General features: G+C 43.4%; 8 protein-coding genes across 27 annotated transcripts; 3 read left to right on the top strand and 5 right to left on the bottom strand.

Moving 5' to 3' along the window:
* Window positions 1-21452: 21452 nt before the first annotated feature.
* On the top strand, window positions 21453-24302 carry LOC109893853 (E3 ISG15--protein ligase HERC5-like). Of its 3 annotated transcripts, XR_002255789.2 has the most exons (5): window positions 21599-21944; window positions 22209-22262; window positions 22951-23036; window positions 23253-23433; window positions 24026-24302. XR_002255789.2 is itself a non-coding variant. In XM_020487055.2 (3 exons), exons 1-3 carry the CDS (start codon window positions 21733-21735, stop codon window positions 24095-24097), a joined length of 465 nt encoding a protein of 154 aa, XP_020342644.2. In that variant the 5' UTR covers window positions 21453-21732; the 3' UTR covers window positions 24098-24302. The 3 variants fall into 3 exon arrangements, 1 of the variants encoding a protein (XP_020342644.2); XR_002255790.2 differs by lacking the exon at window positions 22209-22262 and having other exon boundaries at window positions 21587-21944; XM_020487055.2 differs by lacking the exons at window positions 22209-22262; window positions 22951-23036 and having other exon boundaries at window positions 21453-21944.
* Window positions 24260-28813, bottom strand: LOC109894168 (beta-galactosidase-like). 2 transcript variants are annotated; one of them, XR_004210548.1, is made up of 6 exons: window positions 28696-28813; window positions 26837-26987; window positions 26567-26627; window positions 26379-26472; window positions 25584-26186; window positions 24260-25244 (listed from the first exon to the last, which is right to left on the bottom strand). XR_004210548.1 is itself a non-coding variant. In XM_020487432.2 (5 exons), the coding sequence occupies exons 1-5, from the start codon at window positions 28785-28787 to the stop codon at window positions 26138-26140; spliced, it is 447 nt and encodes a 148-aa protein (XP_020343021.1). In that variant the 5' UTR covers window positions 28788-28813; the 3' UTR covers window positions 24260-26137. The 2 variants fall into 2 exon arrangements, 1 of the variants encoding a protein (XP_020343021.1); XM_020487432.2 differs by having other exon boundaries at window positions 24260-26186.
* Window positions 25572-31264, top strand: LOC109894167 (coiled-coil domain-containing protein 86-like). Its single transcript, XM_020487431.2, has 4 exons — window positions 25572-29436; window positions 29574-29703; window positions 29989-30063; window positions 30332-31264. The coding sequence occupies exons 1-4, from the start codon at window positions 28904-28906 to the stop codon at window positions 30470-30472; spliced, it is 879 nt and encodes a 292-aa protein (XP_020343020.1). The 5' UTR covers window positions 25572-28903; the 3' UTR covers window positions 30473-31264.
* Window positions 30905-47423, bottom strand: LOC109894169 (oxysterol-binding protein 1). Of its 10 annotated transcripts, none has more exons than XM_031828475.1 (16): window positions 46979-47108; window positions 45952-46130; window positions 43182-43390; window positions 41365-41533; window positions 40921-41032; window positions 40381-40579; window positions 40108-40222; window positions 39844-39901; window positions 39544-39714; window positions 38801-39046; window positions 35953-36073; window positions 35736-35839; window positions 35263-35543; window positions 34810-35069; window positions 33443-33475; window positions 30905-32703 (listed from the first exon to the last, which is right to left on the bottom strand). In XM_031828475.1, the coding sequence occupies exons 2-16, from the start codon at window positions 46086-46088 to the stop codon at window positions 32561-32563; spliced, it is 2358 nt and encodes a 785-aa protein (XP_031684335.1). In that variant the 5' UTR covers window positions 46089-46130; window positions 46979-47108; the 3' UTR covers window positions 30905-32560. The 10 variants fall into 10 exon arrangements, with proteins under 10 accessions (XP_031684335.1, XP_031684336.1, XP_031684337.1 ...); XM_031828476.1 differs by having other exon boundaries at window positions 39844-39898; XM_031828477.1 differs by lacking the exon at window positions 33443-33475.
* Window positions 47424-54305: 6882 nt separating this feature from the next.
* LOC109893852 (zinc finger protein OZF-like) lies at window positions 54306-56373 on the bottom strand. The gene has a single exon (XM_020487054.2). The coding sequence runs from the start codon at window positions 55944-55946 to the stop codon at window positions 54675-54677; it is 1272 nt and encodes a 423-aa protein (XP_020342643.1). The 5' UTR covers window positions 55947-56373; the 3' UTR covers window positions 54306-54674.
* Window positions 56374-64101: 7728 nt separating this feature from the next.
* LOC109894165 (pericentriolar material 1 protein-like) lies at window positions 64102-100921 on the top strand. 7 transcript variants are annotated; one of them, XM_020487427.2, is made up of 40 exons: window positions 64102-64276; window positions 66459-66577; window positions 67406-67657; window positions 67993-68316; window positions 68983-69153; window positions 69860-69979; window positions 70321-70501; window positions 70636-70745; window positions 71119-71398; window positions 71656-71845; window positions 75261-75470; window positions 75788-75951; window positions 76040-76260; window positions 77241-77371; window positions 77500-77629; window positions 77813-77998; window positions 78275-78450; window positions 78702-78884; window positions 82245-82512; window positions 84544-84689; window positions 85252-85481; window positions 86582-86759; window positions 87213-87532; window positions 87923-88087; window positions 88246-88302; window positions 89685-89857; window positions 90147-90278; window positions 91096-91231; window positions 91353-91505; window positions 91851-91954; window positions 95344-95478; window positions 95892-96116; window positions 96237-96296; window positions 98104-98236; window positions 98529-98644; window positions 98743-98818; window positions 99066-99262; window positions 99398-99490; window positions 99632-99752; window positions 100003-100921. In XM_020487427.2, exons 2-40 carry the CDS (start codon window positions 66473-66475, stop codon window positions 100026-100028), a joined length of 6378 nt encoding a protein of 2125 aa, XP_020343016.1. In that variant the 5' UTR covers window positions 64102-64276; window positions 66459-66472; the 3' UTR covers window positions 100029-100921. The 7 variants fall into 7 exon arrangements, with proteins under 7 accessions (XP_020343016.1, XP_020343013.1, XP_020343017.1 ...); XM_020487424.2 differs by having other exon boundaries at window positions 78272-78450; XM_020487425.2 differs by lacking the exon at window positions 64102-64276 and adding an exon at window positions 64863-65224 and having other exon boundaries at window positions 78272-78450.
* A 3-nt stretch (window positions 100922-100924) lies between these two features.
* LOC109894166 (acid ceramidase-like) lies at window positions 100925-106193 on the bottom strand. Its single transcript, XM_020487430.2, has 14 exons — window positions 105924-106193; window positions 105749-105795; window positions 105272-105362; window positions 105080-105166; window positions 104888-104966; window positions 104701-104775; window positions 104528-104573; window positions 104128-104272; window positions 103909-103963; window positions 103739-103820; window positions 103399-103530; window positions 102518-102641; window positions 102273-102329; window positions 100925-102150 (listed from the first exon to the last, which is right to left on the bottom strand). The coding sequence occupies exons 1-14, from the start codon at window positions 106089-106091 to the stop codon at window positions 102061-102063; spliced, it is 1278 nt and encodes a 425-aa protein (XP_020343019.2). The 5' UTR covers window positions 106092-106193; the 3' UTR covers window positions 100925-102060.
* A 1685-nt stretch (window positions 106194-107878) lies between these two features.
* LOC109894164 (protein FRG1) lies at window positions 107879-124913 on the bottom strand. Of its 2 annotated transcripts, XM_020487422.2 has the most exons (9): window positions 124745-124913; window positions 124456-124523; window positions 124217-124339; window positions 114209-114266; window positions 113799-113913; window positions 113405-113509; window positions 113101-113192; window positions 108471-108581; window positions 107879-108162 (listed from the first exon to the last, which is right to left on the bottom strand). In XM_020487422.2, the coding sequence occupies exons 1-9, from the start codon at window positions 124801-124803 to the stop codon at window positions 108126-108128; spliced, it is 768 nt and encodes a 255-aa protein (XP_020343011.1). In that variant the 5' UTR covers window positions 124804-124913; the 3' UTR covers window positions 107879-108125. The 2 variants fall into 2 exon arrangements, with proteins under 2 accessions (XP_020343011.1, XP_020343012.1); XM_020487423.2 differs by lacking the exon at window positions 124456-124523 and having other exon boundaries at window positions 124745-124881.
* Between the last annotated feature and the right edge of the window lie 3864 nt (window positions 124914-128777).

Raw genomic sequence — 128777 nt, 5'->3', positions numbered from 1 at the left:
AAAGGCTAATTGATCATTCGAAAACCCTTTTGCAATTATGTTAAAACAGCTGAAAACTGTTCTGATTAAAGACCCAATAAAACTGGCCTTCTTTAGACTAGTTGAGTATCTGGAGCATCAGCATTTGTGGGTTCGATTACAGGCTCAAAATGGCCAGAAACAAAGAACTTTCTTCTGAAACTCATCAGTCTATTCTTGTTCTGGGAAATGAAAGCTATTCCATGTGAGAAATTGCTAAGAAACTGAAGATCTCGTACAACGCTGTGTACTAATCCCTTCACAGAACAGTGCAAACTGGCCCTAACCAGAATAGAAAGGAGTGGGAGACCCCGGTGCACAACTGAGCAAGAGGACATTAGAGTGTCTAGTTTGAGAAACAGATGCCTCACAAGGCAGCTTCATTAAATAGTACCCACAAAACACCAGTCTCAGCGTCAACAGTGAAGAGGCGACTCCGGGAAGCTGGCCTTCTAGGCAGAGTTGCAAATAAAAAGCCATATCTCAGACTGGCCAATAAAAAGAAAAGATTAAGGTGGGATAAAGAACACAGACGCTGGAATGAGGAAGATTGGAAAAAGTGTTATGGACAGACAAATCTAAGTTTGAGGTGTTGGGATCACAAAGAAGAACATCCGTGAGATGCAAAACAAATGCTGGAGGAGTGCTTGACTCCATCTGTCAAGGATGGTGGAGGCAATGTGATAGTCTGGGGGTGCTTTGGTGGTGGTAAAGTTGGAAATTTGTACAGGGTACAAAACTGCTGCTCCAGTTTCAACTGTTCTGCCTGCGGCTATGGAATCCTGACCTGTTCACCGGACATGCTACCTGTCCCAGACCTATTATTTGACAATGCTGGTCATTTATGAACATTTGAACATCTTGGCCATGTTCTGTTATAATCTCCACCCGGCACAGCCAGAAGAGGACTGGCCACCCCTCATAGCCTGGTTCCTCTCTAGGTTTCTGCCTAGGTTTTGGCATTTCTAGGGAGTTTTTCCTAGCCAACGTGCTTCAACACCTGCATTGCTTGCTGTTTGGGGTTTTAGGCTGGGTTTCTGTACAGCACTTTGAGATATCAGCTGATGTACAAAGGGCTATATAAATACATTTGATTTGATTTAAAAGGGATCTTGAAGAATGAAGGCTATCACTCCATTTTGCAACGCCGTGCCCTGTGGACGGCGCAGCCAATTTCCTCCTACAACAAGACAACGACTCAAAGCACAGCTCCAAACTATACAATAACTATTTAGGGAAGAAGCAGTCAGCTGGTATTCTGTCTATAATGGAGTGACCAGCAAAGTCACCGGATCTCAACCCTATTGAGCTGTTGTGGGAGCAGCTTGACCGTATGATATGTAAGATGTGCCCATCAAGCCAATCCAACTTGTGGGAGGTACTTCAGGAAGCATGGGGTGGAATCTCTTCAGAATACCTCGACAAACTGACAACTAGAATGCCAAAAGTCTGCAAGGCTGTAATTGTTGCAAATTGATGATTCTATGACGAAAAAGCTAAGTTTGAAGGACACAATTATTATTTCAATTAAAAATCACTATTTATAACCTTGTCAACGTCTTGACTATGTTTCCTATTCATTTTGCAACTCATTTCATGTATCTTTTCATGGGAAACAAGGACATTTCTAAGTGACCCCAAACTTTTGAGCCGTAGTGTATATAACACAAAATAATGAAAAAGGAAGATTGTTTATTAATGTGTTTTTCTGTACCATAATCATACATCCTTTATCAGCTTGTCGTCAGTTCAGCAGACTGATACCACACAGCTGAAAATAGCTGTGAACTGTATGTCCTGATATTATATTGTTTTTAGAGAGAGAGAGAGAGAGAGAGAGAGAGAGGCACCTGGGGAAATATAGAGTATTCAGTGTTTCTCTGTCAGCCCGCAATTTCCTGAGTATAAATGAGAATGATAGGATGTTCCATTTTGTTATTAAAATGTATCTCATAAGCTGCTTTTATCGTTATACGAAGTATACAGTGACATTTCTTTTTTAAATATATGAGATATATGTCATATGTAAGCGAGGATTGTTTTTTGCTATTTGATATACAGTGGGGAGAACAAGTATTTGATAACCTGCAAAATCGGCAGTGTTTCCTACTTACAAAGCATGTAGTGGTCTGCAATTTTTATCATAGGTGCACTTCAACTGCGAGAGACGGAATCTAAAACAAATATCCACAAAATCACATTGTATGATTTTTAAGTAATTAATTAGCATTTTATTGCATGACATAAGTATTTGATCACCTACCAACCAGTAAGAATTCCGTCTCTCACAGACCTGTTAGTTTTTCTTTAAGAAGCTCTCCTGTTCTCCACTCATTACCTGTATTAACTGCAACTGTTTGAACTCGTTACCTGTATAAAAGACACCTGTCCACACACTCAATCAAACAGACTCCAACCTCTCCCCAATGGTCAAGACTAGAGAGCTGTGTGAGGACATCAGGGATAAAATTGTAGACCTGCACAAGGCTGCGATGGGCTACAGAACAATAGGCAAGCAGCTTGGTGAGAAGGCAACAACTGTTGGCGCAATTATTAGAAAAAAGGAAGAAGTTCAAGATGACGGTCAATCACCCTCAGTCTGGGGCTCCATGCAAGGTCTCACCTCGTGGGGCATCAATGATCATAAGGACCATAAAATCCTGCAGCGCACGCAAGGTCCTCCTACTCAAGCCAGTGCATGTCCTGGCCCGTCTGAAGTTTGCCAATGGCCATCTGGATGATCCAGAGGAGGAATGGGAGAAGGTCATGAGAAGGTCATGGTCTGATGAACCAAAAATAGAGCTTTTTGGTCTAAACTCCACCCGCCGTGTTTGGAGGAAGAAGAAGGAAGAGTACAACCCCAAGAACACCATCCCAACCGTGAAGCATGGAGGTGGAAACATCATTCTTTGGGGATGCTTTTCTGCAAAGGGGACAGGACGACTGCACCGTATTGAGGGGAGGATGGATGGGGCCATGTATCGCGAGATCTTGGCCAACAACCTCCTTCCCTCAGTAAGAGCATTGAAGAAGCATGACAACGACCCGAAACACACAGCCAGGGCAACTAAGGAGTGGCTCCGTAAGAAGCATCTCAAGGTCCTGGAGTGGCCTAGCCAGTCTCCAGGCCTGAACCCAATAGAACATCTTTGGAGGGAGCTGAAAGTCCGTATTGCCCAGTGACAGACCCGAAACCTGAAGGATCTGGAAAAGGTCTGTATGGAGGAGTGGGCCAAAATCCCTGCTGCAGTGTGTGCAAACCTGGTCAAGAACTACAGGAAACGTATGATCTCTGTAATTGTAAACAAAGGTTTCTGTACCAAATATTAAGTTCTGCTTTTCTGATGTATCAAATACTTATGTCATGCAATAAAATGCTAATTAATTACTTAAAAGTCATACTATGTGATTTTCTGGATTTTTGTTTTAGATTCCGTCTCTCGCAGTTGAAGTGTACCTATGATAAAAATGACAGACCTCTACATGATTTGTAAGTAGGAAAACCTGCAAAATCGGCAGTGTATCAAATACTTGTTCTCCCCACTGTACAGTGATGTATACTTACTGTGGTTAAGGCAATTTTTAGCACTTTAATCACTGAGGGATAAACGCAGACACACACATGCACACACTCAGACATGCACAGACACATGCACGCACGCACGCACACACACACACACACACACACACACACACACACACACACACACACACACACACACACACACACACACATTTAGCCATCAACATGAAAGTATTTCATGAAGACGTACTGTGAAGTACTGTGCACTGTGTACTAAAACGAATCATCATGGGATATAGTGCAGTATTAAAACACAATCTGAGAGTTTGATAAAAATCCACCCATCCATCTCTTTGATTCCATGAAGACATTTAATCCAGAGCTCTGGGCTCTTACATAAACATGCCAGCACTCGCTCTCCCTCTCTCTGATAAGCATCTCATCACCTTGTAAACACACACACGCACAGTCGCACACACATGGACACTCACATGCACACACTCGCATGGGCAAGCGCACACACACCCACGCGTGGGTTACACACACACCCACACACACACTAATGCCAGTGAAAGTATACTGCAGTTATTTATTGTGCAGTGGGATTATCACTGTAATGTCAATTGGCAATATAGGTCCTTCTGGCGTAGTACTACAAAATACTGCTAGTTATTGGTCATGCATAACCTGCAGTGTTACGTATTAAAGGTTTGACCGGTTATGATTGCAGAGTCTAACAGAAAAAGTACTAGTCAAGTCATATATACTGTACACTGCACAGGAGGTTGGTGGCACCTTAATTGGGGAGGATGGGCTTGTGGTAATGGCTGGAGAGGAATAAGTGAAATGGCATCAAATACATACATCCATTTTATTCACTCTGTTCCAGTTATTAGTATGAGCCGTATACCCCTCAGCAGCCTCCACTGATACACTGATTAGACCAAATATTAGGTTCACCTACCAAATGAGTTGAACCCAATAAAAGGCCACAATAAAATGTGCAGCTTTGTCACATCACACAATGCCACAGATGACTCAAGTTTTGAGGGAGCATGCAATTGGCTTGCTGACTGCAGGAATGTCCACTAGAGGTGTTGCCAGATAATTCAATGTTCCAATCTCTACCAAAAGCCACCTTCAAGGTCATTTTATAGAATTTGGCAGTACGTCCAACCGGCCTCACAAACGCAGACCACGTATATGGCATTGTGTGGGCGTGCGGGTTTTCTGACATCCGCCACCATCACCTCATGTTTCAACATGATAATGCATAGCCCCATGTCGCAAGGCTCTATACACAATTCCTGGAAGCTGAAAATGTTCTAGTTGTTCCATGGCCTGCATACTCACCAGACATGTCACCCATTGAGCATGTCTGGCATGCTCTGGATTGACGTGTACGACAGTGTTCCATTTCCCGCCAATATTCAAAATTTCGCACAGCCATCGAAGAGGAGCAGGAAAACATTCCACAGGCCACAATCAACTGCCCGATCAACTCAATGTGAAGGAGAGGTGCGAATGAGATGCGCTGCATGAGATAGATGGTGGTTTTCTGATCCACGCCCCTACTATTTTTGTACACTATATATTACACAAAACCCCTTCAAATTAGTGGATTCGGCTATGTCAGCCACACTCGTTGCTGACAGGTGTATAAAATCGAGCACACAGCCATGCAATCTCCATAGAGAAACATTTGCATAGAATGGCCTTTCAACGTGGCACAGTCATAGGATTCCAACAAGTCAGTTCGTCAAATTCTTGCCCTGCTAGAGCTGCCCCGGTCAACTGTAAGGGCTGTTATTGTGAAGTGGAAAGTTATAGGAGCAACAACAGCTCAGCTGCGAAGTGGTAAGCCACACAAGCTCACAGAACAGGAATGCAGAGTGCTGAAGAGCGTAGCGCGTAAAAGTCCTCTGTCCTCGGTTGCAACACTCACTACCAAGTTCCAAACCCATGAAATGGGTTTCCATGGCCGAGCAGCCACACACAAGCCTAAGATCACCATGTGCAATGCCAAGCGTAAAGCTTGCCGCCATTGGACTCTGGAACAGTAGAAATGTTCTATGAAGTGATGAATCACGCTTCACCATCTGGCTGTCTGGCGGATTAATCTGGGTTTGGCGGATGCCAGCAGAACGCTGCCTGCCCCAATGCATAGTTGCAACTGTAAAGTTTGGTGTAGGAGGAATAATGGTCTGGGGCTGTTTTTCATGCTTCGGGCTAGGCCCTTTAGTTCCAGTGAAGGGAAATCTTAACGCTACAGCACACAATGACATTCTAGATGATTCCGTGCTTCCAACTTAGTTGGAAAATAGTTTGTGGAAGGCCCTTTCCTGTTTCAGCATGACAATGCCCCTGTGCATAAAGTGAGGTCCATTCAGAAATGTTTTTTGTTGTTGTTATTTTTAGCCCTTTTTCTTCCCAATTTCTTGGTATCCAATTGGTAGTTACAGGCTTGACTCATTGCTGCAACACCCGTACGAACTCGGGAGAGGCGAAAGTCGAGAGCCGTGCGTCCTCCGAAACACAACCCAACCAAGCCACACTGCTTCTTGACACAATGCCCACTTAACCCGGAAGCCAGCCGCACCAATGTGTCGGAGGAAACGCCGTGCACCTGGCGACCGTGTCAGCATGCACTGCGCCCAGCCCGCCAAATGAGTCGCTAGTGCGCGATGGGACAAGAACATTCCTGCCGGCCAAACCCTCCCCTAACCCGGACGACGCTGGGCCAACTGTACACTGCCCCAAGGGTCTCCCGGGTCGCGAACCCAGAATCTCTAGTGGCACAGCTAGCACTGTGATGCGGTGCCTTAGACTACCGCGCCACTAGGGAGGCCTATGCCCATGATTTTGGAATGAGATGCTCAACAAGCAGTATAGATATGAAGGTTCTTTCTTCCTCACATTCCTGTCTCTGATTCTCTCTCGTTCTCTACACGTATGATTGTAAAGTAATGCTACAAAAAAAAAGTGCATGTATTTTCCAAAACGTAACATCTGTAAATACTTTATTTTCAAGGTTATTTGAAAAGAAAATGTGTTTACCTTCATTATAGTGAATATTTTAGGTTCAGCTACTGTAATGCTTTGTCAGAAATGTTCAAGTTTGTGTTGTACAGCTTTGATGGGTGCAGAGTTCAATCATATAGTGTTTACTGGCTTTTTAAGGCAGTGTGCATATTGCAATGTTTACATTTATTTAAAGAGGCACAACAGCATTTGGATAATATTGTATTTTTTCAAAATTGTCATTTAGCACCAATCAATGTATTTTTCATACACAGACACTTGATGTAAAACTCATGCTAGCTTGCATATTCATGAATGTACCCAAGTATATAAATTGTGCAAATAATTGTTAAAACTGCCATTTTTTAATTACAGAATGCCTCTAGTCTATTTGCCTATGCTGGCTACTGTGTGAGTATGCATTGATTGAATAAAGGTGTTTGTTGTCCAATGCTTGTGATTTAACACTATCTTCAATCCCTACTTTAAAAAATTGCACTTCCTCATTTTTCAGGTGTTCATCATTCACTTGATTTATTCACTGTTCAAGAAAAGACAGGAACGAGGATGATGTTTCTCCAAACTGCTCCAAATGGCATATCTGAGAGGTCCATTTGGACTATGAAGAACTACTAGTTATTGAGATCTGCTTCGAGAAGCTCTTAATTAAGTGCAAAGGCAAGGCTACTGCATTTCAACACAATGTCACACACCAGTCTATACAGTTGATCATCATTGCTCATGCTCTAGTGGCCCTCAACAATCTCTCCCCTATAATCATTGCTCACGCTATAGAGGCCCCCAACAAGCTCTCCCCTACACGAATAAACCACTATAGAGTGTCAGTGTGTCATCCATGATTACAGCCTGATGTTGGGTATTGTAAGGACAGAAGCTGGAGACGAGAAGCAAGTACAGGGAGTGAACATTTAATGAAACATGGACAGGAACAGAATATGGACAGCGTCTTTACAGGGGAAAACAAAATGACAATAATGCTGACACGGGGATGAAACAGAGGAAACAGACAGATATAGGGAAGGCAATCAAAACTTGAAGGAGTCCAGGTGAGTCCAATGAGCGCAGATGCGCATAATGATGGTGACAGGTGTGCATAATGAAGGGCAGCCTGGCGCTCGAGGGGAAGCGAGAGCAGATGTGACAGGAATACTTATATGTCAATGGGGTGGAACAATTCCTTCTTTTGTACAATTTTATTTGTGAAACTTAAAAAGTTTGAAAAATGTAACAATTTTTTTTTTTTTTTAAATGTCTCATTGCCTTGTCACATATAAATGATGTCCTGAATTATTATTTTTTTGGAGGGGGAAGGGGTGTTCTACTATTTAATTTATTCATTGTATTCACAGGTATGTCCCTGTATTAATGTGTAACATTGTTATTGTTGCAATCCATTTTTGTTTAAATGTTGGTGAGATTTTTGGTTGTTGCTAAAATAGCTATTTTTGATTATTTTGACCATTTTACTAGAAAACTATTACAGGAAGGTAGGCTACTTAATTGTTACTTCAATTATCTAATTATTGATGTGAAAAACAGCTGCATTGTGATCCTGACTCACTCGTTTTGTTGATGTTGCAAGTTTAAAAAAAAAGAATGTTGAGGAAACACCAGAACTGCTCTCGGACTCACTGCATCGATTCTCTTGTCTTCTTCTTCGGAAAATACCACACACACACATACACAACACCAACACACACACACACATACACACACGCAACCAATAATAACAAGAGGCAGGGTGAAGCCGTTGCTTTTATCGAGATGTCAAATAGAATCAAACGTTATTAGGAGGTCCCAGCAACTTAAAGCTGGTGCATGTCATTTTACTTTTTTAAATTTGATTTGTTACCCCTGCAAGGAATTGATTAATCAGTTACACTGTTTACCTGATATTTACTAAGAAATTACATTCTGAAGTGGTTATTACATAATATTTAGTCATCAATTCATCTTTAAATTCATTTAAACAAGCACCACTGGGCATCGTTTGGAACCAGGTAGTTACCAGTTGTTCTATGAGGTACCAGAAAGCAACTATTGTTCCCACGTCATTTACCAGGCAATCGCCTACAGACAAACTCCACATACGAACGAGACACTTCCTGGAAACCTGGATATAACTAATGTTCTGCTTAGAATGACATTTCATCTCATTGTTTCAGCAGTCTGCATTGCCAAAAATGACAAGACACGTTCACGTAATTTCCTTCACCAGGTGGTAAATAAGTGAATGGACCAATAACAAAGAGAGTTGCAAACCTCTCTGCCAACAACAGCACCCTTTACTGGCTCCAAACATGAAACACGAAACATGGGACCAACACTTTGGATGTTGCGTTTATATTTTTGTTCAGGATAACAACAGACTTTCAGTACGCTTATAGCGAAGGGCATTCAACATGTACGGACGGCACTCGGACAAAGAAATTGATAATAAGATGATTGTGGCAGCTGTTTTGTTAGACATTATCGATCATAACCTGCTGCTGGAAAAACGTGTGTTATGCACTGGCGCATTTTAGAATGTGATTCTTGGTGGGGCAAAAAAATAAAATAAAAATGGAGGATGCATGCCAGCAAAGCCACTACACTACACAACACTAAACATCACATTAGTTGCACTATAACGGTGACAAACGGTGCCCACAAACTGCTAGGGCCTACCTAAAGCTGGCCCAACAGCAGAGCTTTCATTTCAGCACCATGGAGTGAATCGTTACCACTGCTTACACCTGGCTATCAGCGGAGCCTTGTCTGGCAGCGAAACAGTTCCGTCGGCCTCCTTTACTGCCTTTTCAAAAAAACATATGGTCACAAAGAGGAACATGCAAATTACAATTAGCCCAGAAGAGTGCAGCATGTCTGGCCCTTCGATGTACACGGAGAGCCAACATTGATAATATGCATGTCAATCTCTCCTGGCTCAGGGTGGAAGAACGATTGACTGCGTCACTGCTTGTCTTTGTGAGAGGTATTGACATGTTGAAATCCCCGAGCTGTCTGTTTAAGTGACTAACACACAGCTCAGACACCCATACATGCCCCACAAGATGTGCCACCAGAACAGACTACGGGAAATGCGCAGTACTACATAGAGCCATGACTACATCACGTAACTCAGTCAAGCAGTAAAATCAGATGGATTCTGATGGAACAGCGCGGACTATGAAGAGACACACAATGGCACACACACAGCATTCTCAAACACACGCTTGCCACTGGCACTGAGTGAAGCCTGTGTGTCTATGTATATGTATGCTGATGACTGAACACTGTGCACACATACATTTTAATATTGTCATTTTGCTGTATTATTGATTTTGTATTGTAGATGTGTTATGGTAGAGTAGCGTGTAATAATGTGTTGAGTTATGTATTGTTGTATTGTATGTAATTGCGATTGGACCCCAGGAAGAGTAGCTGCTGCCTTGGCAACAGCTAATGGGGATCCGGAATAAATACAAATGCAATTGTCTGTGAATTAGTACCTAATCTACATACACGCAATTGTTTGTTTGTGTGTGCATGCATGCATGTCTTGCAAACCTTCCGTTTGTTATAGGTCAGTCCCAACGGTCAGGAAAACAGAGAAATGCAGCCATTGCTCAGCAACCTATTAGAGGAGCCTTCAGAGGTTAAAGAAGACCTGGTGTAAGAGATAAAAGCGAGAATGAGAGGGAGAGAGAGACCTGGGGGTTGTGGAAGGGGGTTCATTTCCAATGAGCAAGATTGCTGTAGATGCTGAACAGAGTTGAATCTGAACCTTTCACACACTAGAAACTAAGCCGGGTCTTACCTGGAAAAGAGGTAGCAGTTGTGATTGCTGTGAATCTTTGAATTTGTCAAAAACAATCTCGCTGTACTTCTCCTCATCATTGTTGTTCACTACTTCATATACTTCAGCCATACTAAAGACCCTTGCTGGAGAAAACAGCTGCTCAGTACATTCTGAATCACAAGTGTGGGCATCCACATCGACTACAGTGCAGGAAGTGATGTTGAAAAGGGTCCCGTTGTCTGTAGCAGTTTCCTCCGAGTTGGAACGTTTGGCCTCGCTTGAGGTAAACCTCCCAATTCGCACTTCTGACCTTAAATGTGCCTCATACTTTTGGCTTGAGCAACGAAATACAGTTTGAGGTTCTCTGTCCTCAAAAGCCTCATGGCATCCATCAGCAGGAAATGGAGGGATTATAACCGGAAGTCACTGTTGTAGAGATTGACACTCCCACCCTGAGTCTCCACTGCATCGTTGAAAGTCTTTGGTAAATCCTTTCCCCATGTCCGTAAGCCACCAAGCAGCCGTGTGTTCCTTGACACTTCCTGGGATTAACATTGTACATTGCTTTGCCTCCCATGCAGCATGATATTCCATACTGGCATTCAGCTCTGCTTTCAATAAACGCCCTTCTTTAGCATCTGCTCTCGACATTGAATATACTGGTCATCCCATTACATTAGGAGCAATGTCCAGTTGCTTTACCACAGCAGTAATCTAAAGAATATAGAGTAGTTGAACATATTATATAAACCCAGGGAAACTGACAAACTACACATGTGGGACCCAACTTTTCATGACAACAATCTAATTTTGCAATTTTGTGCGATCTGACCTTTTATCAATATTTTCCATTACCGGTTTTTGTTTTTGGGGGGGGGCGAAAAAAATCACTTCTTAGCCTTGTATCACATTTTTTATTTTAATGATTTTAACCCTTTACACTCATGGGAATTGGCCTATATTGAGAGGACCGAATTGAAATGTTTTTAACTGAAGAAATATGAGATGCCTACGCATAACCATAATAAAAACTGAAACGGAACACTTTGGAGACTATGAGGAAATGATCAGAACAAAGGTGAGGACACAGAAATCCACCTGAATCCAAACATTTTACTGTGGGCACTGTTTTACGGTGCCCACAAACTGTTAGGGCCTACATAAAGCTGTCCCAACAGCAGAGTTCCAACAGCAGTCCCAACACCTTACCACTGCTACACCTGGCTATCAGCGGAGCCTTGTCTGACAGCGAAACAGTTCATTCAGCCTCATTTACTGCCTTTTCAAAAAACATAGCTGATATGGTTGACTTGCTTAAACAAATGTGGTTTCTACAGACAATTGAGATGTACAAACTATGAAATAAGGGGATTACAAGCGGAGAAGAGGCAATCCGTAACTTCGATTAAGACAATGAGTGAGCTAGGAAGGACGTAGTCAATATAACTATTTGTTCAGCACTTTTGAGATGTACAGACAGACAGAATTTAGAACATGGGCTGTTCTTACATTATTCTCCCTGTACACAAAGTCAGAAGCGCAGAAGAAATAAAGGGGGCATTTAAGCAGACAATTAAAGTTCTTACAATATTCGATGATTACATTTCTCAAAAACAGGTTATAGGCTACATGTGCACCACCAAGTCAGAACCGTAGGCGAAATTAAGTGGTGAAAAAATACAAAATTATTTGGGTGAGGCACATGGGCTACTAACAGCTTACTACACAACATACACTAAGTATTACTTTATTAGCTACAGTATACATATCTCCCTGGCATATTACATAATTTATGCAGCAGCATACAATACATGTTTAGACTCACCTTGTGGTGCTCACTTGAACAGGAAGGTGGCACGGCAGTCCTTTGTGGGCAAATGTTGTCATCAAACTTTGTCATCAAAGTCTGCCATTCTCTGGATTTATGGTGCTTTCAAAAGAACTGGGAACTAGAAGAAAAAAAGGTGAAATCAATATGAAGTCAGTGATCTTCAGGTTGTAGCTCTAGAAAGAGGCCCAAGTCTCGGATTTACAATTCCGAGTTGGATGAAAGTTCGAAAGTCGTAGCTTGTTTTTCCCGAATTCCCAGTTGTCTTGAACTCACTAAAGTCAGATTTTGCAGCTCCGAGTTAACAGTTGTTTTGAGCGTGGCACAAATGTTGAATGTTTATCATTTGAAACTAGGAAAAGAGACCCTTAATCTTAGACTTGGTACAACACAGCCACTCCACTGAATAGCAGGCTAATGATTGCTTTGCAATGCTTGCAGTTAGCCACTGATTCCTTCCAAGCCGCTCATTGTTGAATATTAGAAATTGGAAGAAGTTCAAGATGACGGTCAGTCACGCTCGGTCTGGGGCTCCATGCAAGGTCTCACCTCGTGGGGCATCAATGATCATGAGGAAGGTGAGGGATCAGCCCAGAACTACACGGCAGGACCTGGTCAATGACCTGAAGAGAGCTGGGACCACAGTCTCAAAGAAAATCATTAGTAACACACTACGCCGTCATGGATTAAAATCCTGCAGTGCACGCAAGGTCCCCCTGCTCAAGCCAGCGCATGTCCAGGCCCATCTGAAGTTTGCCAATGACCATCTGGATGATCCAGAGGAGAAATGGGAGAAGGTCATGTGGTCTGAGGAGACAAAAAATAGCTTTTTGTTCTAAACTCCACTCGCCGTGTTTGGACGAAGAAGAAGCATGATTACAACCCCAAGAACACCATCCCAACCGTGAAGCATGGTGGTGGAAACATCAGGACAACTGCACCGTATTGAGGGGAGGATGGATGGGGACATGTATCGTGGGATCTTGGCCAACAACCTCCTTCCCTCAGTAAGAGCATTGAAGAAGCATGACAACGACCCGAAACACACAGCCAGGGCAACTAAGGAGTGGCTCCGTAAGAAGCATCTTAAGGTCCTGGGAGTGGCCTAGCCAGCCAAATATTAAGTTCTGCTTTTCTGATGTATCAAATACTTATGTCATGCAATAAACTGCTAATTAATTACTTAAAAATCATACAATGTTATTTTATGGATTTTTGTTTTAGATTCCGTCTCTCTCAGTTGAAGTGTACCTATGATTAAAAAATACAGACCTCTACATGATTTGTAAGTAGGAAAACCTGCAAAATCGGCAGTGCATCAAATACTTGTTCTCCCCACTGTATATTACAATGTTACCGTACATTATGACTGTATAAGGTCACAATTAGTCACTAGAATCAACTCAAATCAGGTTAAGAAAACCACCCAAGTTCCTGAAACATTATAGTTCCTCTTTACTGTAGTCTCCCTACATCTAGAACTTTACTTCCTGCTTCTTATTTCTGGTCAAAGGTTGCTAAAATATAATGTTGCTGTACAGTTAATTATGCTACAGAATAATCATGTACACTGCAAACATATTGTTAATTTGTCAGCACATACTTTAGCAGTATATTTCCTTAAGTGCATACCTTGATTGCATGACACATTAATATTGTTTCTTAAGTTGCCACTAGCCTATTTAATTTCCTTGTTTGAGAAAGCTTTTGCTATGCTCGATACAGAGAACTTTGCGCTATTCCATTGATTCGGAAATACCCATAAGAAATTGAATATCCAAATAATTATTTGTTAGATTTTCAATCTCACCTTCTGAACTTGTTTAACAGTCCTTTGAATGGTCTCACTTCCTCAGAGGACTGTATAACACTTCCTCTTACTCTCTTCCTCTTCCTCTTCCACTCTATTAGATACTGTACATAATCTCTCTCTCTCACATACACACATACCCTTTCTTGCTGTCTTGAGCCATAATCTTTATGCTTAATTCTATGTAAAAAAATAAATATATATATATATATAAGAAAAAAAGTTGATGAAATGAGGAGTAGGCTACAATGAGCAACCAACTGGTAGGCTGTTGTTTTATCTGAATTGGTCTGGGGAGAAACCGCATTATGTGGCCTCAATTACGGTGCCTTCAGAATTGTTCACACCCTTTGACTATTTCCAAATGTTGTTGTGTTACAGCCTACATTTAAAATGTATTCAATTTAGATTTTTGGTCACTAGCCTACACACAATACCCCATGATGTAAAAGTGGAATTGCGTTCTATGATTTTTTAAATAAATGAATACAAAATTAAATAAATATAAATATTCAACCCCTTTGTTATGGCATGCCTAAATAAGTTCAGAGGTAAAAAATGTCCTTAATAAATCACATAATAAGTCGTATCGACTCACTATGTGTGCAATAATAGTGTTTAACATGACTTTTGAATTTTGAATTTTTATTTATTTTATTTCACCTTTATTTAACCAGGTAGGCTAGTTGAGAACAAGTTCTCATTTGCTACTGCAACCTGGCCAAGATAAAGCATAGCAGTGTGAACAGACAACACAGAGTTACACATGAAGTAAACAATTAACAAGTCAATAACACAGTAGAGAAAAAAAAGGGGAGTCTATATACAATGTTTGCAAAAGGCATGAGGAGGTAGGCGAATAATTACAATTTTGCAGATTAACACTGGAGTGATAAAGGATCAGATGGTCATGTACAGGTAGAGATATTGGTGTGCAAAAGAGCAGAAAAGTAAATAAATAAAAACAGTATGGGGATTAGGTAGGTAAAAATGGGTGGGCTATTTACCGATAGACTGTGTACAGCTGCAGCGATCGGTTAGCTGCTCAGATAGCAGATGTTTGAAGTTGGTGAGGGAGATAAAAGTCTCCAACTTCAGCGATTTTTGCAATTCGTTCCAGTCACAGGCAGCAGAGAACTGGAACGAAAGGCGGCCAAATGAGGTGTTGGCTTTAGGGATGATCAGTGAGATACACCTGCTGGAGAGCGTGCTATGGATGGGTGTTGCCATCGTGACCAGTGAACTGAGATAAGGCGGAGCTTTACCTAGCATGGACTTGTAGATGACCTGGAGCCAGTGGGTCTGGCGCCGAATATGTAGCGAGGGCCAGCCGACTAGAGCATACAAGTCGCAGTGGTGGGTGGTATAAGGTGCTTTAGTGACAAAACGGATGGCACTGTGATAAACTGCATCCAGTTTGCTGAGTAGAGTGTTGGAAGCAATTTTGTAGATGACATCGCCGAAGTCGAGGATCGGTAGTATAGTCAGTTTTACTAGGGTAAGTTTGTCAGCGTGAGTGAAGGAGGCTTTGTTGCGGAATAGAAAGCCGACTCTTGATTTGATTTTTGATTGGAGATGTTTGATATGAGTCTGGAAGGAGAGTTTACAGTCTAGCCAGACACCTAGGTACTTATAGATGTCCACATATTCAAGGTCGGAACCATCCAGGGTGGTGATGCTGGTCAGGCGTGCGGGTGCAGGCAGCGAACGGTTGAAAAGCATGCATTTGGTTTTACTAGCGTTTAAGAGCAGTTGGAGGCCACGGAAGGAGTGTTGTATGGCATTGAAGCTCGTTTCGAGGTTAGATAGAACAGTGTCCAAGGACGGGCCGGAAGTATATAGAATGGTGTCGTCTGCGTAGAGGTGGATCAGGGAATCGCCCGCAGCAAGAGCAACATCATTGATATATACAGAGAAAAGAGTCGGCCCGAGGATTGAACCCTGTGGCACCCCCATAGAGACTGCCAGAGGACCGGACAGCATGCCCTCCGATTTGACACACTGAACTCTGTCTGCAAAGTAATTGGTGAACCAGGCAAGGCAGTCATCCGAAAAACCGAGGCTACTGAGTCTGCCGATAAGAATATGGTGATTGATAGAGTCGAAAGCCTTGGCAAGGTCGATGAAGACGGCTGCACAGTACTGTCTTTTATTACTCCCTCATCCCTGTATCCCAAACATGCAATTATCTTTAAGGTCCCTCAGTTGAAGCAGGGAATTTCAAACACAGATTCAACCACAAAGACCAGGGAGGTTATCCAATGCCTTGCAAAGAAGGGCACCAATTGGTAGATGGATAAAAATGAAAAGAAGCAGACATTGAATATCCATTTGAGCATGGTGAAGTTATTAATTACACTTTGGATGGTGTATCTATACACCCAGTCACTACAAAGATACAGGTGTCCTTCCTAACTCAGATGCCATAGAGGAAGGAACCACTCAGGGATTTCACCATGAGGCCAATGGTGACTTTAAAACAGTTACATAGTTTAATGGATGTGATAGGAGGAAACTGAGGATGAATCAACAACATTGTAGGTACTCCACAATACTACCTAATTGTCAGTGAAAAGCCTGTACAGAATTTAAAAAATTCCAAAACATGTATCATGTTGGCAACAAGGTACTAAAGCAATACTTCAAAAAATGTGGCAAAGCAATTACAATTGTTTTCCTGAACGCAAATCCATTACAACACATTAGTAAGTACCACTCTCCATATTTTTAAGTGGCGGCTGCATCATGTTATGGGTATGCTTGTAATCATCAAGGACTTGGGGGTTTTTCAGGATGAAAAATAAATAGGATGGAACTTAGCAAAGGCAAAATCCTAGAGGAAAACCTGGTTCAGTCTGCTTTCCACCAGACACTGGGAGATGAATTCACCTTTCAGCAGGACAATAAGCTAAAACACAATGCCAAATCTACACTGGAGTTTCTTACCAAGAAGACAGTGAATATTCCTGAGGGGCCAAGTTACAGTTTAGACTTAAATCTACTTGAAAATCTATGGCAATGCCTTAAAATTGTGGTCTTGCAATGATCAACAACCAATTTGACAGAGCTTGAAGAATTCTTTAGAGAATAATGGGCAAATGATGCATAATCCAGGTGTGGAAAACTCTTTAGAGATTTACCCAGAAAGACTCACACCTCGGTGATTTACATTTGTGAATACATTTGGCATGATATTGATCACATACCCATCATTGAGACGGAGCATCGCCAAGTGCTGTCCTTCAAGTGTTAGAAACTATATGGACTAGTTTAAGAATCTAACACAACAATGATTTCATGGGGAGAGGATAGTCATACTGGCTTTGGTTTAGTGAAGCCGAATGGTTTAGATACGACCAAAACTGATATTAGTTGCATTAATTTTATACACCTCAATCTAAAATCTAAAATTCAGGATCTGTCCTCAGGTAACAGTGTGGTCTCGTTTATCAGAAATAATGGGAGACGTGTCAGTCGCGCGGATTCAAGAGGACCAAGATGGGATAATAATCACAGGGAAACTGAGTAGGTCTAATCTCCTTTCCAATCAATTTTTATAATATATTTTTCTGAGTTGCGGAATCAGATGATTCGGGCTCTGAGTTGCGGCGATTCTCATACCGGTTTACTGTCTGAAGAGGGCCGGGTTCTCTGTTTGGACAAAGCCAATATTCCCAGGTGGGTTCCATTCCATATAATGATGCATTTATACATAGCTTACCCTAAAAAATGTGACCAATACCTTATAGTAATTCTGTGTCAATGGTTTGATTAAACTTTTAGCCACCCCCACATTCAAATAGCTAAAGTATAACAACTATTTATTCGTCATTTAATTCAAATGGGCCAACTCTAATCTGATTCACCAGTTTCTTTCTTTAATTATTTATTTATTGGATAACCTATGTAACCGACAGGTAACTCAGGTTGCATGTGGAGACCAGCATTCAATTTCACTAACACAGGTTAAATGACCATGAACACACCACTAATCACTCGAGTTTCACAATACGACTTAACCAAAATGGTCTAACCTTTCAACAAGTGTAATCCTGTGCAATGTTCTCACTTTGCTCTGTCCCTTTCTGGAGCTGTGTTCAGCTGGAGCAAGAACACCGCCGGGCAACTGGGACTAGGGGACACAACAGGTACAGTATACATTATACAATGTATATGTTGTCTGTAGTTAAATATATTTAAGTAAATCAAGGTCCGGACCGAAGACCATGAACAGTACATTGTTTGAAACACGTGTGCAATGGGACTACGGCAGTCTGCTTGAAACATGTAGGTATTAAAGACTCGGTCAGGGAGAGGTTGAAAATGGCAGTGAAGACCCTTGCCAGTTGGTCCATGCATGCTTTGAGTACACGTCCTGGTAATCCGTCTGGCCCCGTGGCTTTGAATGTTGACCTGTTTAATTAAAGGTCTTGCTCAAATCGGCTACCGAGAGAGTTATCACACAGTCGTCCGGAACAGCTGGTGCTCTCATGCATGCTTCAGTGAAAGGCATTTTGCTCGTCTGGTAAGCTCGCTTCACTGGGCAGCTCGTGTCTGGGTTTGTAGTCCGTAATAGTTTTCAAGCCCTGCCACATCCGACGAGCATCAGAGTCATGTAGTAGGATTCATTCTTAATCCTGTATTGACGCTTTGCCTGTTTGATGGTTTGTCTGAGGGTGTAGTGGGATTTCTTAAAGCATCTGGGTTAGTGTCCCGCTCCTTGAAAGCCACAGCTCCAGCTCAATGCGGATGTTGCCTGTAATCAATGGCTTCTGGTTGGGATATGTAGGTACTGTCACTGTGGGGACGATGTTGTCGATTTACTTATTGATGAAGCCGATGACTGAGGTGGTATACTCTTCAATGCCATTGGATGAATCCCGGAACATATTCCAGACTGTGGTAGCAAAACAGTCCTATGGCGTAGCATCCACGTCATCTGATCACTTCCATATTGAACGAGTCACTGGTACTTCCTGCTTTAGTTTTTACTTGTAAGCAGGAATCAGGAGGATATAACTATGGTCAGATTTTCCAAATGGAGGGCAAGGGAGAGCTTTGTATGCGTCTCTGTGTGTGGAGTAAAGGTGGCCTTATACAGCTCGTTGAGTGCGGTCTTAGTGCCAGCATCGGTTTGTGATGGTAAATAGACGGCTACGATTAATATAGATGAGAACTCTCTTGGTAGATAGCGTGGTCTACAGCTTATCATAAGGTACTCTACCTCAGGTGAGCAATACCTCAAGACTTCACATTGCGCACCAGCTGTTATTGACAAATAGACACACACCCCACCTCTCGTCTTACCAGACATAGCTTCTCTGTACTGCTGATGCATGGAAAATCCCACAAGCTCTATATTATCAGTGTCGTCGTTCAGCCACGACTCTGTGAAACATAAGATATTGCAGTTTTTAATATTCCTTTGGTAGGATAATCTTGAACGTAGATCATCCATTTTGTTTTCCAATGATTGCACGCTGGCCAATAGAACGGATGGCAGTGGAGGTTTACTTACTCGCCTACAAACTCTCAGAAGGCAGCCTAACCTTTTTCTCCATCTTTTCTTCACGCAAATGATGGGGATTTGTGCCCGTTCCCGAGAAAGCACTATATCCTTTGCATCGGACTCGTTAAAGGAAAATTCTTTGTCCGGTTCGAGGTGAGTAATCGCTGTTCTGATGTCCAGAAGTTATTTTTGGTCATAAGAGAATGTAGCAGCACATTATGTACAAAATAAGTAAGAAAATAAGGTACAAACAACACAAAAAAATATATATAATAGCACAGTTGGTTAGGAGCACGTTAAACTGCAGCCATCCCCTCCGGTGCCATTATCCCTCGGCCAATCTGTGTGCTATCATGTCCTGGATGTGACCGACTCATTGAAGCCCTTTGTCATGACCAAGCACATTGGGGTGTGGAAGAAGGCCCTGTTGGTGATTCTGAAAAGTAAACATATTCAACGCACCCGTGTCCCTGGGGTCAAACACCTTCTCCAGGTCCTCGGCCATCTCCACAGAGTCCGTGTCCATGCTTCTTTGCTCGTACTGTCAATCCATTTATAAAGCTGATTTCGCATTTTAACCAGTCAACTTCCGGGACCAATCTGGTGCCAGGGTGGCAGCTGTTTCAATGCAACCCATTTAGAACTGATGAGACCTATCTGAGACTTGATTAAATTATATTTAGCTGATTCACATGGAACATATTTTGCTAATATTTGCTAATAATTTTGTATTTATTGTCCAAATGTATTTTACTTGTCTATATTTCAAAGGCAAACCAAAAAGCTGGAGAGACCCAGAACGTTCCAGACAGTACCTTTTGTATCCATCAATCATATATTTCTAGGGGAGGATGTAAAGCTTTGGTGTTTATGTTCAAAGAAGGTAAAAACATATATTTTGTATCAGTCACTGATTGCTAACCATGCTATTTGCTGTCAGTCTTGAGGTGTTTTGATGTTTGTTGTTTGGGTCTTAGAAAGTGTCCTAGGCTGCATCTCAATAGAGGCTTTAGATTTCCTCTACCTGAACTTATCTGGAAAGAGAGAGTGAAGGAAACATTTTGCTTTCCTACTAGAGAATCTTTCTCACCTGCTAAAGTTAATTTCAGTGCAGATCAACGTAATTAGACGAAGAAGCTCCTTAATTGAGATGCATTGTACACTTTCTTTTCCATTACTTTCAAGATGTGGATCAGACACCTGCCATCTTTCGTCATTACCCATTCTCGATGAATCTGCACAGCAAGATAAACATTTTTTAACGCATTTCAATGCCGCACTCACAAACGTAATGAAACTTGCTTCTCAATATATATTATTATAATATATAGCAGATAGTATAAATCAGGGTGGCTAAACCCCCTACTGGAGACCAACTGACTGTGTATGCAGGCTTTATCTCTTGCCCTGCTCTAACACACCTGGTTCCACTAATCAGCTGCTCACCAGGACCTTGATTAGCTGAATCAGGTGCGTTAGAACAGGGCCGGAGCAAAAGCCTGCATTCCAAGCAGCTCCAGAATGTTGACCGCCACTACTGAAGAAACCAACCATATTTCTTAACCTTTGTGATGGGAGAAACTGGTTGAAATGAATACCTGTCTTGTACTAGAAGAGCACTGAATGAAGACTTAATATTGTACTGTATGCATTGCAGAATCCCCCTGCTCCGTTCTTTGAGCTGAGGCTGAGGAGAGCATCACTCATCGAACACACTTTCCATTTAGGAATGATAGCTTTCCAATGATGAGACAATGTTTTGAACAGAGAAGGGCTACGCCGAAACGTAGTGCTTACCCCTCTCAGGTGTATTTCGACGAGGATGCGAGGTTGACAGATGTCTACAAAAGGGACTTCTTCCTCCATTTCTCTGATAGGCTGTTGGTACCCGAGTCTGGGATGTTCATGTACAGTGACACCTAGACGCTGGCCTGGTTCCCTGCAAAGGTGACGGCACGTTTAGGGGAATCACACATGGATTATGAGGTTGTTCATGCCTCACCACATTATTTTATGATTATCAATAATCATTGGACTTTCAAATAGCTTCAAAGGTGCTGGTAGTGAAACACTGTAATGTTATGTTCCTAGAGAGGAACTACTACAGAATTACTACTGTATTACTAGCCTACTACTGTATTCTAGAACCCACATTACCTTCCCTTTACTGCATATCAAGCAGGTTATCAGGTTATCAACAGCATGTCCTATACTTTCACTCATGGTGTATTTCTTGTCTCTTGTCCATCCCATCCTCACTAACAGCCTAGAGTGGAGGAGAAGCGTGATTTCCTGTTTGGGGTTCTCTGTGGGATGGCCCTGTACAACAACAACATGGTGCACTTCCCCCTTCACCATGGCATTCTTCAAGAAGCTGGTGAACATCAAGCCCTCTTTAGAGAACTTGAGAGAGTTTAGCCCCATTGAAGCAGGGTAAGTTTATACCATAACGTATTTTTATCCTTTAGTCAGTAATGTATTATATTACAGGCAGTTGTATTTGTTATAAGGACACCAAGGACAGATTAAGAAACTGCATCTCGAGGCATTTTATTGCATCTCAGGGGCATGGCTCTTGCTCTGTGTGGATAAACAATGACTTATTTAGATAAATAGTTTTTTATTGATTAATGATTTATTGATAGCCCATTTATAATTGTCACATCTATTGTCACATTATTTTCAATGCTTTTTAAGGACGTTGTGGATTATCCTGATGATGATGTCGAAAATATGGACATGACTTTCTCAGTATGTAATGCATTTAAACAGTTTGATCAATGAACAAATAATATGTAACATAACACAGATGTAGGATATTAATTTGATCACTATTTTGTTGTTGACAATTTTCCCGTACAGCAGGAAATGCAAACTTGTAGTGTATTCTAGGTTTTAAAGGTCTGGGGCGGCAGGTAGCCTAGTGGTTAGAGCGTTGGGCCAGTAACCGAAAGGTTGCTGGATTGAATCCCCGAGCTGACAAGGTAAAAATCTGTCATTCTGCCCCTGAACAAGGCAGTTAACCCACTGTTGTAAATAAGAAGTTGTTCTTAACTGACTTGCCTAGTTAAATAAAGGTTAAATAATAAAATAATAAAAAAGTAATTACAAGGCTTCTAAAGTTAGTCATTTCCACTTTAAAATTACAGACTTGATTTGCCCTTACGAAAAAATGAATCAACCCATACAAAAAATGTCCATTAATATAATACACATAATAATTCACATTTCCTGTTGCTGCAGGATTATTTTCATGCTGTATCAAATTGGCTCAAATTAAGATCCTACATCTGTAGTTAATTGAAGTGAAGCGGTATGAATAACTGAACATAAGATCAATTATATTATTTCAGTGTGTCTCTTCCAGATCACTCCCATCTATTTGTCCATACCCTCAGTCTGCAGTGTTGTCATTGTTCATTTACCTCACTATTTATAGGTGATGTGGGGTGACATAGCGGTGGACCTCATCACAAGTGCTAACAAGCAAGATTATAGCGATATTTACAACTGACAAAATACAAGGTTTGCAGTATGACACATTTTTCCATTGCTACAGCTACCAGGGTTGGGGTCAATTCCATTTTGGCAAAAATCATCTCAACCTGAAATGTAATTGTAATGAATGGAAAAACCATAATTGAAAGTAAATAGGTCTTCTCATTCCAACTGGAATTGACACCAACCTACACTAGCTACAACTCAATGGATCGCTGACTCGGTCTGTCATTCTTTTGACAGGAAGAAGTTTGTTGACACCTATGTGAACTACATCTTCAACCAGTCAATAGAGAAGGTGTTTGAAGAGTTCAGGAAAGGCTTCTTCAAGGTGTGTGACATGGACGTGGTGGAGTTCTACCAGCCAGAGGAACTGAGGGGAGTGTTGGGGAAGGAGAACGTCGACTGGGAAACGCTGAAACAGGTCAGAACCATGTGTTGTTACTACATGACTGAAGCTCAGTCCCAACTCTGCCCCTAGCCAATTGTCTTCATCTGAGAGCATTAGACAAGTAAAAACATATAAGATATGGTGAAAATGTCACCTAGCCTCTCAGAGAGCAAGATGGAGACTAAAAAAAACAAGTGTCCTTGGGGTTGATTTGAGATTCATGGTGAACATGTTCTGTGTAACACGTTCTGCAACCTGGCTAAAATTTTGTTTTTAATACATTGATTTGACAAATGGTTTGAATCGTGTCAAGTGTCTATTGCTTCACCATATTATGGGCATCCCAACATCATCACACTCTGGGAGGTGTTTGAGGAACTGACAGGGGATTAAAAGAAAGCTTTCATGTGTAAGTGTGCAACATTTTCATTATAACAGATGAACACATAAGTAGGCTACTGAGAATTTAAGTTATATTATGTCATTTACTGCCCTTCCCTCTTTTACCACCTGTGATCGTGTGCCCATCCTGGGTATGAACCAGACCAGGAAGAGGGTCCAAACCCTTCTCAACTCCTCCCAAAAGCATTTCCCAGAGGCACTGACCTGTCACTCTCTGTTGCAGCTTCCCATATACCCCTTCAAAGAGACACTACAGAACCAGCTTATAGAGCCACAACAGAAGCTTCTGGAATGAATAAGGGTGTATAATGTTGCTGCTCTATTTTACACACCTCTCCTGTGTTCATCTTTTCATTGTTCCATAGTTGGGTTTAAGATTTTGATTGTTTTAATGTAGGGTTGTATTTCAAATCTTAACTTCATCTGTGCGGCACTGTGTCATTTGTGTGTAATCATATAGCATTCACATTTTATTAAAAACATTTTTAAATCAAAAAGTACAGAATGGTTCGTGCCTGCACATTAAACAACACATTAACAAAAATCACAACAACCAAGAAATCCCAAAGTATTTGAAATAATTAAATTGAGCAAAAGAAGCAGATGAGGTTCAGTTGGACGCAATCACTATTCATTTACAAGACACCCAAAATGGTTCATTACAGAAATCTATGAAAGCATAATATCCCAGTTAGGTGGCACACAATAAGGCACAGACCATTTGGCTCACATATTCACAATAGGAGGCAAGATTTAATGGAAGGCGCACTATAAGAAACTTTTAAAGGTCATTTACACTTGAGCAGACATGCCAGCGTTTACCATGAATGTGATCTCTGTGAACATCGGGGAAAATGCCTTTATAAAGGTGCATGCATAGAGCACTGGCATAAAAAGAAAACCAGCAGTACTATGGACCTCCAGGTTCATGATTTGAGCACCACTGACCTCAAGTTCCTATCCCTTCTAAATGACTCATTTTCCTTAGTGAACTTGATTCAATTTCCAAACATACATACTGTTCAAATGACACATACTTAATTCACCTTTGAATACAGATGCTTGTGTAAACAAAATCATGTAGGGTTTTAAGACCCTGAATGGTCAAATAGAGGTAAGAGGTACAGCCTCCCGTCATTCATTTATAAACATTACTTTTTGATTTAAAAAAAGGTCAGTGCAAATAGATCGCATACAGTAAGTGCATTTTTCATAAGTGCTCATGAGAGATCCTCTTTATGGAACAGCGCCCTCTGGTGTTTGTGGTCAGACAACCGTGGCGTTCAGGACTAGTGTTTTGGCGACCTCCACAGTACAGGGCCCGGGGGTGCATGGGTCCCCTCCAGCTCCAGGACGGTCATGTGCTCAGGATGCTAGCGGGCACGTACAAGGTGATTTGTGGGCCGCGGATTCAGTAATGTCAGGGACCATGAACAAGTATGCTGCACCAGGGTATATGAAAGTAACGTGGTTCAGTAAACCACGCTTGTGTGATGAGTAACCTTGCCTGAGATCTGAAGAGGTGTGTCTAAGGCTAATGCCTAGGCTTTAGCTCAGAAGCCTAACACACCAGTCTTGTCAACGCACAGATGACACAGGTCAGTGATATTAGCTATAAGGTAATTTGCAGTTGACTAGTCAGTCACATTATCTATAAGGTCATTTGCAGTTGACTAGTCAGTCACATTATCTATAAGGTCATTTGTAGTTGTGGTGCCTGCTCAGGAACAACACAGTACAGCCATTCAACAATCAAAATCTTCTTAAAGGTAAAACCCCACCTTTCTCCAGTCAAGGAACTGGATGTAGGTATCCTGGGGCAGGTCTGGGATGACGAAGGTGCCCCCATAGAAGGAGGGGACGGAGAGGGTGGTGGGAGGCCAGCCTCCCTGGAGCCCATCTCCCAGAGAAGACCCTGGCTAACAGCCCTGTCGATGCTGAAGACGAACCAGACGGTGTGGATATCGGCCCCCAATGTCAGGTTAGACACCAGGCCCTCTGTGTGTCTCATATATATATATAAATAAATGAGAGAGAGAATAAGGTTATGTCAAATTAAGTAGCTAATGGAAGGGTGCTTTATTAATGGTGGTTAAATGTCTACCATGGAGAGCCAACTTGAAATAACATATTGCCTTAAAGTCATGATGTCCCATAGTTGACTCAGCCCATATTCTCCACCAGTATGTCCACATGACTCCCAGCCTTCCCAGTCACGTTGATGGTCAGGGCCTAATCCCGCTCTAGGATTCCAGCAGCAACCTGGTGACAAGACCATATTGAATTGCAACATACATATTCCTTTTTTGAAGAACCTGAAGACTGGTCATGTGACTCAGGTAGTTGTAGTCACAGGCAAAGTAGCTGCCGTACTCATTCTCCACCTGAGAGAGAGAAGGGGGAGAGGAGAGAGGAGAGAGATGGCCTCTTGTTAAGGTGATGAGAGGCAATGTTCGACAAACAGTATTCTATTGAATTGTAGATTTAATTAAGGCACAATATGAAGTTATCCAAACTTTTGCTATTGATTCCCCAATTGTTTTTATTATTAATCATTGAATATCAACATGGCTCACCTGAACAGTAATGATGGGTCCACTGTTCCGATAAAGGAACGCTTTAACATTGGCAGTAGTTTGCCCATCCACTTGTCAGCAGCTGCAATGTAATCTGAAACAAATGGATTTAGGGGTCAAAAAACACAATTCTTATATTGTAATACTAATAGAATCCATTACATTCTCATCTAACGGTCAATACACACCTGGGTCTGAGGAATGCAGGACAATGTCTTTCTTGTGGAGCAGCCAGGCAGGCAAGCACCCCTAAAGATCAAGTCATGAAATTGGCAAATTATCACACAGTCTGTCAAGAAAGACACAGCTGATGTAGAAGTGTCGTTACAACATTGTGACTTATTTATTGTCTTCTGAAAACAACTAGGAATACAGGCACAATTTGCCAACATTATTACACATCATATCATCAACAGGTATATTTATCATAAAACATTTGTTTACAGTCATTCTCTCACCATATCCCACTCTCCACAGATATAGGGCCCAGGCCTCAGTACAACCAGCAGACCAATGTCTTGGGCCAATTGCAGGAAGTGTTCTAGATCCCTGTCCCCACTGAAGTTGTACCGATCCGGGGAGAGCTCATGGAAATTGCAGGGGATGTACCTGGAATGTCAAATGTAATTTTTCAACCAAAATGGACAATGAAGTAGTATTTAAGTCCATACCACCAGATGGTAAATCATAGCTCTGTCTGAGGTTTAAGGCCCGATGAAGGAATTCTGTCTGGTTATCAGTATTTGGAGGTGATTTGATTAAATGGCTCTTTCTTTGAATTAAATCAAATCAAATCAAATGTATTTATATAGCCCTTCGTACATCAGCTGATATCTCAAAGTGCTGTACAGAAACACAGCCTAAAACCCCAAACAGCAAGCAATGCAGGTGTAGAAGCACAATGCAGGTGTAGAATTACTTTGATCAATGTTAATTCTATGTCCAAATTGGCCACTAACGGAAAACTAGAAGGACCATTGAAGACACTAATCTAACTGGTTGGCATTCAGTGTATTTATGACATAGTGGCCAGTCTACATTTGCCTGGCTACCCAGGCTCCTTGCTAAACGCTACGCCAAGCCTACGGACTTAAGTTTCTTCTACACAATGAGTCTGGATCGGAGTATACCTCCCGACCCGAACACATTCTGGGCCGTCTCATTGGTCCAGAAACCGATGGGTTGTGCCAGAGCCAGAACAAACATGGGTAAAGAGGCGGTTTAAAAAAAATCGTCATTGGCTTTGATACTCTGATTGGTTAGAGACGATCCAATTGCTGATGCCATTGTTTTTATTTTACAACGCCCCTCATCACCACAAACGACTTCAATGATGGCAGTCTCAGAGTAAAGTATATAGCGAACGACGGAACAGCGGAATAACTTAGTGTGAGTCGTCAGGCTAAGTCTACATACACCTGAATGGCGTTCAGTCCGGCCATATACATCTCGACTAGCCTGTCTTTCCAGTAGGCCCTGGGGATCCTGTTGTAGTGGATGCTACCGGAGATGTAAAGGCCTACATCTCGATGAAAATTAACACAGAGAGTAAAAGAGGATATTCTAATGCCCATTTACGTTATGAATTTATTTGGCTTGCAGTAGATCAACCACAGACAGATGGGGTAACCCACAGTTCACAGGGACTTTACACGTTCTCACCACCATATATATTGTAGTGTTGCCAAAACTAGATTATGTTTACGAACACAATCCGCTACATTTTTATTTACTTGACGCTATGCCAGCGTTGAAAAGGCCTACTTCTCGATTAAAATGAATACAGATACAGAGTGGGAAATAGGTCATTTTAATGTACATTTAGGTTATTAATTTCTATAGCTTGCAGTAGATCAACTGTGATAGGTAATGCCAGCTAAGCAGAGTTTGAAATGTTGCTAGCTTGCTACTATACTTTGAAAGCAATCAATCCAAATATGCTAAATCATTGCACTAGCGGGTAAAACTTGTTCAAGGAACATGCGATTAGTTGAAGTTATAGGCTAATCTAAACATCATTCAAGTTAAGTGCATTCCAAAAGCAGGCTTGAATTCGGATTAGGTAACGTTAGCTTGCTGTATGTGTCTGTTTTTTCTCTCCAACTAATTTAGACTAAGCTACTACGAAATTAACTATGTAAGTGTACTTGTAAAGAGGGAACAAAATATGGCATCTCCTGCCCGGCATGAGCAAGCCATATTTGAATGTCGTGGTGCACTGAATGAATGACTGACTGCCTTACTGGACGTCAACAAATGAGATGCGGAAGTTGACGAAGTCATGTGACGATGTGTTATGGCAGTACCCATGCCTTACCGGTAGGCGGCAGTCTCATGGAATGCCCAAGGCACAAACTGTATGCTCGTACTTCCTGCCATCTCTTCTCCCTCCGTGGTAGTAATTGTCATAAACACACACACGTGGGCTTCCGAACTCTGCACATGTTGTCGTCTCTAAAAGGTCTGTAAATAACAACACATGTATTTGATCAGTTGTGGTCACGCCATCATATAATTTTGGCAACATGTCGACAAGTGAGAAAACAACACCAAACGAAGGACTGGATGCCGAAGAGGACGAGTTGCCTCCTCCCGTTGGGACTCGGACTCGTAGCGGGCGTAGAGTACGAACCCCAGCTGTGTATCTTGACTCTGAAGTACCGAAGACTCCAACACGCCGAACAAGGAAATCTGTCATTCAAGAGTTACCGAATGAGAACCAGACGGAACCCAAACCAGCGGTTGTAGTCGTGGAACTCGTTGCCGAAGAGGCTCTTTCGAAAAAACTTCAAAGCAGGGAGTCCAAATCAAATGCATTGGCAACAGCTGAGGCATACCCAAAACCAGTCAAATCAGACAAACCTGTAGGGAAATCATTAGGTACATTTATTCAAGTTGTGTCACATCATTGTACCGAGAAGGAAAACAAGGTTGGTCCCGTACCAATGGAGACGGTTCCGGACCGCCCAAATAAAACAGCCAAAAAGAGGACTCTTGACCTGATACCTTTGGGGAAACCGAAATCCGGACGGGTATGGAAGGACCGCAACAAGCAAAGGTCAGTAGGGGCAATAGCCTACAATATATTAACTGCTTGCATATGCTATTACTAGTCAGCCCAGCCAATGCAAACACTGTGCCTATGGTGTCCATAAATTATTAAATGTACCTTTTTATATGTACCTTGTTTTTCAGGTTCTCTGCTCTTGTAAGAGACAAGCCACTGTGCTCCTCCTGGGAGAAGAAGATGGCAGCCAAGCGAGAGAAGGAGCTGGTGAAGAAATATTCCCTGCAACTGAAGGAGGACAAAGCCAGGGAGAAAGAGGTCTGTCACCTGTTCACATGAGTACGCTAACATCTTAAGAAGTAGTGATTAAACTGCGTTCAAAACTGGAAACTCTGCAATCTGACTTAAGAACGTTCAAAACAACTGGTAGGGGGGGGGGGGGGGGGGGGGTGTTTGAACTCTGGCCTCTTTCTAGAGCACTGACACAGTGACTCGATCTCGTATTTTTGAGTTCCCAGTTCTTTAACACAGGTTGGCAGTGCAACTGATTATTTAGGCATCCCCTAATGATGTAACTGTTTGGGTATCTTTCATCCCATACAGGAAAAGAGGAAGCGGCATGAGGAAAACTTGAAAAGGCGAGCTGAGAATGAGAGGAAGGCCGAAGTTGTGCAAGTGGTAAGTCAACACACGCAGCCCCACATGATCCCAAATGATGGCGTCTTTGTTTCTCACTGTAACCTACGTGAGCCAGGCATATCTCTATTGCTGACATCAGGGGCTATATGTGTCAATTGTCACGTTCTATGATCAGGTTCCCCCATGTACATGTTATCATCATTCTTGATCTAAAAGGCAATAATGATCCTAAATCAGTCCTGACGCTTGATACATGTGGCCCCAGGCTAAAAGCTACATCTTATTTTTTGTGACGTCTCCATCCCAGATCCGGAACACAACGAAGATCAAGAGGATGAAGAAGAAACAGCTGAGGAAGATTGAGAAGAGGGACACACTCGCCATGCTGCAGAAATCACGGCCCAGGAACCCAAAAGCTGCACAGAAAGGTGGCAAAGGGGACAAGTAGAGGGAGTGCTCAAGTTGACTGATGGGACATTCAGAAGCACCCCATGTAGATATGGTCATCTGCTACATGCAATGACCCGGTGTTGCAGTTCCGCCGGGATAAAAAGGTGGTGGAATTTACCATATTACTTAATCTTTCGGATGTGCCTAGAGCTGACATGGCTATGCTAACTGTGTGAGGCTGTTGGGACTGGAGAGCATGAGCAGCAAACCCTTTAAAAACAATTAACCAGCTGTGGAGCATTGCCGATGCAAAAAGGGCCTGTCTCTTGTGGAAATCCAAACGTGAGCTGGAAGAATTCTTATCAACTTGTAATGCAATGTTCCATTAAACAAACCACATTTATACCACATCCCAACCTTTGTGGGGTCATTAGATTATGCTTTTTGCCCACTTTAGTGTTGCATTAGAGGAATAGTTATAAAGCAAGTGTGCACTTCTCCAGTCAGGCTTTATTACAATCACAGTGCACTGACCAATGGGCATAAAAAGATAGGAAAGTATGATGAATGGAGAAACAGGACAGAATTATTGAAAATAAAAGAACCAATATGGCAGTATAAACTCTGGTACAACGCATGAATGGTTTTGATACTGATATTTTTGTGAAGCAATTTTTGTATTTGCACTTTATTTTTTCACAGCAGTGTAACTTGTGCAAACAAACTTGGGTCACAACTGTTCAGTCATGTTGTACAGGGCCAGGGATTAGGACAACACAGAAGTGATCGGACAATCTCGTTTTAGGAGAAAAACTCATGTTCTCTCTGACCTTAACGCACTAATTATTACTTCATTTGATATATATACACATATTAGCAATCTGTTTAGTTTTTCCTCACACTCACATTAAGTACACTTGAAAATAAGATTTATTTTTGGAACTTGAACCTTGCACTCAAGCTCACATTGTGTACTAGCACTGCACACACACACACTTTAGTTCATGTAGACGAAGAGTGGCCTCACACACCCTGAATTCCTATTAATTTATAGTGCACTACTTTTGAACACTGCCTATAAGGGGTTGAAAGAAGTGCACTATATAGGGAATAGGGTGCTATTTTGGACACATCCACCCAGTAAATTACTAGGCCACTATTCCAATATGTTACGATCAAGTCTGCTCCACACACTAATCCTTTAAAAAAAAAACTGCGGCTACGCTAGATTGCTTTGCTGTTGGAAGAGGTGGAAGTTATCTTTGGGATGTAGGGCGTAGTAGGATCTGTTTAAATAGTATTATGGCAATACATCCTTCATTTAGACCATTACGCTGCTTTGAGATGGAAAACAGGCTCCAAGCCTAAATTATCCTTGTGCCAAGCAGCAGAGGAGCTAATGTGATGTCACCAAGTTCTGGAGGACACACCTCTTTACAGCATTTGTGAAACTTTGAAAATCTGGCAGCCTCAAAACAGACATAAGCACCAACCCATTGCTATTATAACCCCCCTCCCCTCTTCACATACTCATACAAAACTGTCCATATCCTTTGGAAGAGGAACAAGGTAGAGTTAGTGTTAAATCGCTAGAATCTATCAACCAGACCACCTATCTGCCCCCAGTCTTTTCCACAGACTAACATAGCAAGAGATGAAGTGTGAGAGAAAGAGAGCGGCAAAGGAAGAGACTGAGAAAGACAAAGGCCTAGCCAGTGGCTCTAAAGGGAGATATCTAATCATTGTAGTGAAGCTGAAGCGTCGGGGGTGACGTTTTCCCAAGCTACAGATCTAGGATCAGCTTCGGCTCCCCCAATGGTGGGAAATGCAAAACAGACCCCAGATCAGCATCTAGGAGAAACGGACCCTACACAGAAGATGAAGGCAGAAGAAAACAGGTCTGTCCCCCTGTCCGGTTGCACTGTCCTGCAGGGTCTCACTGCCCCTGTGCACACCATCCCCACAGAGAGTGATAGGGGAGAGGTTGGGGGCATTACAAACCCAAAATCTATCCTGAAAGAGGGTTGGGGTTAAACAGGGTCGATACCCAGGTTGCCCCTTCTTCAATTGGGGAAAAAAGGGCAGCTTGTGGCCTTCCATATTCCAAATGCCTGGGTTAGTACAATTCGCTGATGGGGGGGGGGGGTCAATATATATCGGGGCACACGTCCCAGCTGCCGTGGTCCTTCGCTTCCCAGTAGCCCCCCTTGTAGACGTGCATGGACTCTCCCGTGACGGCATCCTCGGTCCGCTCGAACCACATCGCCTCATAGTTGTCCTGGTGGACGCCTGCCGGGAATAAGAGAAAAAGAAAGCCATTTAATCCATTGAAAGAACCATAGATGTTGAGGACCTGCCATGGAAGCTTTGGGACAGGGACTTCTGCATCAAGACCATATAAAAGAAGGATGAGGTCAGGAGTTTTTCAGTCACTGCTTGAGCAATGATTATGACAGTATTGGCTCATCCCTCTTTGGTATGATCCTGGAGAAGCAGAACATTAGAACAATAGGATGACAAGGACAACATTGCAGCAGTATGGTGGTGTCTAGCTACAATAGTTACCAGAGTTATCATTTCTAGTGCTATAAGATTTGACATACGACCACCGCAAGACTTTGGGAACTAGTATTTCTCTGCAACTACTAGAGCTTCTAAGAGGAAGGAGACAAACTACAGACAAATAACAGAGAAAGAGACAGAAGGAGAGAGAGAAAGAACAGCACTGGTGTTACTTGCTTTTGACAGCAGCTCCATAATGACCTTCCATGTCATCGACTGGGGGGGGGGGGGGGGGGCAAATGGAAATATGAGGGATGGTGGAATGATGGCTGATGTGGAAATTGTATCTAAAAAGGTGCGAGAATTAAATCATGGTGTGTGTGTCCCGAACAATGAATACTTGCTTTGATACTCTGAGAGGGGCGGACCACGTGGGGCTGCAAAAGGGAAGACTGACAGATGAGTATGTGAGTGTGCGGATAGAAAAACAGGGATATAGAGAGGAAAAGAGTAGAGGGCTACTTGCTTGGAGTGTGAGGTGGAGAATCGTCAGGGTCCGCTGAAGGGGGAGAGAGGAACATGAAAAATTGACAAAGGAATGAAATTATGAAAAGAAGAGGGGGGGGGGGGGGGGGGGGACCTGCAACCTAACCAAATAAATGTATTTAATATACTATGATACTTACTGGTGTGATGTGAAAAATTTAAGCTAGCCTATTTTAACTACGCTACTGAGCTGTTTGCTACCACAGGACATTGCTGCATATCAATTTAAACATTCCTCGAGTATTAGAATTCAAAGGTGAATTTCACAGCACAATAAGTCATTTCTAGGCATAGCCTGGAAATCTGGGTCGTATTCACTAGACATCTTAGGTAGACAAACATTCCAAAACAAGAAGGGACTACCTGAACTTGTCAAATAAGAGTTTTGTTGCAAAACATTTTGTTACTTTGTGCACTAATGAACACGGTATTGATTGACAAGCATATTTGCGACACAAAAAAAGCTAACTACCTTTGTATACACACACTAAACGGAAAGTGATAGCAGGATCAAGTGTCAGAAGGAGAGGGAATAAGAGAGAGAAAGGGTGGAGAAAACGAGGGAGTGTGCTATAAGGACACAGATGGACGGAGGAAAGGGGGGAGTTTGTGGTACTTGCTTTCGTCCGAAGCCTGGCTCGCTTCCGTACCAATCTCCACTGCATCGGCTGAACACAGCACAAACCAAGGATGGATAGATGAATAAAGAAAGTGGGATATGATGGCTCGTCAGAATTATTACATACACCTACCGTGTGAAAAGTGGAACGGATTGTGTGTGTGTGTGTGTGTGATAGTAAAGGTAGTGAGACAATAGGGGGAAGAGAGGAGTACTTGCTTTTCAAAGGCGAGTCAGTGATGAAAGAGTCCTCAATGACAGCTTGGGGGACAGAGAGACAGACAAACGTGTGAAAGACAGAGATATATACAAGAGGAGAAAGGGACAGACAGGTAGACTATGAACACAGACAGCTTTGGGACGACACACTCACTTTGTCTTTCCTCCAACCTGCCTCCATCTCCTTTTCCTCTCTCTAACTACAATAGAAGCCAAAGAGACCAGACTCCTCATTCAAGTTAATGGTGAGTACTTGCTTACAAGCACAATAAATGGATCTTGCTCCCATCTTGGGCATGTCCCAATAATATCCTCAATTGTGCACTTGTTTACTACTTCAAATATTGGATTGGTGAGACATAGGTTAGTGGGTGTCTCCACCATGTTTCTTATACCAGTCATTTCCTTTCAAATAAGTACAGGAAAGTGAACACCGTGGAAGGAAGGAGATAAACTGGGATATAGCCCTTCTTGCACCTCCTTCCCTCACCCCCCTCCCTCTTTCTCACCGTCCTCCGCTACTTCCACCCCCTCTGCCCCCTCCTCAGGCAGGGTGGCTGCCTGCTGGGCCTCTCGCTCCCTCTCGCGGCGGACGCTCCTCTGCTTCTCCTCCAGCCGTTGCTTCTCGGCATTGGCCTCGTCCCACCGGCCCGCCTCCATCAGCTGCTGGTCGGGCCGTCGCCGGCTGTCGGTGGGCGCCACGCCCTCCTCGGGCTCGTTGAGCGTCAGCGCCAGCGACGAGAAGTAGTACATGGTCTCCGCACCCTCACTGCAGATGAGAGGATGGGCAATAAAGAAGGGAAATGAGAGAGAGCGAGAGAGAGAGACCAAACAACAGAGGTGAGATGATTGAAAAAGCTGTGTTCTTTGACATACCAAATGTATTTTTCGTTTGCTGCACTTCAGCAAAAAACAAAAAATATAAATAAACACACCCTCACCCACCCCCACCCTCTACTCACGGTAGTGGGTTCTTCTTCCAGAGCTCCTTGGCTTTGAGCGTCTGGTAGACGGTCTTCTGTTTGCCCTCGGTGCCGTTCTCGCCCTTATTACTCTGCATCACCCTGGAGAACTCCATCTTCTCATCCCACGTCCCTGACAGCACATAGTGGGCCTTACCCTCCTTGTCTGCCACCACACCAGTCACCTTCCTGGCCACATCTCTGGAGAAGTAGCTGTACGGGGCGAACTTGAGATGGCAGCGGTCGCCGGTCTGGTGGTTCACCACGTCTATCTCGCCCGACTGAGAAAAACAGAGAGAGAAAATGGAATTCTTTGTGTGTGTAGATCAACAAAATACATCTTGAATGTTTTTTGGGATTGGTCTAAAATATCCTAACACCCACAGTAGGTACTGCATATGTCTATTCCAAAGATTGTGGCACGATAATGTCACTTTAACAGATATAGCCATCGTGTGTGATATTTTTCTTACCTGGTCGATCCACAATTTGCCCACAATGATGTTGTGTACTGTTGTAGTAACTTTCTTCCACGAGTAGTGATTGTTGCTCTTCTCAAACATACATTGGATAGAGCCTGTGGAAGACGGTTACACCACAGTAAACATGTCAAATGCCAACTAAACAAACAAAGATTGAGCGTGATGAAAACATTGGCTGGCAACTATCAGTCCTCACACACTGCCTTACCCAGAGGCATGATGGAGAGGTATTTTCCCCTGAACTTGCTGGCGAGGGAGATCTCCTGTCGGAGGGTCCAGCCTCTCTCTGAGATGGCATGATGAGCCGCTGCAGGCGGGTGGTGACTCACCTGGATGGAGGAGGATTGGGTAGGGCGATATTACAATTGAGTCACTAAGCACAGTGTTTTGCAACTCCGGTCCTGGGGACCCACAGAGTACCATTTTTATTTTTAACTTTGCACTAAAAACACCCGATTTGACTAATTAATGGCTTGATGATTAGCTGATTATTTGAGTCAGATGTGGTTGTGCTGGGCTAAAACAACATATGTAAAAATGTATGTAAAGTGTAAGTGTGTGAATAAAGAGAGACGTTGTTTCTCACAGCTGACACTAGGGTGTATTCCTCTCCGTTTTCCTCTCTTTCCCTCCCAGGGAATTGAGTACCACAGTATGAGTCATAAAACCCGGAAATGGTTCCAATCGTTTTTTTTAAACATTCATCTTTCCATTGGGATTTTAAAACTAATTCCTAAGGTTTGTGTTTTGTGTAGGCTTACCCTGGCGTGACGTGTTGATAACCGCGCAAATGTCTTGGACAAGGTAACTTTATCAATAATTAGCGTAGCAATACTTTTTTTGTCAATTGAGGCAAATATATTGATAAAACTCACGGCTATCAAAAACATCACGCAAAAGGTAAGCCTACACCAAACACAGTTAATTCCATTTTTTTTGTAAAACACACAATGGAAAAAATGAATGGCGGAAAAACCATTGGAACCATTTCCGTGGTTTTATGGGTATTATGTGGCGTACTGTTGGAATGTGCTACAGCAGAAGGGAACGTTTCAGCACCACAGGTGATGGACAGTGCTGGAACTCTTGACAGTTCTCTGACTAACTGGCTGTTTCTAGAGGTACCACTACCCATCGATGCCTTCCCTGTAAATGTACTGTGAGAATTGTAATGGGAAATGATATGAGTCATTCTTTTCCTGTATTTGATTTACTGTTGATATGGATTGATTTGTAATAAACATAATTGTATGTGCGGGGAGACACAGACAGATGCATTACCTTGGGGAAGGGAAACAGGAATTAACCATGTACAGTACTAGTGAAATGTTTGGACACCTACTCATTGCAGGGTTTTTCTTCATTTTTACATTGTAGAATAATAATGAAGACATCAAAAACTATGAAATAACACATATGGAGTCATGTAGTAAGCAAAAAAGTTAAACAAATCAAAATATATTTTATATATTTGAGATTCTTTAAAGTAGCCACCCTTCGCCTTGACAGCTTTGCACACACTTGGCATTTTCTCAACCAGCTTCATGAGGTAGTCACCTTAAATGCATTACAATTAACAGGTGTGCCTTGCTAAAAAAGTTCATTTGTGGAATTTCTTTCCTTAATGCATTTGAGCCAATCAGTTGTGTTGTGACATGGTAGGGGGAGTATACAGAATATAGCCCTATTTGGTAAAAGACCAAGTCCATATTATGGCAAGAACAGCTCATATAAGCAAATACGTCCATCATTACTTTAAGACATGAAGGTCAGTCAATCTGGAAAATTTCAAGAACTTTGAAAATCTATTCAAGTGCAGTCGTAAAAAAAAACATGAAGCGCTATGATGAAACTGCCTCTCATGAGGACCACCACAGGAAAGGAAGACTCAGAGTTACCTCTGCTGCAGAGGATAAGTTCATTAAAATGACCAGCCACAGAAATTGCAGCCCAGATAAATGCTTCAGAGTTCAAGGAACAGACACATCAACAGTTCAGAGAAGACTGTGTGGATCAGGCCTTCATGGTTGAATTGCTGCAAACAGGACAATTACCCAACACACCTCCAGGCTGTGTCAGGGCTATTTGACCAAGGAGGAGAGTGATGGAGTGCTGCATCAGATGACCTGGCCTCCACAATCTCCCAACCTCAACCCAATTGAGATGGTTTGGGATGAGTTGGACCGCAGAGTGAAGGAAAAGCAGCCAACAAGTGCTCAGCATATGTGGGAACTCCTTCAAGACTGTTGGAAAAGCATTCCCTGTGAAGCTGGTTGAGAAGATACCAAGAGTGTGCAAAGCTGTCATCAAGACAAAGGGTGGATACGTTGAAGAATCTCAAATATATTTCGTTTTGTTTAATACTTTGTTGGTAACGACATGATTCCATGTGTTATTTCATAGTGTTGATTTCTTTACTATTATTCTACAATGTAGAAAATAGTAAAAATAATAGTAAAAATAAAGAAAAAGCCTTGAATGAGTAGGTGTCCAAACCTTTGTCTGGTACTGTAATATATCTAATTAAGTAGTTTTCACTTGTTAATTTATATTTATCTGTTGTAACCAAGTACTTATCTTCTTACCTTTGACCTGTTTAACTGCCAGTATCGAATGTCTGCCAGTGTTGAATGTTATGGTTAATGTTTGACGCCAGACTGGATTCTAGGACAGCAATAATGTATCTGTGACACTGTAGCAGCTGATGCTGCGACTTCCTGTAAGCCTTTCGGGCTGGTGTTTACAGAACATTTGATGCTGTGAGATTAATGCTTAAGGGTCTTCTCTGCTTTTGTTCTGGAGGGGTCTCCTCGTTGCAATAAACCGGATTGATACGATCAAAATTGTTGCGATGTCAATTTGTGGTTTATTGAATGTGTATTGGTTTTAAAAACATATAGCCACTGTAGATGCAAAGCTTATTTTCTAATACTCCCTCTCTCTGCCCCCTCCCTCTTAGCCATTTGAACCTGTAGCCCTCACTCCCCCTTCTGTTTTTCCAATTTCCTCTCTTTCCTACCAGTCTTTCCCCTGCCCCCCCCCCCCCCTTTTTTTACCTGTTCACACAGTGAGCGGTAGCCGCTCTCCCTCAGCCGGTCCAGTTCGTAGGTCTCGCCCAGTAGGGGGTTGAAGGGTTTCCCTGTGCGGTGGACCGTAGTGGAGTAGGATGATACGGTGAAGGCAGCCACGTAGCACAGCTGCTCCAGAGAGCTCTGGCATTTAGCTGCCTTGTCTAGGAGCTCGTAGTACTCCAAGTCCTCGGATAGACGCTGGAGCATGGAAATTGGTTCGTTGAAGTTCACCTGAGAAGGGGAGAAAAGGGGGAGAGAAAGGAAACTTAGAATGGACGAGTTAGGGAAAAATATAGGTAACTGACAAAATAAAGGAAACACTGACATGAAGTGTCAATGCGCCTTAGCATTGATTCTGCAAGTGTCTGGAACTCTATTGGAGGGATGCAACACCATCGTTCCATGAAACATTCCAACATTCGGTGTTTTGTTGATGGAAAACGCGGTCTCACACACACACTTTAAACCCCCTATGCTCCTTAACCGCTTAATAAACTCAGGAACCATGCTGTGTGGAAGCACCTGCTTTCAATATACTTTGTATCCCTAATTTACTCAAGTAGAGTGTTTCCTTTATTTTTGGCAGTTACCTGTCAATGCATTTCATTCCAGAAAGATGTTCGCTCCCGATTGCCCTCGTTCAATACAATGCACAGAGCTGAAAGCAATGCTTAGAGTGTGCTGCAGTAGTCTATAGTCACACACACACAACCACACGTGTTTCTTACAGGCATGGGGATCTTGGAGAGCTCCTTGCCGATGCAGTTCTTCATGATGCTCCAGAGGTTCAGAGAATAGTTGGGCTTGTCTGGGATTTTGGTCCGCCTCTTCCTCACTGGCTCAACCTCCAGGGACTGCGGCGACTCCGGATTGGACCCCAACGACTGCTCGTCACAAAGCTGTGGGCGGCCAAAGAAGAGGGCAGAACAAACTTTTTTTTTTTTTTTTTTTCAAGGGACATCCTATGTACCGTAAAGCAAGTAATAAAAAATAAATAAATACATTTCTAAACACATTTACACACTCACTGATTGGTCATCAATCCCAGTCTCAGTGCTGAGACCACTGACGTTACTTCCTGACCTTCTGGGTGGAGGAGAAAGAAACAGAGATATATATAGGAGAAAAATAAATGCATCTTACCAATTAGTTTGCCTTCTAAAAGCTCAGTTTAAAAATCGCTCATAAAATGCCATGCCATTTGTATTGTTAAAAAGGAGGTTGAGCGAGAGAAAAAGAAAGAGCGAGAAACGGAGAGCAAAAAGAAAAAAAAGAGGTAGAGGCGTGCTGACCTATGATACTTGGGGTCAGCCGGTACAGTAATGAACCCCGCCGGGTCCTCCATAGCGTCAAAGAACTCGTTCTCATCATCCTCGTCGCTCGCGTCACCCTTTACTGAGCCCGAACCTGAGAGAGGGGGAGAAAACAAAATACTATGAATGAGAGCAGGTCGTCGATTCAGCGGTTGACTTAACTAGCAGGCTAACAGCCAGATTGGCGTTAAGGTTCAGGGGTTCAAAGAGTTTAATGTAAAAGATTGTTCGGGGTCAGAGGTGATGCCTTACTCTTGCTGTCCAAGGCGGGGTTGCTCTGGGAGAGGGGCAGTACGGTGGCCCCTCTAAAGGCCCTCTCCAGGTGGTTGTGCTGCTTGGCTAGCTGCTCCAATGTTTCCTCCAGCCTTATCCTCTGGTCCCGCTCCGAATGCAAGGCTTTCTGCCACCGTTTACTGTGGGCCTGGGCCAGGGACAGGAAGTCTCTGCACGCCTGGGGGGGAGAAACGTTAGGGAAAGGTTAGAGAAACATTTGATAAAAACACCAAAAACAGTACGGTGGGTCTGGGCCAGGGAGTCTCTGCATGCCCGGGGGAGGGGGGGGGTACGTTAAGGAAACGTCACAGAAACGCTTTTAGAACATTCAGACTATACTACAAAGCCTTGTAAATGTTTGTGTAACAGTCAAGATACAGATGTCTCGTACGGTGGGCTTCAGCTAGAACGAGGTCTTTACTAAATTATTACACTGATTTATTAGACCTCGACTGTATTCTATGTACGACGCTTTGTAAACCAGTGTCGTCCTTCGCACACTACAAAAACAATACGTACGTTGATCATGGCGTTGGAGGTGATGCGGAACAACGTTGCTCTCTCCGTCACCTGCCGGATCTTGCCATCCGTGTCGCCTCCCAGCCGCACCCCCTCCAGTTCTGACAGGGACCTAGGACAGAGGAACAGCTAAGGAGAGTCAACCAGTGCCTTCAACCCATACCATCCCTTTTATATGTAGTGTTTGTAATTTGTTTATTCACTCAGACGACTCTGCAACCAAGACACATATCTGGTCCATAACAAAATCTTAGCCCTTAGTTGGCCAACCAGTTACTATGTGCTTGTAAGGATAGAACAAAACAATAGCTTTTTGCATCCATTGATGTGTTCTATGGATGTGGGCAAAGTTATCTTGTTGTACTACCATCGGTGTCTATACATGGGGATTCAACCAGTTGTTTATTGTAAGGTTTGTGTGAGCGTGATGGGTTGACCTCTGACCTTTGGAGGGCAGAGCCGTGCTTGGCGATGAGGTCGTTGCAGGTGCTCAGGTCTTCCACCTTGCTGCCCAGAGTGCGTAGTGTGGACTGTACCTCTGAGTTAGAGTTACGGGCCCCTCCGCCCTGTCCCGAGGTAGGGGGTGACGTGGGACACTCATCACCAGAGTCGTCTGGAGAAGAAGAAAAGAAAGGAAAGGGATTAACACACACACACACACACACACACACACACACACACACTATAATATACAGTACCAGTCAAAAGTTTGGACACCTGCTCATTCCATGGGTTCTTTCTTTTTCTACATTGTAGAATAATAGTTACGACATCAAAACAATGAAAAACACATATGGGAATCATGTAGTAACCAAAAATGTGTTAAACAAATACAAATATTTAGACTCTTCAAAGTAGCCACCCTTTGCCTTGATGACAGCTTTGCACACTCTTGGTATTCTCTCAACCAGCTTCAACTGGAATGCTTTTCCAACAGTCTTGAAGGACTCATTGTTGGATCATTGTCCTGTTGAAAAACAAATGACAGTAACACGAAGTGCAAATCAGATAGAATGGCGTATCGCTGCAGAATGCTGTGGTAGCCATGCTGGTTAAGTGTTCCTTGAATTCTAAATAAATTAGCCAGTGTCATACGCAAAGTCCCCCCACACCACCTCCTCCATGCTTCACGGTGGGAACCACATACGCAGAGATCTGTTCACCTACTCCGCTGCTCACAAAGACACAGCGGTTGGAACCAAAAATCTGGACTCATCAGACCAAAGGACAGATTTCCACCGCTCTAATGTTCATTGCTCGTGTTTCTTGGCCCAAGCAAGTTATTATTGGTGTCCTTTAGTAGTGGATTCTTTGCAGCAATTTGACCACGAAGGCATGATTCACGCAGTTTCCTCTGAACAGTTGATGTTGAGATCTGTCTGTTACTTTAACTCTGTGAAGCATTTATTTGGGCTACAATTTCTGAGGCTGGTATCTCTAATGAACTTACCTTCTGCAGCAGAGGTAACTCTAGGTCTGCCTTTCCTGTGACGGTCCTCATGAGAGCCAGTTTCATCATAGTGCTTGATGGTTATTGCGTCTGCACTGATATTTTCCGGATTGACTGACCTTCATGTCTTAAAGTAATGATGGACTGTCATTTCTCTTTGCTTTTCTGAGCTGTTCTTGCCATAATATGGACTTGGTCTTTTACCAAATAGTGGTGGTGTTCAGAAGATAGCCCATACCTTGTCACAACACAATTGATTGGCTCAAACGCATTAAGGAAAGAAATTCCACAAATTAAATTTTAAACAAGGCAAACCTGTTAATTTAAATCCATTCCAGGTGACTACTACCTCACGAAGCTGGTTTAGAGAATACCAAGAGTGTGCAAAGCTGTCATCAAGGCAAAGGATGGCTACTTTGAAGAATCTCAAATATTTTTGGTTACTACATGATTCCATGTTATGTAAAAATAGTAAAAATAAAGAAAAACCCTGGAATGAGTAGGTGTCCAAACTTTTGACTGGTATAGTATATGAAGAAGAAAAAAATAGATTATGTCAGAATGATAGCCCTACCCCCTCACTCTAACTGGGGCTTATACAGTAAACCGTAATTCTTGAGAAGAAAAAAAAACTGTTCTCTCTCCATAACCACCTCTTTCTCAAAGGAACATGAACAAACACATACAGTATACACTCCACTCAGACACACCCCTCAACCCTTCTTCCCTTTCCCTCTCTGTACTCATCACAGACCATTCTACCCAGACAAATCCCTTCTTCTCCTCCTTTTTCCTATCCTCCCTCCCTCACCAGACTCGGCCTGATTGCGGACAGCCTTGGCCTTGGCCAGCTCCAGGGCGGTGATCCAGCGCTGCCGCTCCACCTCAGAGCTGGCCTTCAGGTGGTAGGTTTGTGCCCCGCCGTTAGAGATGACAAAGTTGCACGAGTCCTCCACCGCGATGTTGGCCGTGGCCAGGTTGATGGTGCCCCGGCACGTGTGCCCCATCTCTGCCTGTGTCCTGGGGAGAAACAGCGTGAGAGAGAAGGGTGGGTTTAACAAGCTCCAACTCCTGAACCAGCTCCAACTCCTGAACCAGCTCCACCTCCTGAACAAGCTCCACCTCCTGAACAAGCTCCACCTCCTGAACAAGCTCCACCTCCTGAACAAGCTCCACCTCCTGAACAAGCTCCACCTCCTGAACAAGCTCCACCTCCTGAACAAGCTCCACCTCCTGAACAAGCTCCACCTCCTGAACAAGCTCCACCTCCTGAACAAGCTCCACCTCCTGAACAAGCTCCACCTCCTGAACAAGCTCCAACTCCTGAACAAGCTCCAACTCCTGAACAAGCTCCAACTCCTGAACAAGCTCCAACTCCTGAACAAGCTCCAACTCCTGAACAAGCTCCAACTCCTGAACAAGCTCCAACTCCTGAACAAGCTCCAACTCCTGAACAAGCTCCAACTCCTGAACAAGCTCCAACTCCTGAACAAGCTCCAACTCCTGAACAAGCTCCAACTCCTGCTTGTATGGCTGTTCTGAAAACAACTCCTAGCCCCCTAACCTGATCCTCTTCAGTGTTTGCTCATCTGATGGAACCATATAGGAAGCAATACGGCAGAAGCTTCTTTAAGCCAAGATGAAGACATCACTTGAATTATGCCTAACTTGTTTCTGTTGGTCTGCTAACACCAGAAACAGGGAAAGAGGTTATGGAATATGTTCAGACTGAGGAAGCTTTAGGCTAGTTGGAGTAAAATTGAGTCAACAAATTTTGGACAACAATGCTCTCTGTTCCACATTGCTTTATTTTACATTCCATTAGGTAAAGGTCTCTGATTACAACCAGTTTAACCAGGAACCATTATGATTACACCAGAAAAGAGGAGTGGGGACCCAATACTCAGATTACAGGGAAGTGTGGCAATAGAAACCAGCTGACTCTGATGGTCCAGTCTGGAATATTGGCTATTGCTGCCTAACTAATTTGTTCATATGGAACAAAGGAATCTGCCCAATACAGCTATGCTATGTCAGGGACAATCTAGCCTAGCGTTGGAAAAACATTTCATATTTCTGGTTTGGCAATTTTGCATGATTACAAAAACCTTTGAGCAAATGTCTCGCTAAATGCACTCTTGGCAAGTTATTTGAGAGAAAACAAGACTCAGAGAGAGGAACATAAAGTGTGTGAAAGTGCTTATCACCAGATTCTAAATTGTTAGGCAAACAGTACTGTTCACAACACACAGCGTGCTTGGAGTGAGAGGTGAATGGTACACAGCAACATGTGTCTCCAAAACTCATTAAACAAACACGACTCATATTACACAGCCCAGTGAAGACATGACTCCTCCACAGGGCCGAAAACAGGCCAAGCATTCAAACACACATCTTTGTTGCAAGCAAAACGAAGATGAGTCATGCAATATTGTGACACCATTAAATGGCAAAGAGTTAAACAGGGACTCCACGATGACCTCTAGCTTCAATTTCTTTATGATACTGTGCGCCATAGTCAAAACTCATGATAGGCATATAAAAGGAGCAAGTTGTATTCACCTTATAGTGCAGGAGAAATGTCAACACAACACAGAGCAAATCACAGCTATAATGTAACTGTCTATACATTGACAGTGGAAAAATGACCCTAGCCATATCCCTGGATAACAATGACATTCTTCTAGATTTTTCCAATAGCGTGTGATTGCGGCCCGAAATTCAGGACGTTTCTGCATGGGGGCATTACGGCATCTGCAGAAATGCCCCCACCTCGAGCACGACATCGTCATGCTTGCGTGACACTTTTGTTATTTGGGATTTCCATTGATTGTCTAGGCGATTAAAATGTGGGTCAAATAAAAAATAAAAGTATTATCAGAGTTTGTCAGGGGCTAAGGACACTGTCTACCGGTATCCTATGACCTAGCTACCGGTGTCGCCCCCGCCTGCTGTGTACCAGAGTCCTCCTAGCTAACAAGCTAGCTTGGACAGTGTCCTTCGCTCCCACTGGCACAAACACCTGCCCTTGTTAACAGAACTGCTGGAAAGCAGTGCCTAACAGGCGGGGTGCAGTACACTGTCTACTGGTGTGCTAGCTAGCTGCTTATCCCGCCTGCTGTACCGGATTCCTAGCTAGCTAACTAACTAGCTAGAACAGTGTCCTTCACTCCCACTTGTCGAACACCTGCCCTCGCCGTTGTTTACAGAACTGCGGGAAAACAGTGCCAGACAAGCAGAGGCGAAGGACACAGACTACCTTTGTCCTAGCTAGCTACCGACGTTGTCGCCCCCGCCTCCTCTTCTGTGGGGTTAATTGGCGGTTGGCATCCAATGTTATGGTGCATTACCGCCATCTACTGTACTGGAGCACCCTACCTCCTGCCTGTGTACTGGAGTCCTAGCTTAAAAATTGACCAATAGAAGTATAAAGAGGGGTTCCTGCAGATGCAGGAATGCCCACAAGCAGGAACGGCCCTGAATTACAGGCAACAAAGATTGCTGGTAACTGTTAGTCTTATCTGTTACAGAGGATGCGAAGAGGTACTATATCATGCCACCCCATCTCGCCCCGTTCTTACCTGTAGTAGGATAGTAAACCGTTGCTCAAGACAAACCATCGTCGCTGGTAGCCCTTGATGTAATTTGTCCATTTGAATAGCCATCCTTTGTATGTGTCTCCAGCCGGAGTCGGGGTGAGTGCCTTGGGCTCCGACATTACGACAGTCTGAGCCTCCACAGTAGGCTAGTAGATTGGAGCCTAGGGAGGTGAAAAACAGTAAGACAACCTGGAAATGGCATGGGAAAAGCTACAGACTATTTACTAGCCAACTAATCCATACATACTTGGGATACACACTAGAAGACCACGTATGCTGTCAGTGTCAAGTCAGAACAGTTTCGACAGTCACTACAAATCAGCATAACCCAAAGGCCGGCAGATGACGATATTGAGTAATTTCGATATCGCCATCTACCGGCCTTTGGGCGACAATCAGTGACACTAGCCTACCTGTCAGTGTCAACTGCCTGGCTTTGGTTAACAGTATCATATTGCGTAAATTGATATAGCAAGTCATATCAGCAACTTAGCTAGCTAGCTAAGCTGGATAAGTTGTTGGAGACCAACTGCTGCTAGTGATTTTAACAAGACTTATCTTCCTAGCTAGCCTGCAAACGTCGCGCTAGATAGGCTAAACAGGTAGCATTAGCTAAACTAGTTACAGTAGCTAACGTTAACGGCATAGCCAGTCTTGTCGAGAGCAAGAAGATAAGAGCAGTAACGTTTCCATCCAAACTTTGGCACGAAACTAGAGGGATATTAGTTACTACTACACAATTTGCAATGACTATACACTTTACACATTTAGCACTGTCAGTGCAAAATCAACAATAAGCTACTAGCGGCCTAACACAGCACAGCCTGGCGCTAAAGTGCAGCATCAAACACCGCACTCACGACAATGACAGGCGGATCCACCTCGGCGCTAACGACCGTCGACCGAGAGTCGATGCCTTGAGCAGCTTATCAACTCAAGTTTTGCAATAAAAATACACTTTATTATGCTCGTATAGCTAGTAAATTAATGAGCCATACAATCAACCAACCTGTATCAATATGTCGAGGAAAAACTGACGCAATTTCCTTGGGCTACTATACCTTGACAACTTCAACATCCGACTGGACATTTTTGCTTAAAAAAATGAAAGTAGCATGACAAACGTAGCTATCAAGCCACCACCTTCCCAATCAAAGTTATTCGCCTTAGCATTAAATGTCAGGAACACAATTGATTTCACAGTTTTTTGTTAACATTTTATTTTTTATTTTTTACTAATCTTCCCACCTAACGTTTACCTTGTATCAATGGGCGGGGTGTGAACATTGTAGACTTCATTGGGCCCTAAATTAAATATCCACCCACCTGGGGAACCGGTCCATGCAAAAAGAACTAGTCCACTCACTGGTTCCACCTGTGTGCGGCCAGAGACGTTCAACAAAGTACACTCGCTTCAAAACGTGAACACAAAAATAAGAATAATCGTCAGAAACCTTATGATTTTTTTTTTTTTAAGGAACTCATGTAATATTTCTCAACTCTGGTGGAACCTTCAAACACAGTCATTGGGTGGAACGTGGGGCGTACAGGGGTGAATTCATTACGGAAACCGTTAACCGTTTTTAGAACCAAACAGAGCAAAACTAGATTTTCCATTGGACAAATTCGGGAAGGTCCCGCCCCGCTTTGTTCCTTTTGCTCCACTTAAGAAGCCTTTTGCAACATAATCGGCATAATGAATACACCCCTGGTGTTTTCTGGCTCTTTCGGGGTAGCAGTTTCCCTTAACCACAGATCTTGGAACAGATTACCATAACCCCAATTCCAGATATTTTATTGGTGATGAAAAACATCTCACCCTGTATCTTGACCAGCCTCCTGTTCCACTAGTCTGTGCCATGGGTCCACAGTCTGTTAGCAGTGTCAGCTTCAGTTGACCCGTAGTGTCCTGTTCTAGTCCGAGGCACTACCGTATGTCTCATGCCCAGTTAGGATCCAAGTCGCAGTTTGTGGCCTTAGTAGCAGCTGCTTTGAGTCCCCTGCCATGTAAGGCCCTAGGACTCCCACCCAGCTAGGGTCTCAGCCACCTGACTTGGGGTACCCACCACTTCCTGACCTGGTGGGCCTGTTGTCTTCAGCCATGGATGCGCCTCACACCGGGGAAGCCACCCAGCCTCACCTCAGGGGCACAGCTTTCCTCATGCTCTGGATACCTAATAGGCCTTCTTCAGAGCAACGGTCCCCTGAATCTTATCTAACCTGGGAGCCATCTCCAGCTGGTAAGGTACTGTGTCAGTTGGATTCTGCTGGAGCCATGCCAACTCACTAGGAGCCAATCCTCCCAGTTCAAGCAGAGGTCGAGAGAGAGGAGGGAGAGGTCGAAACAGCAGGTCTGGGACAAGGTGGCACGTCCAGTGAAAATAGGACACTGCTTTTTAATTTAATTTTACTAGGCAAGTCAGTTAAGAACAAATTCTTATTTTCAATGACGGCCTAGGAACAGTGGGTTAACTGCCTGTTCAGGGGCAGAACAACAGATTTGTACCTTGCTAGTCCAACGCTCTAACCACTAGGCTACCCTGCCGCCCGCTTACGAGCTGCCACTCTAGTTTTATGTCCAGACGCACCTTGACTGGTCCCTTTGTTGCTCTGCCTACATGTCCTGACATTGCCTGGATGGTTAATAGATTTAATGTTGAATAAATTAATTTGAAAATGTATATTTCTGAATCTAGACATCTGCCATATGTTTGAGCACATTATAAGGTGTATAATGACACCAAGATATTGTTTGTATTATGTACGATTCACAGATCATAAACTCTTACAGGAGGCATGTGCAGTATGCTCTAAAAAGAGCCTAAAATGCCCACTTTCATCATGATTTTCAGAAACGTTTTTGAAGTTTCTTTGTGAGAATTGACAGCAACATCTGATACCCTAAATATTTTACGCTCCCTCTGGTCTGGAATCGCCCCAAAGGGATGAGGGTGATGTCCACCTTTAGGTAGTGTACGTTTGTCGTTTTGAGAAGAGAACGCAAACCATTTCTCAAGGACCAGAATTGTGTGTGTCCTCTTCCCCTTGGACAAGAAAAAAATACAAGTTTTGCTGTATCCACATTTAAAAAAAAAAATGACAAGCAAATTCACACTCTCCATCTTTTCCTCTTTGTCCTTCCTCCTTTCTAGGGTTAATCATAACTATGGAGACACTGAACTAAATGGGATATCGCCAGGCGTCTGGCTTTGGTAGACCCTGGCCCACACAAGCCTTCATCTCCTTCACTTGTTCTCCCACAACACTGAACAAAACTATAAATGCAACATGTAAAGTGTTGGTCTTGAGCTGAAATAAAAGATCACAGAAATGTTCCAGAAATGTTCCCTATATCCCTGTTACATCCCTGTTTGTGAGCATTTCTCCTTTGCCAAGATAATCCATCCACCTGACAGGTGTGAGATATCTAGAAGCTGACTAAACAGCATGACCTTGTGCTGGGGACAATAAAAGGCCACTCTAAAATGTACAGTTTTTTCACACAACACAATGCCACAGATGTCTCAAGTTTTGTGGGAGTGTGCAATTGGCATGCTGACTGCAGGAATGTCCACAAGAGCTGTTGCCAGAGAATTGTATTCTCATTTCTCGACCATAAGCTACCTCCAATGTGGTTTTAAAGAACTTGGCAGTATGTCCAACCGGCCTCACAATCGAAGCCCACATGTATGGCGTCGTGTGAGCGAGCGGTTTGCTGATGAACAGAGTGCCCCATGGTGGCGGTGGGGTTATGGTATGGGCAGGCATAAGCTACGGACAACGAACACAATAGCATTTTATCGATGGAAATTTGAATGCACAGAGATACCGTGATGAGATCCTGAGGCCCATTGTTGTGCCATTCATCCTCTGCCATCACCTCATGTTTCATCATGATAATGCACGGCCCGATATCACAAAGATCTGTACACAATTCCTGGAAGCTGAAAATATCCAAGTTCTTCCAGGGCCTGCATACTCACCCGACATTTCACCCATTGAGCGTGTTTCAATTCCCGCCAATATACAGCAACTTCACATAGCCATTGAAGAAGAGTGGGACAACATTCCACAAGCCAAAATCAACAGCCTGATAAAACTCTATGCGAAGGAGATGTGTCGCTCTCTGCATGAGGTAAATGGTGGTCCCACCAGATGCTGACTGGTTTTCTGATCAACGCCCTTACCTTATTTTTAAGGTATCTGTGACTAACAGATGCATATCTGTATTACCAGTCATGTGAAATCCGTAGATTAGGGTCTCATTTAGTTATTTAAATTGACTGATATCCTTATATGAACTGTAACTCAGTGAAATCTTTAAATAGTTGCATGTTGCGTTTATAGACAGCGCGAAACCTCACGATGAAGGTGTTTTGCTCCCACCGCTTCTTCAACAACATAGAGGACGGTGATGGCCAATGTTACCAACTGCTCCTAGACCAGGGTTTACCGTACTAAGAGGTGGGCAATCTGAATGAACCAGAAGTCTGAGAACCTGCCAGATTGTCAACAAAAACCACACAAGACACAATGACTAATATATTGGTAGCACTCTGAAGCGGAGGGATACACCCCAGGTGAGGATTTAGAGATTTACTCCCCTGTACACCTGTATCACGGCTGGGGTCCGCCCCATGTATAGACCCCATGGTCTCGACACACGTTCTCTACATAATTTTTGGAGGTGCCTCTAGCATCAGAGGAGGAGGAGCAGAGGATTGGAGTGATCCATATAGCTCACGTAACCGTGGTTCCATACGTAACCTTCGTTATGTTTCACTATATTGGGTTACTCCAATACATTGGTATATCCGTACCAGATTTAGTCGGTGCTAGAGGGACATGGCCAGCCAGCGGCGATGTCCCAGCGCAGGACCGAGACGCAGGGGCCGTCAATGTGGAAGGGGGTTCCCGGCACAGTCCCTGGAAGGGGAGGCGACGCCCAGGACCGATGAACCAACCGCAGAGCCAGGGGCCACATTTACCCGATAGTACCTAGCAAAAGGTGCAAGAGGAAGCCCAGCTGGCCGCAGCACAGATATCAGTGTGGGGCACTCCTTTCAGTAGAACCCAGGAGAAGAATCCAGCCCTGGCCAATCTTGAGCCAGAGTATCCAAGCCCAGAGGCCCTGGTGGCTCCGACATGGAGTACCACAGAGGGCAGTTTGCATTGTCCAGGGAGACCAAAAGGTCCACCAGCCCTCCAGAACATGTCCCACAGGTGCTGCATCACCTGGGGATGTAGGCTCCAGTCCCAAGGTGGCAGGCCCTCCCTCAAGAGAATATCTGCTGCCACATTCAGGATGCCAGGTCCGTGCGCCGCGCGTAGAGACACTAGACGTCCCTGAGCACAAAGAAGGAGCTCCCGTGCCATAAGATGGAGGAGGTGGGGCCTCAGTCCACCCTGATGGTTGATGTAAGCCACCACTGTGGTGTTGTCCGTTCTTACCAGGACACGCCTTCCCTTCAGATGTGGAAAGAAAGACTGCAGGACCAGCAGCACAAGTCCTTAAGGAAACATTTACAATAAAAGGATCATATAAAGATTGAGTCTATGGCGAGGTTATTTTTAACTGCGCTTTAGTAGAAGGATAACCATAGGTTCATTGTCATCGAATACACAGAATTAAGCATTTATTTACAGAAAACCATGTTCTCAATGTTATTAAATCATGTTAGTACTCTAGAGGCAAAAAAAAAAGCTTTCCGCAGGTTTTCAGCAGAAATCGCAGCATAAAATAGAAAACAAATCCCTGCACATTCCATTTGGATTTGATCATCAGCCTGCAGTCAGACCTGGTGTTGGACAGGATCTACGTGACCCAACATGATCATCACAGAGGTGCTTTTGACCCCAAGCGCACCTATCGCATCAGTAAGAGGTATGTCAGTATCCCTTACTAGAAAATAAAATAAAAGCGAGCTGCACACTCTAGGAGCTCAGATGCAAAACTTGAATTACCAAGTTTCGACAGCCAAGCTGTCTTCATCAGTGTATAATCACAAACACTGCGGGATGACTCGTTTATATAGTGTCAAAAGACACAGGTGTCTGTAATCATGGCCAAGAGTGGCCTAATATCATTGGTTAATAATGTAATTTTAAAATGTCATACAAAGAACAGCATACAAACAACAAATGGATAGCATACAATCATAGTCTTTTTGCGAGACTGACCTTGAAAAAGGTAATGTCTCGTTTTGTTTAGAATTTTCTCAATGGCAATATTAATCTGATCATTGTTGTAGCCCCTCTCCTTGAACTTTCTTTGCGTCTCAGCCATATTTCTGTCAAAATCAGATTATTTTTTGCAAATTCTTTTGATTCGACAGAATTGGATGTATGGCAAACTATTTTTCAAGTGAAGTGGGTGACAACTATCAGCCCTCAACAAACTTACGATCAGTAGGTTTCCTGTAAAGATCCGTGTATAGAACATTATCTTCACACAAGATCAGAAGATCAAGAAAACTGATTTGACGTGTATCAGATTGCATAGTAAATCTCAGATGCTCAGAACAGGAGTTAAGAAAAGCATGGAATGCCTGGAGCTGTTTTGCATCACCCCTCCATAGAACAAAAATATCATCAATATACCGTTTCCAAATAATGATGTGAGGCAAGAAAACATTTTTGAGAGGCTTGAAAATAGACTGTTTCTCCATGTAACCCACATACAAATTAGCATAGTTAGGAGCCATGGGGGATCCCATAGCAGTACCTTTCGTCTGAATAAAGAAATAATTTAGAAACATGAAATAGTTATGCGTGAGTACTATTTCAGCCAATGTTACAATGCATGCACTGGAAGGTAGTTCATTAGGGTCACGTTGCAGAAGAAAATGTTCCATAGCTTCAATACCACCCTCGTGTGGAATATTAGTGTATAATGACTCAACATCAAAAGTAACTAACAAGGTATTCTCAGGGAGAGGATCAAGCGATTCAATGATAGAGATCATACTGCTGGTGTCCTTTACAAAGGAGGGGAACTGTTCTGCTAGTGGTCTAATAAAAAAATCAACAAAAGTGTAATTCTTGTGTAATTTCGGGCAAAGTATAGAAAGTGGCAATTTTAGGGTGTTGAATAACCAAAAAAGCATGTGATTTTTTGGTTATCTGACCAGAACTTAAATACCCATCTAGGACAGTAAAGATAGTCTTCTGAAATTGGGAAGTGGGGTCACTTCTGAGTTTCTTGTAAAAGGTGTTGTCAAGCAGCTGTCTATGACACTCATGTACATAAACTGTCCTATCCATGAGTACAACCGACCCACCCTTACTAACCTGGAGCTGGATTAACTCCTGGAGAAGACTGGATCCTCTTAAGACTTTCTCCTCAGGCCAAGGTCATAAAGACAGAGGCATCAGTACACTTAATTTATTTTGAGACTAATATCCGATTGTCAAATTAAAGATCTTTAAAATGAATGGGGTTTTTTCTTGTTAAAAATTGATAATAGGCATGGTTATGAAAAAAATGTGGGACATTTTGATAATAATGGTCTTGTTTTCAGATCTTTGACATCCTGCCACAGTTAATATTTTTTTGTGTGTGTTCTGATAGGCGTAAGAGAGAATCAGATATAATTTGTAACGGTTTATGCTCTTTAAAAAAAAACTGATCTTAAATCAGCATTTGGGGATCATTTCATCCTACTCCATACAACACTCAGCTGGAGGGACAATGCTATTCCACAGACCCATGAGACAAATTAACGGTGATATGTTTCATGGTTTTTTCAAGTCAATAGAGATACTGTGGATTGCTGGCAGATTCATATGGTAAAACTACCATCCTAGACTCTGATGTATATTGTTAAAGGCCTAGTGCAGACAAAACTGTGATTTTCTGTGTTTTATATATTTCCACATTGAGGTTGGAATAAAAATTGCCCTTTTAACGTAAAAGCGGTTTTAAAAGGCCACCTGAAGTTTGTTTTGGTGGGATGGAGTTTTGGCCTGCCTGGTGACATCGCTAGTTAAGAGCCCAATAAGAAAATCAGTTCCAAACCTCTCTGCCAACAGCTCGTTTTCAATTTTCCCCTACCCACTCAGATCACTCCCAACCAGTCCCAGCTAAATTCTTGCATGAGAAATTGCTCTTTGCTTGGAAGTTATTTTTGTTTCTTTGACCATTTTAATTGAAAACAATCACAGTAAGGTACTTAATTGTTACCCTAAAATGATTTGATATTGAGATGAAAACAGCTACATTGGGCCTTTAAATCTAGACTTGAGAACATAATAGAACAGTGGTCCTAAAGTCATTCCCAGGGGACCCACAGGGAGTGCACATGTTTGTTTTAGTGCAGCACTATAATACATGTTTCTAATACAATACTTTATTAGTTCATTAGTAGTTTAAAAACAATAAATGTTGAATGTATCAATAACATCAGTCTCACCATTCTCTCATCACCCCGAGAGACCGGGAAACTCCTGTTTCTAACAACATGAAAACATCCATACCATTCTTTAAACAATAGCATGTACTGTACTGTTTGATCATTATTCAAATAAAATCTAACTTTATTTACATAGAACATTTTACAAAAGTGAATGAATCACATATCCATGTATTTGAAACCTACAAGATGAATGATTTAGAGTTGTTTCGCTAAACAGTTTTGTCCACATCCTGCTTCTCATCTCCTGACAGAAGATCTGTCTTACTTTTCTTTCTTCTTTTCACCATCTTCCTATTTTCTTTCTTTGTGGATGAACAGTATATGCCTGTTGAGGTTAACCTTGTAATTGAAGCTTTTTCCACATTCTCCACATTTAAATGGTTTCTCTTCCATGTGAATCATTATATGTTTGGTTAAGTCACTCTTTTGCTTGAAGCTTTTCCCACAGTCAACACAGCTAAATGGTTTCTCTTCTGTGTGAGTCAGTAAATGAGAAGTTAGGTTCCTCTTCCTATTGAAGCTTTTCCCGCAGTCGCCACAGCTAAACGGTTTTTCTCCTGTATGATTCTGGATATGATCAATGAGGGTCTCCTTGCGATTGAAGCCTTTCCCACAGTACCCACAATTAAATGGTTTTTCTCCTGTGTGAATCATTTTATGTCTGTTCAGGGTCTGCCTACGAGTGAAACTTTTCCCGCAGTCACTACAGCAAAATGGTTTCTCTCCTTTCGTCGTTCCATTTTCGTACTGTGTCCCTTCTTTGTGGACAAGCAGTATATGCCTGTTAAGAGTAAGCTTGCGATTGAAGCTTTTCCCACAGTCACCACAGTTAAATGGTTTCTCTCCAGTGTGAATCACTATATGTTTGGTTAGTTCTCCTTTCAGCTGAAATCGGTTCCCACAGTCTCCACAGCAAAATGGTTTGGCCTCTGAATGAATCCTCGAGTGCATCTTCAGTCGGCCAATCTGAGTGAAGCATTTGCCACAGTCAAGGCAGCAATGAGTTTTTTTAGACACGGTGCTGCTTTTTGTCGGTTCTCTCAATGGTGGGCTGCTGTCAAGTCCTAATGGGACGCTGCTTACGGCTGAGCTGTGGATGGAGGTGTTGCCTTCATTGTCCGGAGGGTCACACGAAATGTCGAGACCCTTTATTTGATCCAACAGTTTAAAGTCACTCCCTCTGCCATCCACAGTCTGGGTTTGGGGAAGATCACATTCACTTTTCACACAAGGGGTGAATACGAACTCAATGGTGTCAGATTCCAGGCCTTGGAGCTGCTCTACCTCCTGACTGGTCCAGATTTCCTCCTGTTCCTCTTTAATCTGTGTGGGCTCTGGTTTCTCCTGCCTCAGACTGGGGCTCCACTCCTGCTCAGGGGTTTCCTCCTCTTTTATCTCTGTTGTGATCCGCAGAAGTCTCCGTAGCCGGTCGTTCTCCTCTTTAGAACGGGAAATTTCCTCCAGGTACTCGGCTACCACTTTCTCTACAACGTCAAAAATCTCCACAGCAGCCACTGTTAAACGCTCATTAACAAATATACTCAAAGACTGTAGTTTAGCCATTCTCAAAAAACTGAAAATTCCGTTTTAAGTTTCGTGTCTTCCTTGGTCCACACAATGACTGTAGGAAATCAAAACAAACTCGCTTCCAAACCGATTTCCGTGTTTTCTTTTACTTGTTTCAGCGGGTGCCGAGCGCAGAAACGGAATATAGCGCCGCCAGCTGGATGGAGTTCTGGGCTGCAATAGGTGATATGGTGAGTGTGATTCAATGACTGCATAGAGCCCCACAATGGAGGTGTCCTAATACCCATAATCCTAGCGATCAAACAGTGAAATGGTTCCAATCGTTTTCGACCATTCATTTTTTCCAGATAGGGAATTTTAGAAACAGTTAAAAGAAGGGCTGTGTTTTGTGTAGGCTCTCTAGGACAAGGGGACAACACAGCACCATCGCCAGGAGGAAAAGTAATTGATATTAGCCATTTCATGGTTATTTCTTTGTAAATCAAAGATACATGAGTGCACATTTTTGTTTTAGCCAAGCACTAGACCTGTTTAACATCAAGGACTTGATGATTGGTTATTTTTTATATATATATATATTTTTAAATGTCTTTATTTTTGCCTAAAGTATACAATATTTTACACCAATAACATCAGTATCACCATTATCTCATCACCCTGAAAGACATTCCAAAACCAAGCATAATTCTGGTTTCTTAAAAAAATCAAACTTTATTATGGGAATTATTATTTTTTGTTTGTTTTGATTACAAATCAATTCCCAGATATTATTAGATTAAAGCATGAAAGGGATAAAGGGATATAAAAAAAAGAGCCACCCCACCCCCTGGGAAAGCAGAGACTATGACCCCCGGCCCTCCGACCCAACCCATCACCACCCCAACGCCCCCACTACCTTCATTCCCATCTTCTGACAGAATATCTGTCTTAAGTCTTAATTTTCTTTCCACTTTCATCCTGATTTCTTTCTTTGTGGACTACCAGTATATGACTATCCAGGTTTACTTTATGTCTGAAGCTTTTCCCACAGCCAGAACAATTAAATAAAGTCTCTCCTGTGTGAGTCAGTATATGCTTTTTAAGCCTATATTTGTGTCGGAAGCTTTCTCCACAGTCACCACAGCTAAATGGTTTCTCTCCTGTGTGAGTCAATGTATGCACGTTCAAGTGCTCTATGCGATTGAAGTTTTTCCCGCAGTCACCACAGTTAAATAATGTTTCTCGTGTGTGAGTCTGTATGTGCCTGTTCAGATGTCCCCTGTGTCGGAAGCATTTTCCACAATCGCCACAGCTTAAAGGTTTCTCTTCTGTGTGAATCATTAGATGTTTGGTTAGGTCTCCCTTCTCCTTGAAACTTTTCCCACAGTCACCACAGTTAAATAATGTCTCTCGTGTATGAGTCAGAATATGCCTGTGAAAAGTCCCCTTGTGATTGAAGATTATACCGCAATGTCCACAGCTAAATGGTTTCTCTCCAGTATGAGTCTTCATATGCTCATTTAGGGTCCCCTTGTGTTTTTTAGATGTGGTGCTGGGTTTCTTCAATGGTGTGTTGGTATCCAATGGTGGGCTGACGTAAAGTCCTACTGGATTGCTTCTTGCGGCTGAGCTGTGGCTGGATGCATTGTCTTGACTATCTGGAGGGTCACAGGGATTGTCAAAGTGGGTTACACTGACAAAAGGTTTTAGATTAATTGGTTTCAAGTCACTCTCTCTGTACTCCAACGTCTGGGAAAGAGTCAAGGACTGAAGTTGATCCACCTGATCGCATTCACTTTTCACACCGGGAGGAGTGAATATAAACTCTATGATGTCAGCCTTCAGCCCTTGAAGCTGCCCTACATGCTGACTGGTCCTGATTTCCCCCTGTTCCTCTTTAATCTGTGTGGGCTCTGGGTCCTCCTGTCCCAGACTGGGGCTCTCCTGCTCACAGTGCTGCTGCTCAGGGGTAACCTCCTCCCCAGAGACAGCGAGCAAGAACTTGTGGGAGTCTGTTCCACATAGTTTTATCTCGGGTGCGATCCGCAGAAGTCTCTGAAGCCGGTCATTCTCCTGTTGAGATCGGGAAATCTCTTCCCGATACTCGTTTATCACTTTCTCTACTACGTCAAAAATCTCCATTGCAGCCACCATTAAGCGCTCACTAATAAACACACTCAAAGACTGTAGTTTAGACATTTTCAGAGGACTGAGAGTTCGGTATTCAATTCAATGCGTCCACGCCAGGTGCCTTCTACAAAACAAAACAATGATGAATTATACTTCCGTGTTGTCTTCTTCGTTAAGTTTGTCAGCGGTTGAGTCCCAAAACAGATAACAGCGCCCCCAGCAGTTGTGAGCTGGGATAGATAAGAACAAACATTTGGTTGGAAGGTAACCTTGCTGAATGCATTCAACTGAAATGTGAGTATGCTCATGTAAAATATGATATGTCCGTTATACAGTAATATACATTTAAACATAAGGCTAAGATAGAGATACCGTTCAAATACAAAATATTGGGCATAAAATAACCAGTGGTGGAAAAAGTACCCAATTGTCATATTTGAGTAAAAGGTAAAGATACGGTAATAGAAAATTATTCAAGTAAAAGGGAATGTCACCCAGTAAAATACTACTTGAGTAAAAGTCTAAAAGTATTTGGTATTAAATATACTTAAGTATCAAAAGTAAATGTAATATATCCTCCAAACACCGGCTTCGAGGTTATCAACATATTTAAATAATGATTGACATATTTGCATTAAATGATGTGCAGCTGATTGCTTTATATATATTATGCTTTATCTGCCTTTTTCTCAATTAGATTTGCTCAACTCCTGCATCGTCTCTCCTCCGTCCTCTCTGGCATCCTTTTGAAAAAGGTAATCAAGGAGAAGCGGTGAGGAGGGAGAAAGTGGACGAAAATATGCTTGTATGAAATGAGACTCCCATCAGAACAGAATCAGGCTAATTGTTTACAGGATGGAATCCCAAAATAAATGTATAAAGTGATAAAAACAAATTTAGCGAAATATTTTAGAGATAAAAGGTTTATTGTTTAAATGTTTGCAAGCTTTTCTCATTCAACACAAAAATACCTCATTCAAAGGGGGTGTTTCAGATTTCAGGATACACGTGCTTCCTCTCCAAAAGGAGGCTGTAGAGGAGGTGAGGACCTTCTTCTGTTTGCCTACTAGCAAATTGACACTCCTTGACCACTCATCGGTTTCCAGGTCACTGGGGAGAGAGGGCGAAGGACAGACTTTTGTCCAAACAGGAAAAGGCCAGTGTCAATTCATTAGTAGGCAAACGGAAGAGGGTCATCCACTCGAAAGCCTCCTCCCGCCAAATTTACTGAGTATCCTCCCAGCGGCTAGTGGAAGTGTTTTAAAATCTGCCACAGCCCCTTAGAATCAGCTGTTGTTTTTCTAAGTAGAAAAGCATGCACACATTTAAAAAACGCTATTTGTCATTTTCTCTATGAAATGTATTGCACAACGAGCTACATTTGTTTGGATCACTTTACACGTTTTTGGGATTCCTCCTATGTAAAAGTAATTTGCCTCTCCTCGATAACCTTTTTTAAATGGTGGCGAAGAGAGGATGGAGGTGAGGACGTGAGGAGTCAAGCACAACCAATTGAGATTCTCCCGTTGTTTGCGTCCCAATTCTCCACACTTCTCCCAAAGTGTGCACTTGAACAATGCCCGTAATAGATTTCAAAGCATTGGGTTGGTGTTAGCATTGGCTGGAGGGAGTTTCCATCATTATCATATCCATCAGGACCGAGAGAACATAATAGAACAGTGTTCTTCACTCCATTCCCGGTTGACCCCCAGGGAGTGCACATTTTTGTTTGAGCCATGCACTACCACAGCTGTTTGTATAATCAGGTAATTTAATCAATTGGTTAATTAGTTCATTTCCCCTTTTTTTCACCCTGAAAATTCTAACATGTTAAATGTAATTGATAACATCAGTTTTGCCATTCTCTCATAGCCATGAGAGACAAAAAAACAACCAGGAATTCCTGTTTCTAATAAGGTGACTGGACTGGTTGTTCCTACAATACGCTGTACTCTTTGATCATGAAATTAAATCAAACTAATTTTACAAACGTAAATGAATCACACATACAGTATATTTATCTTAAACCTAGAACATGAATGATCCAGAGTTGCTTTTCTAAGAGTTGTCCATCTCCTGATCTCTGTCTTAATTTCTTTATTTTTTCCAAATTTGTTCTGTTTTCTTTCTTTGTGGATGTTCGATATGAACTCAGCAAAAAAAGAAACGTCCCTTTTGCAGGGCCCTGTCTTTCAAAGATAATTCGTAAAAATCCAAATAACTTCACAGATCTTCATTGTAAAGGGTTAAAAACACTGTTTCCCATGCTTGTTCAATGAATCATAAACAATGAATGAACATGCACCTGTGGAACGGTCATATAGACACTAACAGCTTACAGACGGTAGGCAATTCATGTCACAGTTATGAAAACTTAGGACACCAAAGAGTCCTTTCTACTGACTCTGAAAACACAACAAGAAAGATGCCCAGGGTCCCTGCTCATCTGCATGAACGTGCCTTATGCATGCTGCAAGGAGGCATGAGTACTGCAGATGTGGCCAGGGCAATAAATTGCAATGTTCGTACTGTGAGACACCTAAGACAGTGCTACAGGGAGACAGGACGGACAGCTGATCGTCCTCGCAGACCACGTGTAACAACACTTGCACAGGATCGGTACAGCCAAACATCACACCTGCGGGACAGGTACAGGATGGCAACAACAACTGCCCGAGTTACACCAGGAACACACAATCCTTCCATCAGTGCTCAGATTGTCCGCAATATGCTGAGAGAGGCAGGACTGAGAGCTTGGCAAGTCGAGGTTTTGTCTCACCAGGGGTGATGGTCGGATTCGATATTTATCGTCAAAGGAATGAGCGTTACACCGAGACCTGTACTCTGGAGCGGGATCAATTTGGAGGTGGAGGGTCCGTCATGGTCTGGGGCAGTGTGTCACAGCATCATCGGACTGAACCTGTTGTCATTGCAGGCAATCTCAATGTTGTGCGTTAAAGGGAAGACATCCTCCTCCCTCATGTGGTATCCTTCCTGCAGGCTCATCCTGACATGACCCTCCAGCATGACAATGCCACCAGCCATACTGCTCGCTCTGTGCATGATTTCCTGCAAGACAGGAATGTCCATGTCTGCCATGGCCACTGAAGAGCCCAGATCTCAATCCCATTGAGCACATCTGGGACCTGTTGGATCGGAGGGTGAGGGCCATTCCACCCCAGAAATGTCCGGGAAATTGCAGATGCCTTGGTGGAAGAGTGGGGTAACATCTCACAGCAAGAACTGGCAAATCTGGTGCAGTCATTGAGGAGGCGATGCACTGCAGTACTTAATGCAGCTGGTGGCCACACCAGATACTGACTGTTACTTTTGATTTGACCCCCCCCACCCTTTGTTCAGGAACACTATTCAATTTCTGCTAGTCACATGTCTGTGGAACTTGTTCAGTTTATGTCTCAGTTGTTGAATCTTATGTTCATGCACATATTTACACATGTTAAGTTTGCTGAAAATAAACACAGTTGACTGTGAGAAGACGTTTCTTTTTTTGCTTAGTTTATTACTGTCCATGTTCAGTTAGTGTCTGAAGCTTATCCCACAGTCATCACAGCGAAATGGTTTCTCTCCAGTACCTTTGAGTATGCATAAGCGCAGGTTTCCTTGAGTATGAAGCTTTTCCCGCAGTCACCACATTTTAATGTTTTTTCTCCTGTGTGTGTCAGTAAATATACAGCTAGGTTCCCCTTCTTGTTCAAACTATTCCCACAGTCATCACAGCTAAATGGCTTCTTTCCTGTGTGAATCAGAGTATGTTTGGTTAGGTCTCTACCTTACGCTTGAAGCTTTTCCCACAATTACCACAGCTACATGGTTTCTCTCCTGTTTGAGTCCATATATGCCTGGTAAGGCTAACCTTCTGTCTGAAGCTTTTCCCGCAGTCACCACAAACAAATGATTTCTCCCCTGTGTGAGTCAGTACATGCCTGTTAAGAGAAACCTTTTGATTGAAGCTTGTCCCACAGTCCCCACAGCTAAATTGTTTCACTCCGGTGTGACTCCGGATATGCTCAGTTAGGTTCTTCTTGTGTCTGATAGCTCTTCCTGCAGACATCACAGGTAAATGGTTTCTCTCCTGTATGAGTCTGTATGTGCCTGTTCAAGGTCCCCTTGCAACTCAATCTTTTCCCAGTGTGAGTTTTTTTTGGAAGTGGTGCTGGGTTTCTTCAATGGTGTGTTGGGATCCAATTGTCGGCGGATGTCAAGTCCTACTGGATCGCTGCTCGCGGCTGATCTGTGGCTGGAGGCATTGTCTTGATTATCTGGAGGGTCACAGGGATTGTCAAGGTGGGTCACAGTGACAAAAGGTTTGAGATTCACTGGTTTAGAGTCACTCTCTCTGTACTCCACCATTTGGGGAAAGAGTCAAGGACTGAAGTTTATCCTCCTGATCACATTCATTTTTTCACACAGGGAGGAGTTTATATTAACTCTATATTAACTCTATGACGTCAGCCTTGAGTCCCAGAAGCTGCCCTACATTCTGACTGGTCCAAACACACTCAAAGACTGTACTTTGGCCATTTTCAGAGGACTGATAGGTCGACATTCAATTCAAAACAAACTCACATCGACTTGCAGAATTGTTTGCATTGCCTTCTTCTTTTGTGTTTTCAGCTGGTGGCGAGCCCAGAAATAGACAACAGCGCCGCCCGCTGGATAGTGTTTTGAGCTGGGATAGATACAAAAGCTAACTTGAAGGGTTTTATTGTGAGTGTGATGTAAACGGAATCAATAAAATAATATATTTCCAGTACATAGTAATAGTTCAGATGATTGACGAGGCTGTACAGCTACCGTTGAAATACAAGCAATTTATTTATTTATTTATTGGGCATAAAAAAACATAGAGAAGATGCTACTGTGTCATTCTGTATTCACTATTTTACAACTTGATGTTAGATGGTTCCTCACCCTGAAAGTAGTCTATGGGCCAAGAGAAACTGTAATCAATGGTTCAGTTTTCTTTAAAAAGTCACTACAACTTGTGTAAAGCATTTAAGTAAAAATACTTGAAAATACTACTTAATTTTAAGTAGTTTTTTTGGGGTCTCTGTACCTTACTTTACAATTTATATTTTTGACAACTTTACTTTAGCTTCACTACATTCCCAAATAAAATTATTTCTCCATAGATTTTCCCTAAGACCAAAAGGTACGCATTTTGAATGCTCAGCAGCACAGGAAAATGGTCTAATTCACACATTTATCAAGATAACATCCCTTGTCATCCTTACTGCTCGTATGTAAATTATGTCTAAGTGTTGGAGCATATCCCCGGCTATCCGCAAATAAAATAAAAACAAGTAAATAATGCCGTCTGGTTTGCTTTCTTCCCAACAACGAATATTCAACATCAAAATAAACTCGGCAACCACTGATGTATGCTCGCCTCCAATTATATTTCTGCGTTGTCTTCTTTTGTGTTTTTCATCGGATGTGGCGAGCCTCTAGCTGGATGGAGTTGTAGCAAAGAGTGCAGTTGTGAATTGGTGGTCGGGCACATCATTCTGTAAAGTTAAGCAGATCTTGCGGTGTTTTTTAAAAGACTTTTCTCCAGTCTCAATGTATTATTAATATAGATTATAGGGATTTATTGTGTTTTTATGTGTCTGTGCGTTGCAAACTTTCAGCTCAGATGATAAGGGTAGGTTCTATTGATTCACAAAGGGGCCTGTTTGTTTATCATATAATTAGAGCTAGTAACAGTTGGAATATTTACACATTTCCATGACACTAGTGTGAGTGAAAACTGTAAATCGTTGGCCAATTTGATTAAATTGAAATAAACTTGATCTGTTCAAAAGGCAACTTTTAGGCAAAACACTGACATTATTGTAACGTTAGTTAACCATCCGAGAGCCCAAATAGTACCTTATTCAATAGGGATGCCATTGCCTGTACATTTTGTAAAAAAAATATTGTACACAATTAGTCACTTTGATATACTATTTACATGTGTGTGTGTGTGTGTGTGTGTGTTATTTTGAGGAAAAACATGACAGTATTGATGATGAGGGCTCTTGTGCGAGTCGCACTATTTTATATCATTCCGCCTCCGTGAAACAGGGAATATAATGGCTGACACTGGACCGATAAGTGTGCATTGACTGAGGGGATTCATCAACAACACCGAAACGATTTATTTGTACTTATTGAGACACAGTCTTCTCCTGGCTCTTAGAATGAGCCGTTGACCATAAAGTGTTACGATAATTTCTCAAAAAACACTCACTGAGGTAATTCATTTCTTTCCACTACTTTTGTTAGCCAAGGCAAGTGGCTAGTTCACCACCAGCTAGCTAACGTAGGATCATCACGCAGTTCGCTAGCTACCTTCCTACCCAAAACAAAACTAGATTGGTGCTGTATTTTCGAGTAGACATTAGCTAATGTATTTAACCAGCTACGTGTACTTATTTTGAAACTGTTATAGCCAACAATAACTATCTAGGCATGCAATCTTGTCAGGCCGTGAAATCCTGTTTGTTTTTAGTTAGCCAGCTAGCTAGATAGGTCACGTTAGCTAACATTACTAGCAAGTTGACGTTACCTACGCAAGTGTCTGACAGTACTTTCCTCTCCGAATTTAACATGAGCTTTTGTTTTGTACATCTATTTTTCAAACTTTCAAAGGGCTGTGAAAGAAACAATTGTAACGTTAGTTGGTCTTCAATGCATTTTCCATTGTCGGAATTTCACCCCCAGTTTTCGCGGGGAAGGTAGGGGGGGGGGGGGGGGGCTCATGCGTTACCATGGCGTGCAACTTCATGTTGCCAAACAGTGACAAAGCCAAATGTAAACTAGTTTAGATTTGCATTGCCACATTGGTATCCCAAATGATGAATACACCTCATCGATAGGCTATTGGAGTGTATATTGATGACGGTTTTTGTCCCCATTCTTATTTTACGTTAGCTAGAAGTTCTCAGAGGGGGGCTAACATTAGTTGTTGCTAGTGACAGTTGGCTCCATCGAACTCACTGAAGTGGAGGGAATTTCGGAAACTTTACCGGGAATTCTAGCGGTCTACAACGCTGGTTTAACGTGAATCCCTCTTGACTAAACAGTGCCTTTTGTTGGGAAGTTAGCTAATTACTGTTAGTCAGCAAGAAATCCTTACTCAGTCCACGATCTCCAAAAGCAAACCAGCAAATTATTAGTGGGTAACTGAATACACCGCACAGGTACGTAATCGATAGGTAACGTTATTGATATCGGTACAGTTGTATTATCTATGTCATAAATAAGTAATACAATGGTTTGTAGCTAGCTATGGTGTGTTGGATGATTAACGTTATGCCTCATGTTATGGTATAGTTTACTGTAATACTTGTCATACTTAGGGAAAGGTCTGTGAATGTTGACTGTTGCTTAGTTGCAGGAACATTCCTCCAAACAAGGCACCGTTTCTGACTGGAGGCTGTTTCTGAAAGCAACAAACACCTCTAGAACCATGCACTCTGTTAATGTCATAACGATGTAGATACTTTGGAAACACACCTCTGTATATTGGTTTCCTTGTTTGTTTTGAAGTGTGTGTGTCAGGGTTTCCATTAGGAAAGTGTGGTGCCAGACAACGTGACCCTAAATATTTTAATTCGCTGTCAATTTGTAAAATGTACCTGACCCATAATGTTATGCATTGTGTGCATGACCCATTACAACATCCACCTACGGTGCTAACAATGACAGACATTTAGATTATGGTATTCATTTTAACAGAACAGAAAATGCAGAAAATGCACCGCATAACATTGTAACAGAACCGCTTTTTCCATCTTTCAGCCTACAGTAGCAACCAATGTGTGGTGTTCAATGTAGGTTTACATTCCATTATGTGAATGAACTCATTCACATAAACAGCAGCTCTTTGCTGTATTCGTTGACACTTTCTCTAGTCGGGGTTTTAAGTTTTAATCTCACAGTATCTTCTTTGCTGTAGCTTTTTCTTTTATGCACAGAATGGCAACAGAATGGCAACAGTTTGCCTACCCGGCGTGTAGGTGAATTGGGTGCACCTACCACCGGCAGCCCGAGACCTATAAATAAATAAATAGGAACACAGTGCTTTATCATAGTTTTTTTTACAGAAATGTTTTCGCGATTGACTAGGAATGCATAGGAGGTCGATCGACCAGTTGGTGACAACTGTATTCCCATCAATTAATAAAAAGCATTATTTTGCACCGGGAGTTTTTTTGGGGTCAATTTGGCTGACCACAATTTTATCGGCTTTTCATTTTATGTCATGTCCAAAAGCCGGCAATTACCCGCAAATGGAAACCTTGGTGTGTGCGTGAATGAGTTGTGCACAGTATGCCAGTATGAAAGAGACCTACTGTGTGTGTGTACATGCTTTTGTCTCCAGTCCAAAGCCATTCTTGAGTGTTGACTGACTGCATGTCAACAACCCAACAGGCGCGGAGGAGGACATGGCGACAGGGGGCACTCCCTTTGATGACTGCGCAGACGAGCAGGAGCTGCACAACTGGACCGTTACCAACGGCAGCAGCCTAGAGGACAGGCTCAACAACATGGTACAGAGGAGACGAGAGAGACAATGGTTGTGTCCCAAACGGAACCTTATTCCCTATGTAGTGCAATGCACAACTTTTGACCAGAGCCCTATGGGTCCTGGTCGAAAGTAGGGCACTACTGGAATGGGGTGACATTTGGGACCATTGAGAATGGACACTAAAACGTTGAATCCTAACTGGAGATTTGCGAAAGTAATTAAAATCTTTGATTGCATGAGTTGTTTGTGCATATAGCCCCACGGTGGAGATGTTATAAAACCTAGAGATCAGGGAAATGGTTCCAATTTTTCCACCATTTCATCGACACAATACACAGCCAGCCCTTATATGAAGTGTTTCTAAAATCCCTTATGGGGAAAAATGAATGGTGGAAAAACTATTGGAACCATTTCCCTGTTTGACCACTAGGTTTTATGGGTATTATGACTCTTGCTGTGGTACTCTATAGCTTTAGTAAGGATTCAGCCCCCTCACTGTCTAGCTCCAGAATCTGTTCGTCTACCTACAATGCTGACCAAAACATGGATTTGAAATGGTGTATTACAAGTTTATTGTAATGTGTCCCTTTTGAGGAACCACGATGTGCTTATTATCAAGCAAGTACAGCATTATACAGTACATGGTATTACATTAAACACGTGGATATGACCTTCTGTCCTTTTTTTAAAGAGTGAAGTTTCCCCAAGGTAAATGTCAAGGATCAGCTTCCCCACCCCAAATCCCAACCTGAACCATTTGTGGTGGGGAAATGCAAAACTGACCCAAGATCAGTGTTTAGGGTTAACTTCATCCTACACTCCTTTTTCAAAACTTCCTGTCCCCTCTCAGGACTGGGGCATCCAGCAGAAGAAGGCCAACCGCTCGACGGAGAAGAACAGGAAGAAATTCTCAGCCGGCGGCGTGGCGGAGAGCCGGCTGACCAATGACATCTCCCCGGAGTCCACACCTGGCACGGGGCGGAGAAGGACAAACACCCCTCACTCCTTCCCCCACGTCAAGTACACCACCCAGATGTCGGTGCCCGACCAGGCTGAGCTGGACCGTCTCCGGCAGAGGATCAACTTCACTGATCTAGACGAGGTGAGAGGATTCTCCCTAGAGCTTTCTTAACTAAGCATTTCTTCTTTGAGTATTCGTCTGTGATTTTTGGTGTCTGGAGGGGGGTCATAGTTAATCTAGAAATGTGTAAAGTTCACCGAAGATGTTGTGGAAGGGTACTGTTCATGTAAAAACGCACACATTTCTTAGTGTGTTGTCTTTACGAATGTGAAAGTTTTAAACTATTCAATGTTCCAAAGGACCTTCTTTCCAGCTTTTTATATCACAGAGGTTCTGCTGCATTGTTCTGTTTCAGAGTACTGTAATTTAGACTGGAAGCCAGGTTATGACACATCCCTCGCTCTCTCTTTTCTCAGAGGAGCGTGGGCAGCGACTCCCAGGGTCGTGTCACAGCAGCCAACAATCAGCGAGAGCTGGCAGCGGAAAACAAAAAGCCCTTCAAATTCCTGCCGCTGCACGTCAACACCAACAAGAGCCGGGAGGCGGCCTCGGCCCCCACAACCCCCTCCGTCGCCGCCACAGCCAAGAAACAGAGCCCTGGCCTGGGTCTTGGTCTCAGGGAAGCGTTCACCCCCTCCCTGCCCAGCAATGACACCCCCAGGCTAGGTAGAAGGGCCGAGAGAGGGCTCCTTCACTCTAGGGAGGATGGGAGAGGAGAGCTCAGCATCGACAGTAGCCAGGTAGGTAACATCTAGGCACTTGGGTTTACTGGATTAGGGCTTTTCAGCACTTGCATTTTATACTCTCTGTATGTAGTCTGTTTTATTTGATCAGCCACTCATTGCACAATGCAAATGATTGATGTTTGTAGTTTCAATACTTAATTAAAATAGAACAAACATAGGACATGCTTACAATAAAGTTTGTTTAGTTGTGGGTACATAGAGGAAAAACTGACTCAGTAACCCATTTTGGACAAATCTATAAATAGCATACCTTGGAACAGCATTTTCACCACTCAAGTCTGTGCTTGCGCTGAACTGATTGTACTGTCTGCAAACAGTCACATGGCGTGCTGTGCTCTCGATCTTGTAAGAAAATAAATGGTAGAACAAGGATGGGAGACTAGGCAGGCAAGATGATGATGAAACCAGTGCTTATTTAGGGCAATTAAAAAATATGCCACCACCGCAGGTTCCCAAGTGAGTTCTGCCCTCGTTTAGCTCTGTCTGCAGTGAGCGGACTGGTATCCAATCCGCGCCACACCATTTCTCTGTCTCGCTCTCTCTATCATTTACACTCACAGACATGCATGCACACATGCTTTCTCTGCTGTGCCACTATCTCATACACACTCTCACACACCCTGTCTCTCACACACCCTTACACTCTGGTGTCCCTATCAGGTGGTGAGCAAGTTGGTTCAGATCCGGGAGTATATCGGCAAAGCCAGCTCCATGAGGGATGACCTGGTGGAGAAGAACGACATCCCGGCCAACGTGGAGCGCCTCACCCACCTCATCGCCCACCTCAAGGAGCAGGAGAGGTCCTACCTCCGCTTCCTGCAGAAGATGCTGGTCAGTACAGTACGCTGGCTTATCAAGGCTTTCTCACTGTCTCGCTCTGTTTTTCTCCTTTCTCTCTCTTTGGCTTGATCTGTATGTCTTTATTTTCTCTTTCCATCCTTCTGTCATTTGAGGATGAAAGTGGCTGCTTTCGAGAGACTTTTAGTTTGAATTCACTCTATGGTATTTATAGTAAAAACAAGCTACGGCAGCCTTGGGCTTTTCCCTGTTAAAGAAGCCTGCAGTCCACTGCTTTTTTTCTCATATTGCTGTTGATAGTTCAAGGTGTTGTGCTTGGGAACTTTTCACTGCACCCTGGTCATGTATTTTTAATGCCAAGGCGTCTGAAACGCCGGCAAGACAGTCGTGTATCTTGTTCCATTTGGCAGACAAATCTAGGACATGACACACATTGCTTCTGAACTGCTGGATGGCACGTCATTTTATTTTGCTATCAATATTCTATAGGTTATCCCCCTCCGGCATTTATGTGCGAGTAGTTATGACTATTTCCATTGTTGTATACCAACTTTTTCACCAACCACTGTTCAAGTATTACATTGAAAGTGGGGTGGAGAAAGGGAAGGAAATGGTTGAAGACCCGTGTTCCCATAGCCACTACACCCTCCGTGTCAATGGTACCATAGTTCGGGCTGAAGAGGGTGACCGTGCTTGCAGTCCGTGCCTAATATTTTACTGATCGCTGCCTCTTCTGTAGGCGAGGGAGAATGAGGAGGACGAGGCGGGAACACTGGACTCTGCCTTGGGGTCAGGCTCGTTGCCAGAGAGCACCACCCTGAACATGGAGGTGCGCTCCTCGGACGCCTCCAATGCCACCGTAAGTAGCCCTTCCTCTAGTTCTGAACACCAACCCCCCCCCCCCCTGCTAGGTTTTTGTTTTATAGAGGAGTTTGGATTGGTCACAAACGACATCTGATATGTGCTTAGGGATACGCATTACAATCTCTACCAGATAGTAAGACACTTCTTCTAGAATTCGTCACCCAAGTAGACCAAGGCTAATTGTATTGCTGCCATCCCTCCCTCTCATCCCACTCCATCCCCTTCTCTCCATCCCTTCCTTTGCCGGTGTAACACCAGGAAGTCTGCACTGTCAGCATCTGAGGCACAACCAGTTCTGCTTGTGCTGGCGATTTCTTATTTGCGTGTCTCCAACAGGGCCGCATTGCAGGCCGCAGTGACCAGAAGGAGGAGCTGGAGAACTTGAAGAAGCAGCATGAGCTCCTGAAGAAGATGCTGGAGCAGCAGGAGCAGCTCAGGGCTCTACAGGGCCGTCAGGCAGCACTACTGACCATGCAGCACAGCTCCCAGCAAGCCACACAAACCATGGCTGACACCGGTGAGACACGGGCCACATAGAAAGAGAGCGCGTATGCAGAGGAGTAAATGCACACTGGACACACAAGCGCACATGCAGAGCTGGTAGCTACACACATACGTAACCTTATTTCATTTGGTGTGTGTGTGTTTCAGTGCCGACAGAGACCACAGGCAGTGTGTCAGGGCTGAGCATCACCTCGGAGCTGAACGATGAGCTGAACGACCTCATTCAACGCTTCCACAACCAGCTGCACGACTCCCAGGTACCAGCATCATAGAATACTGGGTCGTATTAATTAGGGCACACCATAGTCAAAAGTATTAGCGCTTTCTTCTGCCTGATGCCTAATGAAATACAATCCTGGCAAACGTCAAAAGTTATAATAACATGGTATTGTTTACCCCTCTATTACAGACCTGGTGTATAACACTGTAACTATAATGCTTACATTTAATGAAGGGATAACTGGGCAAAATGAAGTCTTCATGTTGAGTAATTAGAACTTGTTTCCATGTTATCACCCTTTATCGTGTGTGGTAATGTAAAGTGCTACCAATCAAAGTAATAAATGATGAGTTGAATGTTTGTTCAACTACTAACACCTACTAACATCCTGTGTGACTTTCCTTCCTCAGACCAAGGCAGCAGTCCCAGACAACCGCAGACAAGCCGCGAGCCTCTCCCTCTCCCGGGAAGTCTGCCGCTCTCGCTCCTCCCAGCCTTCCCCTCCTTCCCGCTCTGCCTCCTCCTTCCTCCATCCCAGCCCTCTCACTTCCCTGACCTCCATCACCCCGACGTCGGCAGCGAGCGCCAAGCTGACCAAGTTGCAGGAGCTGCAGGACAAGAAGCAGACCATGGACAAGATCCTGCAGGAGCTGCACTCACTCCGCGACCAGACCCTCAACAACAACTCCTGTAAGTTATGGTTTGTCTCGGTAACTGACTAGGAGTAGGATATTTTTTTTTTTGCGAGATTCTTGCTTGTTTAAACGCCTACAAATGCCATTTCCTGCAAAACATTGCCTTTAATTATGACAAACTTGTATTTATTTATTTTTTAAAAACATTTGCGCAGCTCCCATCTTACGTTCTTTGCGGTGGAAGCCTGGTGCATATGATAGAAGCTTGTAAGTTTGCTGCCGTGCATGTGTGAGTAATGTGTGTTCTGTCAGGTCGCGGTGGCAGTGTGTCCCTGTCCTCTCAGCATAGACTGGCTCTGGGCGCGGGCCCCTCGGACCGCCCCTCTGCCCTGTACCGGGAGCCCAACGGGGCCACAGCCATGAGACGGGATCCCTCCACCTACCATCCCTCCACACACACCCAGCAACCCCAGCATGATGACGCTCCAGCAGACAAACTCCGGTACTAAACTTCAACAATTATTACAATCGGTGCACATCACACCACAGTTGTATTCATAAGGAGCCAAATGGTAGAAAACTGACTGAAATGCAGAGGGACTTCCTGTACTTGCCCAAATCACATTTTATTGGTTGCATACACATATTTAGCAGATGTTATTGCGGGTGTAGTGAAATGTAGCGACATGCTTGTGTTCCTAGCTCAAACATTGCAGTATTATCTAAAAATTCCAAACAATACACACATCTCTAAAAGAATGGAATTAAGAAGTATTAGGGCAAGCAATGTCTGAGTCCGGCGTATGACTATGTATGTATGCATGTATACAGTACATTCGGAAAGTGTTCAGACCCTTTGACTTTTTCCACATTTTGCCTTATTCTAAAAGGGGTTAACTCGTTTTTCCCCTCATCAATCTACACACCCCATCATTACAAAGGAAAAACAGGTTTTTAGACATTTTTGCAAATGTATTAAAAATAAACTGAAATATCATATTTGCATACCTATTCAGACCCTTTACTCAGTACTTTGTTGAAGCACCTTTGGCAGCGATTACAGCCTCAAGTCTGCTTGGGTATGATGCTACAAGCTTGGCACACCTGTATTTGGGGAGTTTCTCGCGTTCTTCTCGGCAGATCCTTTCAAGCTCTGTCAGGTTGGATTGGGAGCGTCTCTGCACAGCTATTTTCAGGTCTTGCCAGAGATGTTGGAGCGGGTTCAAGTCCGGGCATTGGCTGGGCCACTCAAGAACATTCAGAGACTTGTCTTAAAGCCACTCCTGCGTTGTCTTGGCTGTGTGCTTAGGGTCGTTGTCCTGTTGAAAGGTGAACGTTCGCCCACAGTCTGAGGTCCTGTGTGCTCTGGAGCAGGTTTTCATCAAGGATCGCTCTGTGCTTTGCTCCGTTAATCTTTCCCTCAACCCTGACTAGTCCCTCAGTCCCTGCCGCTGAAAAACATCCCCACAGCATGATGCTGCCACCACCATGCTTCTCCGTAGGGATGGTGCCAGGTTTCTTCCAGATGTGACGCTTGGCTTTCAGGCCAAAGAGTTTAATCTTGGTTTCATCAGACCAGAGAAGTTTGTTTCTCATAGTCAGTCCTTGAGGTGCATTTTGTGTGTACTCCAAGCGGCTGTCGTGTTCCTTTTACTGAGTCGCGGCTTCTGTCTGGCCACTCAACCATAAAGGCCTGATTGGTGGATTGCTGCCAAGATGGTTGTCCTTCTGAAATGTTCTCCCATCTCCTCAGAGGAACTGGAGCTTTTTCAGAATAACCATCGGGTTCTTGGTCACCTCCCTGACCCAGGCCCTTCTGCCCCGATTGCTCAGTTTGGCCGAGCGGCCAGCACTAGGAAGAGTCTTGATGATTTACAACTTTTTCCATTTAGGAATGATGGCCACTGTGTTCATGGGGACCTTCAATGCTGCAGACATTTTTTGGTACCCTTTCCCCAGATCTGTGCCTCGACGTAATCCTGTCTCGGAGCTCTACAGACAATTCCTTTGACCTCTTGGCTTGGTTTTTGCTCTGACATGCACTGTCGACCTTACATAGACCGGTGTGTGCCTTTCTAAATCATGTCCAATCAATTGAATTTACAACCGGTGGACTCCCAAGTTGTAGAAACATCTCAAGGATGATCAATGTAAACAGGATGCACCTGAACTCAATTTCGAGTCATAGCAAAATGTCTGAATACCTATGTAAATAAGGCATTTCTGTTTTCTCTGTCATTATGGGGTATTGTGTGTTTGAGTACATTTTTGTATTTAGTACATTTTACACTAAGGCTGTAATTGATCAAAATGTGGAACAAGTCAAGTGGTCTGAATACTTTCTGAATGCACTGGATGGGATGTATAGACATGGATAGTAAACTCAGCCAAATAAAAAAGTCCTCACTGTCAACTGCGTTTATTTTCAGCCAACTTAACATGTGTAAATACTTGTATGGACATAACAAGATTCAACAACTGAGACATAAACTGAACATGTTCCACAGACATGTGACTAACAGAAATGGAATAATGTGTCCCTGAACAAAGGGGGGGGGGGGGGGGGTCAAAATAAAAAATAACAGTCAGTATTTGGTGTGGCCACGAGCTGCATTAAGTACTGCAGTGCATCTCCTCATGGACTGCACCAGATTTGCCAGTTGTTGCTGTGAGATGTTACCCCACTCTTCCACCAAGGCACCTGCAAGTTCCTGGACATTTCTGGTGGGAATGGCCCTAGCCCTCGCCCTCCAATCCAACAGGTACCAGACATGCTCAATGGGATTGAGATCCGGGCACTTCGCTGGCCATGGCAGAACATGGAGGGATTGTGCGTTCCTGGTGTAACTCGGGCAGTTGTTTTTGCTGTCCTGTACCTGTCCCGCAGGTGTGATGTTCAGATGTACCGATCCTGTGCAGGTGTTTTTACACATGGTCTGTCACTGCGAGAACGATCAGCTGTCCATCCTGTCTCTCTGTAGTGCTGTCTTAAGCGTCTCACAGTACGGACATTGCAATTTATTGCCCTGGCCACATCTGCAGTCCTCATGCCTCCTTGCAACATGCCTAAGGCATGTTCACGCAGATGAGCAGGGACCCTGGGCATCTTTCTTTTGGTGTTTTTCAGAGTCAGTAGCAAGGCTTCTTTAGTGTCCTAAGTTTTCATAACTGACCTTAATTGCCTATTGTCTGTACGCTGTTAGTGTCTTAATGACCGTTCCACAGGTGCATGTCCATTAATTGTTTATGGTTCATTGAACAAGCAAGGGAATGTTTGGATTTTTACGAATTATCTTTGAAAGACAGGGTCCTGAAAAAGGGATGCTGAGTTTGTGGATAGAATATTTAGTGTGTCTATAGAATAGTATATATTCAGCAATAGTTGAATAGGATGGCATTGACTTAAATACAAAATATGGAATGATTAAAACGGTATGTAAACATTATTCCAGTGTTAAATTTTCTATTGGGACTACCTGGACTTAATGAATACAACCTATTGCCAATGAAGCAAAGGAGACGAGTAGAGGGAACCAACTCAGTCTATTAGCATGCACCCTTTGTATCTCTCTGGTACCGGCAGCTGAAGATCCATGCTGTACTGTTCCTTCAGACAATCTCTACCATCCATCACCCTTATCCCTCTTATTCATTAATTCGTCTGGTGAATGAACAATAGATCCAATTAGTGAAGTGTCTCTCCTTCATTGAATCAGTTGTCCATGTATCAACCTTAGTCTCTTTCCCCCATTCCATGTCTTCCCATTCATTCCTCCACACTCTGAAATGTGACTCAAAAGGAATAGACTGCTTGAGGTCTCACTTACGGTGCTTTTAAGTCCTTGAGGTGGAGACATTTTAAAACGGAATCAGGCCTAAGTCTCTCTCTCCTCCCCCCCCCCCCCCGCCCACCACAGCAAGCTGAAGGAGGTGCACAAGCGTCTGAACGAGCTGCGTGAGCTGGTGCAGTACTACGAGCAGACATCAGACATGATGGTGGACACAGTCAACGAGAACGTGAAGGAGGAAGAGGAGGAGGAGGAGGAGACTGAGGAGGACGGCTCCATGCTGGAGACCATGTTCGACTCGGAGCAGGAGAACCGCCGGCCCCCCATCACCAACATCAGGTACTTGAAGGTCACGGACGGAGTAGGGTGCAGTCGTTATTATTTCTCATTAGATCTGTTTATTAGTGGACCATGTCCAATTCTGATTCTAAGCATCACAGACCTGGGATTCGAACCGGCAACCATGGACAGTAACGGGTTAGTTTCGAGCCAAGCATATAATCTGTTCCTTTCATGTACCCCAAATTACCAGGTTAATTTCAAATATAGTTTGTTCTCAATAACTTTCCTGGATAAGAAATGTTAAGGTTTAGATAATATAATTCCCAAGGGCAAATCACGCCGGGGAGTGAAATTGAGACCTTTCCCCTGGTCAGAAACCCACAGCATTCTGGGAACTGGACAGAAATGAACAGTCTGACCAACGGCCGAGGAGGCGGCAGCACCAACAACCACGTTGACGGGAGGCTCAACGAGTGTGAGATCAACAACCGCTCTGCAGCAGCCAACCTCCGCAGCCTCAACATCCCATCAGCCATAGGTAGCGTGACGCACATTACATGTGTGCAACCTGTATACACACACAATCCACCCATCTCACTAACCCTCATTGTTTCTGTCTCCACCAGAGTGCCAGTACAACCGCCCCTACAACCAGGTTGATGATGACGATGCCCTGGAGGATGAAGAGGAGGTGCGGGGGGCCGGGGCCCGGGACAGCGATGGCTCGGGGTCGAGCAGAAGGAGCAGCCTGGAGGATGAGGATGCGGACTTCGCCCACAAAGTCCACCGGCTGCAGACCGCCAAGCAGAAACTACGGCAGCTCCAGGAGCTGGTGGCCATGGTGCAGGTGAGAGGACTGACTAGAAACAGAGAAACATAGCATATGAGAGAAATATAGAATCTGAAATAAATTGTAGGCCCCATAGTGCAAGTCAATAATGGGACCTATCTCGTCCAAAAAGTTGCCTCAAGTTTGCCAAAAAGCACCTGGATGATCATCAAGACTATTGGAAGAATGTTCTATGGGCAGATGATTCAGAAGTATAACTTTTTGGATGATATGGGTCCCATTTATTCCTGGCGCAAACCAAACATTGCATTCCAAAGTAAGAACCTTATACCATCGGTCATGCATAGTGGTGGTAGTGTGATGGTTTAGGAATACTTTGCAGCCTCAAGAACTGGATGACTTGTCTTAATGGAAGGAACCATGAATTCTGTTCTGTATCAGAGAATTCTACAGGGAACTGTCAGGCCATCTGTCTGGAAGCTGAAGTGCAGGACTTGAAACGAGCAGTTCATGCTTGAAAACCCACAAATGCTGCTAAGTTAAAGCAGTTCTGCATGGAAGAGTGTGCCAGAATTCGTCCACAGTGATGTGAGACTGCTCGACTGCAGGAAGCATTTGGTTGCAGTCTTTGCAGCTGAAGGTGGCACAACCTGTTATTGAGTGCAAGGGGACAGTAACTTTTTCACACAGGCATTGGGTGTTTGTTAACTTTGTTTATGAAATAAATTAAATGAGTATGTCATTGTTATTTGTTCTCTCTCATATTAGGTTTTGGTTGAAGATCTGATAACATTCAGCATAAAAAAAATATGCAAAAGCAGAAAATGGAGTAGAAACATAACACACACATATAAGCCAATAATACAAAATAGAACACATGCTATAGAATCTAAAATGACCATGGTGCAGCTGAGTGGTCTAGACAGTTCAGAGTGGAAGAGGACCCTTTTGCAGTCCAAGAAAATAGAGCTGGAATTTGAGTCATTTATGGGCGATATCTTTATGGAATAGTAACCGTGTGACTTCCTGCCTCCCAGAGTGACGATACAGATGCCACCACAGCCGACGAGGGTCTCCACCAGCAGCCCAACAACACCAGAGGTGCTGCTGCTGGCTCCTCCTCCACAGGCAAGAGCCCCAGAGACCTCACCCTCACAGACAAGGCCAGGTAGGAGACTAACCATAATAAGTGTATGAAAGTACCTGTGTCTATATCTAAGTGAGTGCTTTTAAGCATGTGAATTACACAGCTGGTGATTCTGTTTGTGATTCTAAAATATTTTGTATGTGTCTCAGGGAGAAGCTGTATGAGGAGAAGCTTTGTCAGCAGCAGCAGGAGTTGCAGCAGCTTCACGAGGAACGCCAGCGGCTGATGGAGATCCAGGACAAGATCCAGGACCTGCAGTGGGCCTGCCCCGATCTGCAGGTAACACGTGCACGCACAGACACTGAGAACTGAGCACACACCACCCTATTTCCTGATTGATTGTGTTGAAAGGCTTTGGAGTCAGAACTTATTTCTGACCCCTCTTAACCATAGTGTTCTATATTGGTAATGGGGTATTATTTGAGGCAACCTCTCACACACGCTCTCCCATCTTCTCTCCAGTCGTCAGTGTCCAGCAGCACAGTGAGCCAACAGGCTCTGATGAGGAAGCCCCCAGCTGCAACTTCCACCCCGGCCCCTCCCCCTGCTCCGGCTGCAGCCCCCAAAGCCAACGCTTCTCCTGCTGCCACCGCTGTGCTCAAACCCACAGCCCAGGCCGCTACTAATGCCTCTGTCACCGACAACGAGGTGGGTTCTTTATTTTGATTTGACAGGGTTAGTTTACTGTAACATCAAGGATAGTATGCTCATCCCACAGACTTAAAGTGCTTGCTTGCCAAAATCAAATGGAACACTTGTATCACCCGCTCAGTGCAAGGCTTTTCTTGAGGGTTAACTGGTAAGGGTTAGCGTAACCGAGTTAGCCATGGCTGGATGTCAGGGAGCTGTATAGTAGTGTGGGTTATTTTGCTGATGTAACCATGAAAATGACACAGCTCATTTACCTTCGTGGTTCTCCAGCAGCTGTGGTGTGAGATGCGGCGCCACCAGATCCTGCGGGAGGAGCTGCGCCAGCGGAGGAAGCACCTGGAATCCCTGATGGCCGAGCACCAGAGGAGGAGCGGCCTCAGCGACTCCCCCTACAAGATGGAGGACCCAGAGGGACACGCCGCCTCACAACCACTTAGCAGGGACGAGAGGTGGGCAAAGCGTTACCCCTAAATAATCTGGGGGAGTTCCATGTGAAACATTCTGAATGTTGCAGATACAAGTAGAATGACGCTTTTAGCGTTACCCCTAAATAATCTGGGGGAGTTCCATGTGAAACATTCTGAATGTTGCAGATACAAGTAGAATGACGCTTTTTGCTTTCATATCTGCATGACGTGCCTTGAGAGATCGGTTTAGTCTCTGAGTGGGGCCTTAATTGACTTGTTTCACTCCTCCTCAGGACCATGGCCACGTGGGGTGGCTCCACCCCCTGTCAGCTAGACGAGGACGGCTACCCCTCTGAGATGGGTGCTGAGGAGGAGGAGGAAGAAGAGGACGGAGCAGAGTCCAGCTCCAGTGATGACCTGCATCTCTACTCCACTAGGAAGCAGAGATCCTACAGCAATAGGAAGAAACTGGGCAGGTCTGTGAAAAATTCATACAAAGATACCCATTTTTCTTCTTCTTCTATTCAGGATAAAGATACAGGGCACAATAGTCTTAACCTCTAAAAGCTATGGGAGGGGACTAGGCTACATATGGAATTGTTTTAAGATGGTCATACCATGGCTCATTTAGCTATTTGATTTAGAATTTTAGGACTACTTTGGGTAATAAAGAAAGATATACAGTTAGGAGTTTAAGAAAGATCAGGAAATGTTTTTGTTATTTTTGGACACATATTTAACCCCTTATTTTTGTTGCTACTAAACTACCTCCATACTTCTATTTGTTTGCATGGGTTACCTTCAGACGAGTCCTGTGACACTTGTATAGCAAAATGGAGAAAACCATCGTAAGAGTCACATCTTTCCGTAGTTTTGTAGGCCTAACTGTTCCGACGCTACAGACCTTTTCAACATTAAAATCTGTAATGTCTTGTGTTTCACGAAGTCGTTGCTGAACGACTACATTAAGAACATACAGCTGGCGGGTTATACACTATCGGCAGGATAGAACAGCAGCCTCTGGTAAGACACGGGGCGGGGGCCTATGCATATATGTAAACAACAGCTGGTGCATGATACCTAAGGAAGGTTTTGCTCGCCTGAGGTAGAGTATCTCATGATAAGCTGTGGATCACACTATCTACCTAGAGTTTTCATCTGTATTTTTCATAGCTGTCTACATACCACCACAGACCGATGTTGGCACTAAAACCGTACTCAATGAGCTGTACACCACCATAAGCAAACAGGAAAACGCTCATCCAGAGGATGCACTCCTAGTGGCCGGGGACTTTAATGCAGGGAAACTCCAATCAGTTTTACCTCATTTCTATCAGCATGTAAAATGTGCAACCATAGGGGAAAAACATTCTAGACCACCTTTATTCCACACTCTCCCTCGCACCTCAATTTGGCAAATCTGACCATAATTCTATCCTCCTGATTCCTACTTACAAGCTAAAATTAACGCAGGAAGCACCAGTGACTCTATAAAAAATTGGTCAGATGAAGCAGATGCTAAACTACAGGAGTGTTTAGCTAGTGCAGACTGGAATATGTTCCGGGATTCTACCGATGGCATTGAGGAGTACACCGCATCAGTTACTGGCTTTATCAATAAGTGCATCAAGGACATCGTCCCCACGGTGACTATACATACATACATACCCCAACCAGAAGCCATGGATTACAGGCAACATTCGCACTGAGCTAAAGGATAGAGCTGCTGCTTTCAAGGACCGGGACTCTAACCCGGAAGCTTATAAGAAATCCTGCTATGCCCTCTGACGAACCGTCAATACAGGACTAAGAGCGAATCGTACTGCTCCGACGCTCGTCGGATGTGGCAGGGCTTACAAACTATTACAGCCCACAAAGGGAAGCACAGCCGAGAGCTACTCAGTGACACAAGCCTACCAGATGAGCTAAATAATTTCTTTGCTCGCTTCGAGGCAAGTAACACTGAAACATGCATGAGTGCATCAGCTGTGAGGAAGACCTTTAAACAGGTCGACTTTCACAAGACCGCAGGGCCAGACTGATTACCAGGACGTGTACTGTGAGCATGTGCTGACGAGCTGGCAAGTGTTTTCACTGACATTTTCAACCTCTCCCTGTCCGAGTCTGTAAAACCAACATGTTTTAAGGAGACCACCATAGTCCCTGTGCCCAAGAACACAAAGGTGACCTTCCTAAATGACTACTGACCCGTAGCACTCACATCTGTAGCCATGAAATGCTTTGAAAGGCTGGTCATGATTTACATCATCAACACCATTATTCCAGAAACCCTAGACTCACTCCAATTTGCATACCGCACCAACAGATCCGCAGATCTCTATTGCACTCCACACTGCCCTTTCCCACCTGGACAAAAAGAACACCTATGTGAGAATGCTATTCATTGACTATAGCTCAGCGTTCAACACCAGAGTGCCCTCAAAGCTGGACCTCCTGATGGGCCGCCCCCAGGTGATAATGGTTGTTAACAACACATCCACCATGCTGATCCTCAAAATGGGGGGCCCCTCGGGTGTGTGCTCAGTCCCCTCTTGTACTCCCTGTTCAAACGTGACAGCACGGCCAGGCACGACTACAACACCATTAAGTTTGCTGATGACACAACAGTGGTAAGCCTGATCACCGACAATGATGAGACCGCCTATAGGGAGGAGGTCAGAGACCTGACAGTGTGGTACAAGGACAACAACCTCTCCCTCAATGTGATCAAGACAAAGGAGATGATTGTGGACTACAGGAAAAGGAGAACCAAGCACGCCCACATTCCCGTCGACAGGGCTGCAGGTTGAGAGCTTCAAGTTTCTTGGCGTCCCCATCACCAACAAACTAACATGCTCCAAGCACACCAAGACAGTCGTGAAGAGGGCATGACAAAACCTATTCCCCCTCAGGAGATTTGGCATGTATCCTCAGAGTTCTACAGCTGCACCATTGAGAGCATCCGGACAGGTTGCATCACTGCCTGGTATGGCAACTGCTTGGCCTCCGACCGCAAGGCACTACAGAGGGTAGTGCGAACGGCCCAGTATATCACCGGGGCCAAGCTTCCTGCCATCCATGACGTCTATACCAGCCGGTGTCATAGGAAGGCCCTAAAAATTGGTCAGACTCCAGGCATCTAGTCATAAACTGTTCTCTCGACTCCTGAACAGTTAATCAAATGGCTACCCAGACTATTTGCATTGCCCCCCCCCCCCCCCTTCTACACTGCTCCTACACATGCATAGTCACTTTAATAACTCTACCTACTTGTATATATTAACTCAATTACCTCGACACCGGTGCCCCCGCACACTGACTCTGTTCTGGTACCCCCTGTATATTGCCCCGCTATTCTTATTTACTGCTTCTTTTTTTTTTCTTTCTTAACTGCATTGTTGGTTAAGGGCTTGTAACTAAGTAATTTCACTGTACCTGTTGTATTCGGCGCATGTGACAAATAATATTTTATTTGATTAATCAGTTGTAGTTTGAGGGGTTAGGGTTAATCCTAACCCAACTCCAGTCCTAGAGAGATACTGGGTGTGCAGGCTTTTGTTCCACCCCATAGGTTTCTATTGATATATGGTTACATACGGTATTGTTCTTCCATTTACTTGGTTGTTATTGTTGCATTGTTGAGAAGGAACCTGCAAGTAAGCACTTTGTTGGATGATGTTGACCATACTTAGCCTGTTTTTATAAGACTAATAAATCTTGAATCTTGGCATCATGAAAGTCCTGAGCGAAAATTGGGTCATGCATTCACAGCAGCACCCACAACTCGTTGGACACCCAATAATACAAATATATCACTCTCCCCCTTCTTTCTCCAGCAACGTTCTGAAGCCGCCCCAACAATTTGCATCTGTAGCTAGTGGACGACCCTCTCGAGCCAAACAACAACAGTCCCAAGCCCATGGCGGCATCGCGGGTGCGAGGCGCCAGGAGAACCTGCGTTGGGCGGCTGAGCTGTCCTTCAAGGAGGGTTCTGGCACTGGGTCTGCGTTAGCATCACACCACTGGCAGGAGCAGGTGGGCACACTACAGAGGCAGCTGGACTTCAGCACCAGCATGTGTCAGACCCTACTGCAGGACCAGCAGGTTGGTATAGCAGTTCAGTCACCTCACACCAATACATAGGCTTATCTAAAACATTTGACATGGTTGAGGCGTGCCTGATTTAGCTTGTCAGGTATGAGGCAAGCTGGCATGAGGAGTTTGAGTTCTATGTACCTGACAAGCGAAGCTATATCAAGGGTACCTCGCATGTCAACCTTTTGGAATGTATTGATTTTAGCTTGTCTGGCATGAGGGATTTGCGTGCAATTCAGACTATTCCATTGTTTTCTTTGTACCTTCCAAGCTAAATTAAGTGCCTCCAAGTATTTCAAATGTTTGGAATACGTATCGAACCATGTCTGAATTCACCGAACCAAAGGAGGTATTTGAGGTTAATTTAGCTTGCCTGACATGAATATTGTGTATTCACGCCTGGTCTGTGTCGTGACTTTACTTTCATTAATCTGATGACTGTTATTTATCTAATCAAATAACTGTTTAATTGTTACCCAATTTAAATTTTCATTAACAATTAACTCATTAGGAATTGGGGCACCAAGAGAGCGGTTCTTGAAAGAGTTACCATCTCCCGAATTAAACTTTAAGGGTCTTTACCAATCACATTCATAAACGGTCAATGTATTAATGATAACCTTCTATCATATCATTCTGAACAGTTGTAACCTCTGCAAAAACCTCAGCCTTACTTATGATTCAGTGCTACACAAATTAGTTTAATTATTTACTAGCTATCTAAATGGTAACACAGGATAAACATACACACTTAATACATTAGCAAAAGGTCCCGAGTGGACTGACATAGTATGGCGGCTTGTTACAACGGGAAGGGGGACATTATACTTTGGTACATTTAGTAACTACTCTCACAATAATCATATACTTTGCACACGAACCGCCACCCGTTTGGAGTTAAGTCATCATGAATGTATTTACGTGTAAATGTCTTGGTTCGTCATGAACACATGCTTTGTTTGTAAATTATGTTGGAATGTACCTCAGGCTCTCCGTAAGTAAAACAAAACAAGAAAATGGTGCCGTCTGGTTTGCTTAATATAGGGAATTTAAGAATATTTTAAACCAAATATTTTTAGACTTAGACGTAGTATTTACTGGTTGACTTTTACTTTTGTAATTTTCTATACATTTTTCCTTTTACTCAAGTATGACAATTGGGTACTCTTTCCAACACTGATACATTTCAAGTTACACTAGTTCCTTGATCCTTGATTTTTTTATGACATCACAAAATAACAACCAAATGACATTAGTGGTCTTTTAGGTCACATCTGCCCATTCCCCACGTTGTATGATATAAATATTGTGTTAGCATTTCGGTGGGAAATGTCTTTGTAGACAAAGGCACATTCCTGTGTGAACATTGGAGAGGGATGTTCTCTCCTTGATTTACTATTCCCCCCCCCCCCCCCCCCCCCCCCCACCAGCTCCCTTCTCTCCCCTCTGTGTGTGAGAGGGGGTCCGGCTGAAGTTATTTATTGCAAAGCTTATCTGATTTTGAGTCAGGACATCGGTTTCACCCAACCTACAGAAAAGGTAGCAGCAACCTAAGGCTTTAGGCACACATCCAAATAATGTTTGGCATTTCTGCTCGCTTTCCTTTCTGTTCAATGTCTATTACATTTCACTAAGGTCGATAAAGTAAGTTAATAAAGAAATGTATTACTCATGCCAGTCTTGTGTTAGAGGTGCCTAAATGGATTTTCGCCGCATTGTCATTGATATAGCACGGTGACGGTGACACTTAACCTATAGAGCATGGTGTTGAATTTGAATTTATTCAGCGTGCGTCGTCCTGATGGAAATGCAAACACTGCTATTCCTTTTATAGAAATCAGCCGTTGGCTTGATCCTATTTGACTGGCTGTCAGAACCTGTATGGGGAAACCAAATGACAGACAGGTTCATGAATACCATTTTGTTCTCTTCTTTCTATCTCTTTCAAACTTTCTTTCTCCACACACACACTCTTTCTACATCTCTCACTCTTCTACCTGTTTTCCCTGTCCCTACCTGTTCTCCCCTACCCCTCTCCAGATGTTGTCCTACATGCTCCAGACCCTGCTGACAGGACCGTACAATGCGCTGCCCAACAACCTGTCCTCCCCCCAGGTCCACCTGGTCATGCACCAGCTCAGCCAGTGTTACACACAGTTGGCCTGGCAGCAGAACAACGCCGAAAGGTAGAACAAACATGCAAAAAAAATCAACTAGAATCTATTGGTTTATTTTCATTTTTGTCATTTAGCAGAGTGACTTAGTAGTGTGTGTGCATACTTTTTCGTACTGGTCCAACCGTGGGAATCGAACTCACAATTCTAGCGTTGCAAGCGCCATGCTCTACCACCTGAGCCACACAGGACCCATTTGCACAGATAATGTACAACAAACATTGCACCATATTTTAGCTATATACTGTAGCTAATTCTCATCTGAAGTCCCCAGATACTTTACTAGTTTACTGATATGTTAATGTCACTGGCTCAATGTATGGCATGAGGGAAATTATCAGTGTCTGTTTTCCAGACCTTACAATTCAGTTGAACATTTATTCATTGCAGCTTTCGTTTGTTAGGTTCACACCCATGTCATGTCTACATTAGTTTATAGCTCTAAGTGCATAGCCAATAATGGTTAAATGACTATCTGCAGTATATGTGAACATGACATCAGGTTTAAACATGACTTGTGAATACAAGAATGTGGTTAGGTTTTAACACTCGACTTGCCTGTATTTGTCCCCAGACTGAAACTGGTGCTGAGCGACCTGCTTCGTCAACAACAGCAGCCGCCCTCCTCGTCCTCAGGTCAGCAGGCCCAGAACCAGGGCTCCACGTCCCGGGACTCCGGCAGTGCCTGTCCCCCCTTCTCCCCCACCAGTCTCTTTCTCCCCTTCCTCTCCTCCATTCCCCCCTCTGTCAACCAGGCCCTCAACCTGCCTCCTGGCCTGGCCGGATTCACACCCCTCTCCTCCGGTACGCCTTCCAACACCCCTTGATACATACATCTTCCATCCATTGTTTTTCGACCCTTCCTCGTTGATGTTATGACATATATTTTGTATGAGTGAAAGTTCTCAAAGGAATGAAAAATCCAAGAATGTATACCAAACATTAGGAACACCCCCTCAGAACAGCCTCAGTTCGTCAGGGCATGGACTCTAAGTTGTCAAGTGTTCTACAGGGATGCTGGCGCCCATGTCAACTCCAATGCGTCCCACAGTTGTCAAGTTGGTTGGGTGTCCTATTGGGTGGTGGACCATTTTTTGATACACACGGGGAAACTGTTGAGCGTGTAAAAAAAAACATTAGCGTTGCACTTCTTGACACCAACCGGTGTGCTTGGCACCTACTACCATTCTCCGTTCAAAGGCACTTAAATTCTTGCCCATTCACCCTCTGAATGGCACACATACAAAATCCATGTCTCAAGGCTTAAAAATCCTTTAACCTGTCTCCTTTAAAGCTTTCCCCTCATCAGTCTGTCATGGAAAAAGCAGGTGTTCTTAATGTTTTTGTATAGTTAGTGTTCAAATAATGTCTCATTCAGAAACTGTGTGTGCAAAAATGTATCAATTGCTTTTGTAATAATGTCATGGAAGGCACTCTTCTTTAAATACTTGTCACCTTGACCCAGTTCAATTCAGAGGTTAGCTTTAGAAATTGAGAAGCTCTGGCACATGAGTGTTATTGAGGAATAGAGGGCATACTGGAATAGGAGAAATTCCTGATTTGATATGTTTGTAACCAAGTGTTTTCCAGATCACAATATACGCAGTTTGACGTTTATTGTCATCAGTCTTGTCCTGGAGGCAGAACTGAACAATTTGCCCTTAAATAAGCCAGTCAAAATTGTCTTTTGTAAAAATTCATACAATTTAAAAGCTTTTTAATCTTAGTTTAAGATTAGGGTTAGCAAGTGGGGTTAGGTTTAAAATCAGATTTAATGACTTTGTGGCTGTGCCAGCTAGTGACCATGCTGCAGATTTGCCTCCAGAACCAGATTCATGATGGAAAAACCACTAACCTGCACAATATACCTCTGTGCTCACTTCATTTATTTTTCTCCTCCACAGGGTTTAATTTCAACCCCATGTTCCCTTCTGCTATGGGGGAGTTCCCTCAGAGTGCTGGTGGCCAAGTCAGCCCAGACAACCACCAGCAGCAGCTGGATCCCAACACCTCAGTCAAGACAGAGTACTTGAGCTTCCCTCCGCCCCTACAATGCTCCCCACTCAACACTGTAGACAAAAGGTGTGTGTGTTAGTGATTGATTGGCAAAAATCAAGTAGTTGCATATCATGATATTATTTTTGGATGATATTGTATCGATTATTACTGACGTTTGACTCCAAGTATCGATTTGTAAAATCGATGTAGGCAGCGTTAGCTAGCGCTAGTCGGCTGTACCTGTGCCAAAACTCCAGTATTTATTCATCCTATAGCATGTTCTCCGTCTTTTTTAAATAGTGAGCCAACATGCTTTCAGTACTTCTATTTCCCTGACTGATCAAAACAAATTCTCTCTTGCCCCTCTGCAGCAGACATTATATATATATATATATATAGTGAGCAAAATTCCCAGGCCTGTGTGTATGTGTGCAAAGAATGAAAGGCATACTTCATTGCTACTTAGTTCTCTCTTACTCACCCATTTTTTCCTACTTTAGTCCAACTGTCTTTCTCTGTCTGTATCCATCCCACCAGGCCCCAGAGGCAGAATGAAGGAACCGGCAGTCGTGGCCATGAATCTGGCTGGCTCAACGTCTCCCAGCCTCCAGCTCCTATCACTGAATCCCCCTCCCCTCTACCCCATAGAGGGGCTAACAACACCCGGCCCCAGGCCTTCGACCAGGCCTCCCAGGAGAGCTTCAGCAGCATGCCGGACCCGGCTGACCCCACCATCATTACCAAGGCCTTCAGGGCAGGACGTAAGGCCTCTGCCCAGGCAAGCCTGGCCTCCCGCGACAAGACGCCCAACTCCAAGAGGAGGACCCGGCTGGTCAAGGGATACCACAAGAACACTGGTACGACATGGGATACTGTGTAGGGACCTGTAATGACTTATATTGAGTGCTTTTTCTCTAGAACTTGACATTTCCTTCCTCTCTAGCAGCTCAGTTAGGAAGGCCGGGAGGTAACTCGCTCCAACCACCACCACTGTAGCACCTGCCTGTTGATATATTTACAAGATCATAAGACTAGAGATTTGAAGACCTCTCAATATTTCGGAGACACAACTGAAACAGTATTGCTCAAGGCGACTTGGTCAACACTATCTATTCAAAAGACGAATGCACAAATAGGGTATTTTTTTTAAACATACGATGTGTGTAAATGTTTATTTTTGCATATCTCACACTTTCTCCCCTCTATTTGTTTTGTGTGTTTCTCTTTCCTTGCTTGTGTATCTCCAGGAGTGGAGAGTGACAGTGTGTCCAGCACGGCCGACTTTGTCCAGAAGAGGGTGCCGCAGCCCCATCGCCAGCAGGACCAGAACCAGAGCCTGCTAGACAAACTGACCCAGGAGAAACTGGACACCAAGACCAAGACGGGCAACAAGCCCAACGACCTCTCCTCCGGTACAAAACCTTGACCCGATCACACTACACCGTGTCCACGCACATCTTCAGTTCCATTATTATTGTTATGAGTTTAATTGGTTTTATGTCCTCACATTTTTGTAACGTTACCACGTTTTACTTTATTTATGTCGTTGCTTTTTTGATTTTCCTCACAGCCTATGCTTGGAGAACACCTTTCCTCTCTAACAGAATTGCATGCACTGAAGCGCCAGGTAAACTCACCCCTAGCACACAGCTAAGCACCAGCTAACACTGTCACTGATTTGAAGTTTGGGGTGTTTTTTTCCCCACAACTTTTGTGTAATCGGTCATTCAAGCACCTCAGGCATGTTGTTACGAATCCCTTTTGGCCCGACAGTCTAGGGGGGATGGTAATGAGACCTGTAACATAACTCATGCTATTTATAATAGTGACAAAGTAAAAGTGAGAACGAAATAACCACGACGACTGAAATCTACCATCAAACTCAGGGTTTATTGTAAAACACACGGTAATGGGGGGAGCAGGAAAGGGGGCTGAGCTGGACCCAAGGAAAGAAACAATAAGTATTCCAAAACACCCCTAAGCTAGACTAGCCTACTTTAACAACAGCTAACTAACTAACAAAATACAGTGGGTGGTCCACCCAGTTCTAACTAGTGTATTTAACAAAGTTTACCTACGGGTAGTGTATGCCCATGGGCGACTTGTCTTGGTTCCCCCTTTTCCCACCAGCAAACAAACAAACACCATAACCAAAAACAATACTCACTGGTGAGGACAAAGTGAAATGGAGGTGCTCAAACACAAGATAGCTCAATACATAAAGAGTGACACAGAGAGATCTACAGACATGGCATTTACAGAGAGATTGAGCTCCAGAGCAAACAACTGACAGGGTTTTTAAACCAAGGGAAAGGAACTGTGGTTGGGTAGGAAACAGGAGGAGGTGTCTTCTGATTGGGGAGTGATGATTTTCACCTGTGAGGGGAGAAGGAGAGAAAAGAAATACTCTCACAGGATACACACAGGATACTTGTATCCGTAACACATGTAATAGTTAAACTTTTAAAGGACTCAAACTAGATCCCAACCTTAGTGTAACCTTCGAGTCTCTCGCTTGATCTAATGGACTTGGCGAACAATTGAAAGAGAAAAGGGGATACCTAGTCCGTTGTCCAACTGAATGTATTCAACTGAAATGTGTCTTCTGCATTTAACCCAACCCCTCTGAATCAGAGTAATATGTTTGGCATTCTGATTGGCTTTTTAATTCTTAAAATTTTTATGCAATTGCTTTATCTTTTACATTTAGGAATTTGTTAGAATGTGTTCCATTGTACAGTATCATTGTCTTTGATACATTACTCTTAGAGAACTACTAGGTGCGCAGGCTTTCCCTCCAACTCTACTTTAACACATCTGATTCAGCGAATCAAGGTCCTGTTGAAGGTATGTTTCAGCAGAGTTGGAGCCAAAGACTACACCGCCACCTGTGCAATACTGGATGGATATATATAGATATATCTCCCCAATAGACTGCCACATATGACTGCTTCTTATACTTGCGACAACATCTTCTTGAGTGTCTGTCTTGCATTTTAACACCTCCAGATGCCAGCAGTGACTTCTCCCTGTTCGAGGCCCTGAGGGAGACTATCTACTCGGAGGTGGCCACGCTCATTTCCCAGAACGAGTCGCGGCCCCACTTCCTCATCGAGCTCTTCCACGAGCTGCAGCTGCTCAACACGGACTACCTGCGCCAGAGGGCACTCTACACCCTACAGGTAAACGCGTCCGAATGAGGATTTACTGCTGATCCTAGACCAGCACTCCTACTCTGAGACTGCAAATAGTATTTCATACAATCCATGGGTAAACCTCATAGGAATGGATTCAAGCCACAAGGAGCTTCTGATAAAGAATTGAGGTGCCAAAATGTTGTTGATAAATCCCGTAGGAGCATAGAAAAAAACACTGGATTCTTTCTTCTAAATGTACAGCTCATGATTGTAACCCTCTTCCTTGCTGTTGGATTCTCATGTTTAACCATGTCTTTTTGCTGTTGACCTCCAGGACATAGTGACCAGGCACCTGACGGAGAAGAGTGCGGCCGAGGACCAGGCCTCCACCCTGGGCCCTGTGGCCTGGGCAGCCGGCTCCCAGTCAGAGCTCACCCCCAGTGAAAGCCTGGCAACCAGCGACGGGGTGAGACAGACGGATTTACACACACACCTGCCTCTTCATTAAATCACTTGCCTGTCATATCTCCCACTCCCTCTTTTCTCTTCTCAAGCTTTCCCTATCTCTCGCTCTTTTCTCTAGCTCATGTCTCATTCCTGACACCTGTCACTTTCTCTCAACATCTCTCGCTCTTTCCAGCCATCCATCTTAAACACTGTCCATCTATTTTTATTTCACTCTCATCCATCTTAAACACTCCGTCCATCTCTTTTTCTCTCTCCCCCTACCTCCTTTGTCCCCCCCCCCCGTCTTTGAAATCCAGTGCTCCAGTTGTCAGTAAGGCTGTGCCTTGAGGCCCATCCGTCACTCTGAGCGAAGCGTTGCGGTTGCTGCCTGCCGGACAGATTAGATGTGTGTGGTTGTGCAGGTCTTTGTTCTAGCCCAGGTCCCCGGATGTTTTGCTAAATTATAACAATACCTTTTGCCTTTGTAAATCACTCCTTTGTTCCCCAGTGATGGATGAGATGCCGGATTTGTATTTTTTTAATTTTTTTTCCTCCCTATGTTTGGAGAAAAGGATACAAGGGCAGAAGCGCAGCCCATTGTTTTTAGTCTATTGCATCCCGAGATGGAACAGACGCAAAATCGGTCAAGGGAGTTTAGCAGAGCGGTCTCTGCAATGAATCAATGTTTTTCTTTTGTTCTCTCCCCTCTCTTCCTCATTCGAACAATGAATGATGAATGGGTTCTCGTTTAGGATTTTTTTCTTTTTAAATTGTGTTTGTTAGCCCCCAATGGGTGAGTGGTGTGTGACTGAATTCCCTTTTTACCTCTCTCTCAGGATGTGTCGGAGAAGAACATCCGGGTCATCAAGCATCATGTCCCGAGTAAGAGGCGGAACGACGCAGAATCGGTAGACAACGAGAGCACCCTGTCCACCACCTCCAACCTGGAGCCGTTCGCTAACGATGACTTGGGTATAATTTTTTAGTTGAGTTGAGTTTATTGTCCCGCGTTGCTCTTCTAATATCCTGTTGTGATCACTGTGTTCTCTCGCTCTCTCTCCCTCCCCTGCCACTTGCAATGCTGTGCTGCCAGGTAACACAGTGATCCACTTAGACAAGGCTCTAGCCAGGATGAGAGAGTACGAGCGCATGAAGCTCAAGGCTGAGTTTAGCCCCAACACCACCGCTGCTACCGCCTCTGAGGCCTCTGCTAACTCTTCTGCTAGTGCTGCTCAGCTGCTGGAAGGTACACATCTCTCTCTCAACTTCTTTCTGTTCTACATCTCTCTCTGGTAGAAATGCTTAACGCTTGCTCCCCAAAGCCATGTGCTTCGTCCCACTCTACGGTGTTGTGGTCGGCGGGTGTGAACACTCCCACACACGTGTTTCCAAGTGCAAAGCACTTTGGCTGTCTGCGGTCTCATGTTAGAGTCCTTGAAGTGTGCAGTCGCGCCCTCACGCACTTAGTAAAGAAAAATGGGATGTGGCAATGGTGTGCTGAGCTGTTTCGATTTCTCTTGGTGCCAGCTTACAAAACACACACCTCAGATGGGAGATAATAATACATATCTGTGTGTGTGTGTGTGTAAAGGTGCGGGAGTCTGGTCAGGTGATGTCCACTGTCCCCAGATCGACACCCAGCAGCTGGACAGACAGATTAAGGCCATAATGACCGAAGTCATCCCCTTCCTCAAGGTAGGAACCCAGGACCCGCCTCAATACCCTATAGTGGTCTCCCTTTTGTCTCCTGTCCTTCATTTATACTAGGGGTGGTCAATCCTCATCCTGGAAAGCTACTGGTCTGGATGTGCCCAAGCCTAGCTCAGATAATCCCTACCATTGTGTAGCAGAGTTGTCCTAATGCTCCAGCGTTGGCAGACACAATGTAAGTAACTTAATTTGTGTCCCTCTAATTTCCCTGAATGCCTCTGTTGATCCTACAGCTATTGTAGGCAGAAATCATGTACCTATGAACCAGTTATACTGTTAGCACTGAGACGGTGTGCCCTAGTAGGAATTCCACTGTGTGCAGCTCACCCTGCACTATCAGCTCACACATAAATAACATGAGCATGTCTACTTATGCTAAGCTTCCCATTAAAACAATGAAAACAATCAAGCATTCCAGAGAAGTGCTAAAAATAGCCCACATTAACATATGTAGCCTAAGGAACGATATTCTATCTCTGAAACACACATTGATAACACCTTTGATACAGTGGCAGCAATACATGGTTATAACATATACAGACATGCCAATGGTGGTGTTGCTGTTTTATATTCAGAATTTATGAAATTGCTTATTCCAGTTACAAAAAAACATGCACCCATTTTTAAGAAAATAACTAGGTGTTAAATCCCCTTGGATTGATGAGGAATTGAAAAACGGTAGGGTTGAGAAGGATGAGGCAAAAGGAAGTCTGGGTAGTGAAAATTGAGAAATCATGTGACTAAACTGAGTAAAAAGAAGAAACTATAATATGAAACACAGATGAATGATAGTAAAAAGAAGAAACTAATATGAAACACAGATGAATGATAGTAAAAATAAGAAACTAATATGAAACAGATGAATGATAGTAAAAATAAGAAACTAATATGAAACACAGATGAATGATAGTAAAAAGCTTTGGAGCACAAATGAAATGTTGGGCAAAAAGGCAAACTCTGCTCCATTCATTGAAACAGATGGCTCATTTTTCACAAAACCCACTGTTATTGCCAATGACAATGACTTTTTCATTGGCAAGATTAGCTAACTTAGGCATGATGTGCCAGCAACAAACGCTGACACAACACATTCAAGAAAAACTGATTTAAATGAGGAAAGACGAGCGTTGTAATTTTGAATTCCATAAAGTGGGTGTGGAAGAAGTTAAAAAATGATTGTCTATCAACAATGACAAGCCACCAGGGTCTGACAAATTGGGAAATGACTGAGGATAATAGCAGACGATATTGCCACTCCTATTTGTCATATCTTTTGTGTGTGTGTGCGTGTTTGTTTTCACCTTTATTTAACCAGGTAGACCAGTTGAGAACAAGTTCTCATTTACAACTGCGACCCGGCCAAGATAAAGCAAAGCAGTGCAACAAAAACAAACGTACTTTCAATAACACAAAATAATTACAATTTAGCATTAACACTGGAGTGATATATGTGCAGATGATGATGTGCAAGTAGAGATACTGGGGTGCAAAATAGTAAAAAGATAAATAACAATATGGGGATGAGGTAGTTGGGTGTGCTGTGTACAGTGATTGGTAAGCTGCTCTGACAGCTGATGCTTAAAGTTAGAGAGGGAGATATAGGTCTCCAGCTAAAGTGATTTTTGCAATTCGTTTCAGTCATTGGCAGCAGAGAACTGGAAGGAAAGGCTGCCAAATTAGTTATTGGCTTTGGGGATGACCAGTGAAATATTCCTGCTGGAGTGCGTGCTACGGGTGGGTGTTGCTATGGTGACCAGTGAGCTGAGATAAGGTGGAGCTTTACCTAGCAAAGACTTATAGATGACCTGGATCTAGTGGGTTTGGCGACGAATATGAAGCGAGGGCCAGCCAACGAGAGCATACAGGTCACGGTGGTGGGTAGTTTATGGGGCTGGTCATCCCCAAAGCCAATTCTTCCTTTGGCCGCCTTTCCTACCAGTTCTCTGCTGCCAATGACTGGAACGAACTGCAAAAATCACTGAAGCTGGAGATCCCCTCACTAGCTTTAAGCACCACCTGTCAGAACAGCTCACAGATCACTGCACCTGTACATAGCCCATCCAACTATCTCATCCCCATACTCTTATTTATTTATTTATTCATCTTGCTCCTTTGCACCCCAGTATCTCTACTTGCACATTAATCTTCTGCACATCTACCATTCCAGTGTTTAATTGCTATATTGTAATTACTTTTCCACCATGGCCTATTTTTTTTTGCCTTACCTCCCTTATCCTACCCCATTTCAACATACTGTATTTAGACTTTTTCTACTGTATTATTGACTATGTTTTTTCCATGTGTAACTCTGTTGCATGTGTTGAACTGCTTTGCTTTGTTGGCCAGGTCGCAGGTGCAAATGAGAACTTGTTCTCAACTAGCATACCTGGTTAAATAAAGGTGAAATAAATAAATAAAAAGAGAGCAGCGCTTTATTATGGACTTCTCTTTGTCTTAACAACATGATCAACAAGGCAGGTCCTACAGGCAACTACTGTTGTGTGGTCAGGTGCCACAAAGAGGGACCTCAGAAATGTACAATTGGCTCAGAACAGGGCAGCACGGCTGGCTCTTAAATGTTCACAGAGAGAACATTAATAATATGCATGTAAATCTCTCATGGCTCAAACTGGAGGAGAGGTTGTCTTCGTAAGAAGTGTTGACATGCTGAATGCATAGAGGTGTCTGTTTTTAAACTACTAGCACACAGGTCGGACACCCATGCATACCCCACAAGACAAGCCACCAGAGGTCTCTTCACAATCCCCAAGTCAAGAACAGACTATGGGAGGCACACAGTACTATAGAGAGCCATTACTACATGGAACTCTAATCCACATCAGGTAACTGATGCAAGCAGTGGAATCGGATAAAAATATAAAAATACACCTTCTGGAACAGTGGGGACTGAAGAGACACTCAGGAACAGACACTCATACGCACACACACGCTAGCACACCCACTCTACACACACGTACGTTATAATATTGTTGTATGGTGGTATTATACATTTTGTATTGTAGTGGTGTAATAATGTTATGATGTACTGTTTTATCTTTGGTTTTATGTGTGATGTAAGTGCCTTTATGCGTTTGGACCCCGGGAAGAGTTGACAGCAGCTAATTTGGGATCCCTAATAAATACAAATGTGTAGACTCATGCTACATTTGGAGTGCGATAACATAAGAATATTGTGACTGACTTGAGCAATTTTACACTATTGGCAATGGAAAAGCCCTGGTTTTTGTTTTGACAAACAATTTGGCAAACTAGCATGATTTGAATCCAGACACAGTCAGGTACCCAGGCTAGCAATATACATTGTTAAAGGCAAAGAACTGAAAGAGGTTGTTTTTGTTCTTGTGGTCTGTCAGGAGCACATGGACGAGGTGTGTTCCTACCAGCTGCTGACGTCGGTACGGCACATGGTGCTCACCCTCACCCAGCAGAATGACGAGAGCAAGGAGTTTGTCCGCTTCTTCCACCGACAGCTGGGAGGCATACTGCAGGTATGATAAGCCTTATGATGATATAGCACTGATTCCCCACTGTGACTCAAACCTCAGATTAGTCCGGTAACTGTTTTATTTTGGTGTAAGAGCTGAAAATGTCCACTCGAACAAGTTAACAAAGTGCAGACTAACATAAGAATTTATATCCAGAAATATTGGTTCAGCGAATATTTTTATAACTAAGCCAAGATAGACCACAGCCTGTCGTTTCCATGGGAACAAATGAGCTATAGTGGGCAGAACAAGCCAGGAGGGGGGGCAAGAGCCAAGCACAAGCTTGTGAATCTATTGATTCAGCCATTTTTTTGTGCAGCTTTCTTAGATTTTCTCAACACCTATTCTGTCTATCTAGTACTGTTTTTAGCTTATCATTTTCAAAATGGAGTCTTAAGTTTCTCCCTCCCCCTCAGGACTCTCTGAGTAAGTTTGCAGGACGTACTCTAAAGGACTGTGGCGAGGACTTGCTTGTGGAGATCTCTGAGATCCTGTTTAACGAGCTGGCCTTCTTCAGACTGATGCAAGACCTGGACAGCAACAGCAGTAGTACTGCTACTATAGCTAACTCCCAGGCCAGGCACAAGAACCACAAGAGACCTAATAATAACCAAGTCAAGCAGGAACACAGGAATAATGAGGTAGGTGGAAGGGATAGGGGTGTGGGTGAGTATTTTCAGATTGGATTTGTGTGTGTCATTCAATCTAATACAAAATGAGTGAATACATTTCAAGACTGGTGAACATTTGACTACTTTCAGGAGAACAAGTCTCCGGAGGTCGAGAAGTCCTTTTCCCCAGCATATCTCGATGAAGACAAAGTGAGGACATCAACATTCAACATATGATTTTCTTGTGTGGTTTCAAGCCAGATGTCTCTTTAGACTACACTTAGTGTAGTCCAGGGGTCTCAAACTCAAAAAATGTGTTATTTCGTTGCTGTCGACGCTCCCGAACTGTCTAGCTTTCATTTCAGTGATTTAGTAGCAAGCTGGACATTGTATGAATGTACGTCCATTATAATTTCTACAGTTTCAATTTGGTTTAGTCATTTTAGTGTGTGTGTATGTATGTCCTCAGCAAAAAAAAGAAATAGCCTCTCACTGTCAACTGCGTTTATTTTCAGCAAACTTAACATGTGTAAATGTTTGTATGAATATAAGATTCAACAACTGAGACACAAACTGAACAAGTTCCACAGACGAGATTAACAGAAATGGAATGTGTCCCTGAACAAAGGGGGGGGGGGGGGGGTCAAAAGTTAGTCCGTATCTGGTGTGGCCACCAGCTGCATTAAGTAATGCAATGCATCTCCTCCTCATGGACTGCACCAGATTTGCCAGTTCTTGCTGTGAGATGTTACCCCACTCTTCCACCAAGGCACCTGCAAGTTCCCTGACATTTCTGGGGTGAATGGCCCTGGCCCTAGCCCTCACCCTCAGATCCAACAGGTCCCAGACGTGCTCAATGGGATTGAGATCCGGGCTCTTCGCTGGCCATGGCAGAACACTGACATTCCTGTCCTGCAGGAAATCACACACAGAATGGCTGGTGGCATTGTCATGCTGGAGGGTCATGTCAGGATGGGCCTGCAGGAAGGGTACCATATGAGGGAGGAGGATGTCTTCCCTGTAACGCACAGCATTGATTGCCTGCAATAACAAGAAGCTCAGTCTGATGATACTGTGATACACCACCCCAGACCATGACGGACCCTCCACATCCAAATCGATCTCGCTCCAGAGTACAGGCCTCAGTGTAACTCTCATTCCTTTGACGATAAACGCGAATCCGAACATCAGCCCTGGTGAGAAAAAAACGCAGCTCGTCAGTGAAGAGCACTTTTTGCCAGTCCTGTCTGGTCCTGCAACGGTGGGTTTGTGCCCATAGGTGACGTTGTTGCCGGTGATGTCTGAGGACCTGCCTTACAACAGGCCTACAAGCCCTCAGTCCAGCCTATTGCAGACAGTCTGAGCACTGATGGAGGGATTGTGCTTTCCTGGTGTAACTCGGGCAGTTGTTGCCATCCTGTACCTGTCCCGCAGGTGTGATGGTCAGCTGTACCGATCCTGTGCAGGTGTTGTTACACGTGGTCTGCCACTGCGAGGACGATCAGCTGTCCATCCTGTCTCCCTGTAGCGCTGTCTTAGGCATCTCACAGTACAGATATTGCAATTTATTGCCATGGCCACATCTGCAGTCCTCATGCCTCCTTGCAGCATGCCTAAGGCACGTTCACGCAGATGAGCAGGGACCCTGGGCATCTTTCTTTTGGTGTTTTTCAGAGTCCGTAGAAAGGCCTCTTTAGTATACTACGTTTTCATTTCTGTGACCTTAATTGCCTACCGTCTGTAAGCTGTTAGTTTCTTAACAACTGTTCCACAGGTGCATGTTCATTAATTGTGTATGGTTCATTGAACAAGCATGGGAAACAGTGTTTTTAACTTCATTGCAAAGGGTTATTTGGATTTTTATTAATTATCTTTGAAAGACATGGTCCTGAAAAAGGGACATTTATTTTTTGCCGAGTTTATATATTTATTTATTTTGACACCCCTGGTGTAGTCTAAAGGTTGGGATTAAGGCGTGTAAATGTCTTAACTTTTTACATCTCACTCTGTGTGCCAGGTTGAAGATGAGACAGAGGAGAAAGAGACCGAGAGGGAGCAGCACGGAGGAGAGGGGAAAGACAGTAGGAGCAGCGAGGCCTCTGAGATGGAGGAGGAAGAGGGGGCTAGAGAGGGACTGCTTCACTCTATTAGTGAGTGAACACAATGCGAAGCGCCTCAATTAGCCTAAAAGCTACTCTGTAAAGTGAGTTAGTTCAACCACGGACAACCTGGCTAGTGACCGTAGCTACTAGAGGAAGCTTGTGATCGAGTGTTCTGCAGGTTCACAATGGAGGATTTGTTGTAATGACGTGACCATAAAGATTCACAACTGTCGCCAACCTATTTCCAACAAAGTAAACTCCTAATACGATTATGACGAGTGCCACACCCTTGACTTGTTCTCCTAATGCTAACCCTTCGTTGTTTTGTGTTCTTTGCCAGGTCTGTCCAAGGCGGAGACCCAGGCCCTGACTAACTACGGCAGTGGGGAGGATGAGAACGAGGTGGAGATGGAGGAGTTTGAAGCTGAGCCCCAGGACGTCCAGACCTCCCTGCAGGTTAGCAATGATGGTGGAGAGCAATGGGTTAGGACACACAGACTCAGTACGCACACTTCCGTTAGACTGTCTAGTTACCATCTTCTCCTGTATTTCAGGTAGTAGCAAATGAAGCTCCATCAAATGGAAACCGAGAGATGAAGTCTGACCAAGAAAGCTCTGAGAGTAACGATGGTAAGAACGCTCACGGTTGTTTTTCTGTCTCTTGGCTTTTAGGCAGGCAAAATAGTACCTGTTTTTCATCTACTTTTTGCTGTGTACATAGTCCACATTTTTGTAAATGGTTGCCAGATGTTTTCATTATAGCAATGTTTGGTCTGATGGATGCCTGTGTTTTCAGCCCCTCTGATTCTCTATTTCCTGTCTCCCTCCTTTTTCCTTCTCTCTATCCTAAACTTCTCTGCTTGCTTATCGCCCCCAGTCAAGAGCAGTAAGTCCGAGTCCATCGATGTGGTGGACTCCCCAGAGGAAGAGCGTGAGGGTGTGGAGCATGGGAGGCCGGAGGGGGAGAGCCAGGGAGGTGCAGTCTCAGCCACCACCAACAACCAGGAGGGTTCCCACGGCTCAAACAGCAGCGGCAGCCCTGACACCGAGTCACCTGTCATGCTCAACATAGATGTAACACCACTACATAGACCTATGATCCTTTTTAAACTACAAAATTCTTTAATAGTTTAATTTATGTGTATTCCAATGTCTTTATTACTTCTCCAAACCCTTTATAATGTATATGCTTTCATTTAATTCATGCAGGAGGTGGGATCAGGAAACATGAGCCAAAAGTCTGACGAGGAAGACTTTGTGAAAGTGGAGGATTTACCCATGCAGCTGAGTGTCATATGTGAGGTGGGATGAGCCAGAATGACTCCATTTCCCTGTTATCAATACGTCCACTTACTTTTTCCCCCATCTTCTTACAAACTGTCTGATCATTGGTCTTGTGAAATCTAGTAATGTTCTCTCTCTCTCTCTGTGTGTGATGAACAGGAGGCGCTCCAGAAGAGGGTAGTTGAGGAACAGCAGAATAATAATCTGTCTGTTGAGATCCTCAATGGGAACACTGACACTAGTGGACTCGTGGGCAATGGACACACGCTCAAAGCACCAGGTAGGTACATACAATATCTAGTGAAATGATTCACTGTCTGGCACAGTTTTCATTTCAAAATTGTTTCATGAAACTGGTAGAGCGCAACTTCACAGAATGTCCAGAGAAATAAATGTATGTTGCAGAACCGATATTAGTCTGCCATGTAAATGTTGGCTATGTACTATTTAATACTATTGTATCCATCTGTGTTTGCGATATCTCTAGGAAGACAATGATTCGTCTACTTTTTTTCTCATCTTTCTTACAGAAACGATAGGTGCACAAAGTGCATAAAAAGACCGTCTTGTACAAACGTTGTCGAATGAACCACTACAGAATAATCCTAAAGATGTTCAGACTCCTATTGGTACTTAATGATTGGATGGTCGCAAGGGTTGGCGAGACAATGTTGTGCCAGTGACTAAGCTTAGCTCGAAACCGTTTGACCAACTACAACGGTTAAAAACAACTACAACTGTAATGTAATCAACACTGTTTTGTTTATTTCTACTCCTGAGGCTGTATCTATTAAGCACATCAGAGTAGGAGTGCTGAAGATCTAAGATCAGTTTGGTATTTTTGATCATCATACATACTGATTGTTTGGACAAGTTGGACCTGATCCTAGATCAGTACCCATTCTGAGACACTTGATACATACAGCCCCTGATTACTGAATGTGTTCTTTGATTTGGGGATTTAGGGTGGGGTCTCTCTCGCACTCTGCTACGTAAAAAGTTTTACAAGCCTCGTTTGAATCCTCTAGTCTAGCAAACTTGTTGAAAATTGCCTTAGTTCTGTTTTCTGCGGATATGGGATCAGTTTGGAATCGGTTTGTCATTTTGAATAATTTTATTTGTTCATCTTCTTGGCCTTGTCTTATTCTCTCTCGCTAGCTCCCATGCTTTTCAAGCATCTGACCTTTTGAAATCTTAACTACAACACTAATGAACTACAAGTACGACTTCAAACTTGATTCAGGCTGCTTGCGAGTCATTTCCTCACCTTTGGCTGTAAAGACTACAATGACACCTAACATCTTTTCCCTTATGTCATGGGGGTGTCGTCACCTTTTACTGCACTCTTAATGTTACCTTCCTTTTTGTTTTCTCTGGGCAGTTTTCCATGTAATTAAAGATTAAAACTACATACAGTAGTTAAGAATAAAATGATGGAACTTTTCAAAACGGTGGCTTGTCTTTGTGTTTAACAAGTGTAGTTTACTGGAAGGCTGTAGACATAAGACCTAAAACCAGATTACTTGAATGCAAAAGATGTAAACTGATTGATCAATGCTTTCATGAGCCCAGTTTATACCTGGTGCTGACATGTGTCCTGGGCACTTTCTCAATTGTGTAAAAATCTGTCCTCTACTCTGTAAATAGATTTGGTAAATGGAGGCGTTTCCTCACCAATCATCCCCTACCAGCGGTAGAAAGGCTCTATCGTTAATATAAATTACAGGCTAATTCACACTTTGTTCCAAATGAACATGTATGGCAAAATGTTTTCAAAATATTGAGTTGCCATTTAACCCTTTACACTTGTGGGAATTGGCCTATTGAAATGTTTCTCACAAAGGCATATGCATGAACATGGTAATTGTGTGGAAATTATTAGACCAAAGGGAGTACACAAGTTCAACTGAATCCAAATTTTACACATGATTTGCATTTGAGCTTTGTGTAGATTTTGGTAATAAAAATAAAACTCCAGATACATCCAGTAACAAGACTATTGGGAAGTGTGGGGTAGGTGCAACAAGACATGTTACACTTTCACAAGGCAATTCAGACATTGTAATTTTGCTGCGCATAGAAAGGATTCAGCAGCAAAACAAATTCAAATGGGCTCAATTTTTTTCAAAAAAACCAAGGGTATGACATTACATCAAACCGTGATCATAAACATGAGTTGTGATTTGGAAATGTAAAGTGCACATTTGGACTCCCAGGTATTTGGGTTGCTTGTATGACATCAAAGTGGTATTAATTATAATCCCCTGTCATCTTTCAAAATACATAGAGTCCTCTTAATTTACAGCATTTCTCACTCAGACAAAGTTGCCCAATTACTGGGAAGGCAACTTTGTTGCGTAATGCTCAAGTTCAGAGAACGTGATCTCTGACATGTTCAGCCCACTGTTCCAATTTTGGTGCTTAACAGTGCCCAAATCTGCCATTTTCAACCCATGTATGAGTGTTAAGGGTTAAGCAATGTTGAGGCAATATTTCGATTGGAGCCTTTAGTTACAGCGCAAAGACTTGAAATATGTATAACAGGATTCTCCAGTTGTTTCTGAATCAGTTAAACCCATTTGGAGGCTTCACCAGGGCATACAGGGGTTGGGGCAGTCACGGATGTAGGATTCCAGTTTGCCCTTGTTCACGTCCATCAACGTGGTGTATGTGGTCAACTGCAATGACAAGTCAGTCACTCGGGCGGTCTTTTGAGAAATGCTAACAGGACTTTTGCATTAGACAGATTTATTGAATCGATGAATGGTTCATAATGATAAAACAGTAAATAAGGGCTCACCTTGTTCAAGACTGGTTTTGTCGACAGCACATCGTACACGGTCTTCAGTGAGATGTTCTGAGGAGAAAGGATAGGGGAAAAGAATCTTACCACTTTGTTTAGCACAAAGATACCTTTGAATTTGTACAGGAAATTGAAACAAACATCCAGAAATATTAAATTAAGTTGACTTTGTATTCAGCCATGGAATGGTTGGTGTCTGCCCAACTACATCTATATGGCTTATCTGTGGTTGTAGTACTCACTGCCTGCGTGGTCTGGTTCATACACTTCATGGCTGGAGTCCTGCGGTTGTCCAAGAACAGAGGCTCCTTCCAGTGATCGTAGTTGGTTTCCAGAACGTACCAGCGGCCCAGCTTCAGCTCAATCCTTCACAACAGGAGTACAGTGTTTAGGAATGTGATGCTTCCTGATTTAAATCAGGAATATCTAGGCCTCCTGCGTTGCGCAGTGCTAGAAGTGTCACTACAGATCCGGGTTCGATGCCTGCCGCGACCAGGAAACATGAGGCGGCGCACAATTAGCCCAGCGTTGTCTAGATTTGGCCGGCTGGGATGTCCTTGTCCCATCGTGCTCTAGTGGCGGCTGGGCGCATGCACGCTGACTTTGGTCGCCAGCTGTACGGTGTTTCCTCCTACACATTGGTGCAGCTGGCTTCCGGGTTAAGTGAGCAGTGTGTCAAGAAGAAGTGCGGCTTGGCATGGTTGTGTTTCGGAGGATGCATGGCTCTCGACCGTCGCCGAGTCCGTACGGGAGTTGCATTGATGGGACAAGACTAACTACCAATTTGACGTAAAGTAGATTTGTTTTACCCATTTCGTGACATGTATCCTTATGTAATAGAAATGTACCTGTTGGCTAGACATTTCAGAATTCCCTTTTTTTGTAGTCTGGATCACATCCCTGAATGTTAAACAATATGATTTGTATGACCAGTGTGATGCAAGGTGATCTTGTTCCACCCCAGCACCTTTTCAAATCAGGCATGCTAGTGCTGAGCTGGAACAACCCTGCACAGCTAGTATTTCTCCGTGACACAAGTTAGAGACCCCTGCTGCACTAGTAGTGTGTTTAGTATTTAATTTCAGTAGTTGAAATTGGATAGTAATATGTTTTAGCCACTCACTCCCAGATGTCAAGGCTGAGGACTCTGGAGCGGGTGATGACACAGCCCTGGCCCGTCTGGTTCCCTCCCAGGATGAAGTAGGCCGGGGCCAGCAGCTTGGTCTGGGCCAGAAGGTTCTTTGCCTCCTCGTAGCTGGACACACAGGGTTAAAGAAAGGGTGTGTTTTCACGAGACGAAATAAATGTCCGTTTCATAATGCTGGTCTTGAATGTGCTCAGGTTTTCCTCCATAATACAGCCCTCATTAAAGCAAGAATGTGTATTATTGCCTTCAATAACAAAACATGTCAACTGTAGTTAAATGACTGTCATTTGATACTTCTATGAAAGTAGAAAGATACCTGGTAGCATTCTCTAAGACAGAGCGAGTGAGGAAGCTCATCCACATCCCATCTCTATTCCCCAGGATCCACTCCACGATCCCTGAGAGAACAGACACACTTAACAGACACATTCATAACAGGTCTATAAATGTACTGATTTGAGAGACCGGGAGAGTTGGGTAGCTCACCGATGTATCCTCCATCAAGGCTGAAGCGCTCATTCATGGTCAGAGTGAAAGCATGCTTCAAAGAAAATGAGAAATGTTTTAGTCAAATTACACTTTCACAACTACCATGATGCTAAAAAAGACGCCACATCAGGGTCACGTTCAAAAGGGATTTGTTTTTCCCATTTGAAAATGTTGCTTGCTTCCATTTGTGCCTGCTGAATGCAGCTCAGAGCTCACCGGTTTGATACCAGTCAACATGCCCACGTAGCCGGCGAAGTTAGTGGACTTGAAGACCGTCTTGTTGCCTCTCTGGAAGTCAATGTTGACCACCAGAGGTTTGAGTTTCTCTGTTATCAACCAGGACCTGTTCTTCATGTCCCAACTGGTAGAAAAAGAAACAATAAGGGGGTTTATTTTCAGTAAAGAATTAAAGGGGTAGCAACTGGAAAAACGTTTACAGAAAACCAGCAAAAATAAGTAAAAATTGGTTAAAAGGTATTGTTCACCCAAATTGACTGACTAGTAATTTGGGTTTGTAATAGCTACAGTGTCCTATTAACACAATGGAGCACAAAACAATGCATGGTAGGACCCTTGATATCCCTTTGTCACTAAACCGTAGCAGTGACATTCTTACCCCATGAATAGTCCAAAGTCCATATTCCGCCCATGGATAAGGTTACCTATGACAATGCAAGGAGAGAAACCAAAATGCTGTGTGTGCATGAACATTTCAAGCATCATGTCCTACCATGATGACATGTACATAACTAAAGTATTGATTCAAATAACATAACATGAGCTACTTACCATTTGAGTCCTCTGCCACTAGAGAAGTGCACACCGTAAAGATCTCATAGAAGATGTTGTAGAGGACAACCTCGCCTGGAGTGAAACCAAGTGTAATAGAATCAGAATAGAGGGAGGTTAGAAACTGAATGATAGTGCCGTTGCGGTCAGGGGTTGGAATAAGCAATTGTGGGTTACTGTATATTACCAAGGGGAACACCCGAGGCAGTCGCAACTCCTTTTATTTCCTCATTGAATGGGTAGGGTAGGGTATTCACTATCAAAGGCTGCAGAACACAAAAGACCATTAGTAATGGATTAGAAACGGTTACATTATCAAATTAAATCATCACTGAAACTATTACACCTCATCTCATAAAATAATTTCAAACGCTCTCACCAAGTCCTTGTCGACCAAATCTATCAGTTTCCCACTAGGAACAAATGCGTTGGCCAAATCCTTGATAGCCTGGATCATGTTGACCAACTTGAGAAAACCAGACAAATAGTGAATAAGAAAATAGTACGAGTATTGATCCTACTGTAAATACATTTACATAATTGATACAAACAAGACATGTAAAACTCTCACCGCAGCTTTCTTGTCAGTGATGATTAGCTTCCATCTTTCGCTGGGGGGCAAATCCAGGTCTATTGTGTACCAGGTGACAGGCCCTTTGAATCTGATCAAAATCGTGACATGTTAGATGGATGCATAATGACATTGAGGTCACTTTACTATCCCCTGCAAGTGGTATTACACAATAGTGTCATGTGAGATTCATTTTAAGGCTACAGTAGTCACTACAGTAGTCAAAAGTTGCCCCAGTCTAATTACAATGGACAGAGGCAGGTAGCTAATGACTAAATGCACCTGGTTATACACAATACAAACACTTCTTGTTAACCTGGCATAAGTGTGCCGCCTCACGCATGAGCCATGAACTGGGACCGGCCGGGTATTACAAAACTTATGCAAGTTGTTTAGATGTTATGGACATTTGACAGCACCTTGGACAACTAGCTAACTTAGCTAACATACTGTGACAAACTAATGGCAAATACTTACGTTGGACCTTTGGGAGGGTACATGCCCGTCTGGCATTCTTCGGTATACTGTTAAGAGGGCAAAAGAAACCAAAGCTTTGTTCAGGTGAAAATGCACTTTCTAGCTAGAACTCAGACTAACTAATATTTGGCAGACAGTTTACGATTACAGAATATTCATTATTTGGATCACTTACCGGTGGCACAAATTGTGCCGATACTGCAGATAAGGACACCAAAAGAAGATAACACAACCTATCCATCTTGTGTCCCGTTGTTTGTGTGTAAAGCTTCTTCTGATTTTTGGTCAGCTTCAAAATACGGAAGTGTATTCTTTCCTCGTGATTTGAGAGGGAGCGTACCATTACACTATGGGCGGGCGGCTACAACATATTTTATACTTGCATTTCTCTCTGATTCAGATACATTGTTTTGTTTATGTCACGTATTACATATACAAATGTATGTGTATGAATAGGATTCTACTTATGTGGAATGATATGTCCTCCCACACGATACTGGTACATTCCTGAGTATTATACTGAAGTGAAAACAAGTGCACACATGACATGACTGGCAATTAAATATCAATAGAATGGGATTATTGTAGTTAAAATTGGGCACAGGTTACTCATAAAACAACTGAAAGCACATTTAAGGGGTTGTGACAAAAATGACCTTTTAAAGCTAATTCGCTTGTCAACAAATCCTGTTTTAAACAGTTTGAATAAGATGAGGAAAAGCTGAGGAGCCGTGTCATATTCACACGTTGACGATGTAGGGGAGCGTGGGGTAAATTGAGCCGAACACAAAATTCTAAATTTGACCAAATATGTAGAAAGAGGTCATCATTTCATGGAGTCTGTGAAGGAAGAAACCACATGGAAAAAGTAGTCAGCAAGTTAGGTCCCAAAAAATGTAACAAGTCAAATTAATGTGTTAGAGGTTTCATGATGCTTTTATCGAAACCAAAGTAAATCATTGTTCTACACATCAGTTGGTGTCTCCTATAATCTTCAATATGAGGACATAACATTTGCATTACGGTACATCCTTGTAGCTGTGTGGGTTAATATAGTCAAAATGTTTGTCTTGGGATAAGTTGAGCCAATGGCAAGTTGAGAAAATTAAAGTTTGTTTTCTTCCCAGGTGAAATGCAAAGCATTATGGCTGGGATGAGGTAACAGGGCCTGCCTGGCCTATGTTAAAAGTACAACATGTTTGTAAGACTGTGTTAAAAGATACTTCAAATGATTAAAAAACAAAGCAATTGTGTTTGGGAAATAAAGATAGACATGGTTTTAAAATGGTAGTGGTGATATTTCATTCAGTAGACATTTGCAAGCAGCTTAAAGGATCCAACCCTTTTTTAAATGTTCACCTTAAAATTACATGGCCTGTAGCTCAGGACCTGAAGAAAGAATATGTATATTCTTGATACCGTTTGTGTAAATGTGAAATTAATGTAGGAGAATAACACATTTGATCTGCTAAAAGAAAGAAAAAAGCATGCATTTTTTTTTGTACCATCATCTTTGAAAGGCTAGAATCTATTATTCCAGCCCAGGCACAATTTAGATTTTGGCAACTAGATGGCAGCAGTGTATGTGCAAAGTTTTAGACGACTGATCCAATATAACCAGTGCATATCTGTTAAATGTATCAAGACTGCCCAAAATGTGCCTAATTGGTTTATTAATACATTTAAATTCATAATTGTGCACTCTCCTCAAACAATAGCATGGTATTATTTCACTGTAATAGCTACTGTAAATTGGACGCGGGGGGATACCGATTCCATAGAGGTTAACTTATCTTGCCCTGCGGCTCAGTTTACCACATATCAGGGGTAAGTTGTGCCAAGATAAGCTGTTTTCAAAACTAAAAATGGTCACATGAATTTGGATTATTTGCAGGGATACACAACATCCTGAAATATGTAGATTTCTTTGCTAGAAAGAATACTATATTTCCCTTGACGGAGTGATGCTGTAAGCAAAGACTGGCTCAACTTACCCCCCTCTTTCCGACAGTATTCCCTAATAAACAAACATCAATGGACTGTCCCAAACATCTGACAGGTCAGCTGATCTGGGCAAAACAAAGATAGTGGTGGTAGGCATGTTGGCAATGATTTACAGGAAATACAATCCAGCTCACCGTAACCACAACTGCAGTTTATTATCTGAGAGATAACGCACAGGGAAACCCAGTGAAACAAGCTAATCGGTCTTCTGAGCAGCCAGCTAGGGAAGGGGTTTAGGGATTGAAATTACACAATCCCACAAATGACTTTCTCTTACCCAAATAACATTTATTCATGATAAAAAATGAAACCCTTTTTGATTTTAACACAAGGAATTCAAAGACGAGTGGACAATCCATAAACTCTTGTATCTTCACTTGCAGTATCGGTCTGCTTTCATCTTGGCTCTCCTGTGAAAAAAAATAAAAAATGAAAAAAAGTCACAAGTGGTTATTTTTAGTCCTTACATCACCACTATCCACCAGACAATGTAAATAGCTATCATGTGACAAGTCAACAGTCATTTGGACCAGCTCCAGAGTGATTTTCTTGTAAAGGAAATTTGAATGTGTTGATCATTAAAACCAGTTTGTGTGTTGTTGTTTCGTTTGGGGCAGCTACAGCCACTGAAATAAAATGTCATTCATATATTGATGTCAATGGGAGACTAAATGAAAATGAGTTTAGGATTTGCCTCTTTATGAAGATGTTCTCCCACCTGTCTAACAGCTCTTCGTGGAACTTCCCGTCTTTCCGGGCCATCTTCAGTGTGGTGCTGTCCTCCTCGTTCACCCTCAGCCGCCTGTCCTGGAAACTCTGGAACTTCTTTCTGTAATATCAGAAATCCGTGTTCAGTGAGACTAATTGCACACGCAGTTATCATACAAAGTATCATGATAAGACACAGAAGGACCAGTCACACCACTATCAAACACAAAGAATAGCGTCAGTGAACAAAAATCAAATAAAATGTTATTGGTCGTGTACAGATGTAATCACAAGTGTAGTGAAATGCTTATGTTCCTAACTCCAACAGCACAGTAATACATAACGATACAAAACAAAACACACTCAAATCCCCCAAATAAAATAATTAAGAAATATTAGAACGAGCAATGTCAGAGAATATAAACATTGCACTCTCTAAACCCGACTACCATTATCAATGACAAATGTGTATATAGCGACTTACGAGTGTGCTATTTCCATTGAAGTAAACAGTCCTGAAAGTAGAAACAGAGTGCAACAGGGCCGCAAACAAACGTATAGATTTTTACAAGGCGCGCTAATGACATTTAGGCCCTCTAGCCGTGGTTACAGTCTGTCATTGGTTTATGATTCACGGGCAGTGCTCGGTTCATGCAACACGCTCAGGGATGCTAAGCACTACATCACGATGATGAGCTCAAGAGCAGCCATTATCGTCACGTCAACATGATGAGTCCATCTCCCCCGTGTTTTCCTCCAAAATAAAAAAAAACGAAGGAGAGAGGGGGGGAAGATAAAAAAAAAAAAAACGGAAAACGAAGTTGAAAGGGGAAGAGGAGAAACGGAACACAATGACAGTCTTGTTCACGCTTAGCCCTCAGAACTTAATGGGCCGCCGCAGGCCGTAAAAGCGGCAGCGGCGTTCCGTTCTCGTTTCCATCCCCGCAGCTTTGGCCCTTCAATCAGCCTTTTAAGGGAGTGGGATTGATGAAGTGGCGCCCCTATGCTTCCCCCACCTTCTCCTCGCGCAGCCGGGCCTGTGATTTAGTTGTCAAAATCTTGCCGGAGCGGAAGGTTGTCAGGTGAAAACTGGAGGGAAATCACTGTCTGTCTACGGAAGGTCACAGTGTTCAACCCCTCCAACTTCCTGGCTGTCTTTCCTACATAAAATACTTCACCCACCACTATGAGAACTAGTAGGTGAAGTTTAAAGGAAAATTCCACCCCAAAATGTTTTGCTTGTCAAAAATACAAACTCAGCAACAACAAAAAAATACCTTCCCTTTTTCAGTACCCTGTCTTTCAAAGATAATTTGTAATCCAAATGACTTCACAGATTTTCATTGTAAAGGGTTTAAACACCGTTTCCCATGCTTGTTCAATGAACCATAAACAATTAATGAACATGCACCTGTGGAACTTCATTAACTTCTTGGTGACAGGGGGGCAGTATTGAGTAGCTTGGATGAATAAGGTGCGCAGAGTAAACTGCCTGCTACTCTGTCCCAGATGCTAATATATGCATATTATTAGTAGTATTGGATAGAAGAAAACACTGAAGTTTCTAAAACTGTTTGAATGATGTCTGTGAGTATAACATAACTCATATGGCAGGCAAAAACCTGAGAAAGATCCAACCAGGAAGTGGGAAATCTGAGGTTTGTAGTTTTTCAACTCTTTGCCATTCCAATATACAGTGTAAATGGGGTCATATTGCACTTCCTAGGGCTTCCACTAGATGTCAACATTCTTTCGAACTTTGTTTGAGGCTTCTACTGTGAAATGGGGGGTCGAATGAGAGGCGAATGAGCCAGGTGTCTGGCAGAGTGCCACAGGCTCGTGAGGCGCGGTCACGAGAGTTAGCTCTCGTTCCGTTGTTTTCCTACAGACAATGGAATTCTCCGGTTGGAAGATTTATTTATTTTTGGAATTTTACCCCCTTTTTCTCCCCAATTTCGTGTTATCCAATTGTTAGTAGCTACTATCTTGTCTCATCGCTACAACTCTCGTACGGGCTCGGGAGAGACGAAGGTTGAAAGTCATGCATCCTCCGATACACAACCCAACCAAGCCGCACTGCTTCTTAACACAGCGTGCATCCAACCCGGAAGCCAGCCGCACCAATGTGTCGGAGGAAACACCGTGCACCTGGAAACCTTGGTTAGCGTGCACTGCGCCCGTCCCGCCACAGGAGTCGCTGGTGCGCGATGAGACAAGGATATCCCTACCGGCCAAACCCTCCCTAACCCGGACAACGCTATGCCAATTGTGCGTCGCCCCACGGAACTCCCGGTTGCGGCCTGTTACGACAGAGCCTGGGCGCGAACCCAGAGTCTCTGGTGGCACAGCTGGCGCTGCAGTACAGCGCACTTCACCACTGCGCCATCCAGGAGGCCTACATTATTGAAGATTTATGATAAAAACAAAACATTATTTTGAACCTTACGTCTGACTTTCGGCTGGAAAATAAATATGCACTTTAGCAAACAAAACATTAATGTATTGTGTAACATGAAGTCCTATGAGTGTCTTCTGATGAAGATCATCAAAGGTTAGAGATTTAATTTGCTTTATTTGTGCTTTTTGTGACTCCTCTCTTTAGCTGGAAAAATGGCTGTGTTTTTCTGTGACTTGGTGCTGACCTAACAATCGTTTGTGGTGCTTTCGCTGTAAAGCCTTTTTGAAATCAGACACCGTGGCTGGATTAACGAGAATTCTATCTTTAAAATGGTGTAAAATACTTGTATGCTTGAGGAATTTTAAATTATGAGATTTTTGTTGTTTTGAATTTGGCACCCTGCACTTTCACTGGCTGTTGGCGAGGTGGGACGCTACTGTCCCACATATCCCAGAGAGGTTAAGACACTAACAGCTTACAGACGGTGGGTAATTAAGGTCACAGAAATGAAAACGTAGGACACTAAAGAGGCCTTTCTACGGACTCTGAAAAACACCAAAAGAAAGATGCCCAGGTCCCTGCTCATCTGCGTGAACGTGCCTTAGGCATGCTGCAAGGAGGCATGAGTACTGCAGATGTGGCCAGGGCAATAAATTGCAATGTTCATACTGTGAGACGCCTAAGACAGCGCTACAAGGAGACAGGACGGACAGCTGATCGTCTTCGCAGTGGCAGACCACGTATAACAACACATGCACAGGATCAGTACATCCAAACATCACACCTGCGGGACAGGTACAGGATGGCAACAACAACTACACAAGTTACACCAGGAACGCACAATTCCTCCATCAGTGCTCAGACTGTCCACAATAGGCTGAGAGAGGCTGGACTGAGGGCTTGTAGGCATGTTGTAAGGCAGGTCCTCACCGGCAACAATGTCGCCTATGGGCACAAACCGACTGTCGCTGTACCAGACAGGACTGGCAAAATGTGCTGTTCACTGACGAGTCGCAGTTTTGTCTCACCAGGGGCGATGGTCGGATTCACGTTTATCGTCGAAGGAATGAGCGTTACATCGAGGCCTGTACTCTGGAGCGGGATCAATTTGGAGGTGGAGGGTCCGTCATGGTCTGGGGTGGTGTGTCACAGCATCATCGGACTGAGCTTGTTGTCATTGCAGGAAATCTCAACACTGTGCATTACAGGGAAGACATCCTCCTCACTCATGTGGTACCCTTCCTGCAGGCTCATCCTGACATGACCCTTCAGCATGACAATGCCACCAGACATACTGCCTGTTCTGTACGTGATTTCCTGCAAGACAGGAATGCCAGCGTTCTGCCATGGCCAGCGTAGAGCCCGGATCTCAATCCCATTGAGCATGTCTGGGACCTGTTGGATCGGAGGGTGAGGGCTAGGGCCATTCACCCCAGAAATGTCGGGGAACTTGCAGGTTCCTTGGTGGAAGAGTGGGGTAACATCTCACAGCAAGAACTGGCAAATCTGGTGCAGTCCATGAGGAAGAGATGCACTGCAGTACTTAATGCAGCTGGTGGCCACACCAGATACTGACTGTTACTTTTGACCCCCCCCCCCCCCTTTGTTCAGGAACACATTATTGAATTTCTGTTAGTCACATGTCTGTGGAATTTGTTCAGTTTATGCTTCAGTTGTTGAATCTTATGTTCATACAAATATTTACACATGTTAAGTTTGCTGAAAATGAAGTTTATATGCAGCCAGAATCTTGTAGTTTGCATCATATGATGCAAAATGAATCACACCGGCTGTATTTCTGATTTTGAAAGTTACATATCTTAAATCTGATAAGATTTTGGGACTATATTAACAATAGACGAATTAAACAAATACCAAAAGATAGTTTTTGGGTGGAGTTTTCCTTTAACTGTGATGCATGCATTACTGAACCGGTATATGGTATAATTTCAGTACTGCACTGTAATTTAGGTTACAGTTCAATGTTGATCCTTGTTGGGCATATCTGACAAAGGTCTGTCTTCAAGTTTTTCATAAATGCATAAAACATTGTTTGTCATGATATAGGGCAGGCCATTGCATTTCCTATACCTTTACCATGAATTAAGTTCATTTGGACAAGACCAGCCGTACAACAGGGGTTACAACCTCTCTAGAATATAGGGCATGGAATCACCACCTTGTATGATTACCGCTGCAAATGTTGCTGCCACTGTGACATAGGTAGACAGACGGTACATACACGTAGTTGAGCTCGCAGTTCTTCACATTGCCCCTGTCCTCGTCGGCAATGTCGTCGTTCCGCTTGACCTCCCTCTCCGCGCATGACCGGATCTGTTCATCACCATTTAGAGAGGCAGAAGGAGAGAGGGGGAAAACACAAAACAGTTGCATGTTGAATAGCAATATCCTGGCTCCCCCCTATGTTCAGAGACATTTTGTTTTTTCATTCTGTCACCAACTTCAGACTCCCCGATGGTGATGTAATTTCTATATTATAGATTGGGGGGGGATTATGGAGTGACCTTGTGAAATATATACATCACCTTAACCATCTCGTCTTCCCCCGCCAACTTGCTCTTGGCCTCAATGTCCCCACTTTCACTGTAGGAGATGAAACAGCTATTTGCTGCCATGAGAGCCATTTTGCCCTTGGAAAAAAAATGGAAGACAAAACAGAAATGAAATGAAGAGATTAGTTGACAGATGAGTTTCACCTCATGCTGATACACCATTTGCGAGGTAAAAGCTCAATTATATGCAGAGAGCGTCAAGCTTTCTCTCCGATGCGCATCAACAAAGCAACAAGCTGTGAGGAAAACGAGCCTTATCTATATCTAGGGTTACAATGCAACAAATTCTATATGATATGGCATTATATCACAGTCTTTGTATGCATTGACTTTGACGTTTTTTTTGACTGGCAGTTGCTTCACTCACTTCCTGGAAAACAGGTTCCCACTGTTCCCGGGAGCCGATGGCGTCGGAACGCCCCACCACGACCCCCTCCGAGGTGATCCCTAGATACTTCCCATAGCCAGACTTCAGGGCTACCCTGGGGGGGAACACAGGAGAACAAAATTAATTCCTGGATAATGGCAAGTTGATTTGAGTGTCTAACAACTTTTCCAAAGTCTATTCAAAGATCATTTGAACAACAGAAGCTAAGTTCCTTTATAACGTTGTAATTAAAATCCAATTTTGTATTTACAAAATTGTATACCTGCAGAGACTGTAAGTGTTCTTCCAAAGTCTATTATAACTCACCAGGATACATTCCATTCAGATTTGGGGGGAGAGGAAGTCAACATAAAATGTGCGTAGGTGATATTTACTCCTTTCATACGCACCTAGAGTCTGACAACTTGATGGCAGTGAATTGCTCCGGGGGGTCTGGCCCTTCGTCCTCTGCAAATATCAAAGAGTCACAAATCACTTTTTGATATTCTAAAATCAGAGCATTCACTCTTTATCATCCCAGAGGAGCCTTCGTTTTGGTTTAATGAGGATTAAAAACAAGATGACTCTTTACTATCACTTCAAACATTTGGGAGCATGGCTCTGCCGACTTAACAGAGTGTCGAGACGTTGTATACGATTAGCATTTCTGACGTTCTCTCGCCAGGTTCGTGATCTTGAGAAAGAAAAACAAAAAATCTGTCGCAGTGGTGCCAATACAATGCATTTTGATCACGGTGTGTCATTCTGAAAACAGACAATTGGCATAATTTCCTCAAGCAGCAGGTCTACCCTTGAGACGTACTGACGTAGAGCCTTCATGTTTTACTAATGCTTCATGGTCATTTATAAACATACAACCTCGGGCTACACGACGTTGCTGTTGGGTGCTATTGATCACCTACACCGACCCTAATCTCAGAAACCCAGACCTCAAATCTTGCGTAATTCCGCCAGATGCTCGATTAGGTTCTGGGGTGAGATGTATGAGAACAGATACTATAAGACTAGAGAAGTCTCCAACCCCTTAAACGGAAACTCTCAGCTAAAGGCTCCATCCACCCTTTCAGAAATTGTTCCACCTGTAATCATTTCTTGAAATTCCCCGCCCCAATTTAAGCACCGGCGTCACACAATCCTGATCTGGCCAAATAACCAGCGACAGAAAACCAAAGCACCGGGACTACTATTGCTCGTTAGTCATCGTAGTCCATCCACACGAGATTAAACCCACCCTGACCGATGTAAAATTACAGGCAATCCTTATCCTGAGTTCCAAAACTCTTCTCTGGCTTTGTAGGCTCGGCCCTAATTTGTGTTCTCTGTCACCTGGAGCTGCATGGCAAATTGTCCAGGAACAAAGGACAATTCTCAAGGACAAGTCAGCCCTTCTCCCTCTAAGGGGCCAAAATGTATATCTGTTACAGTATCCAGAGGACTGACATTAAAATGAGTGATAGATACCAAACATAGATATTAAAGCATTATTCTATCTGAAACCTGTTCACTGAGGATAACTCTGATGCTAACTATATGGATGTATCTTGTATAAGGTGAACTCTGAATTACTATATCCAAAAAGGTTTTATGGTCCTCTGTCTTATTTACGTTGGTCTCCCCCCCCCCCCCCACACAAGCCTTTTTTTAAATGTGACACTGTGGAGATTGGGCATGGGGGTGTGGTATTCTTGGTAACGTTTGATTGGTTAACGGTGGTTGGTTTTTGGGTTGAAAGGTTACACCTTCAGATGTTATAAATGGAATTAAATGCCTTTGTTCTCCCTCTTATCCTGTATCCAGTCCATGGAGGAAAGTTGTATGATCAATTCTCATTTCCTAGACTTCTAGACTTTTAACCTTATGATCTATATGCTTGGAATATTGCCTAATGCTTGCTTGTATATATTCATTATCTTTATGGAGTCAGAAACATTTTAATAGGCTAATTGCTTAGCATGTGATGTATAATATACTGAATATTTACATGTCAAATATTACTGCCCAATATAGCTTCATGTCCTAGTGTCCTTTCTCATCAGTGATGGATAAAAGTTCTGGATGGATTGCTACCCTATTGCTTTGACCTATCATGTTTTTCTCTAAATATAACCTTTATTTGTTTAACTAGGCAAGTCAGTTAAGAACAAATTCTTATTTACAATGACGGCCTACTCCGGCCAAACCTGGACAACACTGGGCCAATTGTGCGCCGCCCGATGGGACTCCCAATCACCGCGGGATGTGATACAGCCTGGATTTGAACCAGGTACTATATTGACGCCTCTTGCACTGAGACGCAGTGCCTTAGACCGCTGAGCCACTTGGGAGCCCTGACAGATCAGTGGCACTGATGAAAGGAAGCTAGGTAATCATACAGAGAAACACTCCGTAAGGATGTGACCATCACAGGTTCTCACAACATTAGGGAAAGTTAAAGAGGGGAAAGTCTGTCAATTTCAAGGACAGATTGATGCATATTGGGAAACCACACCGCTGTGTGCAATCATTTGGGCATTCGGATAGCGAATAAAATCCCTAGGCTCACATACCTCCATGTTTCTCAGACCACAATAGTCAGATAGACAGGTTATAGTCTAATCATATTTCATCCCCTAAAGCAGGCATACAGCTCCCTGTGACCCTTGAGTTTACTCAGAGGGCATTCACAACTCCTGAATCCAGTGACTAAGCACCTCTAGGGCTTTTCTCAGCTTGAGAGGGCTAAACTATTCTAGATGGGTTTCCTTCTTACTGAAAATCCCATAAAAGTGCAGAAACATCATCTCTCTCTCTCTCCTTGTAACTCTATTTCTCTTTCATCTCATTTAAAATGTGCCTGCCTCCCGAGTTAGAGCCTCACCAAGGGAATAGGAATGGTTGATGTTTTTATCTCCTGGCGCATTTTCCCCTCTTTCTCCCTCTTCAATAAAAAAAACGTGAGCTGAATCCCAGGTCTGCGTTTCTGTCTTCAGAGGGTGGATGGGGGGTTTTATTGAACATTTCTTAAACATGTCTCGCCTTAGGGCAGAGAATCTTTGCCTGGAAACTCCCATTTAGTCTAGCTTGGCTAGTTAGGTTAGGTGTTCCACCCCCAAGTCAAGTCCTTTTGCCTGAGGCTCAGGGTCTGGTGTAATGGGGCTCTGGCCTGCTAGTCAGTGGGGCTAACTGTGGGGAGATGAAGCATGTTGTCTGTGAGCCTTTGATTCAAAGATGTGATTCCAGCACACGTTGGCAATGTCCCTCTAACTTGTCATGCACGCCAACTTGGAACGGTAAACATACTATCGAAATGAAATGGTTTGTGCTGATCTTTCCCGTTCATTTTAGATTTTAGATTACTGTTTTCACGTTAGCCTACCATGTGGGTCCGGATACTCGCAACAGATGCCATCTATCGTGGACCCCAGACACAATTCCATTTGGTGGTATGAAAACACGTGACCAATTTAAAAGTTGTGCTGCAAAACTATCCATTTAAGAGGCAAGGAATCACAATGACATTAGTTCAATGATACTCATGTGGATCTTTGCCTGTTACCTTGTTGCATTCTAACCCATCACAGAGCTGTGCAATACATTTCCTCCATGTAAATGATTTCATTGTCTGCAAGTGGATGGGCACCATAAATCGTAGCTAGCACCGGATTCATATTGATGATATCCAATAACATGCTTGAGAGGACAAAGAAATGGATTAATGCCTGGTGTGTGTGTGTGTGTGTGTGTGGAGGAGCAATTCCAGCTTCCTCTCTAAACCATTACCCGGCAAGCTGTGCAGAAATGAATGTCCTAATAGCTTCTGGAACAACATAGTAGTTCAGTTCTCCCTTTCATTTTACATGTCCACTCTCTCAGAGTGTGATTTCAAATTGATTTAGAACGAAAACGCCACTAAATCGTATACCGTTTAGGACAAAATTGGTTTTGATTTCAAAACGCTTGGTACTTCACGCAGGCAGCCATCGAATGCGGCGGTCTTCGAAAAAGCAAGAAAATGGAGGAAACAATTAGGGAGTTCCCCCCCTTATTCTCCACAAATTAATGACACTAAAAATTGCCTGCCGCTTTGCCAGGCTATCGACGCTAATGGAACGCAATGTCCATTACAGCTCTTAAGGTTTGCTCTCTTCGTATTAGAATAGAATGGAACATGAGAGAACTAGGATCTTCTTCCATTCTCTTATGGGATTCACTCATTCCTGACAATTTCCAGCTCCATTTACTCTGCCTATAATGCCGGATTACAGAATCCGTTGCAGACAAAAAATATATATATTTAAAAAATGTATTTCTTCTCCCCAATTTCGTGATATCCAATTGGTAGTTAGAGTCTTGTCCCATCGCTGCAACTCCCGTACGGACCACACTGCTTCTTGACAAACTGCTCGCTTAACCCGGAAGCCAACCGCACCAATGTGTAGGAGGAAACACCGTACAGATGGCGACCAAAGTCAGCGTGCATGCGCCCAGCCGCCACAGGACATCCCTGTCGACCAAACACTCCCCTAACCCAGATGACACTGGGCCAATTGTGCGCTGCCTCATGGGTCTCCCGGTCACGGCCGACTGCGACACAGCCCGGGATCGAACCTGGATCTGTAGTGACGCCTCTAGCACTGCCTTCGACCGCTGCGCCACTCGAGAGGCCCTGATGCAGACAATGTAAGTAAATGCAAGCGACATGCTGGGCTGGCTTGCATTTAAAAAATTACTTGATAAGAGGGAACAATCAACAGGACCACTTCAGATTTTTTTCTCTCTCCTCTTGTTAGTTTGAATTGCAAGGCTTAACAAAGTGAAACCATTTAAGAATTTACAGTAATTTTAGAGTGACTTATTCTGACAACTTGAGTGACATTGCCATCTAAAATGGTTGAACCGCCTTGACTTAAGCCATTTAAGTTCAAACAATGTGTGCTCAAGCTACCAGTTGAGAGACCAAACCTTACTATAACCATAATGTATGATGATTATAGGCAAATCAAGTTCCAATTGAAACTACGCTCCAATTAGTTTTCTGAGGCACGAAGATGCCTTTAGTTTAGTGGGCCAACCTGTTTTGAGTTGTGCAGACCACCCAAGTTGGAGATACCCTGGTTGGTAACATTGATGAAAGTCACTTGAATCACAGTTGATTTCAGCAGCTGAGTTGCTAGGAATTCTACAGAAACGAGGGGATTAAGAAGTGTTTCGGCGTTAGCTTGCACAACTACCCTCTCAAAGATCCTGCAACATCTGGCTGACATTTAACTGTGTCCATGGTTACTGGCCTGGTTCCACAGCTACACCAGCGGAAGAAAGTAAAGGATGACGGCGAATGTAGCCCCACGGTCAGAGGCCACTTCCGGTGTGCCACAAGAGGGCGTGGTCTCACCACATCCGTTTCTCCTTCACATGTCCACCTGAAAAGTTGTCTTCAGTGACACTGGGTATGCTGATGATGTGGGGCTGTCCCAAGCCATATACCACTAACCAGTATCCAGGAGGACACTTCCATGGGCTTGGAGGCAAAGCAGCTGGATGAGTTGGCTACATCCAACAACATGCTCCTGACCGGGAAAAAGTCTATGGAAATCCGGACATGCTTTTAGAGAGACCCTCCACAACCTGTACCATTCATCCCAGGAGGACAGGAAGCACCAGTGGAAACAACAACCAAGTATCTTGATTTTCATCTAGACTCTAACCTCAGTGGTGACACACACGTGGAGCAGTCTGTGAGGGGAGGCCTCAAAACACCTGCACTTTTTGACTGTTCTTGACAGAAATGGCCTACCCCCTGAAGATCTGGTCACAGTCTATACTACCCTGTCGAGGACTGGTCTGGAACACAGTGGAGTGCTGTTAGTTGGATGCAACAAAAAGCAGCAGGCCCAACTGGACAGGGTGCAGAGGAGGGCCCTGAGGATCATCTCCAGAAGTGGAGCAGTCCAACCACAGCTCCAGTCCCTGCAGAGCAGGCTGCAGTGCACCTGGCAAGGTACATGCACACTCAAACACACATCTGCTCCATCTAATAAAGGGATGTGAGTGCACCACCAGGCTCAGAGAAACAGACTGTCGTGTATTACTGCCCGTATTATACATTTAAAAAACACCACACTACCCACTGCTGTCAGACTGTACAATAACATGGAACCCAAACCAACTGCGCGCATGCGCAAATTTATTTTGTCCCCCCACACCAAACGTATCACGACACACAGGTTAAAATATCAAAACATTTATGGAAATTTAGCTAGCTAGCTTGCACTTGCTAGCTAATCTGTCCTATTTAGCTAGCTTGCTGTTGCTAGCTAATTTGTCCGGGGATATAAACATTGAGTTGTTATTTTACCTGAAATGCACAAGGTCCTCATCTCCGACAATTAATCCACACATAAAACGGTCAACCGAATCGTTTCTAGTCATCTCTCCTCCTACTAGGCTTTTTCTTCTCCGGACATTATATTGCAATTGGCAAGTTTCATAAATTAGGTGCATTACCACCACTGACCTCGTTCGTCTTTCAGTCACCCACGTGGATATAACTAATGAGGAGATGGCATGTGGGCACCTGCTTCTATAAACCAATGAGGAGATGGGAGAGGCAGGACTTGCAGCGCGATCTGCGTCACAAATAGAACTGACTTCTATTTTAGCCCTCGTTGGACGCTCGTTTGATTGCCCGAGCAGTGTGGATGCAATAATTGAATAATATACATTTCTAAATTTATTTTGCGATGCGAGCGGTGTAGTCCGCCTGTAATTCTAGCTCTTACATATTTTCAAAGTAGACCTAATATCTTTTTTTAAATTCAGTTTTCCATCATCAAAAGAAAATGTCCAGGAATACACTACATATACAAAAGTATGTGGACAAACCTTCAAATTTGTGGATATTGCTATTTCAGCCACACCCGTTGCTTACAGGTGTATATGAAGAAATAAAAGTGAGCACACAGCCAAGCAATGTCCATAAACAAACAATGGCCTTACTGAAGAGCTCAGTGACTTAGTGACTGTCATAGGATGCCACCTTTCCAACAAGTCAGTTCATCAAATTTCTGCCTTGCTAGAGCTGCCCCAGTCAACTGTAAGTACTGTTATTGTGAAGTGGAAACATCTAGGAGCAACAATGGCTCAGCCGCGAAGTGGTAGTCCACACAGACTCACAGAACGGGACCGCCAAATGCTGAAGTGCGTAGTAGAGGTCGACCGATTATGATTTTTCAATGCAGATACCGATTATTGGAGGACCAAAAAAAGCCGATACCGATATTTGTAATATACATTTGTAATAATGACAATTACAACAATACTGAATGAACACTTATTTTAACTTAATATAATAAATACATAAACAATGATTCCGTCTCAAATAAATAATGAAACATGTTAAATTTGGTTTAAATAATGCAAAAACACAGTGTTGGAGAAGAAAGTAAAAGTGCAATATGTGCCATGTAAAAAAGCTAACGTTTAAGCTCCTTGCTCAGAACATGAAAACATATGAAAGCTGTTGGTTCCTTTTAACATGAGTTTTCAATATTCTCAGTTAAGAAGTTTTGTAGGTTGTAGTAATTATAGGACTATTTATCTCTATACCATTTGTATTTCATATACCTTTGAATATTGGATGTTTTTATAGGCACTATCGTATTTCCGGCCTAATATCGGGAGTTGATAGGCTTGAAGTCATAAACATCGCTGTATTCAAGCAAGCTGTTTGAAAGAATGCTTACGAGCCTGCTGCTGCCTACCACCGCTCAGTTAAACTGCTCTATCAAATATCAAATCATAGACTTAATTATAATATAATAAACACACAAATACGAGCCTTAGATCACTAATATGGTCAAATCCGTAATTACAATAATTTCGAGAACAAAACGTTTATTCTTTCAGTGAAATACAGAACCGTTACGTATTTTATAAAACGGGTGGCATCCATAAGTCTAAATATTTGTTACAATGCACAACCTTCGATGTTTTGTAATAATTATTTAAAATTCTGGCAAATTAATTACGGCCTTTCTTAGGAAGAAATGGTCTTCACACAGTTCGCAACGAGCCAGGCGGCCCAAACTGCTGCATATACCCTGACTGCTTGCACAGAACGCAAGAGAAGTGACACCCTTTTCCTAGTTAATATTGCCTGCTAACATGAATTTCTTTTAACTAAATATGCAGGTTTAAAAAATGTATAATTGTGTATTGATTTGAAAAAAGGCATTGATGTTTATGGTTAGGTAGGTACAGTGCTTTTTTCGTGAATGCACTTATTAAATCATCACCCATTTGGCGAAGTAGCCTGTGATTCGATGATAAATTAACGGGCACCGCATTGATTATTTACAATGCAGAACAAGCTAGTTAAACTAGTAATATCATCAACCATGTATAGTTAACTAGTGATTATGTTAAGATTGATTGTTTTTATAAGATACGTTTAATGCTAGCTAGCAACTTACCTTGACTCCTTGCTGAACTCGCGTAACAGGTGGTCAGCCTGCCACGCAGTCTCCCCGTGGAGTGCAATGGAATCGGCCATAATCTGCGTCCAAAAATGCAGATTACCGATTGTTATGAAAACTTGAAATCGTCCCTAATTAAATCGGTCGACCTCTAGTACGTAGCGCGTAAAAACCCTAAAACCCGTCAGTCCTAATAAAATGGGTTTCCATGGCCGAGCAGCCATGCGCAATGCAAAGAGTCGGCTGGAGTGGTGCCATTGGACTCTCTCTGTTTGGCAGATGCCAGGAGAATGCTACCTGCCCCAATGCATAGTGCCAACTGTAAAGTTTGGTGGAGGAAGAATAATGATCTGGGGCTGTTATTCATGGTTCGGGCTAGGCCCCTTGTACCAGTGAAGGGAAATATTAACGCTACAGCATTGACATGCTAGACAATTCTGTGCTTCCAACTTTGTGGCAACAGTTTGGGGAAGGCAGTTTCCTGTTTCAGCATGACAATGCCCCCATGCACAAACCGAGGTCCATTGCAGAAATGGTTTGTCGAGATCGGTGTGGAAGAACTTGACTGGCCTGCACAGAGAGCCCTGACCTCAACCCCATCGAATATCTTTGCGAGCCAGGCCTAATCGCCCAACATCAGTGCCTGACCTCACTAATGCTCTTGCGGCATTAGTCCCCGCAGCAATGTTTCAACGTCTAGTGGAAAGCCTTCCCAGAAGAGTGGAGGCTGTTGTAGCAGCAAAGAGGGGCACCAACTCCATATTAATGCCCGTGACTTTGGAATGAGATGTTCGACAAGCAGGTGTCCACATACTTTTGCTCATGTAGTGTATGTATCCAAGTGTTCTGCAGTATGTTTATGCCATGTATTATGTATCCAAGTGTTCTGCAATATGTTTATGCCATGTATTATGCCATGTATTATGTATCCAAGTGTTCTGCAGTATGTTTATGCCATGTATTATGTATCCAAGTGTTCTGCAGTATGTTTATGCCATGTATTATGTATCCAAGTGTTCTGCAGTATGTTTATGCCATGTATTATGTATCCAAGTGTTCTGCAGTATGTTTATGCCATGTATTATGTATCCAAGTGAATGTTTTCTTTTGCTATTTTCTATGCAATTTTTTTATGATGTAAATTCTGCATTTCTTTCAGTTTTTCTGTGATGAATAATGTCAAACTAAAGGCTACTCAGTGTTCATGTCTTGTGATGAGTAACCCTACCCCAAAGATTTGTGTTCACTTTCTGAGCACTTCTACAATGGGCAAATAGGTATGGAAAGTTTAGTTCAAATCAAACGGGGTGCTGTCAAAAAGTGAGTGAATTCAAAAGGATTTTACCCATAGGTCTTGAATTGTGCAGACATCTACTATTTGACACCCGTGGTTTGCAATCTCTCCAACTCTTTGTGTTTCATAAGTCTCAAACAGTAATCTGTATGTAAACAAATCAAAAGTTCCACTACGTTAAACCTCCCTCACTGCTCCCTGGTAACAGGTGGAGCAGGAGAGTGAGAGCTGTAACAGGGACTCGACCCCTAACTCAAGCGGTGCAGAGGTGAAAGCCTAACGGACTGTACCACAAAAGCCTCTGGGTTGAGGCAGTACAACGCTCCCATACACCACTTAGTCAAGCATAACATTTTAGGATCACACACACATCACCAACACTTCAAAATGAACCCTGTCGACAGTGGTGTATCAAAAAGCAAAATGACTCTCAAAACACTCCCCCCTTTCCAATCAAGTAGCATAACAACCTAGTATGGCACACAGCAAATTGTGTGCATCATCATCATCATCATGCATTAATGACAAAACACATGACACCCTACTCCCTATATTATTGTGCACTACGTTTGGCCAGAGCTCTACGTGGCTCTAATGAGATGTGGTGCACTATAAAGGAAAGAGTGGGTAAAGACACACTCCTTTCTTACCTTGATGTGGTGCACCAACTGTGAACAGACCAGTATCCAGGGCATGGATGTAGGAATTAGTCTGCATCTCTATCGCAACCGTTCCTGAAATCTCCCCAAAGCCACTAATACACCACCATCCACCTAGAAAGCAGAAATAAAACATAGTTGTTTGCTACTTTGTGGAATATCATAATAACCATTTTTCAATTTAGCTACATATCTAGCTAGCTGCATAGATTGACCAGCAAACAACATACCAACAATATCAGGTTTATCTTGCGCATCATCTCTTTTTCTCTTCTTATCCTTGTGCTTCTTCTTCTTTCTACAAGACAATTGTGGATCAACATTAGCAAGGTCAAATTAGAAATCGGGGGGGAAAAAAGAAAATAGCAAAGAGTTAGCTAGCTAACATTAGCCAGTAGCTAACTGTTCATGCCTGGTCAGTCAATGAATGATAGCTAGCTAGATAGCATTATTAGCCAGCTTGATTCGCCATATTCTACACAAACAAATATAGAATTCGATGTTGAGAAATAAACGCACCCATTGTTCAGTCCTTTCAAAACAAGTTTTGTTGTTTTCACTTTTGAATATTCAGCCATATCTTCAGATTATGGTAAACTAGCTAACAACATACACAAACGAAAACAACATGGGAGTACGGTGCCCGTCGAGGTAAGAACGAATATCACTTAACAAACGAGCGACATCTATTGTTTGGAGAATATATTACATTGTATGTGTTCAGATTCGGAATAATGCCTAGTTTGTTTTTCTTTTGTGCTATTTAAAAGTTGGTGTGTAACTAATTATGTGTTACTAGGTGTGACAGAGAGTCGCACACTATATATATAATTTCACTGTTTGTCTACATAACCTGGTTCAAACATTCATGACATTACCCTGAAGAAGGTACAGTGATGCCAAAACGTTTGTGGTTTACCCAATAAATTACTGGAAGCTTATATAGAGTGTGACTTTCTTTACTCGCTGTTGGTCAGCAGTCAGCACCTCTACTAACTTTTTAGACTAGGTGTGCCAGAGACAATCACACACACACACACACACACACACACACACACACACACACACACACACACACACACACACACACACACACACACACACACACACACACACACACACACACACACACACACACACACACACACTCACACTTAAACTTGCACATGCACACACTCAAAATATCACCCCAACTCACACACACACATGCATGCCATAGTCAAGGGGCAGCTTAAGTGCCCAGTCTCACATAGAGTGGGTCTCTGTAAACTACCTGAGTCCAGGCCAAGGCTGGCAGTGTGAGTGTGAGGGAGATTGACTGTCTGTCTCCTGGCTCAGAGGGGTACTGGAGTTTGGCTTTTCTCTTAATAGACTGTGTGTCTGCTGTCCCTGACCAGCAAATTACTGTAAATTACTTCCCAGACGTTGGTTCTGTTTTTTCATTCACCAAGACTCCCGGAGGGGCTGAAAGAGAGCATGAACACAGACCAATGCACACACACAAATGTATTCCACTTCAATGAACACGCATATGTGTGCTGCTCAACATCACACAATGTGCCAGAAGAGTTATTCACTGACTCCACCGACTGCTAGCAGGTACATGGCATTGTGTCAAATTCCTGCACCTATTCCTCCCAGAGTCTTCGTTGAAACAATCAACCTGTGAGCCATAGCAGATATCAACCTCCCGAGAAAGGGGTGCGCTCAAACTAATGTTTTTACTAATGACACCCCATTAAGGAAGAATAGCCCAATCAGGAAGCCTGTGACGGGAGGTAATAAATCATTGGATGACAGTGTCAGGAAGTAAAATTAATGAGACAGAAGCTTGTGCAACCTGCCCTTTGTGGCAGCTGTGTTTCTCAGAGCTTAAAAGTCACACAGACAAAGAGGAGAGACTCTGAAGTCAATTAAATGCTTTCCGTGATGATAAATGGTCATTTTAGGGAGTTGTGTTGGCTCCTTGTTAGTTGATATTACAATTTACAATCAATAAATCAATCAAATGTTTTTTATATAAAGCCCTTTTCACATCAGCAGTTGTCAAAGTTCTTTACAGATACCCAGCCTAAAACCCCAAAGGGCAATCAATGTAGAGGCAGATGCACAGTGGCTTGGAAAACTCCCTGGAAGGCACAGAGCTATAAGAAATCTAGAGAGAAACCAGGATCCAAGGGTTGGCCAGTCTTCTTCTGGCTATACCCGGGTAGAGTTTTAAGTAAGACAAATCAAATCAGCAAGGACATGTCAGGTGCAAGCAATATGGTGAAATTCCCTCACACCCTTCTACTTTCCCTCACTCCCTTCCACTGTAGTTTGGAAAGAAATTAGGCAATTCGATTGGATCACAGCCCAATAACATTTCTCAAATGGTAAGATTGTAGGGAAAGTACTCTAGATGCCAGACTTTTAAAAATTATTCAGATATTGCAGCGATAATAAACATTGCTGCTTCTGAAAATGTTTTGACGAGTTTGAGTCGGTGGAGCGAATAATACCAAATCAATTTGCAAACACGAATGTTAGTCTTGTTGAGAAGTCACCGCAGTTTAGATTTTACTGTTTTTGACACAACTATTAAATCTGTTTCAAGCAAACACACAAATGAAAGCGCTCTCTGTGGATGTTTAGATTGGCTGTTTCCCAAAATGTACCACATTCCCTTTATAATGCTCTACTTTTGACCAGAGCCCTATAGGCCCTGGTCAAAAGTAGTGCACTACAAAGGGAATAGGGTGCATTTTGGACTCAGACTCCTATCTCTTTGTAATTGAGCCCTGTGATTTTCTCTTTCTGTTCTTTGCCTCTTTTTCGTGTACTTAAAATGCATTTTATCTAATAAGTCTTCCTGCCCCATTAGCTGCCTTTCAGCTGTGAAGGAAAATTCTTCGTCCTTTACGTGACCAAGACACAAAACAAGGATAACAAAAAAATTGGTTTAGGAAATAGTGTTTCAGAGAGAAGAGAGACGTTAGTGGAATTTGGTTGAGTGGCATTTTAGTTTGACTTCTAAAAGTGAAGGGATTATGACAGTAAACTATGACAAACCCTTTGAAAGTTAATATCAAAGTGCAAGCACGCGCATGAGCACACACACACACACGTACCCAAGCACACACCACAGTAAACTATGAACCCTATGATGATGGCTATGCACACAGTAAGTAGTTAAATGCCCAGGAAAGCAATCCCTTTTGTAAAATGATGAGATTGACCAGAGGTGTTCCTAAATAACAGCTATTCAGTAAAAAGCATCTTGAGGACTGAGTGCTCCCACGTCAGATAACGGCAGACAGTACGAGACGTCACAATTGATAGGAACTGACATGCAACCCTCCCTTCCCTCTCTCTCCCTCCTTGTCCCCCTCCTCTCCCTCCGTTCCTTTCCCCCAAACCATTAGCACTACAGTCCCTCAACTCTTGTTCAGCCCGCCTTGCAAACATAAGTGCCGTCTACTCTCTCCCGCAACCACCTCCTTCCTCTCTCTCCTATGTCACTCAAATCCTTCCTGCGAGGACTGGGGTGGTTCGGGGTAAAGTGACTGACAGCGCCCAAGCAGGTGTCCCTGGCTCTCTGTTAAGTGACGGCGTGCAGTTATGCTCCTCTATGGGCCCCGCTGACTTTGTCAATGTCACTGGGCCCCGCTGACGGCTGCTCCTCAGGGATTACGACTGCGGTGCAGATGTACCAACTCCTGGAGTGCTCTTTGATGTGGGTGACATTGGAGAGACGGCAGAGAGTAAAGGATTCTTAAAACGTGGTCCCAAGGGGCCCACTGAGTTAAGAATGACACGGTGATGTCGTCTCCTGACTAGATGGGGGAGGGGGGGGGGGTATTTTTTGTAATTTGAGAGGGGCGTAACCTCTGACCTGATTATTGAGTAACCATATAGGAGCGGTCAGGGCTTCCCACCCTATGGATACATGGCCCAGTCCAAAACAACCTCTAGCCTCTAAATCAAAGGCACTTTCTGTAGATCTGAAAACACTGTGGGAGTATTCACACAATATGATAGTAGCTCCACCTTGTACTCTTTGGGAATTTGGCCCACCAAGATTTACATGCTAAAATCGCCACTGCTTAACTTGTCACACCCCGATCTGTTTCACCTGTCCTTGTTATTGTCTCCATCCACTCCAGGTGTTGCTTGTTTTACCCAGTGTATTTATCAGGGGGTCAGCGTTCCCTCGGCCCAGATGTTTGTCTGCTGCTGTCGACATACCTGGAGAAGAGCCCGGGTATCGTCGATAAGCTGGCTGTCGCCGGACCCCAGCTCCCCGCTATCACATTGGGCAAAGGGTATGGCTTTCCACTCGGGATCTGCCCCTTCGAGTGGAATCCCGCAAGCTGTCTCCCCGTTTCATTGGTCCTTTTCCCATCTCCAGAGTCCTGAGTTCCACCGCTGTCCGTCTTGTGTTACCCCGTACCCTCCTTATTCACCCTACCTCCATGTGTCTAGGATTAAGCCCTTGTCTGGTACTGTCACACCCTGATCTGTTTCACTTGTCCTTGTGATTGTCTCCACCCCCTCCAGGTGTCGCTTGTAT

Source organism: Oncorhynchus kisutch, linkage group LG7 (genome assembly GCF_002021735.2).
Source record: "Oncorhynchus kisutch isolate 150728-3 linkage group LG7, Okis_V2, whole genome shotgun sequence".
Classification (NCBI taxonomy): Eukaryota; Metazoa; Chordata; class Actinopteri; order Salmoniformes; family Salmonidae; genus Oncorhynchus; species Oncorhynchus kisutch.
This window is presented reverse-complemented; position numbering and strand designations above follow the sequence as displayed.

Excerpts from the sequence above, each read along its gene's own strand:
- LOC109893853 (XM_020487055.2), top strand. The coding sequence starts at position 21,733 with ATGGTGTATTTCTTGTCTCTTGTCCATCCCATCCTCACTAACAGCCTA. Across the intron at positions 21,945-23,252 it reads TTTAGCCCCATTGAAGCAGG|GAAGAAGTTTGTTGACACCT; the intron begins GTAAGTTTATAC and ends TTCTTTTGACAG. Across the intron at positions 23,434-24,025 it reads ACTGGGAAACGCTGAAACAG|CTTCCCATATACCCCTTCAA; the intron begins GTCAGAACCATG and ends TCTCTGTTGCAG.
- LOC109894168 (XM_020487432.2), bottom strand. The coding sequence starts at position 28,787 with ATGACAATTACTACCACGGAGGGAGAAGAGATGGCAGGAAGTACGAGC. Across the intron at positions 26,988-28,695 it reads CATGAGACTGCCGCCTACCG|GTACATCCCCTGCAATTTCC; the intron begins GTAAGGCATGGG and ends TTGACATTCCAG. Across the intron at positions 26,628-26,836 it reads TCTGTGGAGAGTGGGATATG|GGGTGCTTGCCTGCCTGGCT; the intron begins GTGAGAGAATGA and ends CTTGATCTTTAG.
- LOC109894167 (XM_020487431.2), top strand. The coding sequence starts at position 28,904 with ATGTCGACAAGTGAGAAAACAACACCAAACGAAGGACTGGATGCCGAA. Across the intron at positions 29,704-29,988 it reads ACAAAGCCAGGGAGAAAGAG|GAAAAGAGGAAGCGGCATGA; the intron begins GTCTGTCACCTG and ends CATCCCATACAG. Across the intron at positions 30,064-30,331 it reads AGGCCGAAGTTGTGCAAGTG|ATCCGGAACACAACGAAGAT; the intron begins GTAAGTCAACAC and ends TCTCCATCCCAG.
- LOC109894169 (XM_031828473.1), bottom strand. The coding sequence starts at position 46,088 with ATGTCGGAGCCCAAGGCACTCACCCCGACTCCGGCTGGAGACACATAC. Across the intron at positions 35,840-35,952 it reads CCTCTCCATCATGCCTCTGG|GCTCTATCCAATGTATGTTT; the intron begins GTAAGGCAGTGT and ends CGTCTTCCACAG. Across the intron at positions 35,070-35,262 it reads TGGAAGAAGAACCCACTACC|TGAGGGTGCGGAGACCATGT; the intron begins GTGAGTAGAGGG and ends TCTCATCTGCAG.
- LOC109893852 (XM_020487054.2), bottom strand. The coding sequence starts at position 55,946 with ATGGCTAAACTACAGTCTTTGAGTATATTTGTTAATGAGCGTTTAACA.
- LOC109894165 (XM_020487424.2), top strand. The coding sequence starts at position 66,473 with ATGGCGACAGGGGGCACTCCCTTTGATGACTGCGCAGACGAGCAGGAG. Across the intron at positions 78,451-78,701 it reads CCACTTAGCAGGGACGAGAG|GACCATGGCCACGTGGGGTG; the intron begins GTGGGCAAAGCG and ends ACTCCTCCTCAG. Across the intron at positions 98,819-99,065 it reads AAGCTCTGAGAGTAACGATG|TCAAGAGCAGTAAGTCCGAG; the intron begins GTAAGAACGCTC and ends TATCGCCCCCAG.
- LOC109894166 (XM_020487430.2), bottom strand. The coding sequence starts at position 106,091 with ATGGTACGCTCCCTCTCAAATCACGAGGAAAGAATACACTTCCGTATT. Across the intron at positions 105,363-105,748 it reads TACCCTCCCAAAGGTCCAAC|ATTCAAAGGGCCTGTCACCT; the intron begins GTAAGTATTTGC and ends GATTTTGATCAG. Across the intron at positions 104,776-104,887 it reads TGCCTCGGGTGTTCCCCTTG|GCGAGGTTGTCCTCTACAAC; the intron begins GTAATATACAGT and ends GTTTCACTCCAG.
- LOC109894164 (XM_020487422.2), bottom strand. The coding sequence starts at position 124,803 with ATGGCTGAATATTCAAAAGTGAAAACAACAAAACTTGTTTTGAAAGGA. Across the intron at positions 124,524-124,744 it reads TTGAAAGGACTGAACAATGG|AAAGAAGAAGAAGCACAAGG; the intron begins GTGCGTTTATTT and ends ATTGTCTTGTAG. Across the intron at positions 108,163-108,470 it reads CACGAAGAGCTGTTAGACAG|GAGAGCCAAGATGAAAGCAG; the intron begins GTGGGAGAACAT and ends TTTTTTTCACAG.